This window comes from Ctenocephalides felis, unplaced genomic scaffold, assembly GCF_003426905.1.
Source record: "Ctenocephalides felis isolate EL2017-DRISC unplaced genomic scaffold, ASM342690v1 CF-g0.4_SCAFFOLD_01170, whole genome shotgun sequence".
Lineage (NCBI taxonomy): Eukaryota > Metazoa > Arthropoda > Insecta > Siphonaptera > Pulicidae > Ctenocephalides > Ctenocephalides felis.
In genome coordinates, this window is record NW_020537324.1 from 61,490,516 (window position 1) to 61,620,676 (window position 130,161).

The 130,161-nt window shown below is 30.1% G+C and overlaps 13 protein-coding genes, 1 non-coding gene and 2 pseudogenes across 18 annotated transcripts in view; 11 read left to right on the top strand and 5 right to left on the bottom strand.

Annotated features, from left to right (window-relative positions):
• LOC113368453 (ATP synthase subunit d, mitochondrial) overlaps positions 1 to 431 on the top strand; it is a 793-nt gene extending 362 nt beyond the window's left edge. The window contains exons 2-3 of the mRNA XM_026610000.1: positions 1 to 91; positions 154 to 431. The exon at positions 1 to 91 is cut by the window's left edge and continues 128 nt beyond it. Of these exons, the coding sequence (XP_026465785.1) occupies positions 1 to 91; positions 154 to 340 (278 nt within the window). The 3' untranslated portion in view covers positions 341 to 431. The remainder of the gene's footprint in view (positions 92 to 153) is intronic.
• An 85-nt stretch (positions 432 to 516) lies between these two features.
• On the bottom strand, positions 517 to 3,765 carry LOC113368454 (DEAD-box ATP-dependent RNA helicase 20-like). Its single transcript, XM_026610001.1, has 4 exons — positions 3,649 to 3,765; positions 2,250 to 3,580; positions 1,060 to 1,293; positions 517 to 889 (listed from the first exon to the last, which is right to left on the bottom strand). Coding segments are annotated over exons 1-4 (1,938 nt in total). The 5' UTR covers positions 3,651 to 3,765; the 3' UTR covers positions 517 to 518.
• Positions 3,766 to 4,180: 415 nt separating this feature from the next.
• On the top strand, positions 4,181 to 6,763 carry LOC113367485 (protein arginine N-methyltransferase 7). The gene is made up of 6 exons (XM_026609090.1): positions 4,181 to 4,820; positions 4,879 to 5,129; positions 5,195 to 5,354; positions 5,437 to 6,212; positions 6,276 to 6,430; positions 6,511 to 6,763. Exons 1-6 carry the CDS (start codon positions 4,262 to 4,264, stop codon positions 6,761 to 6,763), a joined length of 2,154 nt encoding a protein of 717 aa, XP_026464875.1. The 5' UTR covers positions 4,181 to 4,261.
• Positions 6,764 to 7,815: 1,052 nt separating this feature from the next.
• On the top strand, positions 7,816 to 14,409 carry LOC113366269. Of its 2 annotated transcripts, none has more exons than XM_026607849.1 (8): positions 7,816 to 7,988; positions 8,442 to 8,574; positions 9,102 to 11,198; positions 11,271 to 11,469; positions 11,930 to 12,173; positions 12,886 to 12,996; positions 13,318 to 13,482; positions 13,722 to 14,409. In XM_026607849.1, exons 1-8 carry the CDS (start codon positions 7,971 to 7,973, stop codon positions 14,229 to 14,231), a joined length of 3,477 nt encoding a protein of 1,158 aa, XP_026463634.1. In that variant the 5' UTR covers positions 7,816 to 7,970; the 3' UTR covers positions 14,232 to 14,409. The 2 variants fall into 2 exon arrangements, with proteins under 2 accessions (XP_026463634.1, XP_026463635.1); XM_026607850.1 differs by having other exon boundaries at positions 8,442 to 8,565.
• LOC113368499 lies at positions 11,550 to 11,685 on the top strand. The gene has a single exon (XR_003366413.1). It is a non-coding gene; the product is annotated as a small nucleolar RNA SNORA70 (small nucleolar RNA).
• A 2,264-nt stretch (positions 14,410 to 16,673) lies between the features above and the next one.
• Positions 16,674 to 26,721, top strand: LOC113366761 (tektin-2). The gene is made up of 6 exons (XM_026608416.1): positions 16,674 to 16,888; positions 19,420 to 19,639; positions 20,197 to 20,411; positions 22,002 to 22,224; positions 26,216 to 26,439; positions 26,514 to 26,721. The coding sequence occupies exons 1-6, from the start codon at positions 16,674 to 16,676 to the stop codon at positions 26,719 to 26,721; spliced, it is 1,305 nt and encodes a 434-aa protein (XP_026464201.1).
• LOC113366763 lies at positions 23,896 to 24,337 on the bottom strand (annotated as a pseudogene).
• LOC113366762 lies at positions 25,496 to 25,937 on the bottom strand (annotated as a pseudogene).
• A 1,967-nt stretch (positions 26,722 to 28,688) lies between the features above and the next one.
• On the top strand, positions 28,689 to 29,824 carry LOC113366690 (ubiquitin-conjugating enzyme E2 variant 2). The gene is made up of 4 exons (XM_026608346.1): positions 28,689 to 28,908; positions 29,119 to 29,261; positions 29,325 to 29,450; positions 29,517 to 29,824. Exons 1-4 carry the CDS (start codon positions 28,884 to 28,886, stop codon positions 29,655 to 29,657), a joined length of 435 nt encoding a protein of 144 aa, XP_026464131.1. The 5' UTR covers positions 28,689 to 28,883; the 3' UTR covers positions 29,658 to 29,824.
• A 321-nt stretch (positions 29,825 to 30,145) lies between these two features.
• On the bottom strand, positions 30,146 to 31,926 carry LOC113365988 (cytochrome c1, heme protein, mitochondrial). The gene is made up of 6 exons (XM_026607534.1): positions 31,734 to 31,926; positions 31,401 to 31,451; positions 31,189 to 31,337; positions 30,994 to 31,120; positions 30,629 to 30,928; positions 30,146 to 30,563 (listed from the first exon to the last, which is right to left on the bottom strand). Exons 1-6 carry the CDS (start codon positions 31,803 to 31,805, stop codon positions 30,333 to 30,335), a joined length of 930 nt encoding a protein of 309 aa, XP_026463319.1. The 5' UTR covers positions 31,806 to 31,926; the 3' UTR covers positions 30,146 to 30,332.
• A 160-nt stretch (positions 31,927 to 32,086) lies between these two features.
• Positions 32,087 to 38,229, top strand: LOC113366726 (protein LSM14 homolog B-A). 2 transcript variants are annotated; one of them, XM_026608381.1, is made up of 9 exons: positions 32,087 to 32,307; positions 32,560 to 32,949; positions 34,348 to 34,526; positions 34,759 to 34,836; positions 34,895 to 35,029; positions 35,096 to 35,230; positions 35,403 to 35,653; positions 35,857 to 36,032; positions 37,579 to 38,229. In XM_026608381.1, the coding sequence occupies exons 1-9, from the start codon at positions 32,187 to 32,189 to the stop codon at positions 37,584 to 37,586; spliced, it is 1,473 nt and encodes a 490-aa protein (XP_026464166.1). In that variant the 5' UTR covers positions 32,087 to 32,186; the 3' UTR covers positions 37,587 to 38,229. The 2 variants fall into 2 exon arrangements, with proteins under 2 accessions (XP_026464166.1, XP_026464165.1); XM_026608380.1 differs by having other exon boundaries at positions 32,089 to 32,307; positions 35,096 to 35,251; positions 37,579 to 38,227.
• A 1,541-nt stretch (positions 38,230 to 39,770) lies between these two features.
• LOC113367486 (kelch-like protein 10) lies at positions 39,771 to 50,144 on the top strand. Its single transcript, XM_026609091.1, has 11 exons — positions 39,771 to 39,774; positions 40,368 to 40,554; positions 42,610 to 42,778; positions 43,332 to 43,523; positions 43,822 to 44,028; positions 44,745 to 44,929; positions 48,089 to 48,300; positions 48,390 to 48,538; positions 48,625 to 48,818; positions 48,894 to 49,009; positions 49,939 to 50,144. Exons 1-11 carry the CDS (start codon positions 39,771 to 39,773, stop codon positions 50,142 to 50,144), a joined length of 1,821 nt encoding a protein of 606 aa, XP_026464876.1.
• Positions 50,145 to 51,172: 1,028 nt separating this feature from the next.
• On the top strand, positions 51,173 to 114,403 carry LOC113366145 (serine/threonine-protein kinase par-1-like). Of its 3 annotated transcripts, none has more exons than XM_026607708.1 (13): positions 51,173 to 51,455; positions 97,940 to 98,237; positions 100,311 to 100,534; positions 108,267 to 108,442; positions 108,788 to 108,929; positions 109,120 to 109,332; positions 109,434 to 109,758; positions 109,885 to 110,144; positions 110,212 to 110,632; positions 110,717 to 111,046; positions 111,180 to 111,514; positions 112,592 to 112,772; positions 113,756 to 114,403. In XM_026607708.1, the coding sequence occupies exons 2-13, from the start codon at positions 97,989 to 97,991 to the stop codon at positions 113,975 to 113,977; spliced, it is 3,078 nt and encodes a 1,025-aa protein (XP_026463493.1). In that variant the 5' UTR covers positions 51,173 to 51,455; positions 97,940 to 97,988; the 3' UTR covers positions 113,978 to 114,403. The 3 variants fall into 3 exon arrangements, with proteins under 3 accessions (XP_026463493.1, XP_026463494.1, XP_026463492.1); XM_026607709.1 differs by having other exon boundaries at positions 97,943 to 98,237; XM_026607707.1 differs by lacking the exon at positions 51,173 to 51,455 and adding an exon at positions 59,925 to 60,597.
• A 4,025-nt stretch (positions 114,404 to 118,428) lies between these two features.
• LOC113367488 lies at positions 118,429 to 121,637 on the top strand. Its single transcript, XM_026609092.1, has 3 exons — positions 118,429 to 119,058; positions 120,755 to 120,773; positions 120,835 to 121,637. The coding sequence occupies exons 1-3, from the start codon at positions 118,429 to 118,431 to the stop codon at positions 121,635 to 121,637; spliced, it is 1,452 nt and encodes a 483-aa protein (XP_026464877.1).
• A 1,854-nt stretch (positions 121,638 to 123,491) lies between these two features.
• Positions 123,492 to 124,229, bottom strand: LOC113367489 (cuticle protein 6-like). The gene is made up of 2 exons (XM_026609093.1): positions 123,864 to 124,229; positions 123,492 to 123,797 (listed from the first exon to the last, which is right to left on the bottom strand). Exons 1-2 carry the CDS (start codon positions 124,227 to 124,229, stop codon positions 123,492 to 123,494), a joined length of 672 nt encoding a protein of 223 aa, XP_026464878.1.
• A 1,970-nt stretch (positions 124,230 to 126,199) lies between these two features.
• Positions 126,200 to 129,834, top strand: LOC113367490 (15-hydroxyprostaglandin dehydrogenase [NAD(+)]-like). The gene is made up of 6 exons (XM_026609094.1): positions 126,200 to 126,292; positions 127,777 to 127,900; positions 127,963 to 128,069; positions 128,178 to 128,351; positions 129,675 to 129,690; positions 129,740 to 129,834. The coding sequence occupies exons 1-6, from the start codon at positions 126,200 to 126,202 to the stop codon at positions 129,832 to 129,834; spliced, it is 609 nt and encodes a 202-aa protein (XP_026464879.1).
• The last annotated feature ends 327 nt before the right edge of the window (positions 129,835 to 130,161 follow it).

A 130,161-nucleotide genomic window follows, 5' to 3' on the forward strand; every position in this document is an offset into this window, starting at 1 on the left:
ATAATTACACTTCTAAAGTTGATGAACAAGAACGGCAGGTCAAGGCAGAAATAGAAACTTTCAAAAAGGAGTCTAATGATCGTATTACAAAGTAAGTAAATTAGCATTATTAATAAGTGAATTATTCAACTTATAAATTAATAAATTACTTAGATATCAAGCTGATATGGAAAGGCTTAAGGCTTTGTTGCCATATGAAAGCATGACATTGGAAGACTTCCATGATGCACATCCTGACTTGGCTTTGGATGCTGTTAACAAACCAACGTTCTGGCCCCACACTCCAGAGGAACAATTGGGATACCAATCCAAAGATCAAGTAGAAGCTCCTTCTCATTAAATAAAGTAAAAACTGCTTATTGTAGATTTATCAAATCATTGTATTTGTAAAAGAAATTAAAAATAAAACTATTCAAAATGTAAAACTTAAATACCTCTATATAATTATCTTCTATAAAATAAAGTATAATATTGATTAAATTAAAGATATAGCAAAATATAAAATATTAGGTGCAGAATTAATATTTTGATGCGGAATTTCCAATGCTGTATACTCCATTTGTTGAACTTCCATAAGTGCCATTTGTAGATCGGTTTGGAAAACTTCCTAAAGGAGGGGGAGGTACGCTTGTGTTTGTGTATGATACTCGAAAATTATTAGTATTTTGATCATATGAATTCCTGGTGGATCTTGTAGATACATCATTATTATAGCTTTTATTTCCTCTACTATTCCATTCTTCTTTAGAACCTCCCCCATTTGAATATCGAGAATTCCCACCACGCGTAAATGGCTGTGAATTTGTATTGGAATTACGATTATTATTTTGTGAGCGTCCAAAATCTCTTCTTGCAGGCATACCACCAGATTTTGAAAATCGACCTCTATCTGCAATAATTTTCTTTTATAGTTAAATTCGAAGAGTAAATAATTTTTGTTGCATTGCAATAATTTGAAAAAACTATATTTGGTTAATTACTAATTAAAACAAAAAAAAACTAAATTTGCTAGAAAAAGATATGCATTCAAGAATTAAATAATTCAAAAATTATAATTACTTCTTCCAAAACCACTTCCAGCTTTTGCTAGGTCAAATAATCGGGGGTTGACAACCTGATTTGCTTCTTGTAACACAGCAATTAAATCATTAGCTTTAGCTGCATTTTGTACTGTGAATAGTGTGTAGGCTGTTCCGGTTTTCTGTGAACGGCCTGTTCTGCCAATCCGATGCACATAATCCTCAGAATTAGATGGGTAATCATAGTTTATCACAAATTTAACATCTTCGACATCTATATAATAGTTATCAAGTTAATTTATAAAAATATGAATGATATAAGAAGATTGCATACACTGATAATGTGTAATGGACATCGAAATTATTAAGATAATATGATAAAAAAGAATTATTAATATTATAATATAAAAAGATTGTCTTTAATATATTTAAAAAAAACTGATAATATGAATTGTAAAAGTGTGTATATATAACACATTTAAAAATTGTACAAATTTGTACAATATCACACAAATATAATATAGAAAACACTTTTGTGTGTTCTAAACTATTTACCTGAATTTATTTTGCTACAATATTTCAACTATAGTTTGCTGTTCCCATTTTACTTCTTATAAACCAAAATTCACTCATTACACATGTTTCAATTTAATGCAAACATTTATTTTTGAGTCAGACGATATAGGTGAGTATTGTGTGGCGATAGCTTGAAAAAACGTGGCTGCTGTGTTATAACTATCACATTGGGACACAGATACCATCTTCATTTTGCTGGTAACATACAGGCAGTTGACCTCAATTTGCCTATGTCACTAACATATAACTCTGTGAAAGCGACCAGACTGATTACATAATTTGCATCATATATAGCATGAACACAAGTTAATACATAACTTGACTGTTAATACATAATATACATAACTGGACCTTGTGAAATTTCACAATGCTTATTCTGTACATAAATAATTACAATACTCATATTCAGAATATTGAACCTCATGCTCATTACAATATCAATAAATCCTAATCGAGAATCTGAAATGATCAGATAAAGATAGGCTTAACTAGATTGAAACCAAATAACGTATTGCTGAAGACTATTATGACTGATTGATGGGATTAATCAGGAACCAGTCTGGCGAAGAACAGCCATTGCCACGCCATTCGGTTTACACACGACACACTGTTTCACCTGAGCACCGCCTGACTTGCTATTACCATTCTGCTTACCTAAACCACGAGCAGCCACATCTGTGGCTACTAAGATTCCGTCTTTGCCATTTCGAAATGAGTTTAGAACATAATCTCTTTCTTGCTGACTTTTATCACCATGAATACTCATTGCCCGCCAACCCATTCTGCAAACTGCATGAGTTATTTCATCCACTTTTCGTTTTGTTTCCACAAAAATGATTGTTTTAGTTTCTGACTCGGAAGAAATTTCTGTAAGCAATCTTGTTAATTTGTTCTGTTTTTCATATTCATCACAAACATCAACAATTTGCAATATGTTATGATTTGCAGCCAAATTCAAAGACCCTATATTAATCTGAATATAATTATGTAAAAACTCTTCAGCTAGATTGCGAACTTCTTTTGGCCAAGTAGCAGACCACATAAGTACTTGTCTGTCTGGACGAATTTGTTCAATTATCTTTCTTATTTGAGGTTCAAAACCCATGTCTAACATCCTATCTGCTTCATCTAATACTAAGTAAGTACAACGTCGTAAATTAGTAGTGTTTCGTTCAAGAAAATCAATTAAACGACCTGGAGTTGCAATAACAATCTCAACACCTCGCTCAAGATCCCTTGCTTGTGGGCCTTTTGGTGCTCCACCAAATATACATGTGTTCCTAACATGTACAGATTGGCCAAAGTCATTTGCTACTTGCTGTATTTGTTGTGCCAATTCTCTAGTAGGTGCCAAAACTAGAACAATTGGTCCATCATTTCTTTGAAGTCGCGGCTGATGGTTAATATGAACTATGGCAGGTAATATATAAGCCAAAGTTTTACCAGAACCTGTTTGTGCTATACCAACCATATCTCTGCCACTGAGTGCAATTGGCCAACCCTGAGCTTGAATAGCTGTTGGTTGTTCAAATCCTTGCTTCTTTATTTCATACATAGCATAATCAGGAAAGTTACCTTCTTCAAAATATATATTGGGGCTGGGAACATTGTTACCTTTAACAGTTATTTCCATTTTATTACGAAATACTTCTGTTACTTCTGCAGGTCTACTAACAACACTTGGATGTGGTTGATAGAAATCCTTCCGGAACGGTTGTAGTTCATAGCTGTCCCATCTAACTTTGCGCAATCTATCACCAGGCTGCTTGTCTTTGAAGGATTCTCTATTTTGAGCTCCATTGCGAACCATACTACCTCTAGAGCTTCCTCTATTACTACTACGGCCACTACTGCCACGATCGGTAGAAGATCTGGCACCGCTGAAACGAGTTGCAGTGGATCTCACAGAAGTTGAACGCCCTCCTGAACCACCACGAAAATGGCCTCCACTTCCACCTCCTCGTCCATTTCGCTCACGATTATACCTGTGTGAATCATACAAAATTAAAAGCAAACTATATCGAAAGGTAATACCAACAACTTGTATATTTACATTTCAAAAGTATTTGCTCAAAAACCACGACAAAACACAAACTTATAAATTTGACGTATACAAAGCGTCACTCAGTATATTTACTTAGTCACATATAGATGTATTTTTATCTATGGATGGTTAAAAAAATAATAAGCGATAATTCGGTAAACCGTATTACTCAACCGTTTTTTTCTCGTTAACAAATAAAAAGTTTTTTATATAATGAAAACGAAACAATGAAACTTCCTAGACAATCGAGTGTTACACAATAAGATTTTGATTACTATAAACCACCCAGCCCAAAACCACCTTATTTATCTATGCTCTTCTTTTATCTATGTATCTATGGTTATCTTTTAAAACTTTTATCAGAGTTAGTGTCTCACCTAGATCAGAATTAGATGTTTATGGTGTTCTAGTTTTAGTTGATGCCACTAGGTTTTTACTTTTCGTTGTTGGTGCACTTGCCTTTATATTTACGCTTTTGGTTTTATGTTTTAATGTTGGCAACACTGCCTGAAGGATTCATGTACCTGTCAATATCACTACGAGGAGGATCGTGTGCCAGACGCATGCAATTTCAATTTTTAAGGTTATGATACTGTATACATTAGATCATTAGATGTAGTAAATGTTTTTCTCGAAAACCAAAAAGTCTTCTATTGTTTTGTTACAAAAACTATTGCAAAAACATTGCACAATATTTTCAAAAACGCCTGGAACAAAATTTTCTAATATGAGTATTTTTGCTCAAAGATTAAATCCATTGACTGGTAAATGTGAGTGGGAACAAGAACCAGAGAATTATGACTATCATCAAGAAGTTGCTAGATCAGCTTTTGCTGATATGCTTCATGACACTGAGAGAAACCAGAAATATGAATTGGCTCTAAAACGTGCAATAGATAAAATGCATTCATCAGGAAAAAAGGCCAATGTCTTAGATATAGGTACAGGCACAGGCCTGTTGTCAATGATGGCTGTTCGATGTGGTGCAGATTCAGTGACTGCTTGTGAGTCTTTCAAACCAATGGCAAATTGTGCCGCCAATATTATTAAAAACAATGGTTTTTCCCAAAATATTAAGATAATTCCTAAACGATCAACAGAAATAATAGTGGGTGATAGTTACGATATGAAACAGAGGGCTAATATTCTTGTCACAGAAGTTTTTGATACTGAGTTAATAGGTATTTTACATTGATTAGCTAAATTTGATAAATTTTTAATTGCTTTGGTTCTGTATAGGTGAAGGAGCTATTGGAACTTTTATTCATGCACATAAGTACTTATTAGAAAAGGATTCTATCGTAATACCATGTTCAGGAACAATTTATGCTCAAGTTGTGCAATGCCCTATAGCTCATTCATGGCATAAATTGAAGGATTTAGCAGATGCCGATGGGGAAATTATTATTAAAACTCCACATAATGTTCAAAATTGTGCCGGGTCAGCAGCTGTTCATGACATACAGTTATCGCAAATTCCATTTAGCCAAGTAATACTAAAGGGAATGAACATGTTTATTGTAAAATATTTTTCTTGAATAATCTTTTTCTATAGGTGACTTTATTATCTGATCCGGTGCCTGTAGTAACATTTGATTGGTCAGGAAAAACTGAACTGAAAATGAATAATTCTCTAGCAATTAAAACCCAAAGTAAAGCAAATGGTATTGCACAACTTGTTTTCATGTGGTGGACATTATCAATGGATGAAGGAAGTAAGAAATTACAATAATGAAATGATAGCTATGAATAATTTTATAAGAATATACTAATTGAAATTCATCACATCATTTCTAGAAGAAATACTTCTTAGCTGCGCACCCTTTTGGGCTCATCCTGATGTTAAAAATGGCAAATATCCTCAAGAAACTATTCCATGGAGAGATCATTGGATGCAAGCTCTCTATTATATTCCTAATGAAGTAGCACTTAATCATAATGAATATTTTAATTTATTATTTTCTCATGATGAATATTCAATGTGGTTCAATGTATTACCATTATCAAAACCACCAACCAGTTTGGATTTTAAAGCACCGATATGCGAGTGTATGATGCATTGTGCTTATTCAAGAACTCGAATTGGTCAAATTAATGATGGACGAAGAAATAAATTGTACTCAAAAGTTTTAAGAGAACATGTAAATCAAGACACAGTATGCCTAGTACTAAGCGATGGTTCACTATTAGGATTAGGTGCAGCAAAAATGGGTGCCAAACATGTCTATGTATTGGAGAGTAATTATTTATCATCCAAAGCAATTCAAAACTATATATCGCACAATGAATTTAATAATGTAACAATATTAGATCATGCAGATAAAATTCAAAATTGCATACACAACATAAATTTAATATTTGCTGAACCTCATTTTATATCCTCATTGCTTCCTTGGGATAATGCTTATTTTGCATATATTAAAGAAAATATAAAAAGTGAGAACATTAGGGTCATTCCAGAAAAGGGTGTTGTCTGGATGGTTCCTGTAGAGTTCAGAGATTTGCATAAGATCAGAGCACCACTATTTAAATGTGAAGGTTTTGATATGGAACCTTTTGATAAACTTATCGAGGTATGGATTTAGAAGAAGCTATTAAAATAGCATTTTTTTAATCTAGTATTTTCATAATTTTAGAGTTCAAGTAATCTTACTGATTGCATTGTAGAACCTCAACCATTATGGGAGTATCCAAGCAAGTGCTTAGGTAAACCTGAGAAGATATTAGAATTATGTCTTACAGAAAAGGAAATTAAAGCACTTTGTTATAATGGCAAAAAAATTTTTGGAATGTATGTATATATACATATATCTATATATAATATTATATAACAATTAATTTGATCACTAATTGCTTTTATCTATTAAACAGAAATGGTGTATGTAACGGTATTGCTTTGTGGGTTGACTGGCACTTGGATGGAACAACGAAGAATATATGGAGCACAGGCCCTCAAAATGCAATCGAAGTAGGAGATAGAATTAAATGGGATATGTTTACAAGACAAGGTGTTCATTTAATACCAAGTCCAAAACAGGTTCACCAGTGTGATTTTCTACAATACAGTGTTTCATGCAATATAAAGAAAGGAGAATTACACTTTGGTTTTGATGTAATAAGTTAAGAATGTAATATAATATAAAATCAAATGCATTATTGCATCCAAAAAGTATTTTATTTATATTCTTAAATCTCCATATGCAATGAAAATTATTACAAAAGGTTTGTATGAATTTACATATTTAATAATTATCTAATTTAGTAAATCAAGGAAGTAAGTCAGAATGTGTAAGTTATTTTAAATTATTGTAATCGAAATATTGTGATCTGTGTCAAATACCTTTTTCAGATTCATGAATATTTCCAATGTATGCATTATTTTGGGATAATATTAATTTTATGAGCGCCATAGTTATATTTGCATTTTTTTTGCCCGTTGTTTTTAAAAATCAGTATGGTTATGGCTTTTTGGTCATTATGGTCATTTTATGTATGTTATGTTTATTGTCAAAGTGAGGAGATGAGGCAACAAGTTTTCTTTTAATAATTCTGGCCTATGATTGCATTGTTCTGTTTTTTTTTGCTGTTTTCCTTGATAAAAGCAAACTATTATTAATTACTTTATTATTAATTAGTTTTTTATACTAATTTCTTCCTTGCATTTTATGGTTTAATAAAATATAATATATTATTAATTATTATTAATAATATATTATATTTTTATTAATATAAAATATTATTTATATTCATAGATAAAAGAAGAGTATTTATATATATAGTTTATATTTATATTATAGTTTATATTTATAAATCTGAGTTCAATCTCTATTTTCAATATTTTATATCGTCATATTTTTAATTCCTGTAATAATCTTTTATATTTTTATCTAGCATTAAGTGCAATATAGCATTGTGTTTTTTTGTTTTTCTCCTTTTTTTTAATTAAGTTTACAATTTTTAATTTATATTATTTGGAAGATTATAATTATATATAAAATTATGAATTTTGTTGTTGAATCATATTTGTAACCTCTATTTTTCAATCGAGTTGGCGCAGTTTTTTAAATTTTGTTTGGATCCGTGCTGCCAACTTCTTTCCTAATGATGTCGCGGTCGCGCCAAAATGAATCATAATTGGTATGATTTTGTTGGTAATCCGGTTTTGCATATCCTGTGTCTTTTGGTGACGAAAAGTGCTTGTAGCTGGCCGTACGCCGTAATTTAGTAGGTTTTTTTTTGGTACTATGATGATTACATGTGGTAGAATATATTAATTGTCGGTAAACGAAAAGTGCTAACAACACTTCAGAAATGAGTTAGTTACAAAGGCGATGGATCCAGGGCAATCGGTGAGTACAAAATCAATAGCATGTCGAATCCTTATGTAATATTTATAGGCTAATATATTCATGTCCATGCCGGATTTTATTTTCATTACGCCTCATGGCATGGAACTTTCTTCGTTTCTGCTATTTGGTTTGATTCAGTTCAAATTATGTAAGCAACTGTATATTCTCAAGTGGTTTTCAAATATTTCTAATCTTATTTTTGATACAATTCAATAATTACTATAACATTTATTTTTGCGAAGTAATTATTTTGTTTAAGTTATAACTGCTGTTGTGTCGAAACTTTTAATATCTTAAAAACAGCATGTCGATTAAGTGCATAAATTTATTTCATGCATTTTGAGGTTAAGGATTATTTGTGTGAAAAAAAATCACGTTTATTATATTTTTTTCAATTAATAATGAAGTATTAACTATTACTGGAATAACCTTCAACAATTTTTCTAATTATAGGAGTATTATGAGTTTCTTGATCTGACTGATATAGATGAAAGTGAACGTTGCCAGTTAAACAACACTCTTTTTCCGTCAGAGCAAAGTTCTCATGATTTATCCGACTCTGGAGTTTGGAATGAAGGTACATTTGGTGAGTTTGCCATTGTTAATGTTTTTTTGTTCAATATTCCAGTTCAGTAATTCAATTAATATGCGTCTTATAAAATGAGGTTATAACTGTTATCTTATCATTGATTTATGCTTTACATTACAATTCAAAGAAACATATATACCCCGCATGTCTATACCCCACACTTCTAAGCCGACCTGCAAAGTTTTTTTTATTTTGTATGGTGTGCTCGTAGTGGGAACATAATCTCACTATTGTGTATGATTGTTGGAGAAACTATTCTTTCAATCAAAGAAATTGGTGAGACAATTACAACCCAATATAACAATAGCTCATATATTAAATGTAATTTTTTTAAGTTTTTAAACTAGTCTTGTTAATCAGATACTTCTTGCGTTTAATTTATGTTTAAACATAATATAGCCTAAGTATTTGCTTAGTTCTTTGTATTTAAGTCAACATCTCGATAACATATAAATTTTATATTCATAAAAATAATATTTTTATGAAACATGTGTATTTACATTGTTGCATATGCTTATTTTCAGAATCTGACTGGCTATCCACATTAAATAGTGGATCCTCTGTACCTCCATCTGAGTCAGACTTTTCAATGAACGGGGATCATCAAGCAGTTTCACCTCAGTTTGGAGTTGGATCACAATGTCCTCCACCAAACACAATATATTCTGCTGCTCCTCCATACAACATGCAACCACCAGGATCCTCTCCGTCACATATGTACCATCTAATGCAGCCAGCTCCTATGAGTAATGTGTATGTTGGTAATGTAACTGCCAATGTGAATGTTCATGGTTATTTGGGACATTATGTGCCCTTCATACCTCAAGGGCAAGTTGAGCAAATGCCTGAGGTCTCATCTCAAAGACCCATACATAATCGTGAGCATAACCCTAGAGGAAGACGCAGTCGAGGTGGACACAACAAGCGTGATTACCAGCAGCAAAGGTCACAACAAATTCAGCAACAGCATGTGCAACAAGACATGGTGGATGTACAGCAGCAGCAGCAACCAAATCACTATCAGTATATGCCCATACCTTATCAATCTGCATATTATCCAACTGGCCCTCAAAGCCATTTAGCACAACATGCTACTGGATCACCAATCTATGTTGGTCAACATGTGCCTATGTATGCCCCAATGCCTCATTTATATCAATTTCATCCCGGAATGGTTTATTCGCCTGTGAGTGTACCACCTGAGTATCAGTTAATGGATCCCACTGGCAAAATTGAAAGTTGTGAATTAGAAATGTATCCCCAAGCTTCTGAAATACATCAGCATATGATGGGCATGAATATTCAAGGTGAGGAAATGTATAATTGTTTACCAACCGAAGTTACTAATCAAGTTTCTGATTTTCAAATAAATCAGAATGACGGTGCTGTACTAGATGATAGCAATCAGATTACACCTCTGGGAATTGATGGCTCAAATACTGTTGCGGAAAATTCAAATAGAATTCGAGAAGAAATTTCTCAGGTTGACGTTTTAGTAAATAGTACTGAGAATAAAGCATCTATTTCTGTTGAATATCCACCTTCTATTGTTGAGACTTCATCCATAATTGTGGAAAATAGTAAAGAGGTTAGCCTAAAGCAATCTGTTCCAATTACAAATGCAGCCACTATTACTCCTATTGTAGAACCAATAGAATATGCATCTGTTGCGGATGCTGCTGAAGGTGGCGTTGTGAGTGCTGATGAAAATAGTATGCCAAATCATGCAGGTGTTGCTGACACTAATATGATGGCTGCTACAGTTGCTAGTGTTGCAGGTGCTGGAGATGCTACTGTTATGGATGCTTCAGATGCTATTGTTGCAGGTGCTGCAGATGTTTCAGCAATTAATACACCTATCAAGGACTGTGTCTCAAATAGATCTACTCTATCATCACAACATGCTTCACATCCAAAATCAAAGGGACTTTTTGTAAATAATAAAGACATAGTAAAAACAGGAGTTGGTCGAAAATCAACAAAACCTTCACAAAACAAAAGCTCACAACAAGCACTTACAAAAGAGAATACCATGACTGTTCCTGCTCTACAACCTCAGGAAGTTCAGAAACTCCAATCAAGCAAGATAAATGACAATAGACCAAAATCTCAAACTCCTCCTAATTCAGTGTGGGTTAATAATAAATTGTATACACCACCAACAAATGAGATTACTGAAAGTATAATACCTGGGGTACAATTAGAAATTAACTCTGAATTAAAGAATAAACCAATAAATGTGAAATCAAATACAACTAAACCGATCAATAAAGAGAATAAAGGCAGTGAAGTTAATAAAAGCTTAGAACCAGCATTTGAACAATTGCAAGCTGAAACAAGTGTTGCTGCTTCACAGAGTAAATCTTGGGCTAGTTTATTTAACAAATCTGATATTTTATCAGATTCCATTTCAGCTTCCATCTCTATAAATCCAGGAGATTTATCTTCAAAAAATTCAGTTATCAAACCAATGGCTGTAGTGCAACCATTAGAAAATAGCATGACTGCAGGAGCTCAAAATCAAATTATCCAAAAAAGCAATAAATCACAAGTTACTATACATACTACTAGTGACAATACTTCAACATTTTTAAATGATCCTAATTCATACAGAGCTGGAGGTAAGTTTTGTATAAATTTGTTTTATTTAGTTGATATTTGTGCATGTATCAAAAGCTATTTTTTTTTTTCAGAATTTCTTTCAAAGTACAATCTGGATAATAGAACTGTTAGCTTACAACCTAGAGGATTAACAAATCGGTCCAACTACTGTTATATAAATTCTACTTTGCAAGCTCTTTTGGCTTGTCCTCCATTATATAATTTGCTAAAGGCATTACCCCATCAAATCTCCAAGAAAAGTAAAAGCTCAACCCCTGTGCTAGATGCTATGTAAGTAATTTTTTATAGATATTAGCAATTTGAAGATTAATGTGATTTTATATTAAATTTATAATCTTCAAATCTTGTTACCCCACTTAACTAAGCCGGCCTCGGAAAATATTAGTTTTTCTGAAGGTGTGCAGATGGTGGGAACATTAATTCTTTGAATGTGTATGGAAATCCACTTTTTTATAGTGGTTGACCAAAGGAATCTTTGATACATTATCCTCAGTATTTATGCCAAATACTTGCATTGCTGTTGGAATAACTTTATTTTTGCATGAATATTATAATAGAATCTTGCTATTTGTATTTTGAGAGTCAAATATGGCTCAAATTACATCTGAAAGTATAAATATTTCCATTATGATAGTTTTTTAGTATAATAATTTATGTATATTTTTTTAACATTATATTAATTTAATTTTGCATAATATTAGATGTATTAATTTAAAATGTTCAATTTCAGGACTCAATTAGCTTATGAGTTTATGCCTTTGCCTCCTGGTGCTCGAGTTGGTCGTCGTGAAAAAGGTCACCAGCGTAAAGATGAATTACCAGATGTGTCCACAGGTCCACCATTTGAACCATTGGTTATTCACAGAATGCTTAGTGGTTTCCATCCAAATACTTTCCAGGTTGAAGGAAGACAAGAGGATGCAGAAGAGTTTTTAAGTTGCCTTCTTAATGGATTAAATGATGAAATGGTGGAGGTAATTTAACTTTAGATCTTTATTAATATAGAATAATTAATTAGACTTGGTGAAGATTTATTAAATCAATGATACTCAAAAGAATATGAATGTGGCTATGGCATTATATGACATGCATCATAAATTACTTGAATTTGTAATTTTTAACAAAGTTACACAAATGCACTGAGTCAAAACTATCTTAAAGTAAAACACGTATGCTACAAAGAAAATGCCAGCAGGAAAATATTACATAATTATGATTTTATAGCAAAATTGATTTAGTATTTTTAACTTAAATTTGCTGCACGAAAAATAAACCATATGTATATGTATAATAATAAATTTTTTATACCCCACTTAACTAAGCCGGCCTCAGAAAATATTGTTTTTTCTGAAGGTGTGCAGATGGTGGGAACATTAATTCTTTGAATGTGTATGGAAATCCACTTCATTATAGTGGTTGACCAAAGGAATCTTTGATACATTATTCCAGTAGTTTCCAACTTTTCTATGCCCCCCCCCCTCATTTTTTTGAACAATATAATTTCATAAATACTCTTCTGATATTATAATTTATTTATTGAACTACAGATTGACATAAAATATTATCTAAAAACATGTATAAAGCAATTTAATTTTTTTTATATCAAATTGACTTTGGAACCTTGGCATTCCTCAATGTTTTCACTTAATATTTATAGTGATTCAAATACTTCAATATTACTTACAGCTCATAAAACTAGTAGAACCTGAAGAAAAAGCTCAACTGTCCAATGGTGATATGGTGAATGGGCATAGACAGTGTGATGATGATGATAATGATGATGATGATGAATGGAAGGTAAGCTTTAGGAAGGAATCTATTTAGACATTCTCACATGAAGTCAGCAGCTTTGCCTTTTGTCATGGCAATAGAGGCGTTACACATGTGAGAGATTAAATTTGAGACATGTCTTTAAGGTTTTTTGGTCGTTTTGATCCTGAATTCCTGAATAGGCTAATCTCAAAGGTTTCCGAGAGTAGTTACCACAATCATTTGTGATGACATAGTAGTGAAACATACAAAACTAAAATTAAAATTATAAATACATTATATATATATATATATATATAATTTAAAGAATATATTTTTTTATAATTATAAAAACACCATTTTAAATAGGTAATGGGTCCAAAAAATAAAGGTTCTATAACTAGGCGATCATATTTTGGCCGTTCACCAATTAGTGATATATTTCGAGGTCAATTAAGATCACGAGTTCAAAGGGCTGGCGATTTGACGACTGATAGTGTGCAGCCTTTTTTCACACTTCAATTAGATATAGAGGCAAGTATAAATAAAACGAAAATCTATAAATTGAACCCAAACAAGATACCTGTTTGACAGTTTATTTTCACTCATGGTCATAGTTTTGGGAATAGTAAAAATAATCTCATTTGTGTATGGTGCATAGATTCTTTTCTATTCATCAAAGGGTTTTGTGAGATACAGAAGTGGTAACATTCATAGTATAAAAAATATTTTTGTATAATTTGGTTTCAATAGATTTTTTTTCTATATTATAGAAAGCGGCATCTGTCTCACAAGCATTGGAATTATTAGTTGGACGTGATCAATTGGAAGGTGTTACTTGTTCTAAAACAAACCAAGAGGTTGAGGCTTGGCAACAAGTCTCTTTAGAAGAACTGCCAGTTGTACTAATTTTACATCTAAAGTGGTTTGATTACAAGTTAGATGGTTGTACAAAAATAGTAAAAAATGTTGATTTTCCAATTGACCTTAAAATAGATCCCAAGCTAATGTCAACTAAAACGAAGTATGCGGTAAAACAGCGTCAATACAAATTATTTGCAGTTGTTTACCATGATGGAAAAGAAGCTTCAAAGGGGCATTACATTACCGATGTGTTCCATGTTGGCTTTAATGGCTGGATACGATACGATGACAGTGTTGTTAAGGCAGTCACTGAGAATATGGTGTTGCATCCCAGACAACCACGGGTTCCTTATTTACTTTATTATAGAAGGTGCGATACTATTGGACCCTCTAACAATGTTAACCAACGTACTCATTGATATGTCTGACATATCGGAGCTGAAAATGCTCTCATATTGTGCCTATATTTGTTTTTCAATTTTTTCTATACAATCAAGTTGCTTTTTGTAGTTGTTCCTACAGTTTTGTAATAGTAAACAAATCATTTTTTTGATTTCACTTTTTACGATTTCTTTAAGTTAAAACTTGCAACTTTCCCTGAGTGATTTTATATTTTAGATAGTCATTTTCTATAAGTTTTTGAAGTAAATTCGTTTATCTTAAATAGAATATATATATATTTATAATGTAAACATAGAATTTATATATTGTTATAATTATTAAATTAGAGTAACTACTTAAAATTTATACAATATTAGAGATTTTAAATTTGTTAGTAATTTTTGTATGTGTGGAAGTTTATATATATATATATATATATATATATATATATGTATATAAAACATGTACGTGTATATATATATGTGTGTATATATAAATAATTGTCTGTTACATGTGTATTATAAGATGAAAGTTTATATTATTTGCTTCTTCTGAGAAGACTGGAACATTTTACATTGTTATAACTTGTGAATTTAACAATAAAGATCTAAATGTAATTGCATTCATTTATTTATATTTTAATGTAATGATTTATAGCTTAGTGATCATGTAAATGTAGAATCTACTAATTTCTGCTTAGCCTAATCAGTTAATTTGTATTTTTGTATATTGTACATTATTTTAATATTAAAATTAGGAATAAATTATAAAAGTTGTAAACTTATTTATGAAATTATAAATTTTAATATATCGTTAACAAGTACAATAATCTTTCAATTGGCTTTAAACATACATGGTGCAACTAATTTAATTAAATGTGCAAGAAATTATATTTCCTGATGCATTTGAAAACTTTGGTGATATTAATGTCTTTCACCTAAAATTATATACCTAAGGAGGTAAATTTGATATTTTTTTGCATATGCAGGTATTTAGATTAATTTTCAATTTCAAAAGATATCAGTTGAAGAAGAAGCTTGCAGATCATTTTTAGTGAAGATTGGCTGAACAATTTAAAAAGTAATCAAATTTCAATCTTTATTGAATAAGTTTCCTGTATAAATACAGATGTGAAATTTTTTGCAATTTAGCACTTGTTTACCTTATATTATTTTATCAGAATTTACCTAATTATATTATGATAATTTACTTAAATAGTTTTGTTGACCTAATTTTGAAATATTTTTTATATAAACAAACAACACTCTATTTTGCACTAATTTATTAAATAAACGTTTTGAGACTAGGTTTGTCTCATCATCAGTGTGTTATAATTTAAAATCTAAAATATAGAAACCTAAATTAGCATCATGTGTTATCCGTTGCAAGTAGTTCATTATATTGCCCCACCAACGACCGTCGGAGTCTGAATTCTCTATCAAGGTCAACTTGATGAGTCATGAAATATCAAATAGCAAAGAGAAGGAATAGGACCCAGTTGAAAAATAGATGTCGCTAGAAGAAAAAATATTCTATGAAAGAAAAAGGTTTGTTTATAAAAATTGTTTTAAATTATTATAATTAAAAATATATGTACATATATATAATATACAAATGCATACCCATAGCACATACCTACACAAATACAAATACATATGTGTGGGTATATAAGTGTTTGTATATGTGTAGGGTTTTTGCTATGAGTATATCAAAATGTAAATGTAAAAAATAATCTTTAATTTTAAACTGAACTTATTATAAACTCATAAATTAAATTATTTATAAAATTATATACGTTTGAAAAACACCGCCGAATAGATCTTGTTAATATGTTGGTCAGATTTGTTTCTGTGAGTTGTGAGCACTGGAAATATGCTACACGCGTGAAGATTTACGTTTTGTTTGTTAAAATTCAGAATACAATAAATTTAATAAGAAGTTTTATAAATAATATACACTATTAAAATCTTAATATTTATCGAGATCTTAATCTCGTATTATTTGGATATGTATTTCAATATCTCACGCAATCGATAGATTTGTCGTTTGATCAATTTCTCAGTAACATGGTTACGTGTTTTTTGTTTTCATATTTTAAGCACATTAATAAATTGATGTTTCAAAGTGAAGCTTTTTGCAAAAATTTTTTGTTTACATATAAATAAGGTGTTTAGTGAAATAATTCAATAACGTATCAACATTTTAAGGTAAGATTTTTCATAGTACTTATTAAAATGATACCATGCATTACTTATTCACTTTAGTTTGAAAGTAGTTTTGAGTAAAATTTTTGACATTTGTTTGTGAAATATAAATTTCATTCATTACCTTCAACCGTATATTGACATTTAAATAAGACTATATATAAGAGATCGATTTCTCTCTTAATGTAATGTAAAGCTAATGTCTGATTTATTTGTCAGGACGATGCGTTCTAGTTATTAATAGAAACCAAATCTTGAGAAAAAAACTAGTGAGCAATGGCTACCTCATCATCAATCGTTACCTTTGAGAAGCCCCTTCCTCATGTGGGGCTTCCGGACTGGAAAGGGCGCCTTACTGCCTTACAACATACGGCGGATACAAGACGCACAGATGCATTCCAGATTCGACATCAGGCCAGGCAAATGCGGAATGAAACCAGAATCAGGACAGAATGGGATACCTATCACAATAACGTCCGATTGGGAGATAGGTATAAATATCATTGGAATTATTTATTAACATCCCGAAGGAGCGGTTTCGCCAAAAAATCCTATTTGCTAATTTTATGTTTTTTCACGTTTTAAGTCATTCTGAATCGTTTGAGATTGGAATTGAAAAAAGTATGTGTGTGTAAGTGAGCCATAGTTTAATATGCCGTTAACATTTTCTCAAAAAACCAGCACCGCATCAAAATTTAAAATATATGATGAAACTCGATAAAAAAAACTCGCATTGATTAGTTTTGCGCAAAAATCTACATTGTTTTCATGGATGTAAATGCTTTAGTATTCATTTTCATTGTGATGCAGAATGACGTGGATGCTATAGCGTTCATCGTATAACATATTTAATTAAAACTATGTAAGACATCGTGCCATAAGGCAAATTGCTGGAACTTCCCGTACCGAGGAATATTAAATGATTTCAAATAGATTATTATAAATACTGTAATTTATATATGTTTACAGAAAAGTAAATCAACCAATCAAATTTAAAATGAAGGACATTGTCTTATTTATAAGAATTATATAAACTGAATAGAAAAGTTAAGATTATTCAATTAAAGTATATTAGTGAGCTTTAGAACTTTAGCCAGAATTAAAACTAAAATCCGAATTATTTTCGATATCCAAAAAAAAATATTTTTTGAAAATCAAAGAAAAAAAATGAAAAAAATCCTATTTCCAAAAGCAATCAGAAAGCTTTTTGAATAATTTAGTTTAGTTCTCTCGAAAACTGCCATTTTTTGCACATTTTGCTTGGTACCTCTGAAACGGCTGGATCTGCCTTTGCCAAAAACTAACAACCACTTCATCCCGTCATTACGAATTGAATGTTTTTTAAATCATTCCAATCGTATGCTCCGTTCTTTCAAAACCTTGTTTATTATTTTCTGCACTATTTGCTCCGTATCTCCGTAACGGCTGGATCTGCCTTTGCCAAAAACTAATCAGCACATCTCCCTATCAACAGGAATCGAATGTTTTTTGAACCATTCAAATCGGTCGATCCGTGCGCCCGAAAAAATGCGGACGCACAAAACACACACGCGCCCACACACAAGAATTTCTGAGGAATGCCAAAATGTTCAGAAACCTCTGAAACGTAAAGATTTGCAAAAAATTTCATTTTCCATTTTCGGCCCATTACTATAACTTACCCTACGGGAAGTTAATATGATAATTTGACTACCAATATATAATGAGAATATAATGCAATATTTTTTTTTTATAATTTTATTTGAACAGCGATCAGAACTTATGGGTTCTATGAGCTGTTGTGATTAATATCTTACAAACTACGTTTGACAATAAAACTTTAATATGAATATTATTATAGTATTATATTGTTTAGGCGCACTACCCTTATAAACGGTGTTTAATCAAATTTCGGATATCACAACCATTGTAAAAATAAAATTATGTAAATTTTTGTACCTTACATAAACTTTCACTTTATATAAACTTGAAGTTTATTTATACTTACTTATTAAATTCTGAACCGAATTGAATCTTGCTGATTGGTAAGGATCGGTCAGACTTCATAAAAAAGTTATTAAACTTTTTTGAATGTTTTATTTTTTTTTTAATAGCGCTATAAAATTCATGGTCTAAAGCACTGCTTAAATTTATACAGACATACGAAAAGTGGTTTAATTATAGAAATTAATTAAAGTTTGGAATAAGGGCCTGACTCTCTTGGAACCTTAGAACATACAGCGAGTACGCCACAACGGATTTGCAGTTGTATAGCCTATTATAATCTTTCGATTTTATACAAAAATTTAGAATAAATTAAATTTTTAAAGAAAAAAAACTTTTAGAAACTTGCCTTGAGGCAAAATACCATATACCAATAAATTATTTAAATTGCTTTTTATGATTTACTCTAAATTGTCTGTTTTTTTTTTAATTTCATTTGTATCAATGTTTAATGTTATGTGCTTGCTTAGATTGCAATTGATTTTAATAACAAGCATATCTTATTATGTATACATGTTGCTTTAGCACAGCAACTGGGGTAAATTACCCCAAATGGGGTAAAAATAAAATTTTTAGGGAGTAAAAATTATGTATTTTTAAATGATATTTGCTAGCTGTATTTGCTACGTAGTTGTCTAGCTTAGCAATGGGGATAATATCAAATTAGACAAAAAATTTTTGGGGTAATGATTAAAAAAGTTCCCAGACCGCTGCTTTAGCAGATAAATAAAGAAAAGTTATAAATATTAAGCTAAAAAATCATAAAAGTACATACAAACTAACAAGACCCATTCGGCCTTAGTTGGTACATTAGTTGACACTGTGATAAGTTCTTTTCCGTGACGACCTAGAATGGACCTGGTTTCGGCAACTTTTTTCCAAGTTCCAGACTAGAGCTGATACAAAAAATGGTTTTCAGATTTGAAATCAGCGCAAAAAATACTATAAGAATCAGCTCTAACATTTCATGCACCAAACAAAAAAAATTTGTAGGCCTGTGTTATAAAATGTTTTTTATTACTATTTTTTCAATTATTAGGATCTCTGAAATGGACCGTTGGAGGGAAACATTGCAAATGTGTCTAGATCGATTGAATTCGGAAATGTCTGAACTGATGGAGGAAAAAGCAGCAACTGAACGTGAAATGGACACTTTGTGCAACACACCTTTGATTGTTGTTTCCGAATGTCTAACTATGCGAGATAGCAAACTTGGTTCCGAAATTACCTACGACGATGCAGACACTGAATTAAAAAAGGTACCATGATATTATTGATCCAGCTAATTAAAGGTTTATTATATTTTTTTTAAATTAACTTGAAGGAAAAATGTTTTAAATTTATAGGGCATAGCTTTTCTACTTTTACTATAAATGTAAAAGTTTAAACAAATCAAGTAAAATATTAATAAATTAAATTTCCTTATTGACAACAATCGGAACCTAATAGGTATATACTTGTAAGTTGTAATGATGACTTCCTAAAAATATGGCTTTGTAGTTGGCAACCCAACGGCTTATCTATCTATTTTAGAATTTTGAATTCATTATAAGAGAAACTTCTTATAATTCAGCAATGCCAGATGAGAGTCATTTTTACTGGAAAATATATTACCATTGCCAGGCTTTATGAGTATCGAACCCGGAACTTCTGATTAAAAGTTCATAGAATGAAGGAGAATTAACTGATATAATATAATACTATTTAATATATTTTAATTAATTTAATATAACTGATATAATTAATCAATATAATAATAATTAATATATATTATATTAATTTAATACTGGGCACTGAATGATAATTATTTTTCTAGGAACTCTGTGTTATTGAAAATAACAAACGCATGTTAACAGAAAGATGTCAGACAGCTTGGGAAAAAATAAATCGAATGAAAGAAGTTCAGTTCCAACTGAATTTGGATTTAAATGATAAAAAAGAAGTTCTGCAGTCGGATCAGGACATGCTAACTTTGCATAAAGATTGCGCGAACATCAGTTTTAAGCCAGATTCTCTGCGGGTTCACAAAAGGTTAAACTTTGATTTAAACTTTCATCAGCAAAAAATAAATTATTTTTTTATATTTTTTGGTCCATGAATTGAAACGCCCATTTCATGAATCACACATCCCGTTTGTTTCATGAATTAAATTTACAAATATTGATTCTATTATATTAAAAATAATATAGTAATATCAGATCATAAATTGTATTCAGTCATTTAGGCTTAAATTTGGTAAGAATCTTGGAATTCGAGATACCCAGCTGTAAGTTTTTAAATACTTGCTGTATATTTACACTAATAAGTTGTCTCAAAACCTACATATGGTAGGTACACCCTACTAGTAAGCTGGGTACCTCGAATTCCGAGGTGAACTTACTATCATGACTGGACTAAATTGGCTGAATAACAATGAGAAACTCGCATATTTTAAAAAAGGTGTAAATTATACAATTGTCCTTTTATAGTAAAGTATAATAATTTCTATGTTTAATTTTATTTAAAAAAAAAAGAAATAAACAGTCTTTCGACTCCATTTGATCTGAAAATTGCTGCTTTGTATATAGTCATGGTCAAATGTTCTATTTTTTATTTAAACTTTTTTGTTAAAATCTAGCCTTGCCTCATAAATCGTTTATCAACTATATGGTGTTCCCATTTTCAATTTATTTATGGTTCTTCATCAAATAACTTGATTCTGTAACATTATTCTTTTCTATACTATTGCAGCGTTTTAGATCTGTATGTAGACAATAATTTTTTCCTTTTGCGATTTTAATCATTTGTCATAAGTCAAAAATAACAATTTTGTATATATAAATTAGAAAATTATGAAAACATTTATAAAATCAGGTTCAAAGTTGACAATGAAAATATAACGTTTCTGACGCAACAGGTACCGGCATGGTTAGTCATTGCTATGATCAGTTTTTTTCATTACTTTATTTTGTATTATATTTCATTTCCAATGTTTTATTTGCCATCAGTTTATTTAGCAATTCAAAAAAATGTTACTAAGTAGATGTTATTTAGCAGTTGTAACTTATATTAAAAAAAATTTTTTTTTTTAATACCGAATGGCAAACTTGACTATAATGTCATAAATAAATAGCTTTATCTTTTCATTTTCAATTATTGTTGTTATTGAGTAATTACTAACTATTACTGATAGCTAAGTTTAGAATGTTTTTTAATAAATGCTAATCTGAAGAAAGACATCTCTTATTAGTTACAATTGCTGGCATGGTTAATCCATAAGTTTGTTTTAAACAAAACTGATATTTTTATTTTAAGCCAATGTTAAATTTGTGTGTATTTTTTTGCAAACTCACTATAATATTATAGTGAAGTATGAATATTCATACAGTAATTTAGTGGTAGCGTAGGGCGGGGCTAGTGGAGCAAATTTTTACAAACGAATGTAGCTTCTCAATGATAAGCTTCATTAAATTGTCATGCGGCTTTTGATGGATTTGTTGTTTATTGCTTAAAGTGTCAATACCTCTATCTCTCCTCCACATGATGTCTAAATGGGCGGTGAATAGAGATTTAGAGATATTTTAATTGCTCAACTTGCCCCATGATTAATTTTTATTTCACAATGGGATTTTCTTATTGCAGGGCTATACCATATGAGACTTGGTTGGAGCACACCCGTTATGTGAAATTAGTTGCTGATAATGAGCTAGCCGATACGGCTCGTATGCGAGAGGCTTTATTTGTGATGCGCGAAAGGGCTCGTAATGACCTCCGTGCTCAACAGGAGTGCACCGAATACACCCTTCGAAAACGTGTTTATGAAACCCAGAGGGCCAGAAACGAATTGCAATATCAATCAGAGAAGGTAATTGTAGAATTTATATCACTTCACCCAATTAGTCCATAGGATAACTAAGAAAACCCAATTCTTTTGCAAAATTATTTTTTATATTCAATATAGTTTTCTTTGAAGACGATATACCGATTATAGCAAACTTCGAACTTTTCGAAACCATTTTTGTAGTACGATTTATACTTTGTCACAAAATTCGGCTATCATCTTATCATTTAGTAAAAATTTCTTCACAGCGAGCATCCTTTTGAGACCTGAGAACAGGATATGGTCGCTGGGGAACAGATCTAGAGAATATAGTGAGTAGGGAACCAATTTGGAGCCCAATTCATGTTTTTTCGCCACTGTTTTTACGAATTTGTGACTTGAGGCGTTGTCCTGATGGAGCAGCACTGTTTTTCTTTTCAAATGAGGCAATTTTTTCGATTACGATCTTCCAATACTAGAATAACGTTATTCATTAATCACTCTTGATGGTCCAGCCTTTCTCAAGCTAGTTGATAAAAATCATTTCTTGCAAATCTAAAAAAACTGACGCCATAACCTTGCCTTCCATTTTTTCTCTTCATCGTGCCTCTCGGATGACTGTCTATTCGACTCCGGAGTGTAGTGGTGAAGCCAGGTCACATTCATGGTAACATATTGATGCAAAAAATCGGTTTTATTTTGATTAATCAGCTCCAAATATTTTTATGAATCATCAACTCGTTATGCTTTTGGTCTAATGTGAGTTCGCGCGGCACCCATTTAGCACAGAGATATTTCAAAGTATTCGCTAAGGATTATCAAACATATTATATTGATATTTTCTGGGTGTCAGCTGTCTCAGGCATTTCATGACTTTTCCATTTTCCAAAACAAAAAGTTTTGGAAAACAAAAATATTCGTTGGACATTTTTATGTTTTCTAGTGTAACCACCACAATTGGCCTTCCAGAGCTTTCAGCATCGTCAGTGTCCAAACCACTTCTCCACCGTTTGCCTCGATTTGGCAGAGTCTAGATAACACTAATCAAGCGATATTTTGGCTGTGATGATATTTTTACCCATCAAAAATCAATGATATATCAACACACACAAATGCTTTGAATTGATGGTTTCGAACAACTCAAAAGTTGCGTCACTTGAACCTCTATATCGTGTAAACAAATCGTCGGATTGTCATTGAATTTTGACATATATCTTCTTAAAGTTGTTGCTTCATACAAATCATATCTGGTTGGCAGAGCCAACTTGACTCACATCTGGATATAAATGTAGGAGGTGCAACTTTTAGCAATCAAATCCCAACAAACTTTATACTAACCCCAGAAAATTGCCACAAATATACACTGTTATAAGACATTTTTTAGAAATCCATCTGCTACCAATAATATCTAATTAATTAATAATTAAATTTTGACATATCCTCTTAAATTTGTTGCTTCATACAAATCATATCTGGTTGGCTGAGCCAACTTGACTCACATCAGGATACGAATGTTTAGCAGTCAAACCCCAACAAACTTTATACTAACCCCAGGAAACTTAACTTGCCAAGAAATTACCACAAATACACACTGCCAAGAGACATTTTTTGGAAATCCATCGGCTTCCAATAATATTTAACTAATTTTAGTAAGATCACTGCGGATATTAATTAATTCATTTTAATTCATTTTACTACAAATATTCTATTATAATATTAGAATATACGTGAACCTGTTTTCCTAGCATTAATTTTAGCTTCTTCTGGTGTTAATTTTTTTTTCAATGCATGGTTCTAATGGATTCCCATTTTTATCTAATTTTCCTGCCTTAAATTCTTCTATAATTTTCTTGCTATAAACAGCATCAAACAAATCTTTGCTTGTGAATTTTGTTTGGTATACTTCAGGAGTTTTTACGTAAGGTTTCAATTTAAAATCTGTCAAGTCTGGGACGATTAGTTCAGGGATAAGTTCTGGAATTTCTACATATTTTCCATTTATTGTGTATCCAGTGTCTTTAACTCCTCTTTTATCAATTGGTACATCGGGGTCAGGATTTTCTATTTGTTGTTTTTTAAATATTCGCGATCCTCTCTTATTATATAAAAGAAACTTCCTAAAATTTCATTTTCTATAACTGGGTGATGTAGTGTTCATTCCTCATTTGCATATATTAAATAAGGAAGGCAATGTTTTTATAGTCGACATCTTTTCATAACAAATGAACAAATCAATTTAAAAATGGTGAAGCCAGGTCACATTCATGGTAACATATTGATGCAAAAAATCGGTTTTATTTTGATTAATCAGCTCCAAATATTTTTATGAATCATCAACTCGTTATGCTTTTGGTCTAATGTGAGTTCGCGCGGCACCCATTTAGCACAGAGATATTTCAAAGTATTCGCTAAGGATTATCAAACATATTATATTGATATTTTCTGGGTGTCAGCTGTCTCAGGCATTTCATGACTTTTCCATTTTCCAAAACAAAAAGTTTTGGAAAACAAAAATATTCGTTGGACATTTTTATGTTTTCTAGTGTAACCACCACAATTGGCCTTCCAGAGCTTTCAGCATCGTCAGTGTCCAAACCACTTCTCCACCGTTTGCCTCGATTTGGCAGAGTCTAGATAACACTAATCAAGCGATATTTTGGCTGTGATGATATTTTTACCCATCAAAAATCAATGATATATCAACACACACAAATGCTTTGAATTGATGGTTTCGAACAACTCAAAAGTTGCGTCACTTGAACCTCTATATCGTGTAAACAAATCGTCGGATTGTCATTGAATTTTGACATATATCTTCTTAAAGTTGTTGCTTCATACAAATCATATCTGGTTGGCAGAGCCAACTTGACTCACATCTGGATATAAATGTAGGAGGTGCAACTTTTAGCAATCAAATCCCAACAAACTTTATACTAACCCCAGAAAATTGCCACAAATATACACTGTTATAAGACATTTTTTAGAAATCCATCTGCTACCAATAATATCTAATTAATTAATAATTAAATTTTGACATATCCTCTTAAATTTGTTGCTTCATACAAATCATATCTGGTTGGCTGAGCCAACTTGACTCACATCAGGATACGAATGTTTAGCAGTCAAACCCCAACAAACTTTATACTAACCCCAGGAAACTTAACTTGCCAAGAAATTACCACAAATACACACTGCCAAGAGACATTTTTTGGAAATCCATCGGCTTCCAATAATATTTAACTAATTTTAGTAAGATCACTGCGGATATTAATTAATTCATTTTAATTCATTTTACTACAAATATTCTATTATAATATTAGAATATACGTGAACCTGTTTTCCTAGCATTAATTTTAGCTTCTTCTGGTGTTAATTTTTTTTTCAATGCATGGTTCTAATGGATTCCCATTTTTATCTAATTTTCCTGCCTTAAATTCTTCTATAATTTTCTTGCTATAAACAGCATCAAACAAATCTTTGCTTGTGAATTTTGTTTGGTATACTTCAGGAGTTTTTACGTAAGGTTTCAATTTAAAATCTGTCAAGTCTGGGACGATTAGTTCAGGGATAAGTTCTGGAATTTCTACATATTTTCCATTTATTGTGTATCCAGTGTCTTTAACTCCTCTTTTATCAATTGGTACATCGGGGTCAGGATTTTCTATTTGTTGTTTTTTAAATATTCGCGATCCTCTCTTATTATATAAAAGAAACTTCCTAAAATTTCATTTTCTATAACTGGGTGATGTAGTGTTCATTCCTCATTTGCATATATTAAATAAGGAAGGCAATGTTTTTATAGTCGACATCTTTTCATAACAAATGAACAAATCAATTTAAAAATTCTAAGCCACTTGTAATGAATAAAAGATATGCTACTTTGAATCAATGTGAATTGATTATGTCCTTATATTATCCTTGAATTAATTATGTCCTTATATTTTAAATATTTATAAACTGTTCTTTCGGAGAGTTATAATTCTTATAATTAAATAGAATATATATTATATATTATCGACTGAGTTTTCTTCTCTAGATGAAAGAGGAAATGGAAAATATGATCGATGAAATCCAATCACTAGAACGTGCTTTACAAGATAAAACTGATGCTTTAAAACTTTGCGAAACCCGACTAGAAATTCGCAGCTATCGCCCTGGTTATGAAATGGCTCGTGATGAGCCCGATCTTGGCTTACAAGATGAAGTCAGACAATTGAGGCAAACCAGACGGGATCTTACAGACAAAATGGATTGCGCCAAGTAAGTGAAATGTAACGAATAAAAATCCGTTAATGAATAATAGAATAATGAATAAATATCCGTTAATGTTTCAGAGCGACTTACAATGCTTTAGAAAATCATTTAGTACGTATAGATCGCGATCTTGATAATAAAGAGCAAGGTCTAATGACGGATCTTCGCTGTATTGACTTGCGGATGCGTTTGCGCGATGGCGGAATTAAGGCAGGCGCTAAGCAACAAAGTCAAACCGATCGCAATATTCAATTGACCCGAATGCAGGATGAAATTCCTCCGACATAAGTAAGATACATGTGCTTTTTCTATTTATCTTATAGTACTCCATAATTATACACATATATCATTAGAAACAAAACGGTCTTTTCCAAAAGACAATCAGTTATTAAAAATATAACTAAATTACTTATATATTTTTTGTCCCAAATTGACTCTTCTTCACCCACATCCAATAATCAAATGACTTTAATAGTCTTATATTTGCAAAAAAGCATCATATATTTCAATTTAAAATTAAATTAAACTAGTGGGGTGCATGGCATCCTGCCTTAAGGCAAATTGCTGAAACTTCCCGTACCGTAATTAAAAATCTTGGTACGGAACCCCAAAAAATTTACACAAAATGTGTACACATTAAAAATCTATAAAATATCTGATAATTTGATGTACATATGTCCAATAAACATTTTTGACCGCCAAATGCCATTTTTTTATCTTATTTTTATTGAGAGTCCATAACCGCTGGACATGCCTTCCCAAAAATTTAATCAGTTCTTCATCTGGTCAATGCAAGTAAAATGTTTTTTGAATTATTAAAATGGAACGCTCCGTTCTCTTAAAATTGAGTTACCATTTTTGGCACTTTTTGTCCCGTATCTTCGGAACGAGTAGACCTGCCTTCTCCAAATACTAATCAGCACGTCTATCCTTATCAATACGAATCGAATGTTTTTTGAGTTATTCAAATCGGTTGATTGGTGTTCCCGAAATCGTCGACGAAAATTTGTATCCACGTACACACACACACTAGCCGTTTCGGAGATACGGGGCAAAAAGTGCCAAAAATGATATTTCAGTTTTTGAGATAACGTAGCGTCCAATTTAAATAATTCAAAAATATTTTACTTGTTAAGGCAGGTCTAGTCTCCAAAGATCCAATAAAAAAAAGTAAAAAGCAATGCCATTTTGGCGTTTAAAAATGATCATTTGATATATGTACATCGTATTATCAGATATTTTATAAATATTATAATATTATAATAATAAGTACAAATTTTTTGTACATAAAATTGTATATGGGTCCCGCACCAATGTTTACACGTTAGACGACTACGCGGCGTTTACGCGCTTTGATATTTCGATTCCAAATCAGCTGTGCAGCGCGATTGCTTTAAAAAATGTCCGAAATTTTCAACAAAAATCAAAATATAAGAAATACAAATTTTTCAAAAAAGTCAATTTTTCAAACAATTACACAATTTCTCAAAAATCTAATTTTTTTAGAGTTTTGCAAAGTTCTTTTTAATTTAGTTTTTGGTACGGGAAGTTCTAGCAATTTGCATTAAGTTTTGACGCTAAATCAAATGGTATATATACTAAATAATAATGGTATATTCACTTAAAGTTATAATTGAATATAATTCGTGCTATATATGTTTATTATTGCGATTTACATAAGTATAGTACATATATGTAAAAAAATCTAACAAAATTTATAACAATGTTTATTTATATATAATATTTATTTATTTATTTCAGGTGAGTTTATCTGGATTGCAGTCACAATTTGTAATAGAAAAAGTGTGTTCATAAATTGTAGTTTGTCGTAGATTTTATGTGTATTCAACGCAAGTCACAATATTAATAAATATAACTATAACTAAAAATTGATTTTGTTATTTTTTATTTCAAAATAGTTTTATTACTATTTTTTTAATATTCTCGATTTTTATTTTTTTTTAACTAAAGGCCTCATTTTTTTTTCAAAACAATATTAATTTGTTTTTTTTTATAAACATGTTTTACGTTCAAAATCGTTCAAAACAATAATTAATCATTTTTTATAAAAGTCAATATATTTACATTATGTCAATATATTTACATATGTATAGTTGAAAGTTGAAACTATTCAAATCTATTCAAAAGCATTAACGATTATTTCGTTCACATTAGAGTGGATAGTGCTGCATATTTCACAGTAGTTGACGTGCAATGTAACCAACGTTAGGAAAATAACACTCACACCCATTTGGTTTATAAGTGGAATTTGGTGGACGTCGAGAAAAAATTCTGAAAGGCGGACCAACAAGAATTTGTATTTTGCACCTTTATTTAAATTGTGTGTGTATTATTTTATCAGGACAGTGCTGCAATCAGTTACAAAATATAGATATTTATGCTGAAGTATTATTTTCTGCACTAAAATAATTAGGTTTTGATAAGTTATAATGGCTGTCCCTACAACCGGTGTAGGTAAGAATTATTATTTGTGCATAATTTCTTTTGTGTTTTTATCAGCTTGAAATCCCCTTCATCAATAAGTTTGTGATACATAAATATTTGTATAACATTGATGTTTCAAGACCTATGAATTTGGTTTTGTCTTCATGTTTAATATTTTATGTCAACCATATTATTTTTAAAACACAACTATTATCAATATTTTAATTACTATAATCGTAGTGGTTCCTCGAAATTTCCGTTTACTTGAAGAACTTGAGCAAGGACAAAAAGGTGTAGGTGATGGAACTATATCTTGGGGTCTTGAAAATGATGATGATATGACTTTAACTCATTGGACTGGAATGATAATAGGACCCCCTCGGGTACGTTACGGTTTGCCCATATCGATAATTGACATATTTTCTAATTCTGATTCATATTTTTAGACTCCATATGAAAATAGAATGTATTCATTAAAAATTGAATGTGGTGCTAGGTATCCCGATGATGCTCCCAGTGCTAAATTTTTATCTAGGATCAATATAAACTGCATTAACACTTCTAATGGTGTTGTAAGTATTTTACAACTTGTCTTATTAATGAATCAAATTTTAATGTGACAATGTGCTCGATTTAAGGTTGATAACAGACAAGTACCCGTTTTGGCTCGATGGCAAAGAGATTATACAATAAAATCTGTTCTTCAGGAATTACGTCGCATAATGACTCTTAAAGAAAACATGAAATTATCTCAACCACCTGAGGGCAGTTCATTTTAGCCTTCCTCAAAGTTGATTACCAACAAGAACCTCAGCTTGTGTGCGATGGCTTTAACATTATTAAACACTTTAATAATCATAGGATAAGTTCAATAGAATATTTACTATGATGGTAAGGATGGAAGTTTTATTATGGATAAATAGTGGAAAACAAGTGTTGACATTGATAGTGTTACTAAAATAGTCATCGTATGTTTATTTATACAATAAAAATGTCAATATACATAATTACAAATGTTTATTTTATTTATAAACTTTATTTCTCTGAATGCATAGAAATGTAATATACTGCTTCATTGCTAAAACTAAGTAATTGCTGTTTCTATTGTATAAAAAGTAATGTTGAATGTTGGTGTTTATAAATAATTAAAATTTTATGAATAAATTATCTTATCAATATTAATCGCATTTTTAAAATCATTGTGGAAAGTGAGGTTGTCAATTAAACCATTCATGTTCATGGTGTTACATTTTTATTCCATTTAAATGTACAGCTGAAATATTAAAGAGAAAACTGTGGTATTTTAGGCATCTCAGTAAATAACAAAAAAAAAAGTATACTGATTATCTACTAGAGATAAAATAATGGAGTACCAAGTGTGGCCAAAGACAATCTTTATTGAAATGGTAACAATCATAGACGCACAAAAAATCCAACTACAGATAATTATCTAATTATTTCTTACTAGGGGGTTTGAATTCAAATTTACGTGATTTAAGTGCTGTCCATTTGTGTCTTTTCAGATAAAAGGCCAATGCAAAAAGCATTGAAAAGATTCCAATAGCCTTAATAGTCATTTTCTTACGATCATCATGTTCAGGCTCAGATGCCCATTTCAAGAATGTGGAAACATCTTTGGCGAGTTGACTGGCAGTGGCTGGCGTTCCATCTGAATATTCCATAACCTGGAAGAAGTTGATAATTCAAGATTATATTCAAATGCACATTAAAAATTGATGTAATTACATACCTCATTATACAATGCTTGAGCCATAGAAATGGCTCCCCCTGGGAAATATGGATTGTAATACTGTCCTTCCCTTAGAATTACACCTGCTGGTGGGTCTGTGTATCCAGTCAGGAGTGCAAACAAGTAGTCTTCTCCTCCATGACGAGCCAATGTAATAAAACTCAAATCAGGTGGAAAAGCACCATTATTAGCTGCTCGAGCAGCTTCTTCATTTGGATATGGTGAGGGGAAAGGATCTGACAGCTTTCCTGGACGCATATAATAATTGCCTTGCTCATCAGGTCCATCTTGCACTTGCGCCTTTAAATAAATAATTTTGAATGTATTATGTGACGGTTTAAACTGCTAATAAAATTACGGTCTACCTCTGCAGCTTCAGCTTTAGCTTCTGCTTCAGTATGTGAAACTCCAACCAAATTCCGATAGCATAAATATTTTATTGAATGGCATGCTGCACATACTTGCTTATACACTTCATAACCACGGCGTATACTATAAATTATGCAATAATATATGTAAAAATGTTATCTAACTATCACCATGCGAATAAGTAAACAAACCTGCTGTGATCAAAGGATTGGAATATTCCTTTATGACTCCAGGGATTTTTAGGAGGGTGAACTTCTGTTCCAGAAGCTTTTACGGATTGATCTAATGCAAATAGTAGTGCTCCTGCACTTCCAGCAAATACTCCAACTGTTGTGAAGAACTAAAACAAACTTGAAATCAAGCAACTTATTTTATTAGAAATTAAAAATTATGTTCTACTTACAACTTTCTGACTCTTGGACCACGTCCTTTGAGCAGTTGAATAGTTATTAATCTGAAAATTATTACATAATGATGTTCTATTTCTTGATATACGCATAGAAAATAAATTTATTTACGCGATATATTTATTACAGGACAGTAATTTATGATGCTTTCATATAATAATGAGTCGGCTTATTATGAAAATGATAGTTATGTGGCTAATGGAGCATACGTAAATTAGTGCACGAATGACAGCTTTAAACAAATGTCAAATTATAAGAATATTGTCACAAATGGAAATAATTAAAGTAAAACTCGAAACATATTTATTTTCATATTTCCATGATCGTACCTGGTATAATGCGATTCCATGATTAGATTTTAAAAGTTTTGCTCCACAAATCCTCCCAATTGTCGCCGCCATGATGGCTAAAGGTGAACATACACTGTTTCAAGTGAAGGATAGGTTAAAATTGATTTTAATAAAAGTAAACAAATATTGTATTTATACAATAACCGGTAACTTAAAATAACTAAATCATTATTAAAAAGGCTCTTATTATGATTTAAAATGCAAAATAAAGCAAATTTTACCGGATATAATATTATGCAATAGATCTTGGTTGCATTACCAATATAGTGAAAACACCTTATTTATACCTCAATGTTGTCATGTTGGTAGTGCTTATCTCAGCTGTTCTTGTGTGTTTAGAACGCCATTAGAATAAAGTTTCACATTCAGTCGATCTGTGAGTTTAATCTGTAAACATCTGTTTCATCAAAAAGTTTCAGCGAAATTAAAATAATGGCAAATGGAATGCCGGAGTTGGGCTCCAAGATAAGCCTCATATCGAAAGCAGATATCAGATATGAGGGTCGCCTTTTCACTGTTGATCCTCATGAATGTACAATTGCATTAGCAACCGGTAAGCCTTTTGTTTGAAGATAAATTTCTAAATGTTGAATTATTTATATGCTCATTGAAGATTACACTATACCGCTTCTTCTGTTGACTAAATGATTTTAATATCGGATATTAAGCCATCAAACTTTTTGCGCAATATTTGACAGTTCAGTGAAACTTAACCCTTTTGTTGTACTGACGACGCAATTAACTGTATAACACATTTTGACTTTACCGAAAGTGCGAAACTAATTTAAGTTACTTTTTATTGTAGTACGTTCATTTGGAACCGAAGATCGAGATACCCCGTTTCCAGTTGCACCGCAAACGCAAATATATGATTATATTTTGTTCCGCGGATCTGATATCAAGGACATAAGAGTTGTCAACAATGTCAATAATCCTGTGCCCAATGACCCTGCAATTATGCAGTTATCGGTGCCTCCAAGCCTTGGCCAACCTACTTATCAACAACCCGGATATACCCATCCAGTTCTTGGAGCTGCTATGGGGCAATTTGGAGGTGCTTATGGAATGGGAGGTTTGCCACAAAGTATGCCGACTGGAATGGCAAATAGACCAGTGGTCAAACAATCAAGTGAGTTGTCGCGGGAGGATGGGCAGCCTATTCACACAGACCAAGGCGTGAGAAACTCCCCTCACGGTAACATGTTGACGACACTAGCACTGTATATTTTTTGATATATTACTTAAAGCAGACAAGTTTTTTGCAACGTTAGCTTCATTGCATGACTTTGACCTCTTCTATCATGTATTAATATTTCTGCTCAACTTTATAATTTATATGTATTTTATAGCATGATTTTTTTTTTGTCTGGATTTAATGTTTCATTTTCTCCTAAATTTATTAAGTCACCGTATTTGTTTTTTTTAGAGTTTTGATGTTTTATTATTTTAATGCTATTTGAATTATGTTCAAATATCTTGATTTACTCTTAACATTAACATTAACTTCAATTTAATTTTTTCTATGGTATGTCTAAATTTAGTTGCATGAATTTGAATTGCAATCTATTAAAAAAAAATTATCTGCATTTATACTATAAGTAAATTCTAATTTCAAATTTCAGCTGTATATGTATCTAATTCTATTTCTACCTCAAAGCTATTCCTAATTCTACTGTTATCTGTTACGCTTATGATTTACTGTTCATATCTTCTATATGCACTTTGCACAAAACTTAAATTTTTGCAAATCATTCATAACAGTGCAAATCCATGTTATATCACCTCATGGTCTGTGTGTTCAGTGTATTGATGTGATAAATTCACTTCATTGCAACAAATAATCAAATTACTGCTTATTTACAGTTTTCTAACCTAAAATTTTGTATGATCATTATTGCAGAAATATTGATTCTTTTATTTAAAGAGGTCCTTAATTGATAATACTTCGGATGGTTAAAATAAAATTAAGAGATTACAAGTTTTTGTAATCATTAAAAAAAAGCAAATTTTATTTGTTTAATCTTAATGAATACAAAAACCATATACCTCTTAAATTATGCTCTGATTTGTATTAAAATATTGTTTGCAATATTAATTGCTGCAATATTTTAACTGTTAATAATTTTTTATATATTATATATTGTGATCTTTAATTTCTATCAACTTATTCCAGCACCATAAGACTTATTTCACCATAAAATATTACATTCTGTATTCTATTAAGAATAATTTTGATATTTATATTATATATTTTAAGTGCTTTAGGATATTAGCTTTGGTATGGTATTTTGATACATATACTTACATGTGGTATGTGTTTTGGCTAAATTTTTTAATAAATTGCTAATTTAAATCAATGCACGTTTTATGCTGAAATTAATGTTAATATTCAAAAATACATTTTGCATAAATTCAATTTTGATACTTGAACCATTGATATGTAAATATGAGCATGTTTTATGTAAACTTCGTGTCACACCAGATCTTAATTATTTGCAAAACCCAGTTTTATTAAAATTGTTAAAAATATTTTTGATTATTACTAATTAAGACTTAATCATTTATTATTTGAATGTTTTCAACCCATGTTCAGATTCGGTTTTAGAATTACTAAGCGGAGGTGGTGGCTCTCGCAGCGGAACACCAGTCAGCATGGGAGCTCGCAAATCGCCAACTTCAGATCAAGGGGTGCAGGTCACTCCTGGCTTAGGTGCTCCTGGTGCTAAGAGAGGAGGCGGTAATGCAGCGCAACGCCAAAATCAAAATCGAAATGTGAGTAAATTTGTTTTGCTTTAGAATATTAATAAATGAGTTAGTTTTGAATTATTAAATTTTGGATTTGTAATTGTTAGTATATTTTTTTTACTTACAAGATAGCTTTTTATTTTGTGTAAGGAGCTTAAAAGTAATATTTCTTCAAACTTGATAGTTTTTAAGTACATTTTAACATAATAAACATGGAAGTGGAAACATGCTATGAATCCTATTTATGTTTAATTTTCAGAGAGAACGCAAGGAATCAAAAAGTGAACGTTCAGAGAGTCGAGCTTCAAATGAGCAACAAGGCAAAGGAAATAAGACGGTAATATAGTATATATTCGAATAAATTGAATTGAAATTTAAAAACAATTTTTTTTTAGACTAATGCTGTGATACAACCCCAAGCATCAAATCAGGCACAAAATCAGCAAAATGTTCAATCTCATGGGCAAAGTCAACGAGGACAAAATCAGCGAAACAGCCGACAACGGGGTCGTGGCCGAGGTGGCGCACAAGTAACTATTCAGTTCCTAATAATTTTAAATATTTAATCTCCCAATTAAAAGATAATTTTGTTTCAGAGTAATTATAGGCAACAAAATACTAGTACAACTGGACCAAGGCCTAAAAATACATTGAAGTTTGATAACGATTATGATTTTGAAGAGGCTAATACTCACTTTGAAGAATTACGATCACAGTTTGTTAAGCTAAAAGTTGAAGATAAAGCTCCTGTTGTAAGTATAAAATCCTCTCTATTTAATCCTAATATTCTTCAGAATAATATATGTAATTTTGGAATAAATTTTTATTACAAATATAAACTAAATATATTAATATTTCACGTCTATTGCTTTTAGAATGGTTTAAAAATTTATCTATTTTCAGGCAGTAAATGGCGATGTAGATAAAAAAGATGATTCTGGAAATGAAACAGGTGCAGGAGAAAATGAACACGAAGAAGATAATTCCACCTTGCCTGTAACAGAAGTATGTTACGATAAGACCAAATCATTCTTTGATAATATATCTTGTGAAGCTGTTGAAAGGTCTCTTGGACGATCTCAAAGAACAGATTGGAGAACTGAACGAAAGCTGAATTCTGAGACCTTTGGCGTAGCAAGTGCTAGACGTGGAGGGTAATTTTCACCAAATATTATAAAGACTTAGATTTTTTTCAATCTTGTGATAGTTAAAAGTTTATTTCATTATATTAGACTTGGTCCAGTTGTATTTGTCATTTTTGGCCAAAGTCATTATTAACAATAAAAATTGTTTATTTTGCTCGTAATCTCTTTATGACATGCTTTATACTAATTTAATTCTTTTCAATCTTTTACAGATATCGTGGCAGGGGTGGTTATTATCGTGGAAATATGTATCGCGGTGGCTACCGTGGATATAGAGGCCGAGGCAGTAATAGAGGTGGCGCTCAGTTCAATCAACAGCCTATATCCAGCAATGGCCCTCAGAACCCAAATCAGAGTAATAGGGGAGCGCCGATTGCAGCGGCTGCAGGTTAGGTTAATTCTTAATTTGCTTATTTTCTATGGTTCTAAATGACTTGAATTATTTAGAACTATTCAAGACTCTACTCATCATGATATAAAACATATGTAGAATACAATTCATAAAACACCTGGGGCATGCATAATTCATATTGTACGTCTTTTTGTATGTGCGCTTGTCGCTGATCCGTAAAAACCTATAACAATTGCTGCAGCTATTGATTTTAACTATTTCTTATGCAAGTAAAGAATCAGTTCACTCATCACTAGTATCCTAGTTTTTATGAAAACTGATTTCTTTTGTGCAGTATCAGTTCTAAAAGTGGTATGTTGGTAAAATTCTTTTTTTTTTTGCATATTCTCAAAGTTAGATTATTAGAATATCTGTACAAGAGGTATATTCAAAATCTAAATTATTTTTGTAAGTATACCTGTTCAACCACAATCTCCCTTTTTCTTCTTTAGCGGAACTTAAACGCGTTTTTCTCGAAATTGTCTTTTTTGATACAATTTCTCAACTTCCACTAGACTGATTATAAATTTGTATAATTTACGATTTTTTATAATTATTAGACCTATTACTTAAAAATTTATATAATTTTATTTATTCACTTCTGCTCATCCCCAAATTTTTATTTTTTCACATTTTTTTGCCGTAATTCACGAAGATTCTTTTGCACATCCATATCGTTTTTCCATTTTCCATTTTTTTTTTTTAATCTATTTGGTTGATTTTTTTCTCTAATTACCTTCAGTAATGCTTTGTTCACTTGCACTTTACAACCGCATCCAGGCATTTTCTAGTGCATGCTTCTGAATTGATGTTTGCGGTCTAATATATTATTTGTGAATCAAATGTTGTTTCTGGGTCAAAAATAACATACAAAAATACAATACTTTTGTATTATTAAATTTTCTTGAAAAATAATCATTTTAGCAAGATATCCTTATTCTCTATATTTCTATGAATTTTTCTCTATCTTTAGATTCATGCTCTATTTTTTGCAGTAATCTGTTATTTGCCATTGTTTGTTTTTAGTGAAAAGATACTTATTTCTTCATTGATTCAAAGTACATGTAGTTTTCTTTAAATAACATTTTGCGCTTATTTTATTTCAAGAATCTTTGTTTAAAAAATATGACAACTTCTCTGGTAAGCGTAGACCTTTTTATGACAAAACATACGCGTCTAAAAAAAATGTCAAATGAAATATCCTTGCACTAGTTATAGTATTTTTAAAATTTTACTAATTTTAAAATTAAACTAAATTTGGATTTTGCTCAATTCTCAAACATAGGATATCTGTACCTTAAAAGGTTCTTATTATAGGAGGAATGGTTTCAGTTTTCAAACCGTGTTATATAGAGGTTACCTGTATGTATATAAAAGGTAGAATTTTTGTGTATATGTATTTATTTTGAGTAGATGTAAGACGTTTACATTTACATATACATCTGGTTCTGAGTAAATTAATCAAATAATCTATGAAAGTTCCATCACATCCATACTCCAATATTTACAATTTGTAATATATTAACTTTTTTTTTCTTTTTAGGTAACTGAGGTTATCCTAAAGATCCGTACACCAGATTTTATACAAAAACCCTGTTGTGAAAGTGTGTGAAAATTACTTTTTGAACTAAAGTATGCAAGACTATTGAGGTACTTTCGTCGAGTACGAAAAAATACTAACAATTTTTTTTACAATAATGTGGTTTTGTGGTCCCGGGAATGAAGATGGATATATGGGTATAAATTGTAGCATATTGAACTCTTAATTATAAAATGAAAACTTTCTGTATTTATGTACAATTAGTATTTAAAATTTAAGTTTAGTTTATAGTATAAAATACTGGTGTTTTAGAATGGTTCTAAATATATCTAACAAAAAACTATATGTATATATATCAAGATCTATACTCAGTCATGGATTGGTATAATTTGAACGCTTTTAATTTGCTTTTACTAAAATAGCTCTCAAAATATTATTGGAAAGTTGTGTTATGTATCCAGTTAATGGAAGGATTTTGCTTGACTGAGTGATTTTGATATTAAAACTCTTGACTGTAAATTGTAAAGAATGTTTTGTTGAAACTAGGGTAAGCCAAATGGTATTTTTGTTTTGGAAAATACCTAGAGAATTCTTAAAATATTTAGTTTATTATATTACATTATAAAAGTGAATGATTATTAGAGTGCATTAATTTAGTTTTATAAGTTCTTTAAATTTCAAGTTATGAATATGTGTAATTTTATGTTAAACTGCAACAGTATAAACACTGTAATGTAAATGACATTAGATCTGTTGCTTATATAAAATATGTTAGTAAATATTTTATATTGTGCTAAATGTTTGATAAAGGAAGTTGAATTGCTCACTTGAGTTAACATGAGCATAAAATATTGTATATCTAAATATTATGTACCTTTAATAGCTTTTTTGATCCTTTTTGACACCAGAGATTCCATTTCATGGTCAGAATTAAATTTTTATTTTTACATTTTTTCTGTATTTTTGAATAAATTAGTAAATACAATTGTTATATATAAATGCATTCATTTAATTTATTATGAATAAAACCTAATACCATTTTAGTTCTTTGTGTTATTTCCTCAAATTTGTGTAAATTTATAGTTTAATCAATTTTATTTATTCAAGCAGAATTTAAATGACTTACATATTCGAAAAACGTAATTCTGACTGAAGCTGCAAGGATTAGTATTATATTTACTTTAGTTTCATCTAAGCTTTTACTTGTACAACATTTACAAAAGAAAATTGATAGGCCAATTGTTGGCTGGAGGAACTATTACTTCTACAGCTGAATGACTTTGGGACCAAAATTGATGTCGGTCCAAAAAACGTGGAGAGAACTTCCAACTTTGTTCAAAGTCAACATATTAAAAGAACTCGTATCATCGGTATTCATGGCGTGACTGAAATAGTTTCTGAAGTGTTAATGATTACTCAAAAATTCTACAAAATTGGAAGCTGGAACATATGAATTAAGAAAGCCAAGACAGTGGAATAAAAACTGATACAAAAGATATTGTTAATTGTTTTTTATTTGGTCAGTTATTGATGAACTATGCTTATGGAAGAAAAATTCAGATAATGTACTTATATCTCACTTTACTGTCCATTGGGAAGATTTTGTAGAAATATGTTCGTACTATATTGTCCAATAGCCATCAATATAAATTATCATGAAAATTTATATTCTCGTCTGACGATTTCGTAGAAATTAAAATTTTTATACGAAAAAGGAAATTACTCAAACAACAATGAGAACTGAATTTGTGTGTTAGTAGTGAATACTTGTTTACTTAATAATTTATTTACTTTATTGCAGTTATGGTATTATGTGCCAGTAAGGACTATCACATCCATACTAATGAAATGAATGCGATCTTGTATATGATATACTACAGCTTTATCCCGAGTCTTATATCCGTAAGTTACATTATATTCTGGTCTAAAATTCAAATCCAATGTTTTTCTTGTCAAAGTGAAATGACGGAAAATTTTCCGTTGAAACAATTGAATTTATAATAGAGAAACAAATCGTAGTTTTAAGAAAATTTATACACACGAGTCAAAATTAAGCTTCAACTTCATTAAAAACAAAAAGTCATGAAATATATTTTTGTAGTAATTTTTTAATGCGCCGATTTTATAATATTTTTATAACTGCAATTTTAAAAATAATATTTTATCAAGGTTTTTGTGAAGAAAACGCAGATACAATGGGTAAATCTTGACATATTTGTTATATGATAATTAATTTTTTTTAGAGAAGACTAAGTTAAAATAATGTAAAAATGATTTTACATAATAACTTTCGAATTAGTGATATAATATGAGAAATATAAATTTAACACTTTTTTCTCGCGGCATCCGAGTCGAAAGGGTTAATATAGATGTTTTAATTTTACCCAATAAGTGTGCTTACTCATTTTGCCTTATTGTTAGAGATTGTTATATCATGAGAGTAAAATACATAAAAATGTTGATGTGAATTTGAGTTTTCAGAATCGGTTCAGAAGTTTTTTTTTGTAAAAACGCGGACAAAAAATGTACACTTGTTTGCTATTAATTATAAAGAAACAGCTAGGAAAATCGTAGCGAAATACTAATCCTTATTTAGTTGCGTCAATACTGGTTTTCAAACTTTTGAAATCAGAGTAACGGTTTTTAAGATAGCGATCAAATTTTGCCTCACTCTACCGATTAGTAAATGACCCTTTTTCTGGAGTGTGCTGTATATTTTCCTGCGTTATTGATAATTTATAATTATCTGAATTAAAAATCATTATAATGTGAAATTTTGTTTTATTTTTTAGATGCACAATGTTCAACTGATGACGGTGTCTCTTACCACGGAGCCCTTGGAAGCCCTAGAGAATTTCCGGACGTCTGGAATGAGTTGCGACAGAATGACCAGTTGTGCGATGGAGTTATTCGATGTCGAGATGGACGAATTATTAAGATTCATCGAGCAATATTATCGGCTGTTAGTCCATATTTCAGGTAATAACATACATTTTTTACATTTTAACACTTTCACTCGCGATTTCCGAGATTTATATGAATCTTGCCGCCGGCACCCGAGTCGAAAGGGTTAACTTTAAAATTATTATTTATAAATTATCTATTACGTTACGTTCCATAAAAGTAGAGTGTAAGACAACGCTAAAAGTTATCTTAACTTGCAAATAATGGGGAAAATTTAATAACCGTGTTTATTTTTGTAAATTTTATTTTTTATGCAGAAATAAAAATTTAATTTGTTCAGTCAGACTAACCACTAAGGTTTAACAAAAACCGACATTTCAAAAAACCGGTTTTCGAAAAATAAATTTTCTTGAAAACCGGTTTCAGCCGGCTTTCAAATTTTATCTAAAAAAATCAATTTTTGCTCGAATATTCTGTAATAACAAAAAAATATCGACATTTAGGTGTGATTTAAAGGAGATTTTGACTGAATTTAGTTATTGTTCAATTTTATGGATAGTATACAAATTTATTTTAATTTCAGTAAACCGGTTTTCGAATAGTAAATTTTTCAGAATACCGGTTTAGCCGGTTTTCAAATTTTATATAAAAAATCAATTTTTGCTCGAATATTCTGTATTAACAAAAAAAAATATCGGCAAATTTAGTGTAATTTAAAGGAGATTTTTACTGAATTTAGTTATTGTTCAATTTTATGAATAGTAAACAAATTTATTTTAATTTTAATTAGTAATACAAAGAATTAATAGGTCTGGATTAAATAACTTTGGAAATAATTATTTGTTATTCATGCCTCATTCTCACATATGAAAATATAAATATTTTTATGATAGTGAAAGGAAAGAGTTTGAATGAATTAAAATAATACATTTTTAAATAAAAAACTTTTAACTTTTAATTAAAAAATATATTAGATATATATTGATATACATGCTGGTTAATGTCAATTTTAGTTTAAAACAATCAAGCAAAACCCCGAATATTTTCTATTTCTAACAATTTTAATTAATTAGCTTCAAATCTTTAATTATTTTTTTGTTTAATCAAAATATCAAAATGCTTGCTTCCATCTGGTATATACGAAATATATATTTGTCATTTTCCATTTGTACAGTAAAATTCAAAATTTTTGATAAAAAAGCGGTTTTCGAATTTCATGATTTTCGTCAGAATGCCGGTTTTGAAAACCGGTTCTTAACAACCGACAAACCTTATTATCCACTTTATATTAGTTTTTTAAACTATTTGTTCGACTTCTTTTAGCCATTCACATTTATCTCACGTAAGCCGGTTTCTTTCACTATTTCCGCTATTTCCTCTACGATTTTATATTTTGGTGAATCCCTGGGCTAAAATAAAAGAGCGCCAAATCGAAACAGCTTTAAATGAAGCTGCTTTAAGTGGAATGTTCTATATTTTTATTTTATTAGATTTATTATAATTTTGTGAATATTATTTTTATTTTATTAGATTTATTATATTTATGTGAATATTGTAGCTATATATGCTATATACACACATTTGCTTTAATTTACGACATAAGCTTTCTATCTTTTTCTATATATTGTTAATAAATAAATACTATCCAATTATACTATATAAGAGAAATATTTAACTATTTATTATAAAATTAATTAAATCATTACATTTATTTTGCAGTTTTGCAGTACATATGTGTATTCACTAAATAGCACGTGCGTCATTGTTTGCGGACGCTTGTTTAACGAATGGCTTCTATTGAAACGTTTATATAAAATTGAAAACTAAAAATTATGTAATGTAAAATTATAAAAGTAGCCAAGAAGCTAGTAATACGTGGGGTATGATACAATATATTTTGTATCACATATTAGGAATATTTTATCGAATTAAAAAAAAAACAGTAAACCTTTTTATCAGTGTTTCGGTTCATTTATGGTTAAATTAGTTGATATGATATGACCGTTATGTTACCATAGTTGTAGTTATATTAATTTAAATTTAAATATTTTAAATTGAATATAAACTATAGTTGAGATTTTATACAAAAATCAACATATTAAAGTTAAAAACTAATCACGTGTTTTCTAGAGCAATTTTCACCAACAGTCTTCGAAGTGGTTGCAAAGAAGAAACTCAAGTTAGCGTAGATATAGACGTTGAGTTATTATCTTCAATTTTAGATTTTGCTTACACTGGAACTTGCACGATCAATTCGGAAAACGTGGAGGCACTTTTGCCAGCTGCAGATCAATATGAGGTCTTTTTAAGAATACAAGTTTTGATACGATTTAAGACATTTTTTTAATATTTTTCAGACCATTATGTATCTGAAAATACTATTTATTTTTAGAAATTTCGGGAGTAGCTTTTATTCAAATTGTAACAGATGTCCTTTTTAAACTAACTGTATTTCTTAAGTTTATGTAATTTACAAGTCTTTATTCAATTAACAAAAATGTAAAAATATTGTGTTTTTGAATTTTTCATTGAACTGATATTGTTTACTTCTTCCTTCGAGTCTATAAAATAGGCAACACCTATTTAAAAAAAGCAGTATTTTAGCTGCAAATATCATCAAACCGGGGACGCCCAATCAATGGATTGGCATCCGATTTAGACATTTTATTGACTATTCAAAAAATTGTTAGTATTTAATTATGTAATAGGTGCAAATATATATGAAAATAAAAAAAAATAGCAGCAAACTATCTTTAGAATAGATTTTACTCCGTATTTTATTAACGATATGTATTCTTTATGATTATAATTTATATTATTTCATGAAGATATTATAACTTTCACTTTATTAGGTCCTTGGCGTAATCCAATTGTGCTGCAATTTTTTAAGTAAAGAACTTCGGATAGACAATTGCCTTGGAATTCTTCGATTTGCCAAACACTATTTTTGCCGAGATTTAGAGTATAACTCCATGCACTTTGCACTGGTAAATTTCAAGACAGTTATGCATGAAAGTCCGGAATATCGACACCTTCAGTTTCAGGTTAATAACAAATTAATGATGATAATTATATATTTTTGAAATCCGTCAGCTATCTTCAACCACCTAAGCAAAAAGTTTATCAATATTTTTCTGGCGTTCTTAGTATTAGACTATCATTTTGTCTTTCTTATTAGATTATATATATAATTATAAAAATTGTAATATATTATTATAAAAAATTGCAACCAAGGAAGAGAGAGTCCTCATTAAACACATTATTTCTAAGATTATATGCCTTAAATTAGATTACGTACATTTTAGTTATAAAAGGTACAATAAATTTAATGTTTGTTTTTAGGAATTAAGTGCATTATTGCGAGATGATGAGTTAAACGTTCGAACTGAAGAAATCGTTTTTGAAGCCATCAAAACTTGGACCGACTACGATAGGGAAAATCGAGCCCAATATGTACCCGAACTTTTAACTACCGTGAGATTTGGACTGATGACCTATAAATTTTTTACATCTGATGTGCTTAGATGGGAGGTTATAAACACTAGTACAGTAAGTTTACCAATAAATTTTATTTGCTTTATGAACACACAATTAATGGTTTCAAATAATTTTGACCTATTTATAATGATTTATGGAGTCTTGTACAAAAATGTTCAATTTATAAACAGGTAACAAAAATATAATGAAATGAAATCTATGTTCGTATATGATGGTATGGGTGGGTTGACCTATGGTCAAACCTGCAGCCCATTGTGACGACCATATGTCGACTCTAGAACAACCTTGTGGGTAATAAGTAACTGATGAGTATCTCCAGCCTAAAAGTTGCAAATTGTTTGACTAAACCAGTGGTCGGGGAACAGGAGTAAATTACCCCAAATGGGTAAAAATAGATTTTTTGGGGGTAAAAAGTATATATTTTTGATTGATATTTACAGAATTTGCTACGTATTTGTCCGTATGGGGATAGTCTTCCTTTGCCATGGGGGTAATATCAAATATTTTGGGGTGATGATTAAAAAAGTTCTCCGACCATTAGACTAAACCGTTATAAAGAGAAAAAAAATTATCTGCTATTTCTATTTGGGTCAATATAATACTCACCTGGTAGATATACTTAAACACCCAACCTTTACATAATTTTAAAATGTTGACTATTTTAATGAGTTTCTACCTCATTCTGATAAATGCAGAGCTATGTGCAAGAAAATTGCTGTAATCATATTAAATTTTAATTAATTTGTATGATTTTATCTAAATTATAGAAATGCCTAGATGCACTTTATCCAGCATCCATGTTCTTGACGCAAACGAGTTCCAAAGCTGAAGGTGGTGAGACAGATCTTAATGATCCTCTGGCTCGACCAAGAATACCTCATGAGGTTTTATTTGCTATTGGCGGCTGGAGTGCAGGAAGTCCAACCAGCTTTGTTGAAACGTATGATACAAGGTACAATTCATACAATTCTTGGAATTTAGATTTTTTATTTACTTGTATTCATAGCTGGGCATTAACTCGTTAATCCGTTAATCGTTAATTAACGAAGTTAACATTTTGATTAACGGATTAACTTTTAAGTTAACTTTTGAAAATGTTAACGGACACGTTAACTTCCGTTAAAATGCCAGAAGTCCGTTAATCGTTAATCCAATTCCCAAAGCCGTGCCTGGCCAGCGTGCAGCGCGTGCACCGCACGCAGGCGGCCGAGGGGCGGCCAAATGAAAAAAAGAACAAATTCAAAGACGGCCATAACAAAAAATGGTCGAAATAAATAGCTGTCGCATTAAAAGTCTACTGAATTAAAAGGCGGCCAAATTAAAAGACTGTTGTATTAAGAGGCGGCCAAGCGCAAAGTCCGCTGAACTCATTCGCTGCCGTAAAGTCCGCTGTATATATCTAAAAGACCAAAATTACCGTAGTAAACATCAGCCAAATACGGCCCTATTGAATGCGACTCTGTTTCTAAATAATTTATAAGTTATAAACTTATATAAGTTATAACTTGCCTAAATCAAGTTGCATGAAGTATCCAACATGTGTTAATAATTGTCTTAACAATGAAAATATATTAATTCATGAGTACATTGCAATGTGAAAAACTATCGCAGATTATTCAATTTTGTACAAATTTTCTAAAAATATTAGTTATTTTTTATAAATAGTTTGAAAATTACATATTATTGAACAAGAAACAAACTGTAGTAAATTAAAAACAAGATCCAAATTTCCAAAGCAATTTGTTAATCAATAATTGAGAAACGACTCGTCGATTATTGACAAAATTTTATCAGCAAGATTTTCAAATGGAAAACGTTTGTAATGGTTTTTGAATTTTTAAAATCAATTCACTAGTGTAGGCTATAACGTGGACGAAAAATTTGAGACTTTTTTGAAAATTCTAAAGGCAAAACTAAGCAGCGCGAGCGCTTATCGAATTTACGAATTTTGATGATTTTTCAAATGGGATTGTGCATTTTTGAGAAAAGGTCGACTGAAGATGAAATTTTGACTCACGTAAAAAAGCGCTGCTCATTTTTGCAATCTTTGATAGTACATATTTTAAAAATTAAAATGACTTAAGGGGGTATTCTAGTGTAGAAATTCAAAAAAATCGATTTTTTTTTTTATTTCATATTTTCAAAGTTTAACTATCTAAGAATATAAGTACAAGAAGGTTTTTGAAAATTTGAATTATTTTTGGAGATATAGGCATTTTACTGACTCGGTCTCCATACTGGTGTGGCTTCACGCAAAACTTTAAATGCGTTTTTCTCAGAACAGACTTTTTCAGTACTCTTGTCACGATTTCTGGAGTTCTACTCGACCAATTTATTTGAAATTTTCAGATAGTCTTGTTTATAGATCTATCTATAGTCTGAACTAGAATCATTCCGAAGTTCATATTTTTACTATTTTTAAAAAAGTCGAGAAACTCAAAAAAAAAACAGTAAAAAAAACTTTTTTTCAAACAGTCGCCAATTTGTGAAAAAAAAAATTTTTTACTCATCGCTAGTTCAGCCGATTGCGACATTATTGTAGATTAATGATCTTTTTATTTTTTGCATTTTCGATGGCTAGGAGGGCTGAAATCATGTCAAGACTGAGGTGCCAATTTTTTGAGACCACCCACTTCATCAGTTGCCAGTTTTTACAATTTTTAACTTTTTTATTTTTTAATTTTTGTTTTGTATTTTAATAATATTAATAAACAAATGGTAAAAAAATGGATAGTAAAAACATTCATTGCTTTCTTTTACGACACTTTAAAAATGACCTAAAATTCAGCGCTCTACACTAGAATACCCCCTTAATGTAGGGTCGAAATATTTAGTTATCTTAGAGACCATGATCACTATCGCCAAAAAAGTTTTATAAATATCATCGTAATTAAACACGAAGAAACGAACCGACCGATCTCTTAGAACTAATCAGCACGATTCCTAAATGATATCTTTCAAACAGTTTCTGAATTTTTAAAATCGATGCAAAATTTTTGGCTAAAAGGTGTACAATAAATTTTATATTTTTCTGTTGATTAGAAACAGCTTGGCCGATCGTCGCACAAAACTGACAGACGCTAGTCATTATCTAGTTACATCAAATGACTTTTAAACTTTTGAATTGGATTTAACCGTTTTTGAGAAAACGTTGGCGAAACGTCAAAAATCGGCTTTCAAACGATTCAGAATGACTTAATATGTCGAGAAAACATGAAAATTACAAGACGATTTTTTTCGTGAGAACATATTGGATATTTTCCTATTATGCTATTTTTAAGGGCGGCCATTTATATGCTCGCACGCAGGCGGCCACATACCCAGGCACGGCCCTGCCAATGCCTACTATTTACCGCACGGCACAGCTTTAGCCAATGCCTTGTTAAATGGCATAGAGATAAGATTTGGACCACTCGTGAATGATGAACAGTGCCAACTTGTTCAAAAGACTTGTTCAACGATGTTGCATTCCTCGGGGAACAGATATTCACAAATCAATTTATTAAATACAATACTGCTATACCCTCAAGCGCTGCAGTTGAACGTTTGTTTTCCACGGGTAAAGACATTTTGACACCAAAACGAGCCTCGCTTTCAGACGAGAACTTCAACATGTTAATGTTCATGAAGAGAAATATGCACCTAATACCCGACGCTTAACCCGTCGCGGGTTTCCTATTTTTCGCAAAAAAAACTCTTTCCCTTTATTTAGAAAAAAATTCTTGTAAAAACAATATGCAATCATAAAAACAGAAAGTTGACCAATAGCGTTATTATCACGGTGTGTGCATAAAGCGTGTCGCGCCATTAAGGGGTTAAATTACACATTTGAATTATACAAGTATTTTGTTTTATTCATAACCTGTTAACTTCCAGAACCTAAACCAATAAGTTATTTAAGTTTACTAACGCAACGATATAAAAATGTAATTTTACACATATTAACGGATTAACGATTAACGTTAACTTGCGTTAATTTTTCCGAAATGTAACGTTTTAACGTTTAACGAAGCTAACTTTTTTTGTAACGGATTAACGATTAACGAAGTTAACTTTTTGATTAACGGTGCCCAGCTATGCTTGTATTGTATTTTGTTATTCTTTGCTTCAGGGCTGACAAATGGTTTCTATCGGTGAACACAGATCTGACTCCTCGTGCATATCATGGTGTATGTGCCCTTAATAATCTTATTTATATGGTCGGTGGTTTTGATGGCAATGAGCATTTCAATACAGTTCGGTGTTACAATCCATTGACCAAAGTTTGGCAAGAAAGGGCCTGCATGTATCACGCTCGGTGTTACGTTAGCGTTGTTGCTCATGGTAAAAAATTGTATTTTGTTGTATTTTTTCTATTGGTGGGTATGTAATTATCGCTTTTTATTATATTTTAATATTTTTTTATCTTGCAGATGGTTGGGTATATGCATTAGGTGGCTACAATGGACGCAATCGTATGTGCTCCGCTGAACGCTATGATCCCACCAGGAACCAATGGGAAATGGTGACTCCAATGAATAAGCAAAGATCAGATGCGAGCGCTGCCTCACTTAAAAATAAGGTATAAAAATTACATCGATGATAATTTTATGGTAAAAGAATTGTCTTTTGTAACAATTGCGTTTGATAATAATCTGCGACATTTAGATTTACATTGTCGGAGGTTTCAATGGACAAGAGGTACTAGTGTCTGGCGAAGTTTACGATCCCTCTACTTTGCAGTGGACGTACATACCACAAATGAACAATCCCAGATCTGGCGTGAGTTTAGTAGCACACAAAGACACTCTATACGCTCTTGGTGGTTTTAGTGGTTTTACAAGACTAAATTCTGCTGAAAAGTGAGTTCGAGAAAATGATAAAAAATCCGTTTTATTAGGCTATAATTTGTCTAAATGTGTTTGAATTTGTAATAGATATTGTCCTGATAGTGTGAACGAATGGTGTGCTATAGCCGATATGTATAGTCCACGAAGTAACTTTGCAGCTGTTGTACTCGATGGAATGATATTTGCCATTGGGGGGTTCAACGGTAATAACGGTATTAAGCTCAATTAAAAATATTTTGAATTAGTATTAAGTTGTATAATTATAAGGTAACCATATTTTAATTATTTGAATTAAAGACTTAAAAAATGAGATACAAAATCTAAATCCAGTAGATAAGGTCAAAGTCCTAGGCGTGCCCGGGACTGTCCCTCCCAATACTGGAAGTATGGTTACCTTAATAATAACATAGTATTTATAAGGTTTTTATTGGCAAGTATTAGTTTTGTATATTTTTAACTTCCCGTAGAGCAAGTTATAGTAATCGCAAAAAAATCGAAATTGAAATTTTTATTATATCTTCACGTTTCAAAACCTTCTGAACATTTTGGCATACCTTAGAAAAAATGGATGTATGTGTGTGTGTGTGCGCGTGCTTGTATGTATGTGTTTGCAGATACAAATTTTCGTGGACGATTTCGGGAACGCGGATGAAGCGAATTGAATAATTCAAAAAACATTCGATTCGTATTGATAAGGAGACGTGCTGATTAGTTTTTGGCGAAGGCATTTTTTTTCAAAAAAAGTAATTTTTTGTTAAATTTGTAGTTTCTCAAAAATCTAATTTGTTTGAAGTAAATTTTTTTCAACAATGTTAATCTTTTTAAAAAAATAATAATTTTTGGTACTGGAAGTTCCAGCAATTTGTCTTAAGGCACGATGCCATGCGCCCCACTAGTTTTTTTTATTTATTTATATATGAATGATTTCTAATTGACTCTTACCAATGGACGTTGAAGACATTTTTTAACTCTTTCGACTCGGATGCCGCTGCTCGGGCGGCAAAATACATATAAATTCTGGAATTCGCGAGTGGAAAGGGTTAATTCATGGCAGTCATAATGACATAGTCAATTATATAATGCAATGTTTCATATTATGCCTGATTTTTTATAAAAGTCCACAATTTTCCAGGTACAACTACAATATCATACGTCGAAGTATACGATCCAGAAACCAATGACTGGTTCGACTGCACCAGTATGAACCTGAATCGTTCTGCACTGAGTGCTTGCGTCTTAAGTGGACTTCCAAATACTCGTGAATATTCTTATCTGTCCAAATCTCTAGAGCATGAACAAGGAGGCGGTGGAGCAAGGTGCCAAATGGAAGAAGCTTGAAGATTTTAAGAAATTTTAAGAATTTGTATTTTTATTACAACGATTATTTTTGCCAAGCATTTTGTACATAACATTTGATATCGTCCTGTGTTTTTGTAACAGTATTGTGTTTGTAATCGTTTTTTTACGCGTTTTTATACCTTTTTATTGTAAATTTTAGATATTTTTGGAATCGTTTTATAAATATTATTTTAATAAATATATTTTTTATATAAAATAATTTATATATGTTTAGAGTATTTTCATCATTATTGCCAAATAGAAAATTAGAAAAAAAAACAAACAAAAATAATTGTAGCAGTATTTGTCTATTATCTTTAGTGTTGTGTATTAGACAAATATGTGGATTAGAATTTTTTAAGTTCAAAGTTTTTTTATGATTAGTATAAGACTGAATTACTTCAGATATTTTATAGAGATTTTAACAATAAGTATAAATTTTGTTTACATTCCTATGGGTTCCGTACCAATGTTTATCCTTTAGACGGCGACGCGGCGCTTACGCGCTTCGTATCTATGCAGTTAAAGCAGTGCGATTGCTTTGAAAAAAAGTTCAGAACTTCCAAAATATTTCAAAATAAAGATTTATAACTTCTCAAAAATCTAATTTTTTCAAAGTAAAATTTTTTCAAATTTTCTTAAAAAAAATAATTTTTGGTACGGGTAGTTCCAGCAATTTGCTCTAAGGCACGATGCCATGTGCCTCATAGATATATAAGCATGCGCATGCGCCCCACTAGTTTATTCAGTTATTTAATTCTAATTTTTTTCTTTAATTTATTTTATTCTATTTTGTTTTCTTGATTTTTAATACCATCCTCTTAACTTATAGTTTATAACAGTAATAACAAAAATCTTATCATGATCTGTTATCTAACGTTCAAACCAATAGATAAAAGTATGAATATCAGGTTCAAATCTTTGATACAGGGCGTTTCTCAAATTCTCCCGCCATCTGACAACTATCAAGCGATCATGAAGCAAGATCAATATAACTTTGTGATTGTTACATTGGCAGGTCTGGATACCGTGAGCAGTAAATAGTTTACTTCAGTTCACTCAACGCCTTGAAGTTTACGGACGCGTCGTATCTCTTGCTGCCGAACTAAAGTTTTTGTTAATATTTTGTGACAAACACATCCGAAAGTTTCAATAAATAATACAGTGTTGTAATTTCAATAATAATGATCAAAGTGTTGAAGAATAAATATTTGATAGACTCTGTGTTATGAAAGTGTTGTGATTGTGCAAACCATGAATGTAAATATATGTAAACAGGTCCATATATAAACACTACAAGTTGGAATTAAGGTATGTTGTTAAATTTTAAATTGTGCTTTTCGATTTTAATCTAGGGCTTTTCATCGCTAATATTTAATTTTTGATAATAGCCTAAAATGCTTGTCATAAACAGATATAACACAGTGTTTTGTACATTATTCATTTGTCATTAAAATTTCTTTGTATTTTGTGTACATTTTTGTTTAATTCACGTCAATTAAATGCTTTCATATGGTTTTATATGTTTAAATTAAGAGCGCTATTATGTAGATTCATTCATTCACTATCATTTGAGAACACTATCAATTTTGGATACCATCGTATTTCCTATCACTTGTCAGAATCAGTTATCAATCTTTCAACAGCTTCAATAAAGATTATATTGTATTAAAATAAAATTATATGCACAGTTTCAATGGTTTTATGCATGGATAAAATCTAACAATTCATGAATGAATTATTTACATGTTTCACACTTGAAAACCATTGAGGAATAGATCAAAATTTTCGAATATACTACAATCTGCTAAATTCTAAGCAATATTAACATTCCTAGAAGAATAAAGCCACAACTTTATTTTTTCGGCTGAAAAGAAATTTATTAAATCACATTTTTTTATTAAATCGTTTTTAGTGAAAAAGTGTTACTGTATAATCAATCATAAAGGTAATTCATTCTGTTTTTTCTTAAGCGTTTTTTTTTTTAAAAAAACTAAAATTTTCTAATATTTTTAATATTTTGTTATATAATCCATTCATTTATTTTCATTACTTTAATTTTGATTATATTGTCATACTTCTGAAATGTTATTTCTTCCACAATGTTATTCATTTTATATAAAAAATCCTCCTTTTTCTATTTTTCTTAAATATATTGTTTGTTTAAATCTTATCAAGATCATGTTTCTTGACAGATGTCCTGAAGATGGAACGTACCTAGTTCCGAAACGTCTACAGTGAAAATGAAGAAATGTTTTTTTTAAAAAAAACCTTTGTTTTTTATCACGTTATATATATATATATATATATATATATATATAATATATATATATATATATATTATATACATAGTATGTTTACATACAAATACCATAAACGCAACAACAAAATACCTTCTCCTTTATTATGAAATGTTTGATCAATTTGATATCTAGTAGACTCTAATGTTACACATGTATTTATTATGTCATCTATACATATTTCATTCATGTGGTATAAGAATATTTTTATTATTTCTAATAAACAATTGATATAACTATACAATGTATCAATCAACGGCGAAAGGGTTTACTAATGGGTAACCTTGGAAATAATTTTATTTAAAATTTACTCTCAAAATTACTTAATATTATTTTCTTAAAAATATATTTTTTAAGGTAAAATAAAAATTAAACTTATATATTTAAACTAATTAACTTTAAACTATTAAAGTTTATTTTTCTTGCTCTCTTCATTTCATAATATTAATTTTCATCCGTATTTTTTAGTACAAATTATCACTCTAATCCAGTGGTTCCCAACCTGTGGGCGCCAGGCTCTTCTAAGGGGGGCACGTACATCTGTTTCCAGAATAAAAAATAATTCAACATTTTTGAAACGATATTAAAAAATAAACAAAAAATAATTAGTTTTTATGCATATTCTTACATAATATTGCATATTAATTTGTAGTCTGTTAATATCAGTTGACTTTTTTTATTAGAGCAGGGGGGCACGGCGCAAAAAAGGTTGGAAACCACTGCTGTAATCACAAATTTTCGATGTGCTATTTACAAATTTAAAATTTTACTGAAATTTCAATGTTGTAATTGAATGCATTGAATTATTTTTTATATCTGCTTTTTATGATTTTCTGATCAGTTTGCCATACCTTAAAAAAATTATATTTAGGAGTACGGTGGTAAAAAGTGATAATAAGTGACAATTTTGGTCCAAAATTTTATGAAAGAGGTGTTATAATATTACATTTTTAATAAGGAATCCAAATCTCAATTTTGGATTCCATCCAATAAATGGGAACGCTCAAAATACTGATAAGATTCTTATTGAAGATTTATAAGATTCTTGTTTACTAACATTTCAATTATTGGGGTATGAGATTTTTTGGATTTTTAATCAATACAGGGAAGATTAAAATTTTTGAAATCAAATTAGTTTGCAAAAAGTTTCACAATACTCAGCAACAGTTGAAAGTTTTGAAATAATTTGCTTTTTTAATCTCATATTTTTTCCTAATTAAGTTTATTATATGATAAATTTATCAACTTACTGATACTTTATTGTAGGTAGTTATTCTTTTAAGAAATATTTTACATAGGATGTAAAATGCGGGACAACGCCTCTGTTTACGTTACAATATCGCTTTAAACCAGGACTTCTTAAACTTTTGTCCTTTGCGAATTTATGATTGAGAGTTTCTCGACGAGCCCAATGTCCAGTCACCTTGATTCCACAGTTTCATGAGCTGTGTTTGATATCATAACCTAGTATTTTTCTCGAGAAGACAACCCAGTGGTCAACCACATATCTAATGGCCTCTATATGCCGCACAATGTCCACGAAAGGCGATTTTTACTTGAGATTATATTTGAGATTTATAACTATTAGTGAAATTTATTATTTTACTACTTGATATCGAGCTGGTCGAGATATTTATGCTGTCCTTCGCTCCTAATCATTACACTACAACGGCCTTATTTTGCTAAGAGTACTTCTGAATATTTTCTTAAAGTGAAAAATATTAAAAATGATAAATGACCTCATGCATATAAATAAAAAAAAATATTATATTTAGATGATTTATTTATTTGGTAACAATATACTATACCAATATATATGGAGTCTTAACTTAGACGAGATGTTTTAAGATGATAAATATTTGACATTGAAAACTCTCGCGATACTAGAATTTTTCTACGCGACCCATCGTTTAAGAAGCCCTGCTTTAAATACTTGTGAATCAAGCATGGAATCATCCCACGGCTGTTTCCATTAACTATTCTACATTTTTCTAACTTGTAGTCACATTATGCAATTTTTCATACGCAGCAAAACTGCAAACAGTATATTGTATAAGAGTAACAATATTTTACTGGTAATTAGTGCAACGTTGATAGGCAATTGTTAGAGATTTTCGTTATTGATACTGATTACAAAAAGAAAACATTTTGTGAAACCTTTTTTTATTGTTTTTTGAATAGCAACCAGAAGTTACGAGTCTTATAAGCTGTTTTGCTTTTGACTCATTTTTTTTATTGTTTATTTGTTGACTTTGTATACACGTACATAATCATATACATTTTATTTTATCTAGGCATATACATTTTATGTTACCTTTACACTTTTTTTTATTGTATATAATTATATAGTGCACCATATATCTTTTTCTTTGTCAATAATATTATTAAATTGGTTGGGAGGAAGATTTTGTGCCTTATTATCTCTCTCCATAGTTCTTGCCTACCCTTTTCTCATTTTTTGCACTCCATAATGGCGTGCCTAGCATCCGCCCTAGTCGCTCCACCCAAGCAATAGTAATTAGGATCGGTATTGATTCCAATTATTACTCAGTAATGAGTGTATGTATGGTTAAATCTTAGTAAACTCGTCATACCATGGTCTGATAGGTATTGCTTCTTGTATTTGACTCAATACTACATCGGTTTTACAGATGGCAACCCAAACAGTTGTCTCATCTCTGTGTGATAAATTCTATTATTATAATTTCTGTAATAGGGACAACATTATTATTGATGCAGCAATTCCCATATTACTACCTATATTTCCAAGTGAAAAGCGATGTTACTACTGCTTGACATCAGGCTTCCCATAGCTCGAACATGAGATCTCTGATTCTGGCTGTAGCTACTTATCCACGAGGGAGATAGTTAAAGATACTAATTACGAGGAGAAAACATATTTCATAAAAATTAAAAATGATTTGAAACAGATTTTTTATCTTTTGTTTTAAATAAACAATAAACAATCCATTTATCCATTTCTTTAAGTTTATATATGCTCATATTGAAACTTGTATATAGGCTTCTGTAACTTGTATATACTGGAGGGGACAGTAAGAAAATCCCTTGCTTGAAATCATTGAGTCTTAAATATATTTTTAGATCTTTAAATATGCTGCTTACCTTTTATTAAAAGTTCTAGGTTTAAGCAGTTTAGCTTGTGTAAAGGTCCTCTTCAGTAAGAAAATTTCTTGCTAAAAATTACCTAGTCTTAAATATATTTTTATCTCTTCAAATCTGAAGGATACTAAATGTTTTAGTCGGTTCAAACAGTGCAGCTTGTTTTAAGGTCCTCTTCAGTGAGAAAATTTCTTGCTAAAAATTACTTGGTCCTAAATATATTTTTATCTCTCCAAAACTGCTGGTTACAAAACGTTTTAGCTGGTTAGAACAGCGCAGCTGGTCTCCAGTAAGAAATACTGTTGCTTACTTTTTATTAAATGTTTTAGTTGGTTAAAATAGTGCAGCTTTTGTGCAAGTCTTCCCCAGTTAAAAAATACCTGGCTAAAAATTATCTAGTCTTCAATATATTTTCATGTCTTCAAATCTTCTGATCACTTCTTATTAAAATAGTGTAGCTTGTCCTCTATTTTTGAGATTTTGCTAAAGGCTGGAGAGCAAGCCCTCATGTATTATATGAGTTTATATTTTATTATTAACCAAATTTCTGCGTGTTTGATAAAAATGTTATACTTATAACCTTATCCATAATTTATAAATTATTTTGATTCATTTGCAATTTGAATCATCAGAAGAGCTTATATGACTCAAATTCTGATCTCTGCTCAAGATAAATAAATAAATAAAAACGAATTCCAATTTGCACCTACTCACATATTCAAGAATTATTAAGAATTCATTACTTTATTTTTTTTAACAAAATCGTCAATGTATTGGTTGTTATTCAAAATGTAAAATAGGATCTTGTTTGACAATTATTGGAATTTTTGGTGGGTTGGATATACACCACAGTCTGTAGTTATGTCGACTCGTGGGCGAACGTTCCTGTTTATAAATAAACATGTTCTTTGTTTCGTTTTTGCACGAATAATGCTTACATTAGGCTACCTATTAGTATTGAAGTTTTGCTTCAATGTATTGAGGAGATTATTTGTTCAAGCTATTCTGAATAAATGAGAATATTCCCATATGAAATTCATATCAACAATTTAATAAACTGCATAATGCAGGGTGACTAAAGTTAAGCAAGGATGCTCAAGTAACTTAAAGCAAGGTGTGATCATACTATAGTTAGCACAGTGTTTCAACAGGAATTTTAGATACTTCCTGTTATCTTATAAAACCCATTATAATTTATTGTAACGGTGGAAAAACTGATTCACAATAGTTTTAAACTGTTATTTATTCCTCTTGCTAGACAGACATCTTTCAAGAAATTCGTCTGCTGGTTTGTAGGACCCATCACCATGGTCATATGTAATAATGTAGTTCATCATCAAATGTTATAGGTAATCATTAGCATGTCCAAAAATTTAGCCATTTGGAGAAAATTGCATAAAACACCAACCCTTACTCAAACTCATAATACAATTCCAAAATATCATCTAACCTATATTTACTATGTATAATTAAAGATTTAAATACTGATCTTACTTACTTAAATACTGTATAATAAAACATTTGTACACCATGTGAATCAATTTTTTGAGTTCAGTAGCATCTTGTTAGGATAATGGGCACTTCTTATTGGAACCAATCGTTCTTCAAAATTCTATTGTACCTGTTCTAGTTTAGGGAATTTACAATTTGCCTTTTTTCCCTCTATTGAATTACAATCTGTCTTTACAAAAAGGACGACATTCAGTAATTTTGATGATATATGAAATATTGAACATTAGATCTAAAAGGTTACCCAGTAGTAAGCCTTTTCAATTTTATATATTAAATTTAAATTTTGTGATTATATAATTTGCCAATTGAAGTTTTTTTTTATTGTCTGTAGCATGACACCTGATGGGGAAAAAGTTGATTATGAAAAACCAAAAATAAACATTACATAGTGATATAAACAATAACAATAGATAATTAACAGGCATCAAGTATTTTGCCATTTAGTTTGTAAGTCTAAATATAATCTTTGGCGCATATCTAGTTCCACTCAAATGTGAGTAAATATTCGTAGTTTTTCGCGCGCTATCTATGAAACTTATTTTTAAATCAACCAGTTATCTTTATTTGACTAAAAATCCACCATCAAATTCAAATAAGAGTGGTGTGAATACTCTAAAATATGTGAATGTATATTCGAGGTTCATGAGGCCATATAGTAGAAAAACTCCTCATTGAATTGCACTACCTATACTTTTTTTTATTATTGATAGCTTCAAATGCGTATTGTGTTTCAATTCACTTGGAATTACCAAACACATTATATAACTTATACATAATAGAATTGGCATTAAAACAATCTTAAATATATGTAGAAAAATTTTACGTTTTATTATGAATTTAGTTTTTGGAATAGGACAGAATAGATTGTTCACATCATTTAGGACTGATTGGATGAACTTTGGTACATACCAATAAAAACTTAATCTATTACGTAATATTGAGTAACAATATGTGATCTAATCATGCTATAATTCTTTCTTAAATATTATTTGATTCTAAACTGTTCTTAGAATAGGATTTAAGAAGTAAATATGTTTAAATTTGAGGTAATTTTGTCTAAAAAAATATATACTGCTTTCTCATTCTTTCTTATTTTATACCATGTTTTTTATTTAGTCCAGTGGTTTGCAACCTTTTCGTACTGCTCACCCCCATTCTAATAAAAAGAAATGTTGCTCTAATTTTTTAACAATTTAATTTCATAAATTCTCAATTGATATAATACATAATAATGTAATTAATATTATGTGTATATTATATTTGCTTTATTAACTTCCCGTAAGGTAAGTTATAGTAATCGCAAAAAAATCGAAAATCAAAGTTTTAAGTATCTTTACGTTTTAGAGATTTCTGAACATTTTGGCATGCCTTGAAAAAAAAATGGATGTATGTGTGTGTGTGCGGATACAAATTTTCGTCGACGATTTTGCGAACACGGATCAACCGATTTCAATAATTCAAGAAACATTCGATTCCTACTGATAAGGAGACGTTATGATTAGTTTTTGAAGGTCTGGCCGTTCCGGAGATACGGGGCAAAAAGTGCTAAAAATGGTATTTCTGTATTGACTAAATGAACAACTGGTAAAATTTTTGTAAAGGCAGTCCAGCGTCTCCGGGAATCCAATAGAAAAAGTAAAAAATAATGCCATTTGGCGGTCAAAAATGAACATTAGACATATGTGCACTGTTTTATCAGATATTTTATAAAGATTATAATAATAAGTACGAATTTTGTTTACATTTACATGGGTTCCGTACCAATATTTACGCGTTAGACAACTTCGCGGCGCTTAAGCGCTTTGATATTTCGACTTCAAATCAGCTATGCAGCGCGATTGCTTAAAGAAAATGTTCAGAATTTTCAGAAAAATCTAAATACAAAAAAATCTACAAATAAATATCTCAAAATTTTATTTTTTTCAAAGTTTTGCAAAGTTTTATTTAACGATTTAGTTTTCGATACAGGAAGTTCTAGCAATTTTCCTTAACGCCACACACCACTAGTTTTTTATATCATCTCAAAAATTTTTGTTCTAATTTCTAAAACAGTTTTTTAGAATCATCTATATGCCCTTGTGGTTCTCCCCTAGAAAAGCGGGTTCCACAGGTTGGAAACCACGGATTTAGCCACTTTATTTTACCCGTTTACTCTTTACCCTTTTACTCTTTGCTGTAGTTGCTGAGAGTTGACATACGAAGGCAAAGGGTTAAAGCATTTACTTTTATATCGTTTGCTTCTTATTTAGTATTCTGTTGATTTTACATATTACGTGTCTATCATATTTACAAGCATTCAATATTACAATTCAATTTCAATATATGATATAGAAAATCACTCTAATTCACTCGTTGCTCCGCTGCTTCATACAGCTAAAAAAAATTATGGCCAATTAATTTGATCTAGTAAAAATCATCACATAGTACATACCTACTGGGGTAACTACTATCTATAATGAAATTTCATTAATGTCAATCAAAATAGCTCATAGAATATAACGAATGTTCTGATTATTATTAAAAAAAGAAATAAAATAAAATCAATATATATTATTCATTTTTATACCAGGACTCGATCCGAGCACCTCTGGCAAGCGAGCAGGGCATGTTGTCATTATTATGTATACTATATCAATAGGTTTGTTTTAAATTTAAACAATTTAAATTGTTTCCAATTACTTAAAATTTTTTCTACTTAAGTTTTATTAGAAACTTATAAAAATACCTTCTTAGTTACCTTATCTCCTCTTGTTGAACGACCTTTACTCCATTAATATGATTTTAACGACTCTGTAGACATAAAGCAGATCAATAAATTATCTCTTACGAGAGGTTTTAAAGCGTCGAATTATGATCATTTAAAAAGCATTTTACAAAACAAACAATAACAATAAATTATCCAACACATTGGCAGATATATATGAGTATGTGCTTACCAATTTAAAATTGTGGCGGGGATAATTAACACAAAATCGCTCCCTCCTCACGGCGGAAAGCTCGGCTACGACTGGCTCGGACGTTTCCAAGGTAGGTAACTGACAGTTGATAACGGCGGCTTATCAAAACCTGAGCATATTAAAATAACTTAAGAAATATTTTCTATGAGTGCCATTAATAGACAATTTGGGTAAAATAATTCACCAATGAACGCTTACCAGAGATTAAGTTTATTATTAACAGTGACTATTATTATTATCTAGTGATAACACACGATTGCAAGAATCTTCTAATTAACTTTTAATCGCTTTATTACCCTGCGTTCTTCCAACCTATGAACTTGGACGATTACACAATCGTACGTATATGATGATTCGTTTGGAACCGAGTGCAATCTAATTAATGTGTTGACCGAGTTGAAACGTGTTTCGTTATTTGTTGTGATTTTCCTTTAGTTCGAAGTAAGCATTCGAGCTATATAAGTGTATAACTATCGTGTGTTGACCTGATCTTGTAGCTATCTCTAGCATGGTGATTTGTAGTGGCATCCAAGCGTGGCAGAACCAAAAGAATGCTTTTCACAAGTGAGCAGACCGCTATTTGTAGTTTTTCCGTTTTTCCGCAATACTAGTGTATCTTATAGTCTAGTCATTTAAGCTTAAATTAGGTAAGAATTTAGGAATTTGAGTTACCCAGCTGTAGTCTGTTAATACTTGTATATTGAGACCCTAAAGTTGTCTCAAAACCTACATATGGTATTGACACTAAAAACCGGTTTTTTGGCAAAAATTACTGAATTCGAAAACCGGTTTTTAAGTGAAAAAAGTCGGTTTTTACTGTATAAATGGAAAATGGCAAATATAGCCAAATATAGCCAAATATAAAAGATAGATGAAAGCGTTTTGATTCTTGAAATCATATCGGTTCAATAGCATTTGATATCTTATTAGTCTGCAATGGTTCCCAGAAAAATTTTGTATATATTAATTTAGATTTTTATACCAGTATATGCATTAATTTAAATCAGTGTGACATCTTCTTGAAGAAGTAACTTCCTCTACTCAAACTTAAAAAAAAGAGTTTTAAACCCTAGAAGCCACAAATTAAAGAACAAAAAACTTAGAATTATTATATCAGGCTTTAAAAACAATTAAGCATAATTTGGTCGCGAGTATGAGAGTATTTTCTATTTCAGGAATTTTTGTTTACTATCTATAAAATTGAACAATAAATCAAATACTGCTCTAAATTACTCTAAAATTGCGGATAAATTACAAAATATTCGAGCAAAAATTTATTTTCTATATAAAATTCGAAAACCGGTTAAAACCGGTTTTTTAGTAATATTGAAATTCGAAAACCGGTTTTGTAAAATGTCGGTTTTTGTATAAACCCTAATTGACACCCTACCATATTTAGGTTTTGGGACAACTTTAGGGTGTCAATATACAAGTATTTACAGTAGTATCAGCTGGTTATCTTGAATTCCGGGGTGAACTTACTATAATGAATGGACTATTAATTGCCGTTGCTTGAAATAATCATATGAAAATACAAAAATATTTTGTTGCCATTGGTAGACAATTTTGATCCCTATTTTATGATCAGGGATCAAAAATGTCGTGGTAGATCTCCTGTAAGATACAAAAATAAATTTAATATATAATTTGGTTATTAGTGTTAAAATTTTCTCGATGGATTATTTGGTTTTTGCTTATTTTAACCCAAAAAAACCTTCAGAATGCTTTAGCATTTTTATTAGCAATATAAATCGTTATATTATCTATGTAAGTCGTACAAAATACTTCAAGTTTTTTGGACGACGATTTGCCTAGTCCTCGATTGTCCCCTTGCTCATTAAACAAAATGGATTGGTGTTTTTTTTTTTAAAAAAAACCTTTTTCTATTTTCAAAATTAAAGATATATATTGTATAAGTGTAATCGATATTTTCGAATGCAATTCAATATTTTATAAATACTATAATATTTTAGGTGGTTAATATTACGGTATACGATTTATATTTGAAATGACTTTGACGCAAATGTTTAACGCTGTTAGTCATAGAAATGCATATGCAGCGTTTTCTATGCCAAAATTTAAATAGCAGCAGAGGTTATTTAAAATAAAACAGTTCCTTTATTTTATTATCGGCTCGTTTTTGAAACATATGCTATAATAGTATATTATATCACTGTTTTATTCTTCACACTTAAAGAAAGTTGCGATAAATGATCAATTTAAAACGCTGTAAAATAATGATATATTACACTAAAATGTATATATGGTATATATTCAAAAAACTTCATCTGAAATTGAGTAAATAATTTATGTATGTTATTTAAACTCTGTTACTTCATTTCGAAATACATTTTTTATAGATTTGATAATATCTATTTATTGTAAGCAATCTCAGATCTCTAATTGTTAAAAAAAATACGAATCAAATTAGTGAAATAGTGTTTAATTTATATACATTGTAGTCATACGTTCGTGTACTTCATTACAGGTACAAAGTAAATAAATAAATCTTTAATAATTATTTATTTAAGTTAATTCTTTATTAGAAAATGAATTGAAATATATTATTATAATTTCATTAAGCTGATATTATCCCCCAAAGGCAAAATATCAGATAAAAATTACCAATATTATGAAATATTCCATCTCTATATATCTATGCAAAATATCTTTTTAATATCAATATATGCAACTAAGCAATGAGTAATTAAGTATTTTGACGCTTATGTGTTATTTTTTTTGTTATGCAACAATTGTGAATGTTTCTAATTGTTGCGTATTTTTACTTTCAGCATAAAATTTTTAAATTTCGTAAATAAATTCACGTTTCATTAATATTTTGAATAATTGATCTGGCTTTTTAATACATGAGTAATATCATTAGCATTAATAACCAACGTTATCGTAATGATTATCATAGTTGCTATTATTAACTATCAATAATTGCGTTTTATTATTGAATGAGTAATAAATGAATATTTTTTGGATGTTTGCATAATTTATTACATTTAATTATTTATGAATGTGCTATAGTATTAGTATGGCCTTATTCATGTTTATACCTTGAATGACGCAGTCCGTTCGGGGTGGTTTTCATTGTTCCATTTTCCGCCTATCACGTGCATGCACTAGATACAAGCTGAGCAGTGTTGTCCAAAATCATTTTTGCTTTAACTTTGTCCACAATATTTTAGAAATAGGGTAGAGCAGGGCTTAAAGGTCCGCGGGTAAAGAGGTCAACCATTGAAATCTCTAAAACAAGTGAAACTCTAAAACATGAATTTTTTTAACAACAATATTTGAAAGTAGAGGGGAAAAGATGTATAGCACACCATCACCTTGATTTTTAAAACGTCCCTTTCCGGAGATAACTGGAAATGTTTGAAAATCCATAACAAAAATGTTTTTGTCGTTGCTAGTTTTTTTGGTTGTGAGCACTTTTGTTTAGTTTCAGACCTTGATATAATTTTTAGGTTAACGCTTTTTAAATATTTTATAAGATGTATTATTATTTTGAAGTTAGATTCAAGTGTTTTTTTTTTTATAAAATTTTTATAAAAGCTTAAATGTGGGTGGGGTAAACAGGATCATCAGAGCCTCTACTATAGCAAAGGTAATAAAAAAACAAAATTTTGTTAAAAAACTATTTGACGATACATAAGTTAAATAAATACTTATTCCGCTTCTGCTGTTGATTATTTCTGACGAAATACCAGATCTAGGTTATATACAGTATTATCTCTATAAAAAATGTACCCATGGAACTTCTATTTTTCAATGGTTGAAGAATGCAGCTCTTATTTGGTAAAATTCCTTTACAATGAAAAATAAGATATTGGACCTGTTTGCCCCGCCTATGGTATAAAAAGCACCAGGTGGCAAATTTTTGAAAAATAGCAAAAAAGCACGTTTCTACAATGATGAATTTTATTAGCTGGGAGTTTAACTGAACATAGTCAGATATAGTTGTTTGTTTGATATGTGTTTTCTGTTGTGATTTAATTGGTTTGGTTTTCATAATATAATTACTTCAAGTTAATTGAACCTTTGTGCCCTGCCCTACCCTATTTCAATATTTAGATGTAGATTTTCCAAAATTGTAATATGTAGATTTAAGAAAAATTGCTGCCATTTCATATTCTATAAACATTTTAGTGAATAATAACATTAATAACTTTTGACACATAAAAACGCCAAAAATCTAAAAATTATAAGAAAATGAAACGTTCGAAATGCATAAAAATTTTGAAATTCCTAAATATACGAAAATATTGAAACTTTTAAGAATCATGAATTTTTTCAAAATTACTCTACGATGAAAATAGATACTTTTGCTTGCAATTATATATGCAAACGAAAATGAAACATTTATATTCATTTGTGATCTTGTAAATATAGTTAAAATAGTTTTAAAACAAAATGTAATTATAACAGTTTTGTTTACCAACTAATTATCACAATAATGTGTACAAAAATAAACTTACCGTAAAAATCTAATTCGGTTATAATTCATATTTATGACATAATGATTTTTTTTAATGAAATTTTGTTTTGTACTCTGAATGAAATTATCAAACAAAATAGAAATATTAATAAGAATTATAACCGCAATAATCAAAATTTTTTAATTTGGAACCTTTTAATATTTTTGGCCACCAGGAGTTTCAATTCACACTACCCTGTAAAATACATGTGTGTATTTTACTTGGATAGGTGAGCAGGTCGATATCATTGACCTAGTACTTTGGTATTTGACGCATTTGGGGAAACCCTACTTGTAGTTAAGATCATAATTCAATTTGCAGGAATACAACGAATTATTCGAATATACCAATCGACGGCACCATTTTTTGTTATTTTTAAACTCTACATATTAATATCAACTTTTTCGGTAATGAGTGGCTCACTCAAAAAGCGGTCGATGAAGTTTTGATATTAAAATTTTTTGTTCAGTACGCTACAATGAATTTTAAAGCTATTACGATACTAAATAAATCTTTTGTAATATTATTTACTTTTGTTAATTGTGGAAAACATATTAAATCAAGAATGTTTTTATATACTTTATTGGTAATAAAAAAATCTATACAATTATTTCCAAATTGTAAATGTTCAAAAGTACTATTATAAATTTATTTTATTTCAGTATTATAAAATTGGAAATGTTCAAAGATATTATTCATTGTATTGGAATTTAATTTACATTTCGGTAATGTAAAATTGCAAATGTTCAAAAATAGTATTCATTATATTGGAATCTAATTTACATTTCATAACCAAATTATTGCGTAATGAGTACAATAGTTTGTCTCGCGCCATTGATTTAAAAACATTTGGAAAACGTAATTTATTTGTGCTTACAATTACAATGTTCTGAGGTAATAATGGATTCATATAATTCACATATTTCTTATTAATCCTGAACGCCTTCACAGTATGTATTTTGTCTGTACGTATTAAATTTAAAAGAATATATTTAAAGTTTTATGTTTAGTAATAAAACTGTTTTAATACATTACGAAAATTAAACTTGAAAGTTGCGTAAAAACTGTCACAATGGAAATTATTGCGTTTTATATTACGCGTTACGTTAAGCCTGGGCATATCTATGTTGTCATCATAAATCTGCAAAATTGTATGCATAGTAATTATTTATTTGTGTATAAATATCCTTTATGTTTGGAATATTTTTGCAGCTCAATCATCGAATTAAAAAAAAAAATTAAATAGAAAAATTATTTATTTCATGAAACGTTTCGACACTTGATGTGTGCCATCATTCAGTAATCTAAAAAACATATTAAATAAATACAAAAGTTGATAATAAATATGAATATATAAAAACGAGAAAATTATACATACCAAACCAGGAAAAACAACAGAAAAAATTAATGATGTAAAATTTATTGAATTAAAATACATTAATAACGAGAAATTAAAGGAATACAAATTGCCCTCCTATATTGTATGTTTTCAATAGTGGTGCATTATGAACACTGATCAAGGTTACGCAGCAAGTGTGGTGATTGAGTGGGAGAGGGGTGTGAAAAACATAAGAGTAGTGAGTTCTAAAATTGTGTAGAATTACTTTTCATGAAATTTATAATGACTTTGTAACTGTCGTGTAAGAGATGAGAGGAATTACGTTTGTTGACACAAGAAGTATTAAGGGATATAAGTAAAGACTCAACTATCTTTCCTTTACATAAATTGTATAAATATCCTTTATATATATATATATATATATATATATATATAATTCATATTATTTTGATATAAAGTAATTATATTTGTATCATAATCACAATAAATATACAAAATTTTATGAACGGAAAAAGCATACTCTGACGTTTCACAGATAATCGAAACCAAGTAATAAATAGAAAGTATAGGTTGAAGAACTAACACTATTTGCCTTATGTATATGAGCTTTTTGAACAGCCTCTAGAAAATGTCTTTTCGCACGCACTTTCAATATTCTCTAGGGAGTGTTTATGAGAGTCTAGGTCAGCATTGTGTATGAATGAAGCACTTGTAGACAATGCTTGTACGACAGGTGCCGGTGGATATTGAAGAGTTTGCTTTGTTTTATTTTTTACGAATGATAATATGTACCACATATTGTAATACACAAATTATAGTTATTTGATGAATTCATGAGTAACATAATGGAGATCAAAGTGCGAGTATATTTCAAATTTTGTAGTAGATTAATTTTTAGCTTTCGAAATTTTTGATATATATTTCTTTGCTGAACAGCAACCAGATTTTTGCAAATGGCAACCCTAACGTTGTCTCGTCTCTGTGTGATAAATTTTATCATAATTTCTGTAATAGGGCAAATATATTATTTTGATGCAGCAATGTGGGATGAAGACTATATTTGCTTGGAAATATATTGCTATCAATATTTTTAAGTAAAAAGTTTGTCACTGCCGCTTGACATCAGACTCCTCGAAATTTTCCTATCTATTTTTCTTTTTGTAAATTACCCCTTCAGGAATGGCAGAATTAATACGAATTTATTTTATTATATTTATAGCCACCACAGCAGTGGTATCCGAGTGGAGAGGGTTATTATAGTCTATATAAAAATATCTTTTTATATCTTTTTTATTATATATCTATAATCTATATAAAATATACTACCTAACCTAATGTTTTTGACAATTATATAATGTCGCGAGAAAGTTAACTGACCATTGCCAGCATTCCTCAAAATATAATGCAATTACAGAATATTGTTTAGCCTAGCATTCAAGTTAACCTTTTTAGACAAGGAATAGACTGATCTCTTTGTTAATTGTGGAAACTTGCAGATCTTGTTGTAACAACCAATTCAGTACTGCGGGTACACTTATAATTTCTTCTAATATTTTATTGGAAAACCTTTGCTGAAGAGCTATATTTGATTTTCCTGCCGCACCCCATAATTGGATAGTCTTACAAATCCAGATAGTTCTACAAATTAGAAATTTGTTGGCTGTAAAAACTTGTGATATTCAACTAATAAGTCAATATAACTACCTGGCAAGTCAATTCGACAAGCTGTTTTTTTTCATTTATGTGGACGCGCCAAGTGAGTCTTCTATCCAAATGTATACCTAGATGTTTAACGACATTGGACACAGGAAACTATTTAATTTAGCAGGAGGGCGTGAACTTTGTCGAAGGGTAAAAGTAATATGTCCTGATTTAGTATTGTTTACTTTTATTCTCCAGGAACTTAACCATTTTCTATTCGATCTACATCTTTTTGTAAGCTTTTGCAGGCGAGAATTTGATGATCACGATCATCATTTGATCAATTTCTGTATCATCTGTAAAAGTTGGAATTACGGTTCCTGGATCAGTTTCATATCCAATAAACGTTAAGAAGGCAATTGCGCATTAAATGTCAAAATGAGATTATTTGATAAGGTGGCGTCCATTGATCACGTGATCGACTTTTCAAGGATTTTTGGATCCCCCCCTCCTTCTTGGTGATACGTGGAGATATTCAAAATTACCCCTCTGCCCTATCAAATATCACATGTATTTTTAGTTACAAAAAAAAATAGTAAAATTTTTGAATTTTTTTTTGAAAATGCTTGGATTTTTTTTTTTTAAATCATGTAGAAAATAAATACACGTGATATCTTACTATTGTTTTTTTCCCACATGATATTTTGTGATTTTTTTTGTCAAAACCCTCTCCCCCTAAAAACCTCATATTATTAATGGACGCCCCCTGAGATCGCTAAACGACAAGAAAATTTCGTTGGTCTTAATTTCATCATTTCCGAATTTTCATCCAATTTAATCAGTCTAATTAGAAGAAATGGGACATCCACAGATTTTTTTATTACAACCTTAGCGAAACGTAGAATGTGACTCTCTACGGGACTTTACTACGCGGGCAGAAGCTACCTAAATGGAGCTGGATATCGATCCGATGTCGGCCAGCGTAACACATTCATTCTGAATTCTCGGCAGGACTACGATACGATGCGAACAGTTAGCTGACTGTTAAACCGATTTATTGTTGTTGTTATGACAGAATCTTATGAAGTCTGATTTATGATAGTACAAATTTTAGGATCAGGAAATAAACGAATGTAATAAATTAGAATCATGCATAATATATGGGTAGTATTTACTTGTTTTGGAAGAAACAATCAGTAATACTGATATTCAACACTACTTTTTATTTTGAATAAACATTCATTGTGAATATGAAGTATGCAATTGCCAACGTTGAAAATAATTTACTGTAATACCAAGAGGAAAAAAATATTCAGGATTGTCTTGTGAACGTAAAATTGTCCATAAAACATTCTCTTCATATATTCGTATGTGGTGCTTGTTAAACTTTTGACATTCTTCTTTCAAGTAAACTTTATATTAGACTCTATCTCAACTATTTTGTAGTACCTCGAATACAAGAAGTTAGATTAGAATTCAAAACTATAGTCGAAATAAAAAACTAATAATGAACTATTTGTTTTGTGCGTTTTGTATATGTGCCATCATTCAAGAAATTCTAAAAAATATTTTACAAAGTTTATAAAATTATAAGATTACTAGATCCTATAAAAATATGAAAAGTATGAGTACATGCCAAATCAGGAAACAACGTACACACGAATTTTAAGACATTGTTTAATGAAAAAATATACCAATAAAATAAAATAATAAATCAAAAGTCAAATTGCTGGAACTTCCCGTACCGTAACGTAATGTTCGAGAAATGTTTTCAAATAGATATTATAAATATTGTAACATTTATAAGAATGAATAATAATATCTGTAAGAATTGTATAAACTGTGTTACAAAAATGAAATTATTTGTTTAAAGTATGTTAGAACTTTATTCAGAATTAAAATTAAAATCTGAATTATAATGGTATACAAAATTTTTTTTTCTAAAAGCAATTGTTTTGTCAACACAAGTAGAAAGTTTTTTGAATCATTCAAATCGGATGCTTAATTCTCTCAAAAACTGCAATTTTTGTACATTTAGCTATGTATCTTCGAAATGGCTGGACCTGCCAATGCTACTCCCAATAATTACAAATTGAATACTTTTGGATAATTCAAATCGGATACTTCGTCTCAAAAACTCGATTTCTATTTTCTGCACTTTTTGCTCCGTATATCCGTAACGGCTGGACCTGCCTTTGCCAAAAATTAATCACCACATTTCTCTATCAATAGGAATCGATTGTTTTTGAATCATTCAGATCGGTTGATCTATGCACCCGAAAACGTCCACACAAAATGCGGACACACAAAAACACATCAATTTTTTTTTAGGTATGCCAAAACGTTCATAAACCTCTGAAAGGTGAAGATATGCAGAATTAATTTTTGATTTTCGGCCCATAGTCCAGTCATTTAAGCTTAAATTAGGTAAGAATCTCGGAATTCGAGATACCCAACTATAAACAAATAACAATAAAACAATAAATAAATATGTAAATATTTTTATATTGATACCTAAAAGTTGTCAATAACCTACATATAGTAGGGTGTTCGCAACATATGTAGGTTTTAAGACAACTTTTAGGTGTCAATATACAAGTATTTACAGACTTATAGCTGGGTATCTCGAATACCGAGGTGAACTTACTATAATGACTGGACTATCATTCTCAAGGGGGTTCACAAATGCTGATTCAGGATCGAATTCTGTGAAATACTTGTTGGGTGGAAGGAAGGTGAATCACGGATGAAAAAATAAAGTATTTAAAATAAAAAAATATAAAAAGTAAAAACAGTTAATAAAATAAAAAAGTTAACAAAAATCTAAATATTGAAAATAAATTAAACAAAAATAACAAAAGTTTACAGTTTTTAAGTTCATTATGTTTATTATAAATAAGTGTTATTTTTAACTTTCAAAACATCCTTTTTATTACTTACTAAAAAAATTCAAATAAAACTAAACTTGATGTAAATATAGTAAGTAATCGATCGTCTTTCTTTTATTACTTAAATATATAGCGATCCACCCACTGCCTAAAATCAACAAAAACGTTCTAAACTCATTGACCAGATGCTACTCGTGCTACTTTCGACCTTGTCTGCGACTGGCTACACTAATCAAGTTATAATTGACAAAGAATTTTTTCTCTGATGTTACTGATGAGTTCATAATGGAAACAATAAACGAAGTAATGTCGCCTAGCCCTTTTTTCCATTATTTTTTTCTTTTCTTTTGTTCGTGCAATGGTTGACGTGTCAATCAATCAGACTGACTTGACAGTATTAATGACTTCATCTTGTTGTTGTCTGAAAATAATCGATATTCAATAAAATTATAGTAAAAAGTGAGCAAATAGCTAATTGTTCTATTTTGTTAGATCGTCAGCGAAAATTTGTATATTTTCTGTAGGTGGACTTAGCTTTATTTGCACTATTTTGTTTCCAATATGCTTTTCGCGGTTTTGAATTTTATATGATTCTTTTTTTTTATTTCATTAAATTATAACAATCAGAGTCAGAATGACTCTGAGTTACAGAGCTGATATAAGAAGGAAACTATAATTAAAATAATATATTAAAGTTAAAATAAAAATAATAATAATTACAACTCATAATAACATAATTAAAACTAAAGGTAAAATTATAACATAAACTAAATAATTCGTGAAACTGTTCTAATGAACAGCTCACTATGTTATGTCAAATCCAAAGGAATTTTTCTCTTCAACCTTCTAGTAGACGGAGTCATAAGTAGAGGTGCTATAAGATGATTTGGATGATTTTCTAGCTTGGAGTGATGGATTGAACTTCTGCTGCTAATTACATCCTTAATAAAAGGAATATTGAGGTCGTCATGGATGATTTTGGCGTCGGTGATCTGCCTTAAGATTTTGGATTGCATCCGTTGCATTAAAACAATGTTGGACATGCTGGCGCAACCCCAAAGCTCTATACCGTAGGTCCTTTATTGGGGCCTATGGGCTTTATTACAGATGTATATATCAATAACTTGTTGTCAAGCGATAGGATTGATTTGCGCCTCATTAGCCAATTCAGGTCTGAAATCTTCTGTTTGATTTGTTTTATTTTAGCAATAACGTGGGTTTTCCATGTTAGTTTTCGATCCAAATATATTCCCAGATATTTAACATTTTCAGCTCGTGAAATTTTCTGGCAATTAAAGTAAACTTCAGGACATCATAGTTTGTTTAAAGAAAATATAATATGGCAAGATTTGCTCTCATTAATAACATTGCGCCATTTTTTCGCCCATTGCTCGACAGCATTTAGATGTACCTGGAGCTTGTTAGATGCAACGTTAGGACTGATATCAGAGGAAAATAGTGCAATGTCATCAGCAAATGTAGCAATTGATGTAGTTATGATTTTTTAAAATATGATTTCAATTAAATTGGTTATGAATATTCTGTCGTCATTCATTGAAAGAAAGTTGGTATAGTGTTAATGCCCTTCACCGTTTTCTTTCTTTATTGCATTATCAATTCTGTGAAAATTGCATTTCTCCTCCAACTAGATTGCATAGATGCAATTCCATAGTAATAACGCAGCTGTCAGGCGTGCAGTGAAGAGTAAATTATAATTTTTATGTTCATCATTTTCATATTGATGTTGTAAATGTAAAAGTGCATGCATTCACTGTGATTTATCATCAAAAAATAAGATACGCTTTCTTTCCTATTTGCGTCTTTGAAATACGTACTTATTTATAAAAATTTTAATCTCAATTCTTAATTATAATACTTTTGTTTATGACATATTTTTCACTTCTTAGATATTATCTAATCAAATTAATTAATCAAATTATACACTAGATAACTCTTCTACAATTGTAATGTTTGCAAGTTTTTCTGTTTGTTTTTGTTATCAGTGTGCAATAATTGAAATTGATATTTTAAATAATGTGTAGTATTACCTAATTGATACCGTTAATATTTTTGTAGTAAATTAACAGGTCGTTAAATGTTTGGGTCTCGTGCTTTTTGCAGCATGCGCTCGGCGGATTCCTTAATTTATGTGTATGTAAACTGGAGTTTCTTTTTAGTTCACTAATTTAGCAACCATTTGGTCAGAGGTCGTATATATATATATATATATATATATATATATATATATATATAGTCTCAGAACTCAACGTCAACCCGAAACTGAATGGTAGTATTGACCGTAACTGTCATGAAAATCTCTAGATTTTTTTTTTCATCTCATGAAGTTGGAAAATTATGAGCTTGTAACCTAGAGCTTCGAGGAAATTGTGTCAATTTTTTGGTTATTACGGTTAATTTTTATTACTTATGTAATAGGATAGAATTTGGAATCATCACGTAGCTTTTATTGTGCTTCCAAAGTTCGAAAGAACAAAAATAATACAAATTAACCACAATAATCGAAAAATGGTCATAATTTCCTCAAAGCGCTAGCGCTTTCCTCAAACAATATAATATATTATTCTTCTGATTTCTTTCAGTACTGTTACGGTCAAAACTATTACCCCGTTTTGGCTTGACGTTGAGTTCTGGGACACTTTGTACATATGTAGCGAATCGAAATATTTGCTTTGTTGCAAGATAGTAGAACCACAGATTTCCAGGTTCGATAATCACCTAGGCCAACCTAATATCAAGCAGAAACAAAATTCGTTTTCAATCAAAAATGCAGATTTAAAGTATGTTACCAAGTAATAATAGAATAAAAAAAATATATAACACTATTAGTAAAAATATTCAACTCGCCGTTGGATTGCTCGTTATATTAACTTTTAGCTTGAAAACCACAGATTTCCAGGTTCGATAATCACCTAGGCCAACCTAATATCAAGCAGAAACAAAATTCGTTTTCAATCAAAAATGCAGATTTAAAGTATGTTACCAAGTAATAATAGAATAAAAAAATATATAACACTATTAGTAAAAATATTCAACTCGCCGTTGGATTGCTCGTTATATTAACTAACACAAAGCGCATAACATTTTAAATTTATACCTTGGGTTTGTTTAGCTAACTCTCATTGCAGCGTTTAGGAATATTTGTATTCTCATTATTGGAATGATAAGCAAAGAATGTATACATTTTTTGTGAACCTTTTGTAGCTAAATTTCTCTATACTATCTAGTAATATTTTATGTTTTTAAAAAAGAAATTAAATTTATTTCTGAATTGGGATTTTTATAAAACAGTAAAATGTGTAAAAACGACAAGAATATCTACATTATTTTTGATTCTGAAAAGTATATTTTCTCTAATATTGAAAATAATAATAGTATATTTTGAAGATAATTCAGTTCAATCTTTTCATATCAAAACAATATAGTGCCAGATTACTATTATTACCATGATAAATTAACGTTTAGCAACAACTAAAACGAAAAATTAACTTTTACTTAACATGAGTCCAGGTCGTTGAATATAATCAACGGTCAGTGTCGTTTGCCGCCAGTGAAATGCTTTGTATCACGAAAGTAGGACTTCAATTCGATTCGTGCTAGGTCATTGCATTTTAGTTTAACAATAAAATACAATATTAATAAAGGACCATTCATCAATAAAGTGCTTTACTGCTAGTACTATATTTTCCAATTAAATTTAAAATATATATGATTTTCTACAATGATTTCATATTCAGCTTCACTGAAGACTGCGAAACCTGTATCAAAGCCTTTAAACAATAAAAATTCCATGTCTAGAATTTATATAAACGCCTACATATACTGTACATTAAATAAGTATGATAATTTATATAGGTATGAACTTCATACTATGAAGGTACTAAAATTTGGTTTATTAGTGTAGAGATTTAAAAAGAATGTATTGTTTTTATAGACCTTATACTACTTATACTACTTATATATTGTAATGTCTATGATTGTTTTAATAAAATGTTTAATAGAAAACAGCTAATATTTAAATACATATTGTTAACACCTACAAATCAATAAAATTTTTATCATTGCGAATGAAATTGGCACTTGATTGGAAATTGAAAACAATATGACAAATATTAATATTGATTAATTCGAAATTTCACTTTCACTTTATTTCAGAATCGTATGATGTTCTTTTATGAGTTGTTGAATGTAATATAAAACAATCATTATTTACTATTCAATTATAAATAATAACACTTATTCAATTATAAATAATAAAATGCTTTGAACCATAAAGAAATCAACGGAATAACAGTTTTACATATTGGCAGTCATTAAGTTATTTTCTTTTATTTCCATAGGTAATTGTTGTAACAACCTATAAAAAAGACATTGGTTTGAGACATTTTGAGATGTCAATACAACAAAAAGTTATCATAAAATTAAAAACGTTCTGTATCCCAACGTATTCGGTATTTTGGTTCATTTTATCAAATAGGTAATCAATTAGAAGAATTTTTTTATCTACCACCGAAATCATTGCTCAAAGAGTTTAAATCATTGCAGAAATCTGTTGTTGTCTCTATTTTAGAAAAACAAATTTTTCAACAAATGTAAGCACCAATAAAAATATTCCCATTAGTTTTCTATCTTCTTAATTGATTTTATTTCTTCTGGAGCATATTTCAGATTTTTATGAAATCAGTTTTGCACTTTGAAGTGCAATGTAAGCGAGTTGTATATAAACGTTATAAGCAATTTGCACGTAACATTGATTTCTCTTCGACATATTATTAATAATTAATGTACACAGCGAAGTGTAGAATTAGTTGAAAGTTCCATAGAATAAAATGTAGCTTCTATTCGAAATTGCAATTTAATTTTTTTACAATTATTTTTATGAATTCTAAATTAGATGCATATTATAAAAATGTACTTCACATCTTTGTAATTGAAGTATTTTTTTGGTTTGCAAATTTATATTTGGATTCAAATTAATTTTCAAAGACAACTTGAAACTTACTTTTTCACCTGCATGTTTCTTTCTTCTTTCTTCTAATAAATAAATGTAATGTAATAATAGTGATTTTTTTAATATAATGTAATGTAACGTATAACTATAATAATGTCGCCATAATCAACCAAATCTAATAGTGCTACTAATTATGATAAATAACTGTGAATATTTGATTCGGAATGTTCGTGTTCTGTTCAAGTCGAATTTCCTGGTGGCTGTTTATTTAATTATATACATGAATATTAAATTAAGATTTCCTAAGGTCCACAATAGACCAGCTTTGTAGCAGTTTATCTCAATTACGATTTATATAATAATGATTTTTTTTCTATTGTAATATCAAATCATAGATAAAACTATGTCTTACGAATTTATATTAAACTTTACAGTTGAATTTAATATACAACATAATAAAATTTATCGATACATGAAAATTAGAAATATTTGCTGATAAAAATTTCGTGTGTACATAGCACTGTATGCTAAATTAAATTTGTTTTACTGTTTCATGCATTTTAAATCTCACGAGGCTAATTGTAATTTCGAACTATGTCGTTTAGAAAATGATAATTAAACAAAAAATATTATGATAAACAAGCACGAACACAAAGTATTAACAAATAGCATTAATTAAAATTGAAGAACTACGTGCCTTCAGTTAAATATCTGAATATTTTTATGTACAAATAGATGTAGTAAACTTTTCAGATAATCATAAAGATATTTATAATGCGCATTTTCAAAAATGTTTTACATCTATTATATCACTTACTTTTAAAGCTTACTATCTTACTAGATAATTTTATATACATTGATTGTTTACATATGCAAGATATATCGCAGTTAGCAAGATATATCGCAGTTAGTTAGTAAAACTTTTTAGGCGCGACTAGGGTGTAAATCTGTGAGAATGCAACGGAAATTGCGTTACGCCCGAACTATGCGTTATTCGCTCTCGATTTTATGCTTATTTATCTATGGCGTGCATACCGATATCAACAAGGAAATTAGCATAGATAAACATATACATTTTAAACATAAATAAACATTTTAAGGTTTCATCGTAGTACAAATCTTGATTTAATAAAAAAAAACCTGAATCAGAAGAATATTTTACCTTGTTTCCCGTAAATAATTATAATGAAAATAATAAAATAAATAAAACATTTGTGCCGTGTAGTAAACGTAAGTTTATTTAAACAATTTCTATATTATTCGTAGCTTCTATAAATCTTTGAAGTTATTAAAATGGAAAATATTTTAGGCAAGACAGATTTTATAGCTGCTCAAAGAATGAGATTATATCGCCAGCGAAAAAGTAAAAAAAAATACAACCAGTCAATGAATGTATGTTAATTTTAATTGCATGAAGTTCTTCAAACACAATTATTACATGATGAGTGAAATTGTGAAAATAATATTTCTTTAGGCGTTGTTTTACATGATCCACTGTGTGAACTCTAATGAAGGTCCAAGACCTAAATGCTAATTACAATGACAAACCGATCATTTCATTATTGAAGTATGTCTTTAATTACATTATTGTTTTCAAATCTTATAAATATTTTTAATGCTATTATAAATATAGAATTATGATTTATTATTATATAAATGTGTATAATGGTTGACACTAATAAATGTGTGCATCACGAGTGTTACCATATTACTAATAAACATTATTTAAAATTGTTATATGATGTATTTATTTACAACTGAAATGCCACCTGTAATAACAAAAAAGTTTTACTTCAATCGCGTGTGAACTTTTTTAATTGATAAATTTTTTTATTGTTGTTGTGACGATTTTCCTCATTATGAACGTCGTTTTTTGAGGCAACTTAACGGCTGGCTGGCTATATTTTTATTAGTAGAAGAAAGCTGGACAAGAGCCATGTTTTTAATTGGAACATATTTTAGTGCAACACTGCTTGATATCTGGCTGGCTAAGCTGGTATTGAACCTGATATTCTATGGTTGCAAGATCAAAACTCCTAACACGGAGCCAGCCTCCCATCAAGCTATAATCCAATATAAAAGTAAAACTTAATAGATAATAAAGAAAAAAAACAATTTGTGTATTTATTATTTACAAAATTTCGATTCTAATTAATACCTGTCTGCATAATTTAGTCTCACAATAATTGTTTGCAAAACAAATAAACTTTTCCATGTTTATTTACTGTTCCGTAACGACACGAGTAATAAACAAAGTATGCATCCGTATATCACAGCACGCGCGCCGTGCGTCTCTATTCATAACACATGTATGGATATGTCATGTGCATGTGCATGTGCCAAAGACGGCGCTCGATGACGGTTTGACGTTTGGAAAAGTTGACATGAAAACATGAAAGAGGATTAAAATTAAAACTTTTATCCTTGGTAAAAATTAATTTATATGTAATACAAATATGAGATTAAAATAATAACAATACTTAGTTTTCGTGATTATACACGTAAAGTTTGCAAGTTTTGAAAATAGATAATTAGACTTCAAGACTTTTTTAAAAGGATTGCGTTTGAGAGAACATTTTAAACTTCATTTAAAATTATTTAATTTTTTTTTCAAAATATTTTTCGTTGAATATCGAAAATAATTCAGATTTTCAAAATTTTAATTCGATATGGGAAGTTCCAGCAATTTGCCCCAAGACACTATACCATACGCCACCAATTGTGAAATTTAATTGGTTTATAATTAGAAATATTTGTGCAAGTTTTGTTAAATATTGAAAATCAACATAGTAGTCATTTTTTTTTCTTCATTTATATATAATTATAAACTGCATGGGCAAGCATTTAGTTATTTTGTTGACTAATGTGTAAGATAATATTTTAAAATGCTACCCAATGGTAGTCATTTTAGGTTTGAAAAAATAAATAGGAAAAAGATACAAACAACATTAAATATAAAGTATGTGATGACTGTGCTAAATTTAACGTTTTTTTCTTTTAAGTGTTCTGGGGATGTTTGAGGAAAAAGTTTTTTCTTTTAAGTCTTCTGGAGATGTTTGAGGAAAGCAAGTCTTTTGCAAGTTGATTCGGATGGTTTTCCAGTTGTTATGATTGCCTTTACCGATTGTGATAAATATATACCCAAAACATAACTTTTAGTTTTAATCTTGGAGGCTTATATCATTATTGATATCATTGATATTGATATCATTTCATATCTGCAAGCCTCCGAGGTGTACAAGACAAGAGTGAATGCCATATTTTTATTCAAGACTAAAATTATATGGTATTTCTGTGGTGTTACTGAACTATCTGTTCCTAAACCAGAATTTTATATTTTCTGAAATAACCTCTGATGATATCACAAAGTATACAATGAAAAAACACTTATTAAGTTGTAAAATGCATTAATTAAGGCCTAGGAAGCGTATAGATACCATTACTGCAGTAAAACGCACAATACTGTTCTAGGGTTAATACATGTATTAACAATAAAATTATAAGTGATTAAATAATATTATTGTTCATCGATATTGATTATGATTGCTTGAGATCCATAGAGAAGGAGTGTGGTCTAGATTCTGTTCCAAAAGGCTGGAAATATAGAGAGCCCATAGAATTGTAGAGCCCATAGTAAAGAGTGGAAATTTATACATCAGCTACATGGAGATAGTAAATAAAGGTGTTGGCACATAAAGACAGTTATAAAGGCGTAGGCACATATATAAGGGTGTTGGCATGACACAGTACTGTCTTATACTTGAATGCAAGTTTTATCATTTCTTACATTACTGTAAATATATTGGAGGCTTGGTGGATCAACTAATTTGGGACATACTCTAATATTTTTTTAAGAATTTTATTGTGTGAACTTTGCAAAAATATTTATGTTAATTTGACTTGCGCTACCCCAAAGAAAAATGCCGTATGTCCAGATTGGTTTCAACAGTAGTAGTCAAAATATATTCCAATATTTATTTACCAATTTACATTTGTTTGCAAGTTTTTTAGCTTGGAAGATCTTATGGAAATTTAGATTGATTTGATCATGTTGATTATTTTTTTTAAATATAGTATAGTAGTATTTTAAGAAAAAATAGTGGCTCTAAAAATCATACTTTAAACAATTGAGCAAGTAGAAGAAAGAGTTCAGCTTGGCGGAATGTCCTTGCTGCTTGCATTGACTAACTACCAGACGCCTTTGCACAAACCATTTTATTCACAATTCATATTGGTAGTTTTGTGTGACTAAATTGATCAGAATTTAATAAATTGTTTTTATAAAAATGTAGTCACATTTTTACATTTTTACATTTGTATTTTTTTTTGCTAGTGTAAAGAGTGCCTTACCGTATTTTATCGTTTGAATTCAGTACCGCGTCGAGCTTCTACACGGTCATAATGTATAGATAGATTGATATGATACGCGGCCAGAATCTAGGCCAGAGCTCCTGTACTAAAATACACAATTGTTCTATTGTGCTGTCTTTGGCGAGTTTTTCTATTGTTTACTTTGTCGATTATGTGACTGACTCGTGCTCATTCGCTAAATATTATGCAATTTATAAATAAAAGCACGTATGCGTTTTATTGATGGAACGCCAACGTTTTTATATTTCCGAAACGTGATAAATCAATAATTAAACTATAATTAGTTTATTATGTAATTTATAACATAAATCAATATAGACACACTTTTCGAATTAATTTTCTAAGAAATAAGTGACTTTGCACATCTTGCAGCTGCTCAAATATCTCTAATTCCGGGGCTCTATTGATTCAAGCACGTTTATTATCTTGTTGATATTATTAAGAATACGATACTCTCAATGAAACTAGAAACTCGTGTTTTTTCTCTCTTTTATAAATATGATATTAGCTAGATTTTATCGCCTAACAGTAATACCTTAATTTTTTTTATTCGTTATTTTAATTGACATATTTTTTATCACCGGCAGTCAAAATGCAAATTTTATCGACTTTTTGCTAAACATTTCTACAACGGCATACTGTAGCGACAGATTCCGATATTTCTCAACCGGCTTCGTGATGTTTCATCTGGCCTGCTGCCAATTTGGCAACACATGATGCAAGACCAAAGCGGTTTTGTACCAGCCAAACAAACCAGGGTCGAGGGCAGTAATAATATAGTCAGATTTTGACTACAGAAAGTTTTTTTTCTTGATTTAATTTACTATGTGTGTGTGGAATCAAAATATCAAGAAAAGATTTTCGTAAACATTTTCAGAAAATTGAGTAGTTACTATGTTCTGATTTTATTACATTTAATATGTAATAATTTAAGAAATATAGAGTTAATGTCAACCTTATACTTTTTGACATTTAAAAGAAGAATATTGAAATAGGAAAGTATTAACTGCTCATACAAATATAAATCCATACATTTACAAATTGTTGACAGTGCCACACTGCCAAAAATAATTCTTATTAAGTACTTAATATTATTGTTAGTGTACACTCTTGTCAGTTAATATGCAGGTTACGTCAACTTTAATGTTGATTATTAGCCCAACTAGATTTCTGAAGAATGACTAATTGTTGAACTTTCTTATAAGCATTACTAAGGCGTTGATTTTGATATAAATTATTTCTGTTTCTGATACCAATGTTATATTTTGATTTTATCACGCCGCACAAAATATAATTGCATTATATGTTTCTGAAATGACATCATAATCGAAATATGTACATTCACTGAAAATTGAACGTTTTTGTTCATGGGCATTAGGTGATTAGATGATGATATATGCAAATCTATGAATTTTATACAGTAGTTGTTTCGTCGTTTATTTTAATGTCAATCTTATATCAATAAGAATTCTGAAAATCCGTTTATTTTGCAACATGTCGTGCAAATAAATAAAAAGACAATAAATCGTGGGAATAGTATTCTTACCCAAGAATATATTTAGGTGGTAAAAAGTATCTCTATTCTTTAGTATCAATGTTGAGTTGACTTGTGTGAGAGAAATTTATGACTGACTGAGTTATCTTTTAATTGAATTATATATACACACATATAATAATAAATATAATAAAATAAAAAATTATTAATTTTTTCGAGTAGCAGAAGAAATTGTTTGTAGTAGCCATATACACACGATATACACTTAATGTATATAGTATATACACATGTAATGTTATTTCAAAGCTAGTCGTTTCCGTGTATTTATAAATAGATTTCTTTTTTGGTGTATTACTAATTACATCGATCGGTTTATAAAACTCTACAATGCAGTACTTTTCGAATCGATGTAATAACATTTACAGTTCATGAATGCTATTCTTGGATAATTTTACAAATATTCTCAAAACAAACCAATTCATGAAATCATTAATTATTTTTAGACACAGTAAATTGTACCTTCGGCATTTTATCAATAATATATCAGTGTAATCAGGATGTCATATGACAGTTCTTACGTCTATAATTTATTAGAATAAGACATCAATCGTTAATCAATAATTCAAACTTTACGATTTGCATTATGTAACAATAGGAAGATATATCGAATCCACCTATATATTCAAAGAAGGAAAATATATAATTTTAGTTTTACAAAATATAACTGTATCATAATTCGCGGACAGACGACTTTGCAATATGAAGTGTCCTTAGATTATGAAATATTCAATTTTATAGCTCAAAAACTCTTTAAATACTTTCTAAAAATATGGTTCAATTAGAATTCTATGTGTGGTGATAAAACAATTCATAGTATGAGAAGTTGTACATGAAACATTGTAGAAAAATCCGACTGTTCGCGCCAAATCAAAGCAGCCAATTTATAACAAAAACAAAATAGAATCAATCCAAAAGTATCATAAAATAAAGTCAATCAATACGATTTTAAAAACACATTGAAATTATTGTAAATACAATTACAATTTGTAATTAATATAAAATAAATACATGAAGTTATAATTAAAGTGTTTTACAACAAATTGGTCCTTCAAAATTCAATCAATCAAACATCAAAAAATCATTGATCCTTCGAGCCGGATCCTAACGACTTAATTCACATTAATGAAGAATATTATTTTGAAATCTATATTTCAAGGCCGGGAGTATGTTCGCGCCAAATCAAAGCAGCCAATTTATAACAAAAACAAAATAGAATCAATCCAAAATCATCATAAAATAAAGTCAATCAATACGATATTAAAAACACCTACTATCATTTTTATAGTGGTGTTCATGAAATAATTTATTGACACATCATAGCTAATACCAAAGTTCATCCTGAAAGAAACTTATGTTTAATTTTATCTGAAATTAATTTGATGTTTCGCATTATATATTATGCAACTCATTACCTTTTAGTATAATAATTACATGCCACACATTTTTGAAAGATTCTATTTATTGATAAATATCAACTTTTGAAAATATTAAAATGTGTTGAAAATTACTAATGAGATTGATTCAAAATTCGATAGTATCAATGACCTGTATGTCACAGTATATAGAGAGGTCATTTAGCAGTAAAACTATACTCAAACCGCTAGATAGAAACGTCAACCAACTTGTCCGTGCAGATTATGAGCCCATTCAACAAATTCCATTTATTCAATATAACTGTAGTTAATATGCACTTGCAGTAATAAATTCACGTTATTTTCCAGTTCAGAACTCCTTTTATGAATGCTCGCCAACGAGGAAAAATCGATTAATGGTCTCAATTAAAATTTGAAAATGGATTAAACTCCCAATTTTTTAAACAAATAAGAAATAAATAATAAATTGATGAAATTTTTTTTGTAGGTTTGACGATATTTAAAAAAATGGTTGGAAATGAATTTTTTTTTGGAAAATAATTTTTTTTTTAATTTGGATTAAGAAAAATACCTAATTAGTACATGGCTATAGTAAAAATTGTTTGTTTTAGTAAATATTCCACAGTCTAAACGATTTTTATGGATGGTACGATATCCTAGATTGTGTTGTAAATCTTTCTTATAAGATCACTGTATATGGATTAAATGTCCTAGTCTGATTTTTTAAATACAGATTTATTATTCTTATTTATTGGAACGGAAAACATATGCATAATATTGAAAGCTATTGTAATCTTCTCAAAATGGGACTGATCCATACATTCATACATCCACAAATACTTTCATACATAAGTGTATTTTTTTTAAATTTGAAGATACATATGTCAGGATTACATACATTTATATAAGAATTTGACATTATATTGATATTGATATATTCAAACAAAGTTTATTAATAGGACATCAATAAAATACATGATTTTTTGTATATTGAAATACGTACCTTAATCCATACGTACCAATCCAAAAACTAAAGTTCTTTCTGAAATGACCATTATAACATGATATGTTCTTATAATATTTTCAGATTACTCATATTGAGATTTTCTAAAATGTTATATTTTAATGATTTATTCCAATTTGTAAAATATTGTGACGAACAGTTTACGTTATTTGGCCGCATTCCGAAGTACCGGAGGTCTACTTGTGCAAATATCAGCCGATTAACGTTAGTTCAAATCAATCAGCAAGATGCTCTTAAGATTGTCAAAAGCATAGGTAAATCAAATTTGGAAAACAATGAGGTAGTTTTTTTTTGTCTTAACCATTGATTTTTGAGTCAATCGATAGTTGCAATATAATGATTTACTTGTTAGATCTGTTACCATGGTGCGCATGGTGATCTGGTTTTATTGGACAGAATAATACATTTAAATACAACTGTACGACTTGGTCAGTACCTTACTCGATCATCATTGATATCAATGATCGTAAAATCTACTATTTTTAGCAATGTTTACTATAACATTCTGCACAAAAACTTTTTTTCATAGCCAAGTCGTACAGTTGTATTTAAATGCATGATCCCCAATACAACCAAATCAATCAATCGCCATGGTAACATACCTAACAAGTAAAATCATTACAATGGATATAATCAGGATAAATTTTAATAATAATATATAACTGTAACAATATGTAGCTGAATGTACTTTGTATAGCTTGCTATGTAAAATAAATAAAAAAAGTGTTAATAATAGTTCAGTAAAAGGAAAGGAAAAAAGGGTATAACCTCTGAATTTTTTTACTGTGCTCCAATTTGCATGAAATTTTGGATTTAGGTTTATCTTACCCTCTTACACTTTTTTCTTATAATTAGTTCCTCTATCGATATCCGACATTATTTTGAAAAAATGAAATTACACAACTGAGAAGGAGTGTCATCTCCCCCGGGGGGTGGTGTCGGAGTCCGAATTATTTTCACTTTTGAAATTGAGGATAAGATAAACCTAATTTCAAAATTTCATGCAAATTGGAGCACAGTAAAAAAATTCACACCCAAAACGCTCCATTGACTGAAGAACTTTCGAGTTACTGAAAAAAACAAAGTTAAGGCAGAAAGCTCGATTGTTCACTAAATTTTATTTACCTATGCTTATGACAACCTTAATGGCATCTTGCTGATTGATGATATAATCAATAGTTTATCAATGAATTTATTATTTCAAACCAAAACAAGAATCTATAAACGAATAGCAAAAGTTTTGGATTTTGCAATATTTATCTTTGAAGTATATATTACTTTCCTCTCAATATTAAGAGATTCGTTAAAATGTTAATTGGTATTGAACTGCGTTATTTTTAAAACCAGCCTACGTCTGGTCTCAGTCCCGTTTCGATGAAGTATCCTGAGCAACTTTGATGAATGCCAAATGGCGAGCATGAACGCGGATAGTAGACCGTGCGTGTTTTCATTTACAATTCGAATTCATTGATGAAATGCAGCGTTGGTAAATTACTCACTACTATATTCTATCAATTGAAACCATTCTAACCATGTCATTACAGCGTGTAAAACCTTATGAAATACATTTATATTGATTCGGTAAAATAGTAAAAATATAAAATATTATTAAGTAGCTCTGATTTGAATCAGTAATGGGTCCATTTTTGAAGAATGATAAAGCAGCGCTTGTATAAATGTATTTATCATTAGTATAAATATTATACTATATCTAGTATATAATGATAAATAATAAAAAGTCCAGTATTTTTTATTATAAAATTATTTTTCATAATACAGTCAGATACAAATGATACATGTACAACCATTATTTCATTCAATGGCACGTTACATCAAACTCTATTTGCATAATGGTACATACGTAGGTTATTTGTTAGAACAGGTAGTAGGTTGATTTGATGTTGCCTTTCCATTCATGAACCCACTGTACAGAAGCGATCATGGTAATGGGAAGTATTTCTGAATAGGTTGATTTATATATTATGTATTGCAAAACATGAAAAATAATGTCATACAAGGTATTTGCAGTATCGAGAATTTGTATTTCTATAGAGAATAATTTATGTATTTATTTAGGGAATAGTTATTTGGGGGTTGTGTGTTACCATGGAGCGCCATTGATGTAGTTTTATTAGGCAGGATAATGCATTCAAATACGGCTGTACGACCTGGAAATGAAAAAAAATCGTTTTCCTGAATATTTTAGGATTTATAGTTTATCGATAAAATTATGGTTATATACTAAAGTATAGGAATAAACATCTGAAATAATTGCGAAGTTTCAGTTTCAGTTTTTTTTTAATTATACATTATCAGATTTATTCTTTCTGTAGGCACTGATGTTTTTATCCAATCGATCGGTGAACTTGTGCCAAACATTTTTTAGCTTCCCGTAAGTGAGTTAGAGTAATGGGCCGAAAATCGAAAATGATTTTTTTTAATATCTTTACATTTCAAAGGTTTCTAAACATTTTGGCCTACCTCAGAAAAAATGGATGTGTGTGTGTGTGTGTGTTTTGTGTCCGCAATTTTTCGTCCACGTTTCAGGCGCACGGATAAACCGATTTAAAAGGTTCAAAAAACATTCGATTCCTATTGATGGGGAGATGTGTTGATTAGTTTTTGGGAAGGCAGGTGCCTCCAGCCGTTACGGAGACACGGAGCAAAGAGTGCAGAAAGAAATTGAGTTTTTCAGAGAACGGAGTATTCGATTTGAATGATCCAAAAAACATTCAGTTTGTAATGATTGGGAGAAATTGTGATTAGTTTTTGGCAAAGGCAGGTCTAGCCGTTTCGAAAATACCGAGCTAAATGTACAAAAAATGGCAGTTTTTGAGAGAACTAAGCGTCCAATTTTAATGATTCAAAGAACTTTCAACTTGTTTAAACAAAATAATTGATTTTGGATTTTGGATTTTTTTTTGTAGTTTTTTGTATATCGAAAATAATTCAGATTTCATTTTTATCTCTGACTAAAGTTCTAATATACTTTAAACAAATAATTTCAACTTTGCAATTCAGTTTATATAATTCTTATAAATATTAGACAATGTTACAATATTTATAATAATCTATTTGAAAACATTCAGTATTCCTCGAACATTTCGTTACGGTACGGGAAGTTTCAGCAATTTGCCTTAAAGCACGATGCCATACACCCCACTAGTTTTTTGTAGCAATAGGATAAGTAGGAAGTTTCGTTCAGTTTGAAATTGAATAGATATGGTATGGTAAATAATTGCTTTGTAATGAAACTGTTTATGTCAGTTAGAGAAAATTTCTGGAAAAATATCATCATTAATTATTTTTAGTAAGTTTTTACTAAATTTGTATATCACTGTAAAATATTTAATGGCTATCTATATGATGAGCAAAACTTCTAGAATCGGTAAACACATAAATATTTCGACATAGAATAATTAAATGTCTAGAATTCCGAATATATTTATGAAACGAGTTCAAACGTTCGTTTTCACGTTTATCGAATTGAGTCGAAGGACTTTTGACTATCAAATTCCGACTACACGTGCATCTAATACTCGTAAATGTCTTAACTTGTATTATGTTTCTATGGTTAATAAACTTATCATGCATTTATTTTTATTTATTTGACCGTGACCGAGAATTATAAAGATTACTTTCAAGATTGAGATTGTGTATTTTTTAATTACTTAACATGAGAGTAAATTAAATTAAAAGATATTTGAGTAGTTAACTGTAATAAAAAGAGTCTGAAGTATATAATAGAGATAATAACGATAACCTTTGTTTGTTTTTATCGAGTCGTCCATAGAGAATAATTATTTTATAATATTTTATCACGGTTTTTATCGAGTTGTCCATAGAGAATAATTATTTTTTAAGCTTTGGTTCTCATTTACAAAGAGACGCAAGCTATTGTGTGGGCAATTAATTCTTCAACTCTTTCTTACATTTAATTTAGGAATCCACAGTAATAAAATACTTTTGCTTTTATTACTTTTGGATTTAGATTTTTCCAGTGGGATTTATATTTATCATATTGCTCAAACTGTACGCAGTCGGATTTAGGGCGCTCTTAAGTGTTCCATGAACTCGATCTGCCACAGGAAATGCAACCAAATCTGTTCTAAAAAGAATCTGCCGCATCACAGCCACAGGACTGCTCTTTTCCTCATAATTATAGCCCGAGAGCTTATGGTCATCTTGTAAAATTATTTCAAATCCTTAGCACTATTAATATATAAGTAATCTAAAAAATATTATTATGAGTAACGTATTTTTTTTTTCAATATATTATTATAATTTAGAATTTTATCTGTAAGTGCGATATTTAACAGGGTCTAACGATTGAGACTGGCTAATATCATTAGATTTCATTAACAGACAAAATACCATATTATTTTGTCGGTTCCTATAAGGGGGCGTCCATTAATCACGTGATCGTTTTTTTAAGGATGTTTGGACCCCCCTCCCTCTTGGTGATTCATGGTAATATTCCAAATTAAACACCCTCCCCTCCCGAACCAAACATTACGTGTATTTTTAGTTCCGGGAAAAAAATGTAATTTTTAATTTTTTTTTTTAAATGTTTAGATTGTTTTTAAAAAGATCGAATAAAAAATAGATACACATGATATTCTACTATACCCTCTCTCTTCCACGTAATATTTCGTCATTTTTTCTCAAATCTCCAAACCCTCCCTCCCTCTAGAAACCTCACGTGATTAATGGACGCCCCCTATTATGCAAAATATAATTTGCACTAGAGATTTTTCACTAAGAATTACAAATTAAATTTTTATTGGCTTCGCTAACTTTATAAGCACTCAGCTAGTTACAACATTTTTATTTTTTATGCTCTACTTACATTTTATATCGTATTTTATCCAATTCTCTTAACAGACGTTATTTTCCAATCAAGCCCGCGCTGTTCTATAATGGTTTATTGGCAATTAAAATGATTATAGAATTGAATTCAAAAATATTCTGCAAAAGTAAAATATAAGGAAATAATCAGTTTTGACAACCTAATTTTTCAGTGACCAATTAAATTTGATATATTTTCAATTAAAATTCATTAAAAGCTGGGGGTAATACCTAAATTAACCTGATTAACCTAAACAATATAGATTGATATAATATTATTGTAGTCTGTTTAGGAATGAAACATTTATTATTTTCTGGAATGTATATCTGGAATGTATTGTTAAAAACTAAAATATTTATTTCCATTTAACAAATGGTAAAACGTGATCTGATTTTATTAACATTTGATGTTCTTTAACAATGTGCATTTCTAGACCTAGGTTTCTCAATAAAATCTTTTATAACTTCAATATTAAACTTTTAACTAAATCTAATATAGAATATTAACCAAACAAAGTCATCGTTTTTTGTCCTCACATGTCCAATTAATTTTTTATTTATTGACAGTTAAATTTAATTGAAAGTTGAGGGTAGTTATAAAACTAAACAGTATAGTTCAATATTGTAGTCCATTTAGAAATAGAATATTTAGTATTTTTCCGAAATGTTTATCGAATAACATTGGCTTCCCGCGCTTCAGTAGTTAGAGCTATGGTTTCGAATCAGAGGTTGCAGTTTCGATATTCATCGAGGACACCTTGATGTCAAGCAGTAGTGATATCGGTTTTCACTTGGATATATAGAAGTAAAAATAGCCCTGGCCGGCATTGCTGCATCAATCAAAAATTCAACAATATTGTGGAAATTGCAAGAATAAATTAAGGTCGATCACTTGGATACCACCTATAGAGCCACAACATTCGAGAAATCAGCAAGACAAATCTATCATAATTTAATTTATTAAAAACAAAAATACTTATTTGCATTCGAGTGATAATTAACGTTAGGCCTAATCTGATTTGATCAATATTTGTTGTGCTCCCACAATGGTCATTTAAAATTTAGATCTTTTAGTGGGACCTTCTTAAACTTCAACATTAAGGTCCTAGCTCCTCAATTAAACCGTTCCTTGCGGTACCACATGGCTTTCAATTATTGTTTCCTTCTTTGAACGCCTCTATCTAAATATGTATGCTTCCCCTTGTACTTTCTATTCACATGACTCGTACACGTGCCGCCTCGTTGCTTTCGATAAAAGTCATTAATAATGATCATCTTTGCGTGTGAAGAAAATCTGGTTTTTGTAAATCGAACTAAATGACATCTCGAGCGACCATATAAAAACATTAGTGGTGTATTGCATTGTGTGAAAACTGCTTCATACATTTTATCCATGAACAAAAATTCAAAATCTTTAATTACCAATCAAAATCTGGCAAATTTGGAAAAAGCTTAGATTGAGAAGTTTCCAATTGTTATTAATATGATTTTACAATTAGATATAATATATAAATCTAATATGTCACCAATATCTTTTATTGTTAAAAATGATCGATCAATAAATGGTGTTATTAACCTTTCTACTAAATTATTAAACAGCGCAAACATTGTGCTTACGTCTATAATGAGAGATCATGACGTGCGTATTATAATGAGATAAAACTCATTCTCCAAATGAGAAGGTTTCAAGAACACTAATTATAAGAGTTCTTGTACGTTCAAACTGAACTTTTGATAACAAATCGAAAAATTTAAGTCTATTGCTTTATGCAACTTGGCTCATTTTAATGCTCTTAAATTGCAGAAAGTTTAGACGTTCATATTTTTGAGAAGAAAAATCGAATGGATAGTTGTCCTGTAATATTTTTTTAAATATTTCCATGTAATTTCAAACTGCCTGGATAGGCATTCAGGAATTTTGTTAGGCATTAAGTTTGAAAAATAGATAGGGAGAAGATATAGAAAAAATAATAATAAATCTAAATTGTATGCTGACTATGCTAAATCTAACAGGTTTATTCTTTTAAGTCTCCTGAAAATGTTTGAGACAAGTAAATTTTTAGCAAGTTGATTCAGATGGTTTTTCCAGTCTTGTGAAAAGTCTCTGGTCTTGTACTTGGATGTAAGATGCAAATCTTCTGATTTCTTTTGTCGCTGTATATATATTGAAGTCTTGGTGAATCAGCCAATTTGAGATATACAGAAAAAAGAATAATAAATCGAAAAGATATGTTGACTATGCTAAATTTAATGGTTTATTCTTTTAAGTCTTTTGAAAATGTTTGAGGAAAGTAAGTCTTTCACAAGTTGATTCGAATAATATTTCCAGTTTTGTCACAAGACTCTGGTCTTATACTTGGATGTAAGATGCAAGTCTTCTAATTTCTTCTATTACTGTACAAAAATATAAATTTTTATCAGCCAAGGATGTCCATCCATTGGATCATCCAAGTATGTCCATCCAAGGCATCCATCCTTGGGTGCCTTTAATGTATTTAGGAATTTTATTCGGTAACCTTCTAAAAATGAATTCATTTTATTTCCGATCTAGGTTGGATAGATGGAATATGCCTGAATGTCTATACAATATAAAACTTTTTACTTGAAAATATGGGCTCGCCCGTAGGTAAGAACACTATAGGCGGGCCCCGTAAAATTACGCTCTGCGAGGACTGTTGCTTATCGGCGGGCAAGGTATTATTACGCTTTGAATAGACTAACTTTAAAAGCGAGTCAAAATACTTTTATCTGATCGGTTTGCATATGATAATGAAAGAATAGCTGATACTTTTCTCTAGATTCAATTGATTTACGTATTGAAAGATTTTAGAATAAGAATAAAGATAAGAAACAATATGTTTTATCTTCAAGTTTCTTTTCATTCAAGCTACTCGCAATTGGTTTTGTAGATAAATATGCAGAATTTACAACAATAAAAAGGTGTTCAATATATATTTTATCAAATATTTTAGTTATAAGTCAGATTTGTATAGTTCAACTCTTTTTTACATTGTTATTTGCAATAATGAAATAATGGCATCGGATAGCGATAGAAAAGTTTGCGCCAATAATTTATCACAAATTGGAAGTGATTTTTATATTACTGATTTTGGTAGTGTATGTGGATGAAGATTTTTTTCATCCTAGAAGACGTAGAGTTTTACCGATTATTTCCAGAGATTCTGGAAATAATGACAATGAAGAAGTGGAGTGGTCAGAATTTGACAATCCTCCAATTATTAAATCATTTTCAGGTCAATGTTGCGTTGTTTTGAAACCAAATAGTTTAATTGAAGTGGTTCAGCTATTTTTGCTATTCGGGTCCCAGAACCTCTTCATAAGGGGTGATTTTTTCCATAAATTTCATGTATGTAAAAAGTGGTTTATATATCTACTGTACGTTAAATTTTTAACTTTCCGTAGGTTAGTTTTAACTAACCTGTATATAGTAATGGGCGGAAAATCAAGAATGAAAATGTTTCCATTTTTCTACGGTTTTTAGGTTTCTGAACAATTTGGCATACCTCAGAAAAAATAGATGTCTGTGTTTTTGGTGGCCGCATTTTTTCGTTCACGTTTTCGGGCGCACGAATCAACCGATTTACACGAATGGTACAAAAAACATTCGATTCCTATTGATAGGGAGATGTGCTCATTAGTTTTTGGCAATCGCAGGTCCAGCCGTTACGGAGATACAAAGCAAAAAGTGCAGAAAATAGAAATCGAGTTTTTGAGAGAACGGAGCATCCGATTTGAATGATCTAAAAAACATTAAATTAGTAATGATTGGGAGAAGTGGTGATTAGTTTTTGGCAAAGGCAGGTTCGGCCATTTCAAAGATACGAAGCTAAATGTATACAAAATGGCAGTTTTTGAGAGAAACAAGCATCCGAATTGATTGATTCAAAAAACATTCTGATTGTGTTGACATAACAATTGCTTTAGGAAAAAAATATTTCATTCAATACTCAATATTCCTCGAACATTTCGTTATGGTACGGGAAGTTTCAGCAATTTGCCTTAAGGCACGATGCCATACGCCACTAGTTTTTGTTAGTTTTATGTTTAATTATGCATTAATTAAATAATTTTTTTATAGTTCAAAACAACCAGACGTTTTTTTTTTTTAAAAAAAAGAGTTATAAAAAAATATGTTCAATGTGACAGCCAGTTGTGTTCATGCGAGGCGACGGAAAGAGCACTCGTGTCGAGCAAGCGATTTGCCCGCTACACATATCAGATTGGTCTGACGAGTATTTTTACGGGGCCCGCCTATAGTGTGTTAAGAGCGACAGGACTTGTTTCAGAGGTCCCGGGTTCGATACCCACTTCGAGCAGCCTGTTGTCAGGCAGCAGTGATAACGATTTTTACTTGAAAATATAGATTGCAATATGTTTCCGAGTGAAAATAGCCCTTGTCCAGCATTGCTGCACCAATAAATTGTCAGCCCTATTAGATTAATTCTAATAACAAAAAAACATCAAATATGGATGGATTAGCCATTGGGTTAATTACCATCTAAAAATACGAAGTAAGGAGAAGTTTCAGCCCAACAGCTCATAGGACGTAAGGTTCTGATTGCTGTTCAAAAATAATATAAAAAAACTTGAAAATATATTTTTTTGAATGATATGCACATTGAATAAGCGCTCATGTGTTATAAAGTATTAGTTTTACACAAATATAATATGTATATTAATAATATTAGCACGTTTCTATGTTCAAGATAAAAATATATGTATAACGAAGATCACAGCAAACATAATTAGCAATGTAGGGCAACTGTCAGAAAATAATTCTCAACGTAGGCGAATAAATATAGCTGTTTTTTTTTTAAATGTTACACGCGACAAGGTTACGCCTCGTTCACGGCCAATTTTTACATGAATTCCACAAGTTTTCTGCTGTGATATTTATAAGAGTTTATTGAACTCTACTTTAAAATCAGCGTTGCAAAAAAAGAAACTAATAATCCTGGCGAGAGAAATATTAAATTACTTAGTAGAAATTACACGGAAGTAGAATACAACTGCAACTAACTTTTTTTTTATTTACAAATATAATAGCAAACAGAATCTTATTATTCTATAAGCTATTGAGATGTTTTTAAACTCAAAATTGTTTTCGCATATTTGGCTTGTTTAGGAAACTCTACAATTAGCATAAATTTATAAAGTTAATATGTATTGAAATATAATACATTGAAAATGTATTGAGAAAAATTGATTATTTATCTAATTGTCTTTTTTTATGTTTTTTCAATTAACTTATTCCTTTTGCAGTGAAATATAGATTTTATCAGATGAAGAATGCTTATTCTCACATATTTATATTCCAACTCGACACATTCGTTCACAGAAAGGTTACTGATGCTAGGCAAAATATATGGAAATTCAATCAGCATTATTTCTAAATTATCATTTCAATCGATGGTGTTTCGCTGGTGTTGAAATCTCATTGGTCTATCAATCTTATAAATAATCAAATTAGGGTAAACAACTGTGCAAACCGGCCTCGAAATTATTATGAATACTAATTATTACTATGTATGTCGAATAAAAATTTAATTTTATCAAATATACGGACTAAGCAATTTACATACTTCTTTACAATGTGTTTCGGAAGCAGTAGAACGCACCTAAAAAGTCTCACTTGAACAAAATAATTTATTTAGCAAAAATATGGCATAAAAGTTACACACGCAATCCTGCACATAATTTCTATGGTTGCAGAATATACAGCCAAATCATATCCTCCACCGAACAAACTTGGCACGAACATCTTTTTCATTTTTTTATATCAATTGTCAGTTTTATTATAAATATTTTTCTATCATATTCTAATTTTGGAATCAAATAAATTATACATCAATTTTTTTTCTTCGCTTAAAGTTAATCAGGTCATTTCCGAAGGCTGACTATATTACAACACTAAAAATAATAAACGATTTTTATGAAAAAGGTTATGAAAATATTACTATTTTTCCTCTTCCAAAAATAAAACAAATATATAAATAGTTGAGTCTGTTCGCCGCCTATTTTTAGAAAGACTGTGAATGTGGTTCCTTACAAATTCATATATGAGATGAATATCACCAGGCACTCAATATTTCGGCGCTATGTTTTATATTTGCCAGCAAAACTGTTTATAGTTCATCATAAGCAATACATTATGCTCGTTTTTATGATGGAAGAATTTATAAATTTTCTGAAAGCTAATTTCATTCAAAAGTTTCTGAAAATTTTCAATTCGCTAAATTACATAATAAAATATTATAGTTTTTAGGATTTTTTCCTATATTCGTTGGGGTGAAACTTTTCCTTACGTTGTATTTTCAGTTGGTAACCCAATGGTTGATCCATCCATATTTGATTATTTCATTATTAGGATTTATATAATTGCGCTGAGTTATATTAATCAATTTGATACATCAATTACTGTGAATGCCTATTTGCACTTGGAAACATATTAAAGATCTACATTTCCAAGTGAACTTTTCCGACAACTGCCCCTCAAGAAATATGTTCTGATCTCAATTTTATTTTAATGAGATATGCTCTAGATTTTATTTCAAGAAACAATTAGTTGACCAAAAATGTGCGTATTTTGCAAAGAGTAAATTGGAGAGTTTATTTAATTTGTATTTGAATTTTAAATGAAGTTTGTAATCGGATATAGGGGTGGCACTTATTTGTAATTGTATTAAATTGGGAACAATACAATATTTAAGTAACTATGAATAGGTGAAATTATTTCATGTATGTGAAATTAACATAAAAGAAAGTTATTAAATAATATTATATGAAATTGTATCATGATAAAACTCAAATTGAACAGAATGCGAACATATTTCCGCCCCACTTAACTTTTCGACATAGAATCGGATATGAGAGCCACTCAAAAAGGCACATTGAAGCTTTCGCTGTCCAATGAGCGATTTATTTCTCGATTGGATTCGGTTAACATATAACACGAGCTGTTTAAACATGTAAATTTTTATGGTCTCTGTTATATATTAGTTCATTTTTATTATATCAAAATTTTGCGAGTGTTTACCATAGAAACTATTTCAGAATTTCAGCTGACCCAATTTTTTATGAATATAATTTTAATATACATAGTTTTATTTTATATTGTTGGAATAGTTATGTAATCTGTAGATTTCGGGCCATTTTATCTTTTTCTAAAATTTGCTTGTATAGAAAGTTTTGCATAAATCATATTAATGAAAATTGCAAATATATATCTACTATAATTGGCAAGATAAATATTTAAGACAAACCTACAGATGGACAATATGTATGAAATGAACATTCACATTTTTGCAAATTTTTAGCCATTATTAATTTACTTCTGACTATTAAGTATAAAATATTTAGAATTTCTATATTCTCATTTAAGAACCCGTTATAACTAATTACTCTCACAGATGATTTGAAAGTAGACATCATAACTAGATTAAACGGTGCTTTAGCATAAAAGTTAATTTTTAACTTGCTTTACTTATTTTTGTTATTTTGTTAAATGTTATAGAGATTATCCGGATTTGCAATCCCATTACACTATTTTTTGCCTTTTTGTTTCTAATGTTTGAATTATATGAAACTAATATTAATTGAATAGTTTACATGCACATAAATTTTATATTCAAATACTTGTTATTTTGGGAGAAAAATATAAAATTTATCTTATTTTTGAATCTTTTAAAATTTTATATATAAAAAACTAAGGAATCACATAGAAGAAACATTATCGTTAAACTATGCTTAAAAAGCTGTCTTTGCTGTTTAATCGGCTATTTTACACATGAAACCTAACCTCCAATTGGCTCAAACCTGAAAGTTTCAATTTTGGTCAGACTTCACGCATGTGTTACCAGAGTGACATCAGAGAGTTGTAGTGATGATAAAATTCAAATTTGACATGGAAACCTTTTGGAGGCTAGGATTTATGTGTGAATAGCTCGATGGAACAGCAAGGAGATAGTTTTTTGACAGTTTGTGACTACCAATTCATACGATTTTAGACCCGCAATATAACATTTTCATTTCATCCGAGAATTGGCCCTTAGGATAATCCACCTATTATAACTACTTGCATATTTGATCTTTGTGTAATGTTACTACTATTTTCGACGTGATCGATTTATGATTGTCCTAGTAACTACTTCTAATATTTTTGTAAGAATTATCAGGAAAATGAGATAAAATGAAAAATTTAATACAGTGGTACCTTGACATACGAGCTTAAAGTTTAATTCGTTTCACTCGTATGTCGAATCGCTCGCATCTCGAAGCACTTTTTCCATATAAATACATTTATATTCGTTTCTGCAAATGAATTAGACATGTTTTGTTGAACAATTCCTCACTTTCGATCTATTGCAACTTTTTTGGGTGGATTTTTATTCACAAATAGTCCAGTCATTATAGTAAGTTTACCTCGGAATTTGAGATACCCAGCTGTACGTCTGTATATTGACACCCTAAAAATTGTCTCAAAACCTACATATCTTAGGATATACGTACCATATGTAGGTTTTGAGACAACTTTAGGATGTCAATATACAAGTATTTACAGACTTACAGCTGGGTATCTCGAATTTCTAGATTCTTACCTAATTTAAGCTTAAATGACTAGACTTAAACTTTTAGAGCTCAGAAAACTGCTTATAAATTATTAAAAGGCCCTAAGCTGGACTTACACCCTTTATCAAATCCTTCTGTTTAAACACAGTACATACTTATGATGGTAAATCTTCGTCATCCTCATATTTTTCATCAATTTCTCGCTTTAATTAAAATAGTAAATAATATTTTGTAAATGTACAAAAAACAAAAAACGTGAACTCAACATAAACAAAACCCTTTCCACTCGGATGCCGCTGCTCCGGCGGCAAAATACATATAAATCTCGCAATTCGCGAGTGGAAGGGTCGATATATAATTAAAATTTCAAACGCTAAAATAATCGTTGATATATTCGCGTGGGTAAATCGTTACTACATATTTAATATTGATTTATAATTGAAATGACTAACCATAAAATATATTATATCATAAAACAGCCAAAATAATTTTGTGGTAGGAAAATCCTTGAAACATGAAAAACTACTGATAAAGTTTTTCATGTTTTCATTTTGCTATTAACATTTTTGACAAAACTCTTACTCGCTCAAAGCTCGTATCTCGAACTCTACTCGTATGTCAAAGCAAAGAATCGCTCTTTGGGCGGCTCGTATCTCGAAAAACTCATATGTCGTATGTCGAGATACCCCATACCTCGTATGTCGAGGTACCACTGTATGTTTTTATGATAACTCGACTATAACATGATATTTCCCTTATAATAAATGTGCAGCTAATAATTTTTGATTTTTTTTTTTTTACTAATTTTTCCCTATTTCTTTTTAGTAGCAGCCTTAACGCAACCAGGGCGGCTGAGGCGTCGCCCGCTTGCGGAATGCACCGCGGACTATTCAGCGGCCCGGCTGTCGGTCGTGCGCAACCCCTAACGTCTGTACCAGGACAGGCAACAAGTGGGTCGGTGGCGAAAATCGCGGGTCTGTATGACCTCGAAGACACTCTAGGTAGCGGTCATTTCGCAGTCGTCAAATCTGCTAGGCATGTCTTCACAGGCGAAAGAGTCGCTGTGAAGGTTATTGATAAGACGAAGTTAGATGAAGTTTCCAGAGCTCATCTGTTTCAAGAGGTATGATAATAGATTATATTAAAAAATGTGTGAAACTAGGATAAAATTGACAAAAGCCAAAGCATTTTTACATCAAATGGAAATATTATAAGTTTAAACTTTAATATTGCAAAATTTTATTTTCCAGAAGATGATTGTTTACATGTTTTAGTAAAGTAATAAATCATATAATAAATAAAAAAGAGTGCGCGTAAAGTTCACACGCGATTGCAGTAAAACTTATTTGCTACTGTACAAGATGGCATTTAAGTGAAAATAAATACATCACATAACACTTTTGAATAATGTTTATTAGTACTATAGTAACACTCGTGATGCACACATTTATTAGTGTCAACCATTATACACATTTATATATTGATAAATTATAAATTAGATATTTATAATATAATAGCATTAAAAATGTGCAATATTTAAAAACAATAATGTAATTAAAGTCATACTTCAAATATGACATGATCGGTTTGTCATTGTAATTAGCATTTAGAAATGAACCTTCATTAGAGAAATGAAGTAACTGCTGATTAATAAATTCTACAATATTCGTTCACACAGTGGATTATGTTAAACAACGTCTGAACAAATATTGTTTTCGCAACTTCACTCATCATGTAATTGTGTTTGAAGAACTTCATGTAATTAAAATTAACATACATTCATTGACTGGTTGTATTTTTTTTACTTTTTCGCTGGCGATATAATCTCATTCTTTGAGCAACTGTAATATCTGTAATGCCTAAAAATATTTTCCATTTTAATAACTTCAAAGATTTATAGAAACCACGAATAATTTAGAAATAATTTCTAATCAATAAACTTACGTTTAGTACACGCACAAATGTTTAATTTGTTTTATTGTTTTCAAGGAACAGGGTAAAATATTCTTCTGATTCAGGCAATTTTCATTAAATCAATATTTGTACTACGATGTAACTTTAAAATGTTTATTGATCTATTCCGATTTCCTTGTTAATATCGGTACGCATACAACAAAAGATCTCTATTCACATACACGACGACTAATCACATTCGACCTGTATAGAAATGATTTCATCGAGAGCGAATGACGTACAGTTCGGGCGTAACGCAATTTCCGTTGCATTCTCATAGATTTACACCCTAGTCGCGCCTAAAGAAGTTTTACTTCAAAATATATTTACAAACGATTTTGTTATGTTGTATTTTTATGTATTTAGAATCATATCAGAAATCGAACACTTCATTTCAAGAGGCTTGTTTATGCTCTTATAGCAAGTATTTACCTATCGAATATCTCGAAAGACCCATATCTGATGAAATAATGATTTGATAAAAATATTTTTAGACATCCATTTAAATTAATATAATTGTGTTTATCCTACTGTAACTTGGTGATTCAATAATTAATTACGATTATCTATTAAAAATGACATGATTTTAGATATAAAATGACTAATTATCTCAAGGGCCATGGCAAATCAATACTGATAAAATATTTAATATTTTTGAGTGATTTAAATTATATCACACATTATATCACAGTTTTTATAATTTTAATTATAATAAAACTTGTAATTTCACGTTTTTCTCTATAAGCTTCTTCTGGAATTTGATTTTTCTGGTAAATGTGAAAATATGACCTCAGCATAAATATTATAAATCTAAAGACTGCATAACTAAATGTAAACTTTGAATCACATTCATATAATGAATATTGTTTCCGTTACACTAATCTTTATTAATTACTGACTAATTCGCAAACAATTTTTCAGATTTATATCTAAAATATTTATGAAATGAAGTCTCATTAATTATATACAATCAATACCTGCTTTATCTAAAATGATAATAATAATTGTTGTATTTTAATTATCAATGTTTCAGTTAAGAGTAGGAAAATTTTGAATCATTTTGAAGGTGACTCATCGTATCTAGTTTTGCAAATTCATAACAATAATAGTTATGTGATGGTCTTATTGAAAAATTCCAAAATATTGATATATTTATGGATATATCAATTTTATAACATTTATCAAACGAATTTGATTGATTTACCACCTGTCATCAACTGACTTTTCCTTTTTCTTTTTTCAGGTGCGATGCATGAAATTAGTGCAACATCCCAATGTGGTTCGATTATATGAAGTGATTGACACTCAGACCAAACTCTACCTGATTCTTGAGTTGGGAGATGGAGGTGATCTGTATGATTTGATTATGAGACATGACCGTGGCCTGGACGAGCCACGGGCTAAGGAATACTTTCGTCAGATAGTTCGAGCGATTAGCTATTGCCACAGGCTTCACGTCGTTCACAGGTATATTAAATGTTTCTTGAAGAATTGCGGATAGTTCACACGCTTTGCACACCAAAGAGCATTTGATGATGAGAATAATATATTATTTGGTTTTAATATATAATTATACAAGAGTACTTGAAGTCCAAATCACACGACACTTGTTTCCTGGGCTGGCGATCCATGCTGGATTTTATCGTGGATGTCGGCGCTAGATATCATGATAGTTTTTCAAGCCGTTTACTTCGCACAATGCGTGAAAGCTTACTAGATTTTTAAGTAAGATTTGTTTTAACTAAAAAAATCTAGCAAAGATTTTTAAATATGATAAACCACATGACAAAATACTGTCTCCCTTTTGGTTTGAACAAACGAACTTATCCCATAGACCAGCAGACCAAAAAAGCAATGAATCAAGCGTCGTGTGATTCGAGCTGTAAGTGATGAAGCTTTTGAAAAATCTTTATCTAGTTAAATAAACAGCAGTACAAATCGGCTTGCTATTTTCAATTTAAGTATAGTACATCAATGACTTACAAAAATAAAACCTCATCGAACGCTTTGAAGTATCTTCAACATTACTCGACTCATTTTTGTTTAGTAAAATAATATAACACACAGATTGCTCTCTTTATGTATTTCAATATTTTTTTGCACATTTTTCTAAGAATATATTCCAAGACAACAGTGGTTCAACAACCAAAATATTAAAATATGATTATGTTATAAATCTTATAAAATTGGAATTCGGTTCTTATTAAGTTGTGCTACATGTTAAGGGTAATGTAGATGAGCTCCTATATCAAGCAATCTTCTAAATCAACTTTAATTTTTATTGAACAATATAAATTTTGCTATTACTAATTTAGATTAACAATATTAGAGATTTCGAGCACAGCCAAAGTATTTTTTTCAACTTACCGTATGGTATTAACAAAAAAATGGAAAATGAATATTTTTATATATCTCTACGTTTGAAAGGTTTCTGAACATTTTTTGGCATACTTTAGAAAGTGATACCTTAGAAATGGATATATGTGTGTGTGCGGATAAAAATTTTTGTCGACGTCGATTTCGAGAACTCGGATCAACCAATTTGAATAACTTAAAAAAACGTTCGATTTTTATTGAAAATGAACTAATTAGTTTTTGGCACATGGAGGATTAGCCGTTGATAGATATGGGGAAAATGGTAATTCAATTTTTGATAGAATAAAATTTTATTTATATAGACTAACTGATGAATAAAGAGCTGATTAAGTTTTTGGAAAGGCAAGCCTAGCCGTTTTAAATAAAAAAGGTTGGAATTTACCCTGATGGGCGTAAATGTAAAAAAAGAAACAGCGACACAGTCTTTGGAAAGTAATAAAACAATCTGTTTTGTGGTGTCGAGTGAATTTTTTTACTAGAAACTGAGACTATTAAATTTTTTATTTTTAATTTTCTATTTTTCAACATTTTAGTTATTTGGATTGTGCAACATGAATTGATACATTTTTGTGATTTTATGATGTGGGTATGCTTTAAAACAAATTTATTGGACTACCTATAAACATACATCATATTAATCTAAGCTCAAGAATACCCAAACTTTTGAAGTTGATGAACTTAGGCCATCATAGGAATATGTTAACATAATATTTTATGGTCTCATGTGCGAAACAATGCTGGTTAAAGATCGAGATTTTATAGACAAGACTATTTCTATCAGGAATTTACATAAAGCAACAAACATTCAAATATATCTTTTGCTTACATTATTTGCAGCTCATACAATGTTTATGTAGAGATCTTCTCTAGTTAGATGGCTGGCGCCGCGCTGTTTCGAAAGTGTTGTTATGAAAGTTGCAATGAAAAAGCAAATTGAACTATGTAAATGATTATTAATACTATAAACTGTACATACACAAACATAACATTTATTAGAGTGGCGATTTGTGCGCATGTATTATGTTTAAATAGTACGTTTAATTGCAAATGCCATTGTTGAATAACATTTCATTCCATTATTATTTGATTTGATATATATATATATATATATATATATATATATATATATATATATATATAATATAGATACAAAAAGTATAAACTCATCATAATCATAAAATGTTAATGTAAATACTATCTTGGCTTATGACTACAAATCAAGGTTGTACAAGGTGAAGTTCATGGCTCTTCATTATATCATATGAATCAATATTGAAAATCAAAACAGTTTTAGTTATTAACACACTCTTAAATATTCATATTCACATTATTTAAAGATAGTGGAACTTTTTTTTAATGCAAAAGCAAATAGCACACAGACGTTCTAACAAGTTGTTATACAAATATGCGAGAATTGTAAATTTGTAAAACGGTGTATGCAATTTTATGATCGCAAGAAATTAAAATTCAGTTTTAATGTATAATATTTGAATAAAAATTATATAAACTGATTCCTAATACATGCATTATGTTTTACTTTTGTTCGGCTATTAACACACAATTGAAATTTTTAAATATACATATTTAACAGATGAATTTCGATCCCATTTTTTTAAGTTTTAATAAAAATGGCAGTGAAATGTACACGATACTAAGTTCTGAATAAATGAAATAGACGTTTGGTTCATATAAATATTATACTTAGTATTAAAAGTTTTCATTGTTGAACTTACATTATTTTCATCATATAACCAAAATTATTTTAGGATTGGATTTTCTGATTTTGGACAGAGTAAATAATTCCGGTATTTCGACCGATTTAGTTAGGAAATAAATATATAAAATATTTTTCTGTACGTTCTAAATATCTTAACAACAACATCCCTATCCCCGTTTTACACGTTTCTGATCTTACATGGTTTTTGAAAATAATTTTTTTAAACTAAATTTATTAATTTTGCATTTCCATGAAATTTTAAATACCAAACTATAATTTACTTATACTCAACAATAACATTTTCATTGTCCTACAGTCAAAATACCACACTACAAAATATATGTTGTAGTTACTAATTTTCAGTCTTTGATGGAAATATGCAGATAAGATTCCCTTCTTATCTTTCAGTTTTATGATCAAAACTAAATTTTAAGTGTGTATATGCTAGTTTGTTTGAAAAGCCAAAAAATAGCATCATGATTGTTGAACTTTGTTTCTAGTTAGTTTTTATATATCATTGATAATACTATTAAATATGATGAATCAATTTGTATGAATTCTCAAATATATGTAAAACTAGTGGTGTATGGCATCGTGCCTTAAGGCAAATTGCTAAGGTTTCCCGTAACAAAAATTCATTTTTTTAAAAAATGATTCAGCTTTTTTTAACTGAAAAAATTACATTTTTAAAAATTTTAGAAAAAAAATTAACTTTCTTGAAAAAAAAAAGAATTTTTTTTGTATTTCGAAATATTTTGGAAATTTTGAATTTTTTTTTAAAGCAATCGCGTTTTTTAGCATAGACATATCGAAGCGCGTAAGCGCCGCGTCGCCGTGTCATGGTTACATCAAAAGATGTTACGGTTTCCATATAAATATAAACAAAATGTATGCGTATCATTAAAATCTCCATAAAATATTTGATAATTTGATGTGCATATGTTTAATGATAATTTTTTGTTACTTTTTTTACTAGATCTCCGAAACCGCTGGACCTGCCTTCCCAAAAATTTAATCAGTTCTATATTTTGTCGATACAAGTGAAATGTTTTTCGAATTACTAAAATCGGACGCTCCGTTCTCTTAAAAACTGAGTTATAGTTTTTGGCACTTCTGACCCGTATCTTCGAAACGGCTAGACCTGCATTTGCCAGAAACTAATCAGCACGTCTCTTTATCAATAGGAATCGAATGTTTTTTAAATAATTGAAATCGGTTGAACCGTACGTGCTCCCGAAATCGTCTACGAAAATTTGTATCGCGCACACACACACACACATACACACATAAATCCATTTTTTCTAAGGTATGACAAAGTGTTCAGAAACCTTTGAAACATAAAAATATATGAAAATTTTCATTTTCGATTTTTTTTGCGAATATAACTTACCCCACGGGAAGTTAAAAATATGTGCAAAGATTTTCACAATCGGTAACATAGGAAATAAAATCTTATTCTCGCATAGAGACGAAAGAATTAGTATATGTAAATTCTTGTGAAGGCATTTAAATAACCAATAACTATATTTGTTTAATTTTATCAACATGTTTGCTAACGTCAGTGAGTGTGAAAATATTATAAAATGGAAATAGCTTGATATGCATTATTAAAATATTTTGTTTGCTTTATAGAAGGACACGCGCTTCTGTGTACCTGAAATGTTTGAACATATGTTTTGTGTGTTATTATTGCGCGATTATGGCTCGGATACGGCATTTATTATTTTCGTTCCGTTCGGCCTTCAGATCGCGACTCTGAAATCCACGGCATATCAAATGTCCTCTGCCGAGTGACATAAGGCAAATTTTGATGATGTTTCAAAGTTCAAAACAAAAAACAATGTAGAAATAAGTAAAAACATTTAATGTAACAATGAATATTATTGTTTCGAAGATGGCTATTCTATTATGACCAGGCATATTTAGAGAATAACTTCACAAACGACTTTTTGTAACAAAACTAATAAAAAAAACTGGCAAGGTCATGTAAATGTCAAAGCAAATTGGTTTAAATTCAAGTAATTTTTCCTCGACTAAATATTTATTATTTGTATTTAAATAACTTTGTGGAACATACAACAAATGAAAACGAAATCTGTGAAATCATAATTTCAAATTTACTATAATGGAAATATTCAGATAAGAATCTTATCATAAGATGGCCACTCCCAATTTTATGATTAAAACTAAATTTTATGTGCGTATAAGCTAGTTTGTTTGAAATACCTAAAAAAGAGCATCTTGGTTTTTAAAATTTGTTTTTAATCATTATTTATATAAATAATACAGACTTAGGGGGCTTTCATTAATTACGTGAGCGCGTTTTTAAGGATTTTTGAACCCCATTTTGAACCCCCCTTGGTGATACATGGTGATATTAAGATTTGTCAAGTGCCATTGATAAATAACTATTATATTATTTTTTTTATACCAGCGATTTAACGACGCTTCTAATTCAGTAAATTATTATTAACTATTAAAAGGTGCTCGCTAGTTATATTTAGAAAAAAATAACAATTATAGCATTTTTTGTAGAATCTTTGGAAATAAAGTCTGCAGATTACAAGTTGCAGTATGAAAGACATATAAATTTCGTTAGAACATGATGGTTTTCTCCATACTTTTTCATTCTCCGATTAAAATTAAAATTATTTCATTTCATTGACTAAATGCATATAGAGTAGGACGGGGCACAAAGGTCCAATTTGACTTTCAGTAATTATACTGAACTACATGGACTAAATCACAGTACATAACATCTATGAAACAAACAACTATCGTAGGGTAGAGCGGGGCTAGTTGAGCATAGGGACAAGTTGAGCAATCGAAATATCTCGAAAACTATTCACCGTCCGTTTAGGCATTATATGGCGGAAAGATAGAGATTTGGAAGAAATAAACATCCCGCGATCGCTAGTGGCCGCTGGACAAATAAGTGAGCTTCACGGGCGTTTTGTTTATTTTGAGACCAAAAAGTAAAATAGTAATTCATCACGGGTTTTCGTCTGGTTTAGTCAAATGTTATTTATTTTTAATCAGGTAAATGTTATTTTTCCATATGTTTATAGTACTTTTAATATGCACAGATATTCTGGGTATAATTCTCACGGTTCTTTTATAAACTCACTTTTATTATGAAATTCCGAGTTGGGGTTAGTTGAGCATAGTTGCTAAACTTGTTCTGTCATTAAGACAATTACCATTAACTTCCAGAAATTAATTATTATTTTCAAGATTTAAGCTAACTCTATGAGTAATAATATAAAGAAATAATGATTTTAAACAAAAATATTGAATATAATGGTAAAATAATTCCTAAGATACGATATTGTTTTGTTGATTCTACTTTTGGTTAATTATTCAAAAAAAATTACTATAAGTTTTGTTTTCTCTGTCAATAAAGACTATAAATATAGAACTGGTTAATAAAAATTTATTTTATTTCATCACTAATCGACATTGAACCTATGCTTTCATTATACATACTTTCTTAGTGCTCAACTTGCCTCACCTATGGGGTACATTGAGCATACTTGACTTTTTGCATTTAAACAGCTGTAGCTTTTAAATTTTACCTATTACCAAAAAATAGTATTAACAATTTTGTTAAGCAATAAACAACAAATCCATTAAGCCGTATAGCAATTTATTGAGACTTTTCATTGAGGAGCTACATCCGTCTAAGTAAAAATTTGCTCAACTAGCCCCGCCCTACCCTACTATATTCAGTAAAATTCCCATTTAGTTTATAATTAATGAAATGTGTTTTTTTACTATTTTTCTAAAATTTGTAGTCAGAGTAGAGGTTCAGTTGATTCTTTTTATCCCACCTTCCTAAAATGAAAGGTATTATAGAGATTATATAAAAACATCTGTTGAATCTAACTTAAAATTAACATCTTATAAAACAAATAAATAATGTATACTTAAAAATTAAGATCTCGTAAACTAAACAACAGTGCTCACAATCAAAAAATCTAACAACCAAAGAAAATACTTTTGTTATAGGTTTTCAAACATGTCTATCCATCTCCTGCTTGACGTTGCTTGATTTAAGGCGATTGCCGGTTACACAGCTTTTGCCCTCTACTTTCAAATATTGTTGAAAAAATCCTAAATTTTCTTGTTTTTGAGATATTGGTGGTGGACCTTTAAGCTCCGCTCTACCTTACATATATTTAATTTTTTGAAACGTATTAATATGCAAATAAATTAAATAAACAAATAATTGGCTGTATAATAATTTTCTTGAAGTTTAGATTTTGCCCCAGGAAAAACAATCGACTATTAAATTTTTACTGGCACTTCGAAGTACTTATATGTGTTCATTTTATGTAAAAATGGTAATTTTAATGTTGTGAAAATTTATTGGTAACAGCATGAAATAAGGTTTTTTTATTCCATTCCGTTAGATGTTTGATAGCCTAAATAAAAATTGTATATATGTTATTAAACTTTTGTTTCCAATGGGCTTGTTTTTTAGTTTATTGGTAATTGCTATTTATAGTATTTTTTAATACAATTTGAAACAGTTTATCAGTGCTTACAGATTATCATCAATAATTTAGCTTACGCATGTGGAATACTTGTTTTTAAACTTTGTTATCTAAATATTATTATAGATTAAACTTGTTATCAATAGTATTTTATTCATTTGCACGAATAATCGTGTATTCGTTATCGGTAATAGTGTTTATACATTTGCATAGATAATCATAATATTTAAAATTAATCTATAAATTGTTTATAATATACTTCATATATTATAAATTTAAATATTTTATGTTTGTTTAAAGTTGAATATTGTTTGTATTTTTCTACTACCATTTAAATTATTGATACTTATATATTTATATACATATAGAATAGTTAATTATTAGTCAATTGGAAAAATCATTAGCATCAGTGTCATCATTGAGCAGTTTTAATTGCAAATCAGATTCAATGCAATAACTATAAAATGTTGAATATTAATTTAATATCTATACATATCACACAGGAAAAAAGATCTTTTTAATTAATAAAGAACAAAGCTTAATTAAAATAGAAATAAAATCTTTAAAATATTAATACAGATTGTCTAAGTTGACTTGTTTATTGTTACAGGGATTTGAAACCAGAGAATGTGGTATTCTTTTCAAAACTCGGTATAGTGAAACTGACCGACTTCGGTTTCAGCAACCGCTATTGTCCTGGACAAAAGTTGCAAACTTCTTGCGGTTCTCTTGCCTATTCAGCGCCTGAAATTTTACTTGGCGACTCCTACGATGCCCCAGCAGTTGGTAAGAATTCGAAATTGAATGATTTCAGAAACTAGTAATTCTATTTATAATAAATATATATACCCTTTGAATGCTATGAGGTTATAAAACAATAAATCCGTTTTATGTTTTGTACACGAATTTATATTTATCATCACTTTTAGTCTTAAAAGTATTTATTCATTATTATTTATTCATTTATTAACATATAATTTTATGAGATGGTTTATTCAGAAAACTTCATGTTTCTCTGCAGTTTTTTTATTTATTTTTTCTAGAACCATATAACATTTAAGAACAAAGTATTTCAGAAAAAGTTAATTTTAAATGAACGTTAATATAATAAATCTAATTTTATTGTAACAGACGTCTGGTCTCTGGGGGTCATTTTGTATATGTTGGTATGCGGCCAAGCACCATTCCAAGAAGCTAACGACAGTGAAACTCTCACCATGATAATGGACTGCAAATACCAAGTTCCAGCTCATGTTTCCGCAGGATGCAGAAGGTTAATATCTTATAAAACAGACAAATTTTTTGCTTCTAGAAATATTGAAGACAAAACCAATTTATTACTTTTTATTGATTGTATTTTCATTTGTTTGGAAATCGAGAAGTTCCAGCCTTCTATTTAAGGCACATAACCATAGATTTAATTCTATCTAAATCCTAATACCTACGTCTGAATTATATTGCAGATTAATAGCTTCTATGTTGGTGCGTGAGCCAGAACGACGTGCTACTTTACAGCAAATTGCAACAGACTCTTGGCTTGTAGAGGGCGAAGGTCCACAAATAGCGACAGATTGCCTCCCATTGGTTTCACGCCATCAGGTTTCAGAAGTGGATCATAACCATATTGTACAAAAAATGATCAATGGAAATATAGCGACGAAGGATGAAATTTTAGAGTGAGTATTATTATAATCCACATTCTTGTTCATTTTCTTTTATAGTTTTTTTTTTGTTTTAAATTTTGTCCATTAATTTGAATTAATTTTATTATTAACAGGGCGTTGGACAAAAATGAATACAACCATATAACTGCCACCTATTTTCTTCTTGCTGAGCGTCGATTGCGGGCGCAGCGTCAACAGCAAGAAGCAGTTAGTGCAGGAAACACAGCTAATAGGAAGCGGCCTGTACCAGCTTCTCTTCCTGGAGTCCCCGGAAAAAATCCCGGAACGGATACACGAAACACTGATAACGGAACTGGACTAAATAACTCATCATGTCTTCTTCTGCCTCCTGGGGCGATGCCTTTGCAGAGCTCATTATTGGCGCCGCGTACTCCGGGAGATGGACCAGGAAGGTCCAGAAAATGCAGCATAGTACAGGTAATAAAATCATGTCAAAACGTAGAAAAATAAGAATGATTGATGATGTTTTGACTTTGTGACTATTATATTTTTTCAATAAAACGATATGTTTGGTTGAAATTTTCATGTTATTTGGTATATTAGGAGGCAGACGAAGATGACATGCCGACAGTAGGTCGTCCTGGCGAAGATTTATCAGTTGGTTCTGGTGCTGGACATTGTCTGCTATCGCGGCGAGGATCTCGATCAGAAGGACGACTTAATCTTATTCTGCAAGAGCGAATGTGCTCAGCAAACACTACAGTGAACAAAGTATCTCCGAAAGTTACAATAAATGTTAAAAACTCACCGAAGACCAATGGAACAACGCCAAAATCGGCTGCTGTAAAAGTAGACAATAAATGGTTAGTCACTTTTTTATATTTGCATGTGCCATGTTGAAAAAATATTATTTAAATATCATTTTTTTAGCAATAATGATGACAAATGGTCTCAGAATAATACAATAGAAACGACAATCCTAGTAGATTCTAGAACAGTGAATCTACCTTTACAAATTAATCGTGATAGCGTACACGAGACGAATTCTGAAGATTCTGCTGCAAATTCCTTCAATACACAACCAAAGTACAAAACGATGCCAGCTTCTGCAAGTCTTGGTACTGGTATTATGCTGAACGATATACCGGAAAAACAAATGGGTGATGATGAGAACGTCGCTCCCAGAATTAATGACATTAATGATTTAACGAGGCGATCAGCGGAACCGGAATCTCCTAGGCATTTTCAGACGCAGATGAATGAAAGGTTGAAACAACTGGAGCAAAAATCACAGCAATTATTAGAACATAGGTCAAATATGCAAAAAACATCAGAAGAATACATGGTGTCGGTAAGTAGAAATAAACTTTTGTGCTAAGATCATATTTTTATTAGGTAAAAGTAAAATGATTTATCACTATTTTTTTACCATCAGGAGGTATTTGAGGAAACGACTCAACAGCAGTATTCTTCAAACACTAACACACCAAAGAAGGAAAATAGTTGCGAAATTAGTCCTTTGCGGAATTCTTGTGATCTTGACAAGCAACAACCTGCAGTTCTGGGAGGTGGTGGTACGGTTTTTCCTCAAAGACGTGCAAGGTTCCACGCCAAAGGCCGGGCTCCTTCTTGTAGTTCATCAGATGCATCTGATGATGATTCGGAAGGTAGAAAAAAGAGACGAGCGCATAGAATTGCAGCGAGCGGCAATGGAAAACCTTTACCTGGTCGAAGGGATTCATATGATGATTCTAGTGACTCACAGGTAAATATTTTGCCATTTATCATGGTGCAAATGAGATGTGTTTTTGCATTATCCATGAATATTTCAAAGAAAATTTGAATAATTGTAATAAATTTTTCCGAACTTTTTCTATTTTTTTTTTCTTTTTTTATAGGATCCCAGTTGTGCTTGCGGAGACAATAATCGCAATGGACAAACCACTGTGACAAATGGTGGTCCAGTTAACAGTAACAGTGGCGGCGGAAGTGGCGGCCAAACATCAAATAATAGTTCATCAGGAAATGGTGGAAAACAATGCGGAGGACGTCGGCATAGATCACCAGGAAATACCAATAGTGGTTCACACTCAGGAAGGCGACGCAGCAGCGTTGAGACCCGTTTAAGGGAAAGCCAATCATTAAACAGGATAACAGAAGTGCAAGAACCTGCTCCAGCCGTCCACAGTATTATTATATCTACGACTTTAACAGCTCAGAAAATTGAAAATAGGTCAGTGAGTTATATGATATGAAATTAAAGACATTTATTAACGTTTCGTAGGCCAAGTTAGAGTAATGGACCGGAAAATCGAAAATGAAAATTTTTGCATATCTTCACGTTTAGGAGGTTTCTGAACATATTGGCATACTTCAGAAAAAATTCAGTGTGTATGTGTTTGTGTAGGTGTGTGTGTGGAGACCATTTTTCATCGACGATTTCGGGTGTACGGATTATACGATTTGAATCGTTCAAAAAACATTCGATTCCTATTGATGAGGAGACGTGCTGATTAGTTTTTGACGAAGACAGGTCTAGCGGCTTCGGAGATATGGAGCAAAAGTGCTTAAAATTTTATTTTTTAAGAGAACGGATCAACCGATTTATATGATCCAAAAAACATTCGATTCGTAATGAGGAAAAGTAGTGATTAGATTTTGGCAAAGGCAGGTCTAGCCGTTTCGGAGATATAGAACTGACTGTGCAAAAAAATGCACTTTTTTAGAGAAGAACCAAGCGTCCGATTTGAATGATTTAAAAAACTTTCTGCTTGTATTCACGAAACGATTGCTTTTGAGGAAAGATTTTTTTAATTTTTTTTTTAATCAACTTTTTTTTTAATATCGAGAAATGATTCGGATTTCAATTCAAATTCTAGCTCGTTCTAAACATCACTTAAATTCTTCAAATAAATGATTTTAACTCTGCAATTCAGTTTATATAATACTTAGAAATATTAGACAATGTTCTTCATTTTAAATTCGATTGATTAAGTTTTGTTTATTTACTTTTTATAAAATAAGAATAATGAAAGTTACATTATTTATAATAATATTTCATTTAGGTACGGGAAGTTCTAGCAATTTGTCTTAAGGCACGATGCCATACACCACTAGTTTTCATATTTTGACTATCGAATATAATACAAATGTAACATATATATTCATCAACAACTCTGTTTTTCTTTCATTTTATTAGTTCATTTTTGATTTTGAATATAGCCATTAAGTAATCATAATAAAACTTTATTATATACTTTTTCCTGTTTAAACATATTTTCATTTTATATTGTTGATCTTTTACTTTTAGCCATAATAATAAAACAAAAGGTTTTGGAGCAAGGCTTTTGCAAGGCTTATCTGGAAGGCGTTTAGTATCAAATTCTGAAGATGGGTCCACAAACAACAAAGTTGTGTCAGTAATGGAAAACAATAAAGAAAATTATACGTCCAACGGAAAAAAGTTGCGGGTTCTGGGAAAATATTTCCAGGTAATTTTATATAATAATATTGCAATATTATATCGATTCATCTCATCCATGCTTTAATATCAATTTTTATCATGCTTATTTCTTTATTATTTTTAATTTATTATAACACTATATTAACTTATTTCAATGATGATTATTTTAATAGATAAACGTAATAAATATATACAGGGCTGGTCTTACCTTGAATGCGATGCATGCAAAAAATGCGGGTGCACGCCTTAGGGGGCGCTACAACGAGTTTCGGATATGCAATTTATAATAAAGTTTTTTCAATATCATTTAAAAAATATATAATTTCTTTGCACCTAATAATCTTGTACAATATTTTTTAAATTTAACTTTGAAACAACAATCTGATAAGATACACGATGGAAAATATAGATGAAACACTGCGCCTTTACGATATCAATTAAGAAAAGTTTACGATACAATGTTTTAGATATATTTAATAATAAAAAAATAAATTAAAATAATACAACAGGAAGTACCAGAGTTATGTTTAATAATGAGAGGCTATAATTTTTTTGCTCTCTATGATTTGCTCAATGTAATAAATCGCATAAAATCCCCAAAATAAATAGGTAAAATGTTTCAAAACCCAAATATTATACTTGCACTATAAATAAATGAGAATTTAAAAATATTCTTGCAAGCAATAAGGAACATACTGAAATTTTTGTATGTCTTAAAAAGTTCAGATTGAAATACTAGGATTTGGCTAGAAAAAAATTGGCATGTGGGCGCTGAGTACCGCAGGACCGGCCCTGAATATATATGTAAATGTATTTAAACCTGTGCAAAAATCATAGGACTCATACTGAAGACTTGTCTATGTATAAAATAGACAATGGTTTGCTTTTCATCATATGTTTTAGGCTATTTTATTACTAGCCTGGTGTAATCATCAGCATTCATTCATCACAATGACATTAATATCTAATAGACAAAGTGAAAAAGCAACAAATTTCCATTACCTTCTCCAGGTTCATCGTAAACTCTGCATACCTCTACCTGGTCTATTTCAACGCGGCCGCATCTATAAAGCGCAATCTTGTGGTTCCTTGGAACCTCCTACTCCTGGAACCATAAATACATCTAAAAAAGGTCCGTTGGCAGATTATAATACACAACTTAACGGCGCTTTGGTGCCATTGGTATGCAGCGTGCATCTGGTCGATATTAACGAATGCTGTAGGATGTGTTAAATATTTATTAATTTTTTAGTCATCTCGAAACATGAATATACTTATTTTTAAAAGGTGACACGTTGACAAATAATTTAGTAAAATGTTTTATCAGGTCGATATGGGAATGAATTCTTATATCGTTTGATGTTTCCTGTAAGACAAGGCCAGTATTTTTTGGAATATACCTAATTCATGCTAAAAGGCGACTTGTAAAACAGTACAATTGAACAATTAGCCTTTTCGAAAAAATATCTGCAATATATATGTTTTCTATTTATTGATGAAGAGTTGTTTACTTGTTTGGGTTTACGAATCAATGAAAAACTCCAATCTGTAACACAAAAAATTCTAAATTTCTTAGTTTTATTGTAGTTATACATGAATGATCATATTATTAAATACTGGAAATTACAATAAATTATCTAAATCCATATAATAATAATAATAACCAATATCTATTCAAAAAATTAATAAAACGCTTCTAGCATATTTTTAAATGTACTGTATAAATAAATCAGTAAGGTGATATACACATGAAGATGCAATATCAAGAAATTATCGATTTATCTAAAATTTTAGCAATAATTTCCGATTAACGTATGCGGATTATTTAAAAAAATAACAAATCATTAAGTAATCTGTTTTAAGGAATGGAAGATATTAGTAAAGATCCCGGCTGGGTTAAGAAAGAGAATACAAGACTTCTAGTGAACGGTTCAAAACCGTATACGCTATAATTCTATTTTTATTTTAGTATTTATAACGTGTTTTTATCATTGGTATGGAACCCATTATTAACTAACGCTCATTTACATCTTTTTCCTGGGCGTTTTTGATTTTTTTCAAAGTTTTTTACGGTTCCGTACTATGTTATTAAGCGGTTTAAATAGAAAAGGTGACTGCTCTGAATGTATAAAATACAATGTAGCATGTGTGAGGTATTTGTATGATTTAGTTCAAAGTAGTTTTATGAAACAGAAGAGAAATTAACAAAATTATACAAAACCAAAGATTTAGATGATAGTTTTTCGCGATACCTTCCCGCAAGTATGTATGGTTTCGGTGCTAGTAGCATTTATATTGTTTGGTGTGTATGAATTATCCCTTTTTTTAAAAATAATTTAGGTAAATACTATTTTTAACTAAAATAAGATGATTTAAATAGTAGTTTTATTTTCATAGCACGAAATACTCATATGTATAGAATTTATTTAAATTTTATAAAAAGAGTGTAGTATAAAAATATTATATTTATTTATTTATGATACTTTTATGTGATGTTTTAAATAACGCGTTTTAATTCTTAATTAAAACCATTCCTTATGTAAGATGGAGCAATATTGTGTGTTAAACAGAAGTATACATTAAATGCAATCTAAAAACAAATAAAGATATTACTAGAGTCTGTTTATTGAATATTTATCAATTAATTATAAAATTGATGCTTTGCCAAATATATGTTTTCTTAATTAAAAGATAATATCTTAGAAAAAATATAGGAACAAATCGTTTTATATATGTAATATATACTAAAAATCAACTTCGTAAATAAAGGAACTTTATAGATAGTACTTATAAAAGTTATTTATTTTATTAGTTTCAATGAATAATTTCAAACGGATACTAGAATACATGATTCTTGCAAAATAATCAGTAATATTCGGAAATGTAATTTAAAATTTTCTAAATATCTAAATATGTTTATCTTTAAAATTAAATGAAAATTTTATGCTAAAAAGAATTTGCAGAGTAAAACCCATGTCAAGGTCGAAATTTTGCAATACCTAATCGAACGATTTCTTTAAATTTCCGATAGTTTCTCTTTACATCGATTATTTTTGCTAAGTACCATGTATTCCATTGTCTATTATATTTTTTTACTAAAATTTTCGAAACATTTGTATAACTTTAAGTGCATTTGTAGATAAATAAATTAAAAAGAGGTTTATATATGATGCACCACTGTTCGTTGTTATGTTTCAAAAATTTAATGTATTAAACATGCACTCTATATTTATGGAATGTATTCATTGTGTAGATACTATATTAATTACAAAATACATGTGTAATGTGAAATATATGGCGTTTCTCAAATTCTTCATTGTGGAATGTATTTCATCCATAAATGTTAAAAAATACAGTTCGATAATTCAATAAGTTGTTGGTTAATTTTTACAAAAAAAAATATAATACATATTTCAAAAATAACTTTACTCGAAACGATTACATTTAAAACAATTTTTCTAATATCCTTACGACCCGAATTTCGAATATTTTTATGCAAATATTTTTGCATATTTGCAAAAAAAAATATTTTAGCTTCAACTATATACGTAATTTAAATCATCTCTATTATAACAGTGATCGAGACGAATATTTATATATTTTTTTAAATGTTCAATTGTTATTCATATTAAATACGCCTCGGTTATTAGTTATTGAATAGATTTTTAAACACTATGGATTGGCAATATATTTTTTTATAATCTATAAAAATATAATTTTAATATTTAACACGAATACAATGGTTTCACACCAAAATTTACTAAACTATGTTCAAGTTAAATAGTCAAATAATTAAATATTATACTAAAATGTATTATTAAAACTCCAAAATATAATCAGTTTATAATTTATTTGTTCCAATTGTTTAATTGCATTACAATAATTCATCAAACTCGTTAATCATGAAAATATGCAATATCGATTTACTAAGATAATTTATGTCGAGTAATTAATAAAATGCATTTTATACAAAGAAATCGCTAGATCAGCTGGACTGTTCTTCAATCATATAGAAACATAATTCATTATCATGAATTAAATTTAGTTATACTGTGTTCAAAATGATGAAAACAAATTAGGCCGACTATTGAATGTAACGTAAAGATTTATTAAACTAGTTGGTTTTAGTGTTTTGCCTTGAGGCAAGTTACATGAACATCCCGATATCTGCAAATAATTGACTTAATCAATAAAAAATAAATTAATTTATGAGTGATTAAAAGTATTCCGAGTGGATTTATTACACACCATTGAAAGCGAACGAACACTTTAACTCGGAGTGTTTTGTTAAAGCAAATTTTCAAAAATCAACAATTTTTACAATTGAACCAGTTTCCGTAGGACTTTCATGGTTTAGTATGTTCATTAAGACCAAGTACTCTATAGTTATACCAAGTAAATCGTCTAATTTTAATTTTAACAAACGTCAAAAGAAACTACTCATTTTCTCGAACGTTGATGAATTTTTAAAATTAAACTACTCGTCGTAAGTCAGTAGTATTTCAGTAAGTTCTATAAGACTATGATATATATTGCCAAAAAAAGTTCCATGAGAATCGGCTTAATTTTTTTTTTTCAACAGTTAATTACAAGAAAACGGCTCGTTAGATTTTCATCTAAAACTAATCATTATCATTTCCAACTAGTAACTTCCGAACAGTTTTTGTTTTTTTTTTAATTTATTCGGTTGTATGAGCTTAAATGTGAATGAAAAGTGTAACTCTTTTTTTCAAATTACAAAGAAACGGCTCGGCAGATCGTCGCGCAAAACTGGCAAACGATCCTCATTGACATATATCAAATGGCTTTTAAATTTCTGAAATCGGTTCAGGCACTTTTGAGAAAACGTCGAAACGTTAACTTCTCCTTTGGGAAGTTAATAACAGAATTGCAAAATTTTGCATATGTTCTAGTTTACTAATATTCAGAAAATATGTACTAATATTTAGTCCGTTATAGTGATTATACAATGAATAATTTTATAGCTAAAGAATTGAATGCATATTAAGATATTTATATCTTATGCCTACTGGGTGATAAAAAGAATTATTCGGAAATACAACAAAGGTCAAGTTTAGAATCACCTTGGGAATAATATGATAATTAATTTAAAATAATAAAAGCCAACGCCCTAAGCGTTTGCATACGAAATCTATGAAAATATTTCATAATAAGAAGCCTCGCCCATATTGCGCCAAAGACCCACGACCATATTTATGATTATCATCCACGCGTCCGTAACATTTTATTTCTAATCATAATAATTTATTATTGTCTAAATCAAAGGCGGATGTGAAGTCGATCGATTATTTGCAAGTGATTTCAATTAGTGGACAAAATAGCAATAATAAAAAAAACTCGATGGCAATAACTTATGAGCAATAAATGCTGAATACTAATGTGGAATTCATATATGCTCATATAAAATTGATCTAATAATGTTTATGTTTATGTGCTCTGGATAGGGTACATTATGTATATTAATGAGGCAAAATCAGTTCTTTGACAAAATGTTTGTCCTTCAGCATTTGTACAGATTATTATGTGCCAGTAAGTTCCTTAAGTGGGTGCTATGATCTTGTCTAAGATATAAATGGAGACATCAGAAAAATTTATAAGCATATCACATCAGTTATTCAAATAGTGAGTACTGTGTTACCAATATACACAGCAGCGCTACAAAAATGGTGTTTTCAATCTTGTGTTGTTTGGCAGCTGCCTTTTCTGTGTCTTTTGCTCATCCAGGACTACTGACATATGGAGTTGCCGAATATCAACCAGTTCAACTTAGTTCTCAATATCATTCTCAAGACACCTTAGGACAATATTCGTATGGATACCATACACCAGAATCATCAAAAACAGAACAACGTTCTTTAGATGGTGTTACACGTGGTGCTTACTCTTACGTTGATGCCGAAGGAAAATTGCAAAGTGTCCATTACACGGCTGAACCAGTGCACGGATTTCAGGTAGTTGGCTCAAATTTACCAGAAAGTCCAGAACCGGTGAAAGATACTCCAGAGGTGGCTCAAGCTAAAGCTGATCACTTGAAGGCTGTTGAAGAAGCAAAATTGCGCAATTCTTTGGCTTCAGTACAGACTTCATCCACTCAATATGTTGCTCCAGTACGAACTTTGGCTTACAACGCTCCATATGTAGTACCTCATCATAGATTTGCTTATTCTACTTTTTCTGCAACTCCGTACACATATTCTCCATTGGCATATACTTATTCAGGAAATTATTTGCATGATACACCCGAAGTTGCAAGAGCTAAAGCTGAGCATTTTGCTGCACATGCTGAAGCTCAAGCGAGACACTTTGCGGCCAAATTTTCACATTAACAATGGCCATAACGTTTTTACAACTATTTTAAGTTTGTTATAATAATATTGAATAAAGTACAAAGCAATATTTTACGTTTATTTATTTATTTATAAGCATATATAACTTCAGATATATAACATTAGGATTCATATATTTTAATAGCTTTTTATTGTTATTGTTTGAACTATAGCTCTCTATGATAACATATAATTAACTTCCCGAAGGAGAAGTTTATGTTTTCATCAAACAATCCGAATTGCTAATTTTATGTATTCTCGACGTTTCAAGCCATTCTGAATCGAATGAGACCAAATTTGGAAAAAGTATGTGTGTGGTGAACAGATTTTTAGCCGTAAATCGAAGTTTTCTCAAAAACGGCTGGACCGATTTCTAAAATTTAAAAGCCATTCGATGTATCTCGATGAGGATTATCGTTTCTTAGTGTTGTGTGACGACAGGTTGAGCCGTTTCTTTGTAATTTCGAAAAAAGTGTTAAACTTTTCGTCCACATTTAAGCTCATACTACCGATTCGATTTTAGAAAATCAAAAACTGTTTGAAAGATAATAGTTGGGAATGATACTGATTAGTTTCAGGTGAAATCTACCGAGCCGTTTTCTTGTAATTAACTGTTGAAAAAAATTTAAGCCGATTTTTATGGAACTTTTTCTGGCGACATATATCATGGTCTTACAGAAATATTACGACCTTACGACAAGTAGTTTAATTTTAAAAATTCATCAAAGTTTGACAAATTCCACGATTATTTTGATTAAATTAGACGATTCACTTGGTATAACGATAGAGTACTTGGTCTTGATGAATATACTGAATCATTATGTAAAGGCATATGGAAACTGGTTCAATTATAAAAATTATTGATTTTTGAAAATTTGCTTTTATAAATTACTCCGAGTTAACATGTTTTTTTCGTTTTCAATTATGTGTAATAAATTCACTGGATATACTTTTAATCACTCATAAATTAATTTATATTTTATTGATTAAGTCAATCATTTACACATATCGGAAAATTTATGTAACTTGCCTCAAGGTAAAATACCAACTAGTTTATTTCACAGTTAAGATTGTGATATGATCAATCTCTAACAAAATTGATTGAATAATTACTGAATGTCTCTAATATTACTTTGCTAACAATATTTATGATACAATTTCTGGCCCTAAAGTTATTTTGTTATGCCGAAAGTTAAGTTAAGTTAATATAATAAAGTGTTTTAGAATGAACTTTCAGATCTTCTTTTTTCAGATATCTTTACATAAGTTTTAATTACGTTTGTTTTTTTTTATTCTTAAGGTCTTAAAATATTTGACTTTTTATGACTGTTTTAGTCTACGTGCGTTATGCACGTGGACTAAAACAGTCATAAAAAGTCAAATTATAAAAAAAAAATTAAATTAGTTTATATCGTTATCGTCAATAACTATATTTGAATAAGTATTATATTAAATATAATGTTTCATGTAAAATTAATTCTGAACTTTGTCTATACTAATTAAAAGTGAAAGTTAAATGCTTCGAAATATAGATTTTTGAATATTTCATAACATTTTCCCTTGAAAATATTTTGAGCATACAATTAGTGAAAGTGTTCTTCCTCAGGTCATTTAGTTGTCAAAAGTTATTTACTATATAAATGAGAATTATTGCATTTGTCAGCACAGTTCTCTCATTGTCAGTACAACGAACAACAGCAATCAATATGAATTCTGTATCAGTTTTGTGTTTTGTGGCCATAGCCATTTCTGCTGTGTCTGGACGCCCTGGATTTCTCAGCGGAACACCGTACTCAGTTCCTTACGTTAGTCCTTATGTTGCTGCACCGTATATTGCAGGAGGACAAGTAAGCACTCAATATCATTCACAAGATGATTTCGGCCAATACTCCTATGGATACAACAACGGATTCGACTCAAAGACCGAACACAAAACTTTGGACGGAGTAACCAGAGGATCCTACTCATATGTCGATGCTGAAGGAAAATTACAAAGCGTTCACTACACCGCTGATCCCGTTTTTGGATACCGTGTTGCAGCCACCAATTTGCCCGAAGACAAAGGAGTAGCACCAACACCAGTTGAAGACACTCCCGAAGTGGCACAAGCTAAGGCTGAGCACTTGGCAGCCGTCGAACAAGCCAAGAAAGGAATCGTTGCCCCTGCTGCTGATCTGCCCACTCCTGTAGAAGACACTCCCGAAGTCGCCCAAGCTAAGGCTGAACACTTGAAGGCTGTAGAAGAAGCTAAAGTGCGCAACGCTCTTGCTCCAGTCGAGACACCTGTTGCTAAATATGTGACCCCTTATACTGTCCCCTCTTTCAAAGTCCCCATTGCAACTCCTTATGTTCCTATCGCCTCCCCGTTAGCCAGCACTATTTCCAGCTCTTATAACCCATTCACCTATTCTCCTTACTACTACTCCCCATTGAGCTATTCTGGTTACTTGGGTAACCATTTCAACTATGCCACATATCCTTACACATACAAATTTCCAGAAATCAAATCCGACGTAGTCACTAAAGTTGGATTCCCATATGCCTAATTTGCATAAAATATCTATATATTATTTATAATAAATGATACCTGAACAAAAAGATAATTATTTTATTATTCTAACTTTCAGCCAGATTTGCAATAATTATTGTGGATGGTGTGGTTATTTACTAAATTTCAGATGAAGTTTGTTGAATATATAATGTATATAAAGCAAACAATAACGATGAATGTAGAATTGTGAATGAAACAAGTATGTAGTGATAGTATGCTACATTAAAAAATATTGAATTTTTTTATTTATTTTATTTATATCATTATTTTCACTTATTACAGATATGAATATACACAAAATTTTATAATAAAAGGAATATTAATTTTTTCATCTTTTTCAATACTTTGCGCCCTGAACCTCTTTGGACGTTATTTACCAGCAACTCAATGCCGTTAGCAATAATTACTTATTATTAGTGTTGAACGCAAACCTTACTAATTGTTGTCCTTTACTAATTGTAACGATTTTTTTTTATTTTTATGCAGCAATTTTTTGTGTCCGTCAGTAATTGAGCTTAATTTAATTGCTTCCAAACCTAATCTATGGAATAATGTGAAGAGCTCATGCTTTTCGTATACACAATTGAGATAAAACAAATTAAATATTACTCACATTGTAGTAATAGTAGGACTAAATATGAACTAGTGGTGAATGACATCGTGCCTTAGGGCAAATTGCTGAAACTTCCCGTACCGTAACCTTAAATTTTTGGTACGTAGTATGGTATTTTTGCTGCGTAGGTGTTTTAAACGCAGACTAACGGTTGGTTAAACATTATAAATATTGCACATAACGGTTAAACATTATAAATGAACAATTTCTGTACTTATTATTAAAATCTCTATAAAATATCTGATAATTTAAAACATTTCTTATTGGATTCCCGAACCGGTAGGGTCTGCCTTCCAAAATATTAATTATTTTTTCATTACGTCAATAAAAGTAAAATGTTATTTGAATCATTCAAATAGGACGCTCCGTTCTTTCAAAAACTAAAAAGCTATTTTTTGCACGATTTTTTTAAATTCATTTAAATCGGTGCTTTCAAAAACGTCGGCGAAAATTAGTATTCGCGCATACATACTACACACACACACACATCCAGTTTTTCCAAGGTGTGCCAAAACGTTCAACAACCTTTGAAACGTAAATATATATAAAAAAATAATTTTCGTTTTTTTTTGAGATTACTTAACATACCCTACAAGAAGTTAATTTTAGATATAGATATATTATAGATAAATATTTTGCGTATGAAATAATTAGAAGAATCGTTTGATTTTTTTCTTAAAAGATTGTTGTACTGAAACATTGGACATGGTGAATAATTGATTTTGCAAATAGATTTAGTTTAGTGAGGAGTTTCTGAGAAAATTGTAATTATAGCAACGAATTCGATTTTTTAATTGAAATTTTTTTTCAATATTTTTTTTCGAGAATTGAAAGTATGAAACTGTTTGGAATGGAGGTATATAATTCTGGATTCTAAATATTTTTCTTCAGATTATAGAGTACCTCACAAATCAAATACCTGTACAAATATTTGATTTGATGCAATGTTATCGTAATCGAACTACTGGTTTTTAGAATATTATCAATATATTCCATAAAATATTATTATTGTGTTGAATGTAGAATATTATTAATGTGTTACAGAAACACAAATACATAATAATGTACAAATACATAATACATAATAATGCACATACACAAATACATAATAATGTACAATATACATACGATTTTGTAATATCGAAGAATAAAATACAAAAACGATGTTTAAAAATTGCAATATTTAGTTTATTATATAATAGGGAATATTAAAATACAACGAGTGATTTGATCTTATTAGTAGGTGCCAACTTTGGCAACATATTGGACAGTTTCAGGAGCATAATGTCTGAAGACGGGTGTGGGGACACCGTGAACGTATGTGCTGTAAGGAGTCACATATGGTGTGACGTAGTTGAATGTGGGCGCCACATAAGGAGAGACGTATCTTACTAATGGAGCTTCAACAGGAACAGGAGCGAGGGCGTTGCGCACCTTAGCCTCTTCGACAGCCTTCAAATGAGCAGACCTGGCTTCGGCAACCTCGGGTGTCTCTTCTACGGGAGTTGGCACATCACCTGAAATGGGAGCAACGTATCCTTCCTTGGCTTGTTCGACAGCTTTCAAGTGTTCAGCTCTAGCTTGGGCTACTTCTGGTGTGTACTCGACAGCAGATGGAGCAGAACCGGAATCCTCAGGCAAGTTGGTTGCAGCTACACGGAAACCGTTAACAGCATCAGCAGTGTAGTGGACGCTTTGCAGTTTTCCTTCGGCGTCGACATATGAGTATGATCCTCTGGTCACTCCGTCCAAAGTTTTGTGTTCGGTCTTTGAGTCGAAGCCATTGTTGTATCCGTAGGCGTATTGGCCGAAATCATCTTGAGAGTGGTATTGGGTGCTCACGTGTCCTCCGGCAACATAAGGAGTTGCTACGTAAGGACTCGCAACATATGGCTGTTGGAAAAGTATTCCTGGGCGAGCTGATACTGCCGAAAAGGCTACAGCCACAAAACACAAGATTGATACAAAAGACATTTTGAATTCTTTGTTATATTTGTTGTTATGACAAATGATTACTATACATTAGCAGTGAAAAAAATTCGTTTATATAGTAATAAGAGTGCACTATTTCTTTTGGTGTGGACAGTGAAACTTGCAAGGTCGTTTACTTAAAAGATGTTTGATGACAATATATGAAAAAAAACTCGTATGGGTATATTATATATACATATATATATATATATATATATAAATATATATTATATAGATATGTGTATGTGTGTGTTTTGTTTGGGTATGTGATTTATTGTATCCATGTGCCTGTTTTGTTGATTAATAGAAATAATTATGGGTCATTGCTCTCCAGTAAATTGTATACCATCATTTTTTAGTTAATTTTTAAATTAACGTATTTCATAGGTTTTTAAACGTTGTCTTTTCCTAGGGTGTAATCGGCGAAGGGGCGCGGTTGTGTGAAAGTAATTTAGAGATACTTTCATAGGAAAGGGATCTTTATTCATATTCAAGAACATTTTAAATTACATAGTATCGAGATAATAAAAATAATTATAATTTATATAAAATTCTATAACTGAATCACTTACACTTACATTGCTATAAATAATTATTGCTCTTTATGAGGCTAATCCTGACAAATAAGTGCATTATTAATTATATATTAATTATAATATATATTAATATTAAGTAATTAATCTAAACGATATATATTATATATGTGTCTGGAATATGACTAGAATATATATATATATATATATATATATAATATTTAATTGTTTTTAATTAATAATGCACATATTTGTCGGGATTAGGCTCATAAACAGCAAGAATGATTTATTGCAATATAAGTGTATTAGTCAATTATAGTACTTTATATAAAATATAATTATTATTTTTTTTATTAAAAAACTTTTATTGTGTTTCTAGCATGTTTTTTTCCTTAAATGTTAATTCTGTGGAAGGGGTTCTTAGGAGATAATGCTCTTGTTGATTTTTTAACTTCCCGTAGGGTAAGTTATAGTAATCGCAAAAAAATCGAAAATGAAAATTTTTATATATCTTTACGTTTCAAAGGTTTCTGAACAGTTTGGCATATCTTACAAAAATGGATGTATGTGTGTATGTATATATATATATATGTGTGTGTGTGCGGATACAAATTACGTCGACGATTTCGGGAATACCGATCAACCGATTTGAATAATTCAAAAAACATTCGATTCGTATTGATAAGGAGACGTGCTGATCAGTTTTTGGCGAAAGCAGGTCCAGCCGTTCCAAAGATACGGGGCAAAAAGTGCCAAAAACAGCAACCAATTTTAATAATTCAAAAAAGATTTTACTTGCATTGATAAGATGAAGAACTGATTAAATTTTTGGGAAGGCAGGTCCAGAGGTTATGGACACTCAATAAAAATAAGTTAAAAAAATGTCATTTGGTAATCAAAAATGCTTATTGGACATATGTAGGTACATCAAACTATCAGATATTTTATTAGAGATTTTCATAATGTGTAACAATTTGTGTAATTTTTTTGGATTCCGTACTAAAATTTTTAATTACGGTACGGGAAGTTTCAGCAATTTGCCTTAAGGCACGATGCCATGCACTCCATTAGTTAAGTAGTTATTTTTGAGATAAACTGTAATACTACCTACAATGCATGTTGTTCTTTCATAAAAATAATATTCTCTAGGCACGCGTATAAAGTCTCAAAGGTTTTTCACCCTTCGAGTGTGACGCCTGCGCATTTCGCCGAGATCGTAAAATCAACTGGCCGCTGCTGCGGAGTGTAAATAACAACAAAAGCCCGTACAATCGGCTCAACGATTACAAATTATACATCTGCAATATCTTATTATTAACAATTTAGGTACTTATCAAGTTTAATAATAATGAAATATTAAGAGTGAATCTTTAAAATAAAGTGCTCGGTTGTTGGAGGTGTATTTACAATATAGCAAGGAGTTTCGGTGCAAAACTTGATATGGATTTCAAGGGCAAGGTGGCTTTAGTCACTGGAGGAGCTTCCGGGATCGGCAGGGCTTACTGTGAAGAATTGTTGAAGCATGGTGCTAAGGTATGTTGTAATAAATATGAATAATAATTTATTATAAATAATTTACATTTATATTTATGTGCATATGCATTTTTTAGCAAATACCTGCATGTATATAATGTGCATATGCGAGTGTGTGTGTTGTGTGTGTTTTCTAATTAATTCGCCTCCTTTTCTCAAATTTTTTTATTCCATATTTCATTTTTAAATAATTTCTACGTTTCAGGGATGTAGGTTTCTTTCAAGGATTTTTAAAAACGAATGAAAAATAAGATCTTTTAATTATTTGAAAACTGCAACAATTCTCTTTTTACGTATTTCTACTAATTTGTATCATATTCCCGAAACGATAATATTTAAAAATGAAAACTTAATTTTCAAAGGAGTTTCAAACATTATGCCTCAAAAGAGAAATTTCCAATTACCTGCTCCACAGAAAATTAAAAAAATGCATCATTTTTATAAGTAATTAATAATATTTTTATGATTATAATTAATATTTGTTATTCTGATTACTTTTTTATGAATGACTATTTTGATTCATATTATATTATCATCTTCATACTACCCTTTATTTGTACAACAAAAATATTAACTATGACTCAAGTTTCATTAACTTCCCGGAGGAGAAGATTATGTTTTCATCAAAAAATCCTATTCGCTAATTTTATGTTTTCTCGACGTTCAAGCTTTTCTGAATGGAATGAGACCAAATTTGGAAAAAGTATGTGTGTGTGTGTGTGAACAGATTTTTTGCCGTAAATCGATGTTATCTCAAAAACTTTGTAATTTTTAACACACATTTAAGCTAATACTACCGAATCGATTTGAAAAAATCAAAAACTGTTCGAAAGATATTAGTTCGGAATGATACTGATTAGTCTTAGGTAAAAATCTGCCGAGCCGTTTTCTTGTAATTAACCGTTGAAAAAAAAATTGAGCCAATTTTTATGGAACTTTTTTAGGCGATATATGTCATAGTCTTATAGATCTTACTGAAATATTACGGCCTTATGACAAGTAGTTTAATTTTAAAAAATCATCAAAGTTTGAGAAAATGAGTAGTGTTTTTGATGTTTATTATAATTATAATTAGAAGATTTACTGTACAAACGATAGAGTACTTGGTCCTAATGAACATACTAAACCATTAAAGTTCTACGGAAATTGGTTCAATTACAAAAATTGTTGAATTTTGGAAATTTGCTTTTAAAAAATATTCCGAGTTCACGTGTTCGTTCGTTTTCAATTATGTGTAATAAATCCACTCGGAATACTTTTAATATCATAAATGAATTTAGTTTTTGTTGATTAAGTCGATTATTTGCACGTATCAGGAAGTTCATGTAACTTGCCTTGAGGCAAAATACCAATACCAACTAGTTTATTCTTCTTTTAACTATCGATTCATATAGCATTTAACACAATGATGTTAATATTATGGATTTTGAATATTTGTCTGTATATTAATTGCATATAATTTATTAATATTTATTAATTTAAAGGTATCAATTTGCGATCTGGATCTGGATGCAGGTGACGAACTCGTCGAACAATTGAAAGAAATTTACGGTCAAGAATCTGCTATATTTTGTCAATGCGATGTCACCGATTATCCACAATTCGAAGGTATAATAATAAAAACAATAATCAATTTAGGAATAAATAATTATATTACCATTTCTTCGTAGAATCATTTCAAATGACAATTTCAACCTTTGGACATTTAGACATTGTCATTAACAATGCAGGAATTATGAATGATAGGTTTTGGGAGCTTCAAGTCGATGTTAACTTGGTATGTTAATTTATGATAACGGAAGAGATGAGAGATTACTCTTAAATTTAATAATTTTGAATTATAATTTCTATTTCTATAATTTTGATTTATATTTATAATTTCCAGAATGGTGTTATTCGTGGTACTCTACTCGCATTACGATTTTTGGGGAAGGACCAAGGTTACCAGGGTGGAATTTTGGTCAATACCGCCTCATCAGCTTATTTTAGACCTCAAGTTTCAACCCCAATTTATACTGCTACTCAGCATGCTGTTGTTGGATTAAGTCGATCATATGGGGTATGATAATAATGTATATATAATATATTCAATATATCTTATATATAAAACTCTTCTATAATGATGTATGATTAGATACTTTTCCTAAACGGTTATTCGGATTTTGATAATTCTTTTTAGAGTTTGTCAAAGGAAATTTTTAAGATTTAATGAACGATAAAACTATAGTAATATTGTAGAAATAAATGGCAAAAATTACAAATAATTACTTATCATTGTGTGACATTGAAAACATTTGAACTGTCAACTGCTAGAAATGTCTAGTCACTTAAAATTTGAATTAAGCTGAAATTACGAGTCTGGATAATATTAGAATATAATATACAAGAAAAATTTAAAGTCTACATTATCATTGCCGAAAAGCAGCTGAGATGTGCAGAAATTAAAATAATATAAGATACAGTCAACAGTATATGTTTGGCAGATGAAATTATATAATTCAGTTTAATAAATAACGCAATAAGTCCAAAATTGCATATACATTTTTTTTTAAACTTATGCATGTTGCATTTTGCTTTACTTTACTAAATTATTTAACAATACAAAAAATATTTCTATTTATTAAAGAAAAATGATTTAGAATTTTGTTTCATGTGCCAAAAATTCATGCCATTCCTTTGGATATGGAATATTTAGCAAGCTGATCTTAGATTTAAGAGTGCTCATATGGTCATATGTACTAGATTTTACAAATTAATTCATCTAAGATTTGAGCATAGACAATAATGTTTATTAAATTATTGATAAAAAAAATGTACTTTAGAAATTATGATTGCCAAAAAGCAACTAATATATCGTACGAGATTATGAAAATTATAGACTAAATTATTGAAGCAATTATGTTGTGTGGTAAAATCAAGTGTGATATTGTTTTTTTACCGCAAATATATTAATTTTTTCTGAATTTCTTATACTGCTTATACTAAAACCATAAATGAATCACAAAGGCAGGACATCAAATAGGATACTAAAAAGTATAGGATAGGGTAATAAAAAATTAGGAACTTTTAAATTGTAGACGTGGGTATAGTCTGTCGGGTCATCTAGTATATATATATATATATATATATATATATATATATATGTATATATATTCGAATTTACAAAGGTTTCTTGAAGAAAGATTGAATGTCGGTTGGCAACGCGGAATTTTTGGGCAATTTTGCCGTAAGGCAAAATGCCATTTACAATACACCTGTTATTTTTGGCCTAAGAACACATACTTTTAGTTAAATCGCTCAAAAACCAGTTTAGTGCATTGTCTTTACATGTGCTTTGCAATGAAATAACATTAAATAAATTTACCATTGATTACCATTTTAGTTTAACAGCACTATTAGTAGCATAAGGATTCAAATATATTAAATTGATTTTTTTCTATTTTCTAGGCTGCATATCATGTAGAAGAACAGGAGTTCGAGTGATAGCCCTGTGTCCAGGATGGACTTCGACCGCTCTGGTAGGTGATATTAAGAACAACTGATGTCTGCTGATTATGAAGCAGCATGGAAGGCTGATATCGCAAATCAGATTCAACAGAAGTAAGTTCAATGAAAAGAAATTTAATATAAATTAAAAAAAAATTATTTTCAAATTAAACTTACATACGAGATGTAGAATAACCGAGTAGTAAACACCGAGTGGCGGTAGCAATTTGAAATCCACATTGATTCCACATGGGTGTCACAGCGTTGTGGCACGCTTATGGATTTCAGGTTGCTGCCGCTGCTCAAACCACATGGTGTTTACTGGGAAATTTATACATTTACTAAGTTTATGTGATAGTGTTTATAAATATTTTTATAATTTT

Excerpts from the sequence above, each read along its gene's own strand:
- LOC113368454 (XM_026610001.1), bottom strand. Across the intron at positions 1,294-2,249 it reads TGTGGCTGCTCGTGGTTTAG|ATGTCGAAGATGTTAAATTT; the intron begins GTAAGCAGAATG and ends ACTATTATATAG. Across the intron at positions 890-1,059 it reads TGGAAGTGGTTTTGGAAGAA|ATAGAGGTCGATTTTCAAAA; the intron begins GTAATTATAATT and ends AAATTATTGCAG.
- LOC113367485 (XM_026609090.1), top strand. The coding sequence starts at position 4,262 with ATGTTTTTCTCGAAAACCAAAAAGTCTTCTATTGTTTTGTTACAAAAA. Across the intron at positions 5,355-5,436 it reads ATTATCAATGGATGAAGGAA|AAGAAATACTTCTTAGCTGC; the intron begins GTAAGAAATTAC and ends CATCATTTCTAG. Across the intron at positions 6,213-6,275 it reads CTTTTGATAAACTTATCGAG|AGTTCAAGTAATCTTACTGA; the intron begins GTATGGATTTAG and ends TCATAATTTTAG.
- LOC113366269 (XM_026607849.1), top strand. Across the intron at positions 11,470-11,929 it reads ACCCCTGTGCTAGATGCTAT|GACTCAATTAGCTTATGAGT; the intron begins GTAAGTAATTTT and ends GTTCAATTTCAG. Across the intron at positions 12,174-12,885 it reads TAAATGATGAAATGGTGGAG|CTCATAAAACTAGTAGAACC; the intron begins GTAATTTAACTT and ends TATTACTTACAG.
- LOC113366761 (XM_026608416.1), top strand. The coding sequence starts at position 16,674 with ATGGCTACCTCATCATCAATCGTTACCTTTGAGAAGCCCCTTCCTCAT. Across the intron at positions 16,889-19,419 it reads AACGTCCGATTGGGAGATAG|GATCTCTGAAATGGACCGTT; the intron begins GTATAAATATCA and ends TTCAATTATTAG. Across the intron at positions 22,225-26,215 it reads TGCAATATCAATCAGAGAAG|ATGAAAGAGGAAATGGAAAA; the intron begins GTAATTGTAGAA and ends TTTCTTCTCTAG.
- LOC113366690 (XM_026608346.1), top strand. The coding sequence starts at position 28,884 with ATGGCTGTCCCTACAACCGGTGTAG. Across the intron at positions 28,909-29,118 it reads TGTCCCTACAACCGGTGTAG|TGGTTCCTCGAAATTTCCGT; the intron begins GTAAGAATTATT and ends CTATAATCGTAG. Across the intron at positions 29,451-29,516 it reads TTAACACTTCTAATGGTGTT|GTTGATAACAGACAAGTACC; the intron begins GTAAGTATTTTA and ends GCTCGATTTAAG.
- LOC113365988 (XM_026607534.1), bottom strand. The coding sequence starts at position 31,805 with ATGGCGGCGACAATTGGGAGGATTTGTGGAGCAAAACTTTTAAAATCT. Across the intron at positions 31,121-31,188 it reads CAATCCTTTGATCACAGCAG|TATACGCCGTGGTTATGAAG; the intron begins GTTTGTTTACTT and ends CATAATTTATAG. Across the intron at positions 30,929-30,993 it reads CTAAAGCTGAAGCTGCAGAG|GCGCAAGTGCAAGATGGACC; the intron begins GTAGACCGTAAT and ends ATTTATTTAAAG.
- LOC113366726 (XM_026608380.1), top strand. The coding sequence starts at position 32,187 with ATGGCAAATGGAATGCCGGAGTTGGGCTCCAAGATAAGCCTCATATCG. Across the intron at positions 32,950-34,347 it reads CGTGAGAAACTCCCCTCACG|ATTCGGTTTTAGAATTACTA; the intron begins GTAACATGTTGA and ends ACCCATGTTCAG. Across the intron at positions 34,527-34,758 it reads GCCAAAATCAAAATCGAAAT|AGAGAACGCAAGGAATCAAA; the intron begins GTGAGTAAATTT and ends TTTAATTTTCAG.
- LOC113367486 (XM_026609091.1), top strand. Across the intron at positions 43,524-43,821 it reads ATCGACACCTTCAGTTTCAG|GAATTAAGTGCATTATTGCG; the intron begins GTTAATAACAAA and ends GTTTGTTTTTAG. Across the intron at positions 49,010-49,938 it reads TGCCATTGGGGGGTTCAACG|GTACAACTACAATATCATAC; the intron begins GTAATAACGGTA and ends ACAATTTTCCAG.
- LOC113366145 (XM_026607707.1), top strand. The coding sequence starts at position 60,542 with ATGGTGATTTGTAGTGGCATCCAAGCGTGGCAGAACCAAAAGAATGCT. Across the intron at positions 60,598-97,939 it reads CAAAAGAATGCTTTTCACAA|TAGCAGCCTTAACGCAACCA; the intron begins GTGAGCAGACCG and ends ATTTCTTTTTAG. Across the intron at positions 112,773-113,755 it reads TTCTGGGAAAATATTTCCAG|GTTCATCGTAAACTCTGCAT; the intron begins GTAATTTTATAT and ends TACCTTCTCCAG.
- LOC113367488 (XM_026609092.1), top strand. The coding sequence starts at position 118,429 with ATGGTGTTTTCAATCTTGTGTTGTTTGGCAGCTGCCTTTTCTGTGTCT.
- LOC113367489 (XM_026609093.1), bottom strand. The coding sequence starts at position 124,229 with ATGTCTTTTGTATCAATCTTGTGTTTTGTGGCTGTAGCCTTTTCGGCA. Across the intron at positions 123,798-123,863 it reads CCGGTTCTGCTCCATCTGCT|GAAGGATACGTTGCTCCCAT; the intron begins GTCGAGTACACA and ends GAACAAGCCAAG.
- LOC113367490 (XM_026609094.1), top strand. The coding sequence starts at position 126,200 with ATGGATTTCAAGGGCAAGGTGGCTTTAGTCACTGGAGGAGCTTCCGGG. Across the intron at positions 126,293-127,776 it reads TGTTGAAGCATGGTGCTAAG|GTATCAATTTGCGATCTGGA; the intron begins GTATGTTGTAAT and ends ATTAATTTAAAG. Across the intron at positions 127,901-127,962 it reads CGATTATCCACAATTCGAAG|AATCATTTCAAATGACAATT; the intron begins GTATAATAATAA and ends ATTTCTTCGTAG.